The following is a 103,570-nucleotide window of genomic DNA, read 5'->3' on the forward strand; positions in this document are numbered from 1 at the left end:
TGTAATTTTCGTGCAAAAAATGTAAACTACTAAATAGTCCCAAATTATTTTGCAAATGACTTTTAGATCCCCTAAAGATATTATTCAAGGCAAAAAAATTCTGTAGGGATGCAAAATAGAACTTTAGTGTGTAAAATCTCTTAATCATTTATCTTATCTATGATCTCGTATCCAAGAGAACAATTAAAAGCTTGGCGTCTCATCTGCCGAACCACTTCAAAAAGCAACAACTTTACAGCCAAAGAAACGTAAGCATCCCTGCGTGCCACTGGTAAATCTTTGCTCAATCAAAGGTGCCCTGAATGCAGCAACTACTCGTCTTCTCCATTATTATTATTTTTTTTTTATAATCTGGAGTGTTCGGGTCAGCTCACGCGCATCACAACTAATCCCCGGATCCACTGAACACCTGCAAGCCCAGTAAACAAGTAAGACATCGCGGGGGTGACAAGCGTGCACGCTGAGGCTCGAACCTAGGTGGCAGAGGCAAGGAAACCTTGTCTCTGCCGCTGGGCTACAAGCCTTGGTGCTCGTCTTCTCCACTATTACTTGCACTGTACGTGCCAGGCTGGTTTGCTTTAAAAAAATTGTTTTTTTTTATTTTTTTAAATTACTTTTCATTTTAAAAAATTCTATCTTATTTCAAAATATTTAAAAGTATATTTGCAGTTATTTTTTAAAGTATTTTTTATTTGAAAATACATTAAAATAATTTTTTTATTTTAAAAAAATTATTTTTGATATCAGCATATTAAAATGATATGAAAAATTCTAAAAAAATATTAATTTAAAATTAACAAATTTAAATTTTTAAAAAATACAAAACGAATAGGATGTAAGTTACGTCCACGCACGGCAATCTAAATTCCTGGAGATACTTTCCCTGGACGGGACAGCTTGAAATCTGGACTCTTGTGAAGAAAATCATGCGTACGCATCACCCTCCTCCGTCCCACCAAGCTCCAACCATTTCTTGTTTTCATTGATTGTTACCATGAAAAGCAAGATTTGCATTTACTTACCATGCAAGATAATTATTTTTCAAATTTACTTTGATTGAATTGTCACGGGTGAAAAATAATTGAATCTGTGCCTTTCTATACGTTGTCTGCATTCTGCAGCTCTTGGTTGACATCGATCTTCGCCATGTGCTCTCCCTCTCGCTAGGGATAACCAAGCAGTTTCAAAGGGGGGGTGGTAAAGTGCCCTTCTCCTCAGGCCATCGAAAAATCAAACAAGTTGTCGAGCAAGCAGGGAGCAAGATCGCAGGTCCCAACAGTAAGTTGACTGTGGGGACTGGGGAGCTTTTGTACTTCATTTTATCGTGTTCTCTGATAAATTTATTTCTCATAATAGTATCTATTAATGAGTATGAAATTTTTAGTATTGTGAATTATGATATTTTTTATTTTAAAATAATTTTTTTAATTTTTGAAATCATCACATTAAATCATAAAAAATAATCAATTTAAAATCTTTTCAACTAAAATATATAAACTATCGTAATTCTAAACACGCCAGAATAAAAGGCGGGAGCATAGGCATCCAAAAGGACAAAAATCCATGCTGCTGGTTTGTGGATCATCGATTATAATTCAATTTCCAAGAACTATAAAGCCATAGTTGTTGTATCCAATTTAAGAATTAATTTAATAAACAGGGAAGTTATTAAATTACTGGGTGAAATATTTTTATTATTCTTTTTAATGTTTAATATTGTCAATTAAATCATTAAAAATTTAATCAAGTTAGTTAAATATCACTGGGTCAATATCTTTTTCTAATTTAATTTGAAATTTAAACCAAGTTTAGTATCTAGTTACATGTTTTTTCATAATTAAAATAAATCATCGATCGAGTTTAATAATTATCATTTTAAGTGTGTGTATATATATATATATATATATATATATAAAGAGAGAATGGCAGGCAATATCTTCTCAAATTCTCTTAGTGACGCTGTTATTGAAAAAATTAAGATGCAACACTGATTCCCTATTCAATGTACTATGGATTACTATAATATGTAATGATGTTTTTACCTTTTATATTACAAGTCAAGCAAGCATAAATTGAGAGGTTTTTTTTTCACGAGATTTATTTGATACTATCAAGTTGACCATTTTATTTTTTTGATATAGTAAAAATACCTTAAAAAACAGCTTGACATCCAAGGGATGCCAAGTCTTTTCACTTTTTTACAAATAGTAAAATATCATAATTACTATTGATAGTAAAAAATCTTAAACTTATTGTCAAGGGATTTTCTATCTTTCAACTTGTGTGTGTGTTTTTTTTTAAAAAAATCTTTTTAGAAACGCGATGCGAACTATATTTTTTAAAAATTTAATTTTTTTAACTAAAATTTAATATATTTTGTATGTTTTTGATTGTTTTGATATGCTGATATCAAAAATAATTTTAAAAAAAATTATCGGCATGTATTTCGGCATGAAAAGTTATTTGAAAAACAAGTACAATCACACTGCCAAATATACTCTTATTTTTATGTGGTCTAATGAGTGATTTGATAGTTTATTAAATTTAAATATTATATAAAAAAAGTGGCTAATGCGTAAATGTGTTTACAAGGTTCGGGTAACACATGCAATATTGCATGTTGTCCAAACACCAAATTTCAAGACGACTTTGGAAAGTGTTCGGCTTTCCCTCCATGCCTGGACAATACGTATAGCTAACAAATCACTGGTTTATTGTAGATGATCTTTTCTTTTTTTATTTTCTCTATCCCATTGATTCCTGCACTAAATCCTCTGATTTTTCATACTAGCCTTTTAAGTTGTTTTTTCTTTGAATTATTATTAGACTCTGTTTATTTTTATGTTTTAAAAGTGTTTTTGAAAAAAAATAATTTTTTTATTTTTATTTTTTGTTTCAAATTAATATTTTTTTAGTATGTTTAGATCATTTTGATGCGCTGATATCAAAAATAATTTTTAAAAAAAAAAATTATTTTAATACATTTCTAAATGAAAAATACTTTAAAAAGTAACCACAATTACACTCTCAGACAAGTTAGTCTATGTTCTCTTTGTTACTATTTGTTTTATCTTAAATGATTTATAGAATTAGAATCTTTTTTCAATTTTATTATTCTTCAATTCTTTTATATATCAAACTTGGTCCCCATTCTTTTAACTGTTTATATATATATATATATATATATATATATATATATATATATATATATATATATATATATATATATATATATATATATAATTTTCTTTTTTTTTCTATCATTTTCTTGATTTATTTTATTTTTTATTTTCATCTCACATTGTTTATTTCAATTAATTTTTGTATCATATTTGATCCTTATTCTTTGATTGTTATTTATTTTGTTTTTAATTTCTGGATGGTTGGGAATTTTGTTTCGTGATTTTTCTTAGTCCGGCTTTTACAAGGTAACCCGATCTCATGATTCGACACTCGAGTTTTGAAAATTAGCTTGAAGTGACTTTGGTTTTTCTTTACTCTCTCTCTCTCTTCCTTTTGTTCTGGTCATTCAACATTATATTATTAGGTCTTCATCTTCGTGAGTTTTTACTTTTTTCTTTCTATGGTGTTGTTCAGATCTTATATCTCGCGAGTCGATCGAATTAATTCAGGTTGACTTAATTTGATTTAACTTTTTTTAAAAACTTTCTAGTTTCATCTTTAATTATTTTGTTTTTCTAGGATCCGACCTTCATTGTTTATTTAATTTATTTTGTATGGGGTTATCTCGTCATTATAAGTTGGTCGTGTGCTAGACATGTTGATTTTTTTTTAAAATTCTTCTTTTAATGTTTAATTTACTAGTAATTGAGGTCCATATATATATATATATATATATATATAGTTGTTTCTTTCTTATTTAATTTTTATTTTATTATTAAATAAGATTATTGAGACATTTTAAAAATATTTATAGGTTATTTTTTTCTTTTACAATATTGACAAACATATTTTTAAAAATTATTGATATCTTTTTATTTTACAATTATCTTATTAAATTAATCAAATTTATTTAATATATTCAAATTCCATTTTAAAAGCGCTGTAATCGCCTAAATATTTTTTTTACACAAGAAAAAATTAATATTACCCACAGTGTACCGTTTACCACCACCTCTCGAGTAACATTCATTTGCTCACCGGTTTCATTGTAGCATCGCTTCCTTTTGTCTTCCGAGGACACACTGCCACCGGCGACACGGAGATTCCAGAGACGAGGTTGAGTTTTCCGAAGGACATTCCCACCAATCTGAATGTTCTTATTTTCAAATTTTTATTTGGTGGGTCCAACTGAATCCTCGAATAACGAATTAGACAACAGTGGGCTTGATTAGTTGAACTTTCTACAATTTTTTTCTAAACCGCAGCTCAAAATTCCGATCCAGAGGAAAAACCTGTCCTCCATGGGCATACTTTAGGAACCGTCTGAGCAACTACCTCTAGAAAAACAAAGCCCTTTTTGTTGTTTTTGCCGATAAAAAAAGTCTCACACTCCCATGGCCAACGGGCACCTAACCTTTTGTAGGTTCGATCATTTTTGTCAAAGGTCTAGTCGAGAATCTGCGCGTCCATGCTCGTCGAAGATGTGTACACGTGACTATGACCTTAGTTTTTGTCAAACCATCAGCATGACTGGGAAGGAGCTAGTGACATTTAACTAACTGTTCTGTTCTGTTCATTATTTTCCTGTTGTTTGCATTTGCAGAGCATATGGTAGGACCAAGACACCAAGTGATATGTTTCCACAATTTAAGAATTTGAAGTTTAAATATAAAAGGAGCGTTTCGTTTAGAAATCATCAGCAGTATTGGGCGGCGGTATTGAGGGTATTCTTTAATTGAAAAAAAATTAAGATAATTCTTTTATTTTTTTTATTTAATATTTTTTATGATATAAAAACCATTTTAAAAAAGAAAAACTATCTATGAACCGAAATAACTAATAGCAGAAATTAATGAATATAGACTGCGAGGATATTAGGTAACTTAACCACCAAAATTTTGACATTGTTTCAAGCCACTTTGACTGAACGAACGTTTTCTTCTTCTCTTACAATTCCCCGTGAGGAATTTTTCCCATGGGAAGCACCAGCAAAGATTGGTCACCATTTTTGTTAAAAGCAAAGGCCGGGCTGTACTCTAGTCATAGCTCAAAAACTACTGGGCTTGCAAATCAGGACAGATTGTTAACGAGCCTAGCGAAATACAAATACTCTTTAATGTACAGAGGCTGAAGTATTTGTGGATGAACAACCAAGAAAATTTATTTTCCACCATTCCTCGCTGAGAGTGAATCTTTAAGGACGTCGTTTTGATTAACATTCAAGTTGACTTGAGGATCGAACACAAAGAATTAGTCTCTGCAAAACATGTAGCCGGTAGTCCAGTAGCCATTAATTCTGACAGATGTACATGTTATAGCAGAGGATGAAAGCAAGCCATCCTTACTGCAATAAGCACTCCAAATTTCTTGGACGCAAGAACGTGTAATAAACAAAAACAACTTTATTGACAAACTTGTCAAGCTACTACTCACAATGAGATGCCACAGCATTCAACAGATTTGCTGGATCTCGGAGATGGTGGTTAAAAAAAGAAAAGGAAGGATAGATATATCTACAAAAACTACCTTGTTATTCAGCTGTCTACATGATCCTCACTGAATTCATATAAATGGAGCACCCATTCATTTGATTTCTTTTATTATAAATTTAACCTGGAGAGTTAATTAACATCCTGGCTGAAACAGGATCCTTCAAAATTGTAGAGAGGGGAAAGCTAGTACTTAAATCCAGGACTGGAAAGAGTAGTTGCATTTGAAGGTGTTCACACCACTGGTGTGAGCAAAAATATCAGAATCAGTCACATCTTCTTCTTTCATTGCTGGCTGCAGGAAAAAAAAGAAAAGGGAAGCAAGCAAAGAGAGGATTAAATAGGCACAGACGTTTACCAAAAGGAAACATTCGTTGAATGCTAACAAAATGTTTTACGTTGGAGATGAAAATAAAATAAAATAAAATCAAGAATCTTACTCCTTCATCTTCATCATCTTCATGATGGCCACAAACAGTCCTGCGGATGTCAACAGAATCATCATTCTTTGCAAACCTTCCTCTGACTCGAGGCCGGCTGTCTGCCAGTGTTTTGCGGCAGGCATACTGCGTATTTGCTCAAATCATCAGTGACAAATAAAAAAAAACACATGTTTCATACTCTAAGGCATTGCCTGCAGACAGATATGCACGAGTGATCTGAGATATCTACTATCACTTTTGATCATAATATCTCATATATAGTGTTCTGTTTTTGGGAGAAGAGAGCACCTTAATTTTCTTGCTGAAATTCCTCTCATTTCTTTTCTTCATGTACCTATGGATTTTCTCCTTCCTTTGCTCAACTGAAAGTTTGCCCACCTTGAAAGTTGAATCTTCCAAGCTTGAAATCTCTGATGTTAAAGGAGCAGAACTCACAGGCCCACCCACCAGTTTTGGAGGTGTATTGCCAAGTGCCTTCCAAAGACAAATTATAAAGGGAAGAGAGAATAAACACAACATGAGTTCCTTCCAGAAGAACCATATTTAAAGTGTACATGCTCTGCTATTTGTGCCTAAGAAATGCTACAACCATCGAAGCAGGTAATTTAGTTGTTGAAAAATTAGTAGTGTTCGGCTTCGAAACTCCGTTTATGAAAGATAGGCAGGGAGCTAATTCGATATTCAAGAGTACTCTTTGGGTTCATCATGATAAAAAATTCTTACTTCTCACTTGGAATTTGCTTTCTATAGAACAGTAAAGGTTTTTCAAATTGCTACTTAACAAATAATAATGATAATAATATAATTCTGCATGTATTCGATGTATTGCTACTACCTGCAGATCACCAGGGTTAAAAACATGCTGGAGGTAATCAGGACAGGAAATCCCACCATTTTCACCCCGATAATCCAATTCTAGTGGTTGCCATTCAGAACCCGTAAGAATACCACCATCGAAAATCCCAGAACTGTCAGCAGATAATGCGGCATTCATGGTCCCAGCAAGCATGTAAGTACTCATGGCTGGACCAAGAAATGAACAGGTAGGTGATGATGGGTTCAAAGGTACATAAGAAGGAACCGAGGACAAGCAATCTTCTTCAAAAACTGATGGTAATGGATGCCCCATGATTGGGACAGCAGGGTCAGCAGTGTACTGTGACAGACCATCAGCAGATACAAAATCTGTTAATGTGAGTTGGGGTTGCACCGAAGAGAAATCAAAATGGTCATTTTGGGTAGAGATAAATATAGGGAAAGAAAAAGTAGATGGAGAAAAGTCTATGGAAGCAGAGAGTTCACTGACAAGCTCATCTTGGGAGTCAAATATTATGGACCGATTACTAGTGTCGTTGTTATTTATGTTGTTAGTATTGGCAGCTGTAGTTGTAGTTGTACTAGTAGTGATGGTGCAAGCCGTTGTGGTTGTAGGGGTCGTGCTTTTATGATTGCCTTTGTTATCTTGGCAGCAAATATTGGACTTGTCTATATCTGGTGGCGATGGAAGATTGTTAGTGTAGGAAGAGTTCTCATAGCAGCAGTACGAGCTAGAAGTGACTTCTGAGTTTTGCAGGGTTTCTTGGAAGAACTCAGGGTAACAGAATTCCAAAATTTGGCCACTGATTGGGCTTGAAACATCGTCCTGTAAAATAGTATAGCAACAATGTTAAGATCATTAATACAAGTCATGATCACATGACTACTAAGCTACAGCACATACACGCAAACCAAGCTTGAAGTTTGATGTTTTCCAACTACGATTCAGATTGACCTTTCCTTTAGGCATACGCCAACAACGATTCTTCATCGTTTGCAACATGGTTCGGATCTAATTCTTAATCTTGGTCCAATGTGATTGTGATCTATTCCCTCAGGCCATGATATGATAAAGATACGCAACTTAAAAAGGCTAAAATTCCCTAATCAAGCTGGATTTATGCATGTTAATCATCAAGGATAGAATGAGAGTCCATAATAATTCACTTTGTCAAGTGTGCTAGAAATACAAGGTAACGAATGATACTCTCCCTGCAAAGTAGTGGGGGTAATTAGACATCGGGCATGGGGTTCCAATTCTCTGTCCTTACTCTATAATGTATCCTTGACCAAAATGGAGCAGGGGCCGGGCCGGGTGGGTTGCCGAGGGCAAGCACCTAGTCTAGCTCATACAAGTGCGGCTACCAAGTACCAATCTAGTTTCCATATTTGATCAAGAATAAAAGAATAATATCATATAGTAGATATCTGATTATTATAAAGTTGAAAAAGATGTGTTTGTGTGCCACCATGTGAGATGCGGGAACTAGGGCACCCGAGATTAGCAAAAATACTTCATAGCATTAGCAAGATGGGTGCCCATGGCTTGTTCCTTTCACTCTCGTTATCTAGCAATAGCCGAGTTCAGGCAAACATTCTGAATTGAAAGGCATTTAGCTAGGATAGGAAGACCCAATATGCTTTCCATGTGAGGTTCTGTCATTAATTTGGACCTTACATCAATCCTTACTGACAAGAAAAGAATCATAGATTAGATATTCCTTGTACGTACTCATATATATTCTCTAAAGATCAAATTAGTTGAAAATATTATGGTCAGAAAAGTAATATCTACTTTGGCTGATGGTGCCGTTTAAGACAGTGACAGTTATGATCGCATGTTAGCATCGTACGTATTAACTGTGGCCGGAGGCCGGAAGCATATGTACTCATTGAAGCAAGTATTATGATCATGGAAATCGAAAGGAGCTAGCAGCTCTAACTTGCTGCTATTTCTGTAATCTCTTTCTCGTAGTAGTTAATGCATTTCCAACTCATAATCAATCATTAAGAAGACTAATTGCATCTACTTCTTTGCTGCAAAATCTCACTCCATTTTGAAAGCGAGATTTTGGAGCTACCTCTCTTCTGATCTTTATCTAGAAATTAAGAGGCCTTGTATGAAAGATCCAACTTGATTAAGAACATAGTTAATTAAGTACTTGTAAACATTTAACCAGCCGCGAAGAGAAACCAGAAAACATGAAACCGTGCTCGAAAACATTGCACAAAAACTAAAAGAAATGATCTGCAACTGGTGTTCACACAAATTGAACTAACATGTACTGTTCAATGCATGCATGCATTAAACAGTAAACAGAACAAGAAAAGAAAGAAAGAAGGAGACTCACAATAAGAAGCTGCTCCGATGGATGAGCCATGTCCTCCAACATTGTATCTGTATTTCTTGATTGAGGTAAGCTTTACGTATTCCTCAAAATCAAACCTGAGAATCAAGCCTTAATTAACTCCTTTCACACACCCTCAAAATAGCACCTAGTGATAACATTAAATTAAAGAAGAACTCTTTTTAGATGACGATGGTGGTGATGATATATGGTAATTTTCAAATGTTGTATGGCTAAAATTAACGTAACCCAATACTCCATTAAAACCCAAAAAAAGAAGATATATAAAATCAACAAAGGTAAGGGGAGAGATAGAGAAGGTGAAGTAGTAGTACTTCTATATATGTTGAGAAACAAGGAGAGGATTGTTCAAAGTTTTTTTTTCCTTTTCCGATTAGCTAAGAACAAGGAGGTTGTGGGCTGTCCTAGAAGTTAGTCACCCACAATTCTACAATTTAAAGGAGGTTTTCGTGATTTGTCCGTACACTCACCTTTGTCTTTGTGTCAGCCCGACACAAAAGGAGGACCTCAAGTTCTTTACTTCTTTTGCCCTGCCGAGGTTATATATACCCTATGAGTGGTGAAACGTGGCAGTTTTAGTGACGTGGCATTCCGGTGACATGGCTGCGTGCCACTCGGATGGGGAGGGGTCAGACTCATTGTACGTATCTTGATACGGTCAAGCATTAATTTGGGTTGACCAAGCTTTTCTTATCGTATCTTTGCTTTTCTTGTCCATTTTGTCCTCCTGGCCTAGGATGCTTCTTATCGATCCTCCTCTTCAATTCAGCTGAGATTCCTGTATGTGTAGTCATATTAGATCATTGATAATTTTTCTTTTAAACCTAAAAGAAAATTGTCGAGTGGTGTTGACACGTTTTCTAATAGGATAACATTTTAAATCTATTTCGTAATAGGTTAAAAAAAAACTTGGATGATCAATAAAAGAATATATTTTTATTTTTTAAAAAATAATATTTTTTATATAATATTAAAATAATAATATATTAGATCAAACTGACTTAACTTGTTAAATTTGCTATCTAGGTCATGAAATTACGATAATCTTATATAAAATAAATTATTAAGTTTAATTCTTAATTAATCTAATGTTAAATGATGAAAGTAAATAAATATTAATTAGAAAAAAAAGCAAGAGAAAAAAATCAATTCAGGTTAATATTCAAATCCTGTAAAATAGCAAATTGAAATAAATTATAAAATCCGATTCTCAAACAATTTAATATTGAATGATAAAATTAAAAGAATAATAATTAAAACCTAGAAAAAAGAAACCTAATTGAGTTAATCCAGATCAACTCGTCAAACCCACAACCCTGATCCTGAGACAAGGATAAACCTATAAAAAAATAAATAAAAAAAATTATGAATCTCAATCTTAATTCTCATGCACTAAATTTAAATATTGAATGATTAAATTTAAAAATAAAAATAAAATCGCATCAACTTATCAAACCTGAAATGGAGATCATGATGTTAAAATAACACAATAAAAAACAAATTATAAAGTTGAATTTAACGTTAAAAAATCAAATTAAAAAAAAATATATTTTTTTAAAAAAACAAAGCATTGTTTCCGTGATTAATAATTTGAGAGGAGGTGAACATAGAATTAAGGCATGTTTAATCGATGAGTTTTTTTTTTAAAGAAAAATCTTTAAAAATCACCTTTTTTTATGTGGAAAATCGCTTTGAGTACTTGTCAGCGGTGGAGCCACCCGGGGGCATGAAAGGTCAATCGTCCCTTTAGTTTTTTTTTTTCATCTATATTAAAATATTAATATAATAGTCTATATTTTGCAAAAATAATAATAATAATAACGTGGCTAGAAAAAAGACCGTAGCTAGTGAATTTATATCTCAACAGTTTTTATCTTGTTGTTATTTTTTTTTTGTTAATTTCTTTGCATTTTTTTTCAGATGGGTTGGTCTCTCTCTCTCTCTTTTTTTGTCTTTTTCTTTCTTCATTTATTTGTATTGGATATATATCATGCCCACCTTCTAAAATTTCAGGATTGCTAAGATTTTTGATTTTTTAGGGTTAGTTTCTTTTTCAATTCTCTAAATAATAAATTCAGTTGGAATTATTTCATATTTTTCTTCTCTTTCAAGAAAGTTTGAGAATTTTGAGTCAAGTTTTAATGAGTAGCTAACAAAAATCAAATTTTTAGGGTTCATGTTTTTTAGCTAAGAGACTAAATAGTTTGCCTAACAAAAACTATATGAATGACTTGTTATTTTTGAGATGCAGATGCAAAATGGTTCAATATGTTTTGTTAGTAATTCTAAAATTACTTATTACTTGATATTTTATTATTCATTAATTAAGGATTGAAAAATATTTTCAACTTTATAAACAAAATTCAAAACTTGGATCTGGAAAAAAATGATTAATCTCTACTTTTTGCATATTATTGCTACTAATTATTTATAAAAAAAGCTACTAAATTGAAAATATAACCTCAAAAACATAATTAATGATCTAAGAAATATTAGTTACATATTTTAGTTTACATTGCTACTATTGTTTTTTACAAAAAAATACTACTGAATTGAAAATCTAGTGTAAAAATATCGGAGTAGAATATTAATTGTCATAATTTTTCTATATGAACAAACCCTTCATACAATATACTTCACCACATTAGATGAAAACAATTTAATGCTTAGCACATGTTTGGTATATAATTTTGATTTAAGATTTACTTTATTATCATTAAATAAAATAAAAAGAGAATATATTGTTTGTTACTTTAGAATTAAATATAATTGAGATTGTTTGATAGTCAAATCAAATTCATGCAATGTTCTAATGATTATTTTATAATTCAATTGATTTTTGTTTAACAACATATTATTGTGGTGTATTTAATGATAAATTTTCTGGTATTAAAGTTATTGCTAATTTTACAGAGAAAATTATAAAAATAAAGAATGACAGTTTGAACAGAGTTTTTTAAATTGGTATGTATACTTATCAAATTGCACTACTTCTATCAGTTTCAAGTACTATATATACTATGCATATTATAAAGAGTAGATTGCAGAATATGATCATAGATAAGTGAATAAATGATATTTTAATTTTATACATTAAAAAAGATAATTTCAATGAGATTAATAATGAAGTTATTATAAAATAGTAATTAAAATATGAAAACTAAAAGAGAATAATTCCAATGTAAGTTTTCTCTTTTAAAAATCATTCTTAAATTAATTTTTTTTGGTATGAATTAGTCCTTATATTTTAAATCGATTTCTCCATACAATGAATGTCTATATAATATTAAATATGTGTTAATAATTTGTCTTTTTATTTAAAAAAACCCTGGCTAGGCCACTTAAATAAGTTTTCAATATTTTTTTAAAGAGAAATGAGAAAGAAAATGAAAGAAATAATGCAAATCTTTTCCATATTGACTTACATATTATGCAAGTTTGAAATCATCTTTCCGTCTGTATGACATCGATGGCCACGTGTCAAAAGCTGAAAAACACAGGTAAAGAGAGCCGCATCATTTTCCCTAGCAAATTTGAAGGTATTTTCTTAATGGGGATTTGGATGCGGTTGAATCAACCGACAGATAACAGTTTCGGGTCAAAATGCTTTGAAATTATTCGAGATGCTCTGTTCTGCGCAAACAGGGGGATAAATTCGCTTGAAACACAGTTATCAACTTGAATTATGAATTGAATGCGATGATTAAGAGAGGTGGCCATCTATTTTTGTATACTCGTCACTGCTTTATTGCCACAATACGAGAAAAAAAAAAAACACCAGTCAAAAGATGCCAGGAGAGTTCATATTCTGAACCGTTCTTGAGATTAAGCTGCTGGAATCAAATTCAAGAAACCAAATTACTACTATCTAGCAAGACTAGCTACATATTTTATGCCCAAAAGAGAGATCAAATACGCTGTACAAGTCTAATAACTTGCAAGAAGCTGCTGCTAGCTCTAATTTCGCCGAAAAGCTGTCAAACTTTGTTTGACAGGTTATTCTTTTGTATAGATTCGTGTTTGTAAGCAGGATTCTATCCTGCTAAGTTGTTTCTTGGAAAATAATACTTATTCATTCATGAAAAAAAAAGCAGGCTAGAAATCAGATAATCTCATATACGATCTCTTCAAATCTTTTTGTTTTTTTTTGCATTTTTTAGCAGTTGGTTCCGACTTTTAGATGGACAGGTTCGCAGGGACTTTCAACGGGATTGGATGTGTCACAGTTTGAAACCATTAGAAGGGATTCTAAAAATCTGGAAAGAGACCTCCATTTCCTGAGGTTTCTTTACCTGCATAAAACTTTCACATCATGCTTTTTTGGCAATATCAATTCCCTTTTTTCTAAAAAAAAAACACTAAAGACAAGACATGTTCATACAATTATTGCCCCCATGTGTGCTGTCATTCTATTATAGGGAAACAGTGCTCAACTTGTTGATGCTGTTGTATAGATGGACTTGTTACAGTATGATATTAGACAGCAACTCGCTAGTTTGCCCGAACAATGCTTCATTTTTTTTTAAATTTAAATATGTGATGATTAAAATAAATATTACCCATCTATACTAAAAGATTCAGGAAACTTAATGTAGTTAACTTGATCGCGCCAAATAATTTCTATATAATTTAATTTTAAATTTAAGTTGAGTAAAAAATTAGGTCAAAAAGTCTTTTTTTCCTATTAATTTCATCTTTTTTATTATTATTATTTCATCCTCAAATGATTTTTTTATTGTCATCCAAGTTGTTTTTAAATTGGCTAAATTAACTGGATTGTATCAATATAATTTTTATATTATTTAATTTTAAATTTAAGTTAAATAAAAAAATTTCAAAGTTAATTTGTTAATTTGTGTTTAATAATATTACTAAAAACTTCCAATTCCACAACGCAACCTTGTTAACTAGTACATTGTTATGTTGACAAACTTCCAGTTTTTTATTCTTTCAAAAAGGAGGGTTAAATATAAGAACTCTTAAAAAGAGAGAGGACATGGGTGTCAATTAAGCTGATGCTTCATTTCCTGTTAGCAAACATTTTTATTGTATCTGATGATGTTTTAATATCTAAAATGTTTTAAAATATGTATTTTAGAGGTAGAATTATGGGTTAATTACATATTCTAACAAAGTAGTTTATTATTTATTATTTATTATTTATAAACTTATAGCTTGTTGTAAAAAACATATAATCACAAAACAATCCCTTTTTTATGGGATTTGAAATTGCTTAGATAATAAATGAACTTTTTTAGCAAATGACTATAATAAATGAGGCAATGAACATTTATTTTTAAGAACAAAAGTGTTTGTTTTTTGAAATTAAAAAAATTGTTTTTGTTGAGAATAAAGATTGTGATCCTTTACCTGTATAGTTCAAGAGATATTTATAACCCATATACCTTGTCTTGTTGCTCAAGAGGAGGGATTCAAGAGTTATTTTGCCTTGATAGCATTAATGAGAAATATATACTCCTTACACATGTATTAATGAGAGACATATATCTCAGATATAAATATTAATGAGAGACAAATATTTCTTACATGTATATTAATGAAAGATAAAAGTGGTCAGGCTTAGGTTACAAAGTTAAACCCAAAAAGACCTAGGACATGTGTTGAGTGTAAGATATATTAGGTATATGTCTAGCACTTGGGCTAAGCGTATTGCATGAACCTACATAGGGTGCTAAGCGTGGGACCGATGTTAGGGCTCAGACGTGGCGCCTAAGCCACGTTTGAGCAAAAACAGGCGCCGCGTCTGAGCAAAAACCCATAAGACCTTGCGCCTAGACTCAGGCTCCACAACTAAGTCAAAGAGGTACTTGATGTGGGCCTTATATTTAGGTTTGGGCATGCTGCTTGAGCCCAAAAGATGTTGAGTGAGGACCCAACGTCTATGCTCAAGCTCATTGTCAAACCCCTGTCCACTTAAGCTCAGGTGTTGGGTCTGGTAGCTTTCCAGATACGCGTTCTATTGGGTTTAGTTCTGGCAACTTACCAGACCTATGTTTATTTGAACTCGATTCATAGTTATATCTAAGAATATTAGGCCTGTAAATAAACTAAACCCATGTCATTTAGATCTAACATTCTACCCAGCCTTAAATTGTTATGAATGAACACAAGCCCAATCTATTTGTCAATGGATTATTACCCGCGGCTAATAATTCATTTTTTTATAAAGTGCCAAAAAATACTGATGTATCAGTATCCATGTCAATACAGCACCACGGAACCCCTTGTCCTGATCATTATATATATTTTCTTTATTCCTTTTCTTTTAAATGATTTAAACGAGCAAAATATCTGGAAGTGAAACAGGATGCTTAAGGGTTAAGACCCACACATGTTGGAGTTGACAGCTTACTTGGAGTTCAACAAAGTCAAGCAGAACAAAGCTATGTATTCTCCACTTTCGTACGTTTGATTCCCAAGTGAGTATAAAAGGCAGACCACCTCCATAAGTACCCATCAATAGATCGTCTATCTACTAGGTTTATCTGTATTAAATAATATATTTAATATTATTTCATTTATTAAAAGTAAAATAATATTTTCAATTTAATCTATATATAATTTTTTATATTTAAATTAATTCAAGCATTTTAGAATAAACAAATTAATGAAAATTTCAAAATTTTTTATATTGTTTTTATATTAATCTAAATTAATTTAACACTTTGCACAACCTTCTTTTAGTCAAATCTTTCAAGCATAGCACAGGATCCCCTAACTTTCCTTGCTGCTTGACGCGACTGCCTTTGCAGCAATTAAAGAACGTTTCAGCACGCCTCATGCCCGTGTTTCCACCTGCCTAACTCATTTCGAGGTCGAATGCTTTTTCTGCTAGCTTTTCCCTCACCTGGAAATGAAAAACTCTTTCTAGATGGAGCTTCTATAATTAATCTTATTTCCGTAAAATTCTACAGAACCAAAGGAGGTCTTTCCCTTGTGCTGTGGATACTTCGGGAGAGTGAGAATTCTGCAGAATTTATTTTGGAAACTAAAACTACGTTCTACTACTCTCTAATTAATACACGTTACTTGTTTTGTCTGTTTTTTGTGTGTGTTTTTTTATCCCAGGACACTAGGACTGACACCTATAATTATTAGTGATTAACCAGCTCAGTCTGCTACCAGCAGCTACCACGTATTGCATGCAACTTAGCTCATTACACCTGATCATGATCCTGGAACTTAAAGTTGTTCAGCGTATCTGTCACTTTCCTAAACTTTCAGCAATCCCACCTTTTATTGTGGGACTGATTATGTCCGTTGTTGCATAAAATTTACAGAAATTCGATTTGGTGTTGTTATAGATAGAAAATGCAGATTCTGCAATATATATCATCAACCTTTTCGGGCATGGGATCGGAGCAAGGGGTCTTTTTCACAGGCGATCACTTCCAAAGCATTGCCATGACTCATGACAGGAGGAGGGTATATAAAACTTTGCAGGCTACGGCAAGTGATTGCTGCTTAGCATCTAATTCACTGTTTCCATATCTATTTTGTTGTTTCTTTTCCAAGATACGTGCTTTTAGATTCTCATCATAATTAAAGCAATGCATTTTCTCTAAGGAGTCCTCTGGTATCCGAATTACTGGCAGAAAATTGTTGGGGAATGTATTCATCTTGCCATTAATGAACCGATCGAAATCTGAATAACTTTGAAGGTCTCAATTTAAATCGCAGAAGCTCAAAGTAATCTGGCATATGAACATTACAAGTTCATGCCTATATGTATACGTTCCGCAAAGATGTTCACCCTAATGCAGGTAAATCCCTATACATTCATAAGAATAGGCAGGCGTATAAAGGACGTGTCTCCTCTGTCTACAGGGATAGAACAGGACCAAGCTATCAATTTTCCTTGCTATGCGCATGTCTTGTCCTCCACAACTACATCTTATCGACTTCAAACAGAACATTTTCATGGCGACAGGTACTCTTGAACAGTGCAAGTGTAAGGGGTATTGAATGCCAGATCTCCACGTACAAATGTTTTACTAAAGCTCCATCTCTTGAAAATTAATCTAAACTGATATCTATAAAGAAATAACTCAATTTAATAGTTTAAATTGTTAGATAAAATTATAATATATAATTTATATTATTTTCTAATATATCTTTTTAAGTGAAAGTTCTTTGAACTTGAAACTTATATATGTCTACAATACATTATACTTAATTAGGAATGATGAGATTTGAACTTGTGACCGCTTAATCATCAAAACTCCGATACCATATCAATGAATCATCCCAACCCAATAACTTAAACTTTTAAATCCTAATATATGATTTATATTATTCTCTACCCACAATAACAAGTAATATTTTTTTTTATAATTGAAAACTACTGATCAAGAACAATGTAACCCTGTTAAAAAAAAAAAACAAGCTCTTAGAGACATGTAAAGTATGAAGATAGTTCTTATTTTTGTTTTTCTTCTTTTAGCTTCCGTAGCATACATACAATTTTATAAGTAAATTTTTATTTGATTAGTGTTACAGGAAATAAAAAATAGACATGAAAGAAAAAAAATAGTTAAATATATAAAAACGCTATATGTCTTCAAAATAATTTTCATATTTTTAATATAAAAATACATAAAAATATCTCCCTTCTATTTTTTTTTCCAAATCAGTAACCTACGTAATAATTATCAAAACACCCAATCCAGGACAACACGTAAGAAAAAATAATTAAAATTCAGCCCATTAAAAGATAAATTATGGGTTGCGAGAATTAATATAGCCCACAAAGATACTCATTTATGGGCCGGAAAGCCCAATCCTTCACTTGGATGATGGATCGGCCGGTCTTCTCTTCCCTTCTCTTCTATCGCTAATACATAAAATGAAATAAGAATAGACATGTTACATTACAGTTCCCTGGCAACTGGCACTCAAGGCTCCTGCCTCTTGCTCGGCTGCTACTTAAATTTTACCCTCAATAATCGTTAAATTTAGATAGCTACTTCGCAGCTAGTCCCCAGATAGACCCTAACTTCTCTTTCTATAATGCATTGCTCAAGTATCTCTCTCTTTCTCTATAACTCTGCTTTTCTTTTATGTCTTGTAGTTTCTTTCTCGATCTCTGGTTTATTTGTTTTTCCCGACAGTTTCCGGCGAGGTTCCGGGAGAGCCCGTCGTCTCGAAGAGGTCTGGGCTTTTATACGAGAAGCGCTTAATCGAGAGACACGTATCGGTATATTTTTCTTTACTCTTTTAGATTATTTTTTTAAAATCAATTTTAGGGTTTTAGCTTTTAGCTGGCTTCTTAGAGTACAGGTAGAGAAAAAGACATTTTTATAATTGTCATGTGTTTTGTATAGCTTGAATGAACAAACGAGATGTTATGGTTTAAAAGTTTAATTAATGAAAATATTGAAGCTGCTTGTGTTGGTTATTTTGTGTTTACTGAGGAAGTAGTAAAAATTGCGAAGGTTAGGGTTTGCAACCTTGAGGTGATGACAAAACTAGCCAGGATTTATTTAGGAAGTCAATTTTTTCGTGTCTTTCTAACTCTTTTTGAATGTGCAAGAACAAGTTCCTTGTTTGACAGAAGGGAGGGAGGCATAGCTTTTGCTGCCTATGGTTGTCTTTTGCTCTCCAAATCTATAAAATCAAGCTTTACTTTGAAGTGCATTGATCTTCAAAGTTTCTTTTCAGGAAATTTGGCATGGTGTTTGATAAACCTTGTCTTGTCGGTGTTTATTTTCTAATCAGGAATATGGAAAATGCCCCATTACCGGGGAAACGCTTACCATGGATGATGTTGTTCCAGTCGAAACAGGAAAAGTATGTTTAGTTCTGGTCTTAGTTTCAATTGTCATCGTAGTCTTTTGTACCCCACTGCTGCAGTGTCAGCTGTTTCTATACCTGACTAGTTTGGTTGTTTCTATACTTGATTAGTTTTTTTTTTCTTTTGTTGTAGATTGTGAAGCCGAGAACTGTACAGACCGCAAGCATCCCTGGGATGCTTGGAATGTTCCAGAATGTATGTGTATCATCCCATATGCTACCTTCATTGTCAAATTTCTGACTTCCAGCTTTTCTTGATAATATGGTGCGGTGTTAAGATTCATGTTGCTGTGAAGTTGTAAACTCTTGTATCAGCATTTCTTCATTTTTTACAAGATAATAAGGCTGCAACTTAATAACTTTTTTACTCGGTCACATATATGAGAGGGATTCTTGCCCCCATCAAGTTCTCCTTGAATTATTACTACGACGCTGATAAGCCTCTATGCCTGATTCTATCAAAATGTTATGCTTTTTATCATTTATAGTATAGATAGTTTGCTTTCCAAATCTCTGGTAATAATCACTATACATCCTACCTGTAAAGCTTCCCTGGAGTTCATCCATGTGCAACTCCCATATTTGTTCTATTTGAATAGTTTTAGCTAAAATAATAGTAAATTGTTGGATGATTTTCATTGCAGCTGAGACTAGAAATCTTCATTTGGAAATAGATGTGCTCCTGTCAAAAGTTTAAAAAGAATTTTAACACTTGGATTTGCTAATCTACTTTATGTTTAGATGACTAAATATTTTCACTAGATAATCATTTAGTTCATTTAACCTGTTCATTAACCAGTTCTAATTATTATGGTGGCTCATGTAACCCACCCTTTAATGGGCTTGTTCTGCTAATATTTTTGCATTTGATTTTGCTTGTAAAGTCATTCTTGATCTAATTGCAGGAATGGGATGGCCTAATGTTGTCCAACTTTGCACTGGAGCAGCAATTACATACAGCAAGGCAAGAGCTAAGTCATGCATTATACCAGGTAATTGCCTCATCATTAGATGCTTGTTAGCATGCTCCTTGTTTGGCAGGGAACATATGGTATATCATCCTTCTGTTTATGCTAACTATGAACGTTATTATGTATTTCTGCAACTATTATTTTATTATCATTATTTAAGCATTGTTTTAACATAACTGTTGCTTACTTTTGTGCTTGCCGTCATTTGAGTCTTGTTTAGTTTACTAAGTTTGTTTTATTTGGAATTCATTGTTTCATCTTCACAATGACCATGAACCCTTAATCAGTGATTTTTGTGTTATCAACAGTGCATCAATGTTCTTTCTGATGCAGTGGATAAGGATTTTTACTTAAAATGGAATTTTCCTTTTCCTTCACTAACCTAGAAAGTTACAACATTGTCTGTTAACATGAAGCTCTATTTCAGTGAGATATCTATTGCTGTGATAGAGTGGTCCAGTTATTCTACCAAATTTGGAACTGCCTTCTTTCTGTAATGGATTTTGAACTATAGAAATTGCTGCCCATCAGCATTTTTGCAAAATTGTTATTGTCATCACCCGACGTGCGACAGTTATCATCTAAGACCCTTGAAGTTTTTGTTTTCAAATTTGTTTTACTCAACATTCTAGCTTTTGTAGAAGGCCGATCCTAAAGTTTGTCTCATCTCTAGTTTCTCCTTGATGTCAGACCTACTTCTTTTTTTGGTTTTAAAAACAATGCAGGTTGGATTATTGAAATTATCACTTGCATACTTTACTGATCCAACTCATGGACTTTTATCGTTTTTTTTTTCCGGCAGCATGATGCTGCTTGCCGTGTGATTGCAAGACTTAAAAAGGAAAGAGATGAAGCAAGGTCATTGCTTGCACAAGCAGAGAGGCAGGTACCCATGTTTACATCAGAAGCTGTTACAGCAAATGCTTCAGTTCTTAGCAATGGAAAACGAGGTTTTTCTCTTCTATCCTTCTTGGTTTTCTCAAGTTGCGTATCAACACGTCATTTAAAGCTTTGTTGATATCTTAATAGCTGCCAAGGATGATGATTTGGGCCAACCTGGGAAGAGAGTACGACCTGGAATTTCTGCTAGCATCATTACTGAGCTTACAGACTGTAATGCAGCTCTTTCACAACAGCGGAAAAAGCGGCAGGTACTTAGGAGTACTAAATTTCTGTTGGTAGATTGCGGATGTAGTTACATTACTTTGGCATGACTAAGTTTTCAAAGTGTATCTCTGTGTGATTTATTTAAGAGGATAAGAAATGAATGAAGTTAAAGCCACTTCTTTTATATGTGCTGCTTGATTGATCTGATATTCACATTCTTTTCCCCTTTTAATGGTTAGGTTCCTTCAACATTGGCCCCTATTGATGCTCTAGAGAGGTACACCCAACTTTCAAGCCATCCACTTCACAGAACTAGCAAGCCGGGCATCTTATCTATCGATATACAATATTCAAAGGTAGGAAAATCTGTAAAATTTGATCTGGTTGATGAATTTTATATACTCAGTAGGTTTATCTGTTTAGAAGATTTTTGTAAACAAATAGTTTCCCAGCTGCATTGAGGCATGTGCTGTTCTGTATTCTGAATGCCGTGGGAAATTTCCTGACTTTGTGTAACTATTCACTTGTACATCAAATTTAGGCCACTTGCCATACAGTTGCTGTATTTGTGGTGTTCTTCTTCTGAACTTGAATATAATGTTTGAAAAATTGCTGCATGTAGTGTACTTGACTATGATGTTGCAACATTTCCCCATAACTGCAGTTTATTGAGAGATGATTGATGAAAGCTATAAGTTAAACCGTAAATAATTACGAAACATTGACGTGGTTCGATGGTGGTTTATATATGTTTTCAGGAAAGTTTCTCTCATCTGGTTTTCCATGCTACTGTTCATGTTTTAGTATATGCCTAGTGTTTGTCTCATTAAAATACCAAACTTAGGGATTTGGTTTGTTTTTGCTCTTCTAATAACACACACTCTGTATCTTATGTTGGCAATGGGTGATAGGAGCTTGCTTTGAGTTTATATCATATAATTGTTGTCTAAGGTTAACAAATTCTTTTGATGTTTAGCAGTGGCATAACTAGCATTAATGAGCTAAATTGCTTTGCTTGCTGATTTGTGGTGATTGATGCACCATTTCTCTCTGGTCTTCAGGATATCATTGCTACTGGCGGGGCTGATGCAACTGCTGTAATCTTTGATCGGCCATCAGGGCAGATTGCATCTGCACTCAGTGGTCACTCAAAGAAGGTTGTTATTTTACTTCATTTATTGCTGTACCTCTGATTTTTAGTAAAACTTATGAATGATAACATCATTTTTGTTGTAGGTAACCAGTGTGAAATTTGTGGGTGAGGGTGAATTTTTCTTAACTGGATCAGCAGATAAGGTAAGCACTGTTCAATTTGGTGGGTGTTAAACATCTTGTTTACCGTTGTTATAGTCTTTCCCCCCTTTTTTGCTGATTGTGTTTTTTTCCTAATCATAGTCTGAACTGGCTTTACTCTACTTGGTTCAAGGAAGCTTGGCAACCCACATAGAATATCACTCCCATCATCTCATCTTTATGTCCCAACATTCCTTTTTAGTGTGTCCCAAATTATTAGTTGATCTGTCAGTTGTAGTCCATGAATTACTCAACCTGAAAAAATCATGCGTTTTTTATGAGAAACAAAAGCATTCAGCTGAAAGGATTTAGATCATTGCAAATCTAGTACTGGAGTTAAGGTGCCATTTGCTGGAACTTTGCTGGAACTTCTAAAAGTATTGTAATATAATCTTTGTTATGTAGGATTTACTCATCAACATTCAAACGGTCTGTGGTTATAGGAAAACACTGTGAGGATTCTTTTAAAATAAAAGGTCAGAGTGGACCATGAGAATGTAAATGCAGTATGCCCTTTTCAAGGAAACAGTGATTTAGTATCATTTAGTGGTTGTGGATGTGGAAGCAATTGCTTGTATGGAATCGAATCTCCCATGAAGGAGGTCACTTGCATCATGGCCACAAATTTTATTTCGTAAAGGATTACATCATGAAACAATGTCCACTGTGATCTTCAAACTAGTTCTATTTGTAGCTATTATGAATCTTAAAGTTTACCTTGTGATGAGACTGGACTTTTTGATAGGCCCTTCCTCTGATTCCTTTCCACTTCTTTTTCACCCATTAAAGAACTGAATTTCTGACATCTGGATCTTCTCATCCACAAGTATCCTTGCTTAAATTAGTGTTCGTAGGCATTCATCCAGGATTTAATTTGTTTTTAAAATGCTGCAGACAGTTCGAGTGTGGCAAGGATCTGAAGATGGGAACTATGATTGCAGACACATCCTGAAGGATCATACTGCGGAGGTAATTGCCTTTCAACCCACGTTGGTCCTTTTTAATAATCAATGACCAATTGTTAGCCCGATATTGGGATACAGATTCCAGATGTTGCTTCTGTTTTGATAAATCCAGGCATATTCTAGAGTGGATACTTGCTTTAATGAAGTGCAATGCTCAGGTTTATGTTAAATAGGGCAGAAGATAGATAACCTCTGCCAATGGGGCCTTTCTAGGCTACTTTAAATAGCTTTTGTAGCCTGTTCTTTGTGGCTGAATTTGGGTAAGCCTCAGGTAAATGCCTTTTTTCATGCCTGCATTTGATGGGAGCTCAAAGGAAATTCCCTAATGTGAGCTTGAGGCCTAGGACCCAAGCAAAATCCTGAGTCATGTACTACATTTTACGCTTGCCTTGTACACTGAATGAAATTTGCAAAGCTTGTTTGAACTAAATGATCACAACTAGTTTAAAACCATTGACCTAGAATTGAGTCATTCTGAGATCAATCAAATCAAGTTTATGGAAAGCATCTGCTTTTAATGAAGTACAATGCTTAGGTTTATGTTAAATAGGCAGGATCAAAGATAGATAACCTCTGCCAATGGGGCTTTCTAGGCTACTTTAAATAACTTTTGAAACCTGTGCTCTGTGGCTGAATTTGGGTAAGCCTTGGGTAAATGCCACCCAAGCAAAATCCTGAGTCACGTACTATACATTTTACGCTTGCCTTGTACACTGAATGAAATTTGCAAAGCTTGTTTGCATTAAACGATCACAACTAGTTTAAAACCATTGACCTAGAATGGAGTCGTTCTGAGATCAATCAAATCAAGTTTATGGAAAGCATCTGCTTTTATTACAAGGCAGTGCTGTTCCCTGACCAGATTGTGCAGACTACAAACACTCATGTATTTGCACACTTCTTGGTATCTTAATATTTTCTCAGCTTGGTTGTGATGTTGTACTGATTTTGTGCCATTTTTATTACATGATATTGATACGCGTGCAAATTCTGTCAGGTGCAAGCTGTCACTGTTCATGCCACAAATAACTACTTCGTGACTGCTTCTCTTGACAATACATGGTGCTTCTATGATCTCTCCTCTGGTTTATGCTTGACTCAGGTCCGCTCTCTCCTTTGTGTGCACATGTGTGCTCATTTGTGTCTTGTGCACGTTCACAAAAGTAGTTATTTTCAATTTTTTTCCTCTATGTGAAATATGTAGGAAAGTTGATAGCAGAAAAGATATTGCCAAAATAAAAAAATCTATCACCTGTTCTGAGATTTTCACTTTCATGACTGATTATTGTGTTTCATTTGATACAATGATCTGCAGATACAATTCATGAAAGTTCAGGAGCAATTACCTTTGCATTTTACCTAAATTCAAAGAATTGAATCCTTCTATCACATATTTGTGGTCTATTTCAATTATTTTGGTTTGCCAATAATAAGTTGAAAACTTAACAGGGAATTGATGTTGAACTGCACATTATTCTCCATTTATGATGCCTTTTTGCATGCTCGAAAGCTCGAAAGAGGCACATTTAAAAAGTCACTAAGATCAGACAGAAAGTGAATGGTGAAGTAATGTTTTTGTATTGTGCAACTCTGGAGTATTTTTCCTGTACTATGGGAATTTTTCTTCAGGCTGTTATCAAATACTTCGGTTAAAATATCCTCTATTACACAAGGTTTCTAAATGTTTCAGTCAATGTTAATTTTCTAAACTTGGTTGTAGTTTTTATTTCAATTTTCATGTTAAAATTTCATTGTGTCAGTTGGATCTGGTTCTAGGCAAACTATACATGGATGTTTAATTTTGCAGGTTGCTGACACCTCCAAAACTGATGGCTATACATCTGCTGCCTTTCATCCTGATGGTCTCATCCTTGGAACAGGCACTTCAGAAGCAGTTGTTAAAATTTGGGATGTAAAAAGTCAGGTACACATGTCACTATCAAAATTGTTGTGTTTATTGCTTTTTCAGATTGCAGCATGTGGAGGCCAGATGTGCACAAAATAGAACTTTTGTCTGTTGGTTTAATTAAAACTATTTGATGTTTTACTTCTTTTGCATTCTTTGTTTATATGCAGGCAAATGTTGCAAAATTTGAAGGCCATGTTGGACCAGTGACAGCAATATCTTTCTCAGAAAATGGATACTTTCTGGCTGTAAGTATCTTTTTATTTTTCCGAACAACACATGCTGTGATGGATGATCTGATTTAATGTTTGTACTGGACAGACTGCTGCCCATGATAGTGTTAAGCTGTGGGATCTGAGGAAATTGAAAAACTTCCGGACGCTCAATCTCTATGATTCTGACACACCTACAAACTCTGGTGTGTGTTACTATGGTGATACTTCTCCTTATGTATATGTGTATGCCTTCATGGCTAATGGCAACATCTTGTTGGCTATAGTTCTTATGATTTTCAAGCTTTTATGGTACCTGCTTCCCGCTACCTGACAAGTCATACTTGCTATGATGAATTCTGTGTGTTAAGTGGTTTTAAAAACTTCAAGCTTGGCTATATTTCTTTCTTTTATTTTTTGAGGCTCTGTTTTTTTATTGCACTCTCATATTCTCGGGTGGGCAATCTTGTTCTACAGCAATATGCATGTTTTTTTATTCTTCTGTGGGAAGATGTGATGTTCTTTTTTATTATTGCAGTGGAGTTCGACCACAGTGGATCTTACCTTGGAATTTCAGGATCAGATATAAGGTTCAGTCTCCAAATATCTAGTCATTTTCAACAGATTTTAAGAATTTGTTTGTCTGAAGTTGGATTACAGCTCTACTTTTTTGCCTATTCACAAAAATGTTTGGGCTGTGCAAACGTTTTTCTGATAACGCTAAGAAATTTTTTCCTTGTCGGAAAAGCTATTACCATATCTTTTTCTTCTTTTTTTGGAAAAATTCTGTAAATTATTAAAAACGTTTTTCCCATCCGATTTTGTGTCTTGTACTTGTGCAGAGTTTATCAAGTTGGCAGTGTTAAAGCAGATTGGAATTGTATCAAAACTCTTCCTGATTTGTCTGGCACAGGTTTTATCCTTTTCTTTTCTATTATTGTTTGTTGCTTCTCACCTTTGTTGGAGGTATTGACAAATGCTCTACTATTCTGTGTTTGGTTGCAGGAAGAGCAACTTGTGTAAAATTTGGTCCTGAATCAAATTACATAGCTGTGGGATCGATGGATCACAACCTCCGGATATTTGGCTTGCCTAAGGATGAAGCTCCATTGGAATCATAATGAAGTTACCAACTTGGAAAGTTGAGCTTATGGATTTCTGCAGTTGCTGCCATAGCTTTTATTGGGGGCGGGTGCAGCAAAACGATAGAACAAGGAGTTTAGTCATGTGGTGCCAACACTTGATGCAGTTTTCAGGCCTGGAATATGCTTTGGCGCAAGGTGGTTGTCCTGGGATTGAAGAACTTGAATTTGACCAGCTACTACCAGTCTTTTTGTATTTGTTATATCATTGGAACTTCCAGAAGATGTTAATCTACACGGTGAGGTGTTGTGTACTGGGGGGCACACTTGATAATTGTCAAGCGCTCTTCTTAAAGGGATAGCCAGTTGAGATCTGTATTTCATCACTGTAGTGAAATGTTGTTTGACGTGATTGCAATTGCCATGCTAATTAATGCACCATGGTTCAGGTGGCTGGGTGTGTTGACAAGCACAACCTAGGCCGGTGTTATAAAAACCTCTGTTATGGTCGCCTGCGATGGCTATTTGTTCGTGTCAAAGGAGCTTACCTTAAGCCGCTGGTGACAGTTCCTTTTCTGCCATTGAAAAAAAACTAAACGCTGATAGATGCATGCGGAGATCATAGCTCAGCGATGCAAGGGGTGTGTGTTCAAAGAAGTATCCATGCCATTCTCAACTGGGAGCGTTGAGAACGATATAGTTTCTCACTGTGCCCATTTTAGTGGTGGTATGCAGTGGACCTCACCGCTGGATGTTATTGCGCCCATTAGTTCAATCATGCAAGGTTGGCAATGCTCTCTGGGAAGAAACGTTTGGTGATTCTGGTCAATCCTGACCCCATCCTCCCCTTTTAGAGCGTGCATGGAACCCAAGTTAATTGAACCTGCCATGCCCGTATTCTGTGTTTATATCTCTGTTTATTCAGAAAGAAACTAGCCGATAGCTAATTTCCAAGTAACACAACTCCATCCTACAAAGTCCCTCCGTTTCCATCTCAACAGATTCCAGACCAGGATGTCCAGGTTGAAATTCCAAACGAAGCTGTTGAGATACATGAACCATTATAGTTTTTTTTCTGACGAGTGTAAATAAATAATAGCTCCCAAAGCTCCTGTTGCATCTTGCTAAGCACCCGCAACTAGCCAGATATATACACAGGTTACAATGTATTTGATGAAATGGTCTCAGGTCTGAAGACCGGATTACCATGGCTTTATTCACATAAATCAGAATTCAAATCTAAAATTTTACCAGGGCCAATTCTCTGCATAAATGGAGTACTCCATGATCCAAAGAATAAAGAATGAAATCACAAACTAATCAAAGGCGACAAAACAAGAAGCTTCCATATCTTGCCTACCATCATCAGGTAAGGTATTTTGATGCATGTGTGAACCCCCAGAGCTGCAACAAGAATATATCATCGTTATGGAGAGAAAAAAGGATCTCAGAAGTTGAAATGGTAGCTATTCCTAGATGCTTAAAATTTGTCAACAGATGCTTCCAATAACATATATCATATATCCAACTTTGATTTCACCTGCTCAAGCCTCCAGGTTCAGCCAATCTGAAATTGTGAGACGATTAAAATCTTATCCTAGGAGATCTAACATCAGTGCTCTCAATTAACTTACTGTCAACTACACCAACACCAATGCCATCTATAGAGCTAAGGTAGGCCCAAATATGGTAAAAGTGCACAAGAATACAGCACAGTATCCAAACTTTCAGCTGTTTTTAAGAGAATATAGAAGGGATTTGGTGGTTTGCTTTTAGGCTAGTTACGAAAGCAGAAGCCTTATATATTAATTATTCACTCGCAAACCATGACATGCTGGAGACAGCCTTAACCAATGCAGCCAGAGAGTGACAAGCATTCAAATGAAAGGTGAGAAACAAGTGGCTCTGAGCGGGTTCGATGAAGTTGCAAGGATAGAAGCCCATGTTTACTTTTTCACTTGTCAACCACGAAACTGTTCGGGATTCAGACAGTAACTCGAAAAAAATTAACAAAATGGAACAAAAATTGCCAAAGTTGCCAAGGACAGTTAAAAACAGTTAGATTACCTCAACATTCTTTAACTCAAACTCTGGGTTATGGGCCAGGCACAAGTTACCAAATGTTTGACAAGGTCCACTAGTTCCATTCAACCTTTTCCAAGATTAAAAAAAAAAGGGTTATGTAAAGAAACAAACACAAAAACTTTTGCAGCAAATGGAGAGTTTTTCAAAGAGGAATTAATAGAAAAGGAACTCACAGATCTCCATCCATGCACAAAGCAAAGTTGCCACCACCTCCAAGTGCTAGTATGTCATTCAAGCACAAGTAGTAATATCTGTTGGCACCTATTTACATAAATGAACCACGGGATCAGCTCAAATTTTATGGCTTTAATCTTAATGGTATCTCTCTGAAAAAAAAGGTAGCAAACTCTAACGTTAGAGAGAATTAAAATAGTAAAATTGCACATCAAATTCCCAAAGAGCAGCTTTCTGTCCATCAAGAAAGCAACCATCAATTATAATTTCCATTAGATTTATAATTAATAAACTTGTTGATTTATTATGTTTTGCATTAGCAGAAAAAAGGGCTGCAGACAGCAGACCTCGAAATGCTCTCTTTGAAAATGGTATATTTAATTGAGCGGGGGCTCATCACTGTTATTGTTTTAATTTGATCCCAAGGCCTGGTTGACTACAATACAAACTACTTAGGAAGCTTGAATATTTCTGGCTTGTAATTCCTAAGGTCACCTAAATAATTATCATTCACCACTCAAACATCCCACAAATTCAGCAGACAGACTCTTTCTTAATATTTACACACAAGATACAGGATGCTCAAAGTACCAAAGTTTCATTGAAAAAACATGGATGTCTAAAAAGCATGGTTTTTTTTTTTTTTACATGAGAACACCCCTCCCAGACCATGTATACGTTTCTCAGCATGCACTGGCTTCAACTATTATTGACATCTCAGCACTGTGCAACAAAGTTTCCTCAATTCTCTTTGTAAGAGACTGATCAAATCATCATTTATATACAAACTGACCAAATATGAATGTTGATGATACCCGGAACATAGCAGTTTCATTTATCAAGTTGCTAGATGTGTGTATAATGAAGTTATTATTTGCATTAATCTGGAAAGAAATGAAGTGCGTAAAAGTGCTCACCAGTTGGTCTAAATATCCTTGGTTCACCATAAATGGTTGTAAATACAAATGATTGGTTTGTCCCCTGCCACAAGTATCCGAAAATGGTAAGAGTGTTCAAGGAACTGTTTGAAATTTGATTGTAGAAAAAAGCAGGGAGGACAACACCCTAACATGTAAATTGTAAATCAATACAGTAAAGACAAGGTTACCTGATATTTTCTCTTGGCAGTAGGTTTCAATGGACATTCTAGCAGCCCACCAAACACAGCACCTTGTCTATCACCGGTAATCTATAAGTAGCAGAAAACAAGTTTAAACCAGTTGAAAAACGACTAAAATGATGAACCCTTGCCATATGGAATTTGTCAGAACATAGCAATGACATACCAGCAAACAAGGACCAGAAACAGCGGCACTCTTGCGAATAAGTGTATGAAGTGATATGCCATGCTTCAACGTACTGCCCTTCATTTGAAATCACCAACAAAATAAATCAAGATCCAAATGGAAGAACAGTTGTGCAGCAGCACAAAAGGCTGCGGGTTTATTAGGAAAAACCTTACCTGTACAGCAAGGTCCACTGGCATCCCTTCACAATATTAGGAAGGGATGAGAGCAAGAACTCATACAGCTCTGAGGAAATAAAAGTGGACTCATCCATGAGACAGGGAAAAGGCTTTCGTGGAGTCTGATTATTTGCTTCTTCAAATAAATCACTATCACTACTGCTCCTTGCAGGGGCAGCATCATCATTACCGTCATGACTTTTAACAGTTTGATTGTTTTCGAAAGCTGCATTGTATTCTTTGTCGTCTTTACAAGATTTTTGGAATTCCTCTGTCTCGCATATTGTGCTGCATTCATGATACCTATCTGAGTATTCTTCTCGCTGTTCAAGATCTTTACCGTTCCATCTAACAGGAAGTGATTGAATTAGTTTTAACTCATCCTGGTGCTTGTTAGATCTAGACCCGACAAAGCTTAGTGAAGGGATGGCGAAGGGAAAATATGAAGATGATTTTTCCCCTTTAGAGCACGGCCTGGCCTACACATTCAAAAATCTTGCGTCACAAACAGAACCAATAAAAAATAACAAGTATAAAGAGCCCGAAAACAAAGCAATTACCTTCTCCTTACAAATTCTAAAATCCGTAAAAATTCAAAGCTACAGGAGTTGGTTTCGATAAAGTTTTTATTTTTTTCTGGTACAAGCAGTGAAAGTATAAGAACCCATGTTTCTTTTTGCCTTCTTTTCTCGTATTCTCTTAGCTACCAAGAAGAGTTTTCAGTATTTTGTTATGTTTTTTCAGCTACCAGACAATGGATCCAGCCAGCACCAAAAACAGAATTCATAAAAATCTAAAACCAAATCTGAATTCCTTTTTTTGTCCAGGATGTTGAGGTTTCTATATCCAAACTGAAACAATCAAAATCAACAAAAGCGATTCAAGTGCCCAGCTACGTTGTATAAAAGCAACCAGATCTAACATTGTACTATAGGGAACGAAGGGAAGAAGAAGAAGAAAACCCATCAAAACAATAGAAATAAAAAGCAGGAAATCATAAAAGGAAGGTTAAATTACCTGAGAATTATCAGGAGAAGAAGAATTGGGTGACCCGGCAAAGAGACGAGATAGTTGATTTGAGACTTTTTCTTTAAACGCACTCATTCTTTTATATTAAATGATTTCTTCAGTTCGCAGTGAAGAAGATTTAACAACTGCAGGCGCGAATAGTATCTTCTCTAAAAACAAATTGCAATGAACGTTTTGTGTTTGCAGCTTTTTAAGGTTTGTGTTTTTTCCTTTTCGTGTTGGTTCTCACACAAGCATAGGGAGAGGAAAGATCGTCGGTGGAAAGGGAGGAGCGGACAATTTTACTTGCGTTTGCCTTCCTCGACACCTCGCAAGGAGTTAGCTATTTTCTCTCTCTCCCCTCCCTTTTTAACGTAAAATAATTAAATTGTAGTAACTATACTTTTCAGACTGGCTGGTCCGGTTTAAGTTTCAGATTTTGAGTTTTGAGTAAGTTATTAAATTTAATTAATTTATTGGATTTTAATTGGGTTACTGAGTAGTTCAAGTTAATTTTTTTAAAAAATCAAAATAATTTTATTTTAGTAAAAAAAATGGTTAACGGGTTGTAACCGAGTTTTTCCAATCATCAGATTTTTTTTTCTATATTTTTTCTTCAACTAGACCTATTTTCAGTTTTGAATTAGCTAGATTTTAGGTCAACCCACTAGACCATATTTCAAAACTATAATAGTAACCTTTCTAAAATAGTCAAATAATTAAGCAACATTAATTTTTTCATATAAAAACAAAATAAGAGGTTTAAGTTTCTTAAAAGCTACAAAATATTATAAAATAAGCATAATAAAAATAAATTTTCTTTTAAAAAAGCGAAATTTACAATAAATAAAAAGATATGAATAAGTAAAGTTATTTTAAAAATTAATGGAAACGTGTAAATATCAAATAACAAAACTTAATTTTTAATTAAATAAATATTGGAAAAAAAATTCAATAAATAAATAAATAAAATCACGAATCTCCTGTACTTAGAGGAAATAATTACTTTTGTGTGCTATGTGAATGGTGCATGATTTGTTTTTCTTTTTGAATCTATATATCTTAGAATCTTCATTCGACACGTATAACACTCCTTTTTGATGACTTTTAGTAAGAAACAAATTCTCAATGAACCATACATAACTCTCTCTTTTGAAACTTTTAGTAAATAGATTTATAATATTTTTCTTTTAACTTAATATAATTAACTAAAATAATTTAAATAGAAAGTGAATATTTAAAAATATTATATTTACATCTACACTTAGCACTATACATGTTGTTTTATGCTTTTTTAAATTATTATCTTCTGTTATAACAGATATAAATTACTAGCATTGGTTTAAATTTGAATATCAAAACAAATCATGAAATTTAATTTTTCATCAAATATGATGTTAATAGATGAAATTAAAAAAATTAAAAAGAGAGAGAAAATGAGTCAATCAAGTTAACATGTCAAACCCACGACCCGGATTATTAGACGATGACAAACCCAATAAAAAGCAAGTTCAATGTTTAAGGATATATAATTCAGGTTATAAAACCGATAAAACCTCTTAGAAAAAAAATAAAAAAACAATCTAATTTAACTATGGTTAAAATGTTAAAACTCATGATCTTGATCGTGAAACCAATGTATTCTTATAAAAAGTAAATCAAAATAAGTTATAAAGTTTAATTTCAAACTGATTTAATGTTAAATGATAAAATTAAATAAATAATTAAATAAAATACATAAAAAACAACTCGAGCCAATTAAGTTAATCTGTTAAAACCTGTAATTGCAGCAACCATTAAATTTAGAACTTCGCTGCTTCTTTTTGTTGCTCGGGCTTTATGAATTTATTCGCTTCTCTAACGTACTATTTGTTTTTGTGTTCTAAAATTGCATTTAAAAAAATTAAAATTTTTATTTTTTTTACTTTAAATGAATATTTTTTGGTATATTTAGATTATTTTGATACACTGATGTCAAGAATAATTTTAAAAAAATAAAAAAAATATTATTTTTATATAAAAAATATTTTAAAAAATAAATACACTCACTCTCTCACTCTCTCTCTATGCAGGGTTCATGGATGCGACTACCTTTCAACTCCTCTGTCCTCTTATTATTTTCAAGAACTTGCAGCTCATCTTGTTCTTTAATATTTTTTTTTTTTTTTTTTTTTGATTTACGTGGGGTGTCCGGGCCAGCTTGCGCGCACCACGACTATTCCCCACGGCCCACTGGACATCCTGCAAGCCCAGGGGCAGGTTAGGCACCGCGGGGGTGACAGGCGTGCACATAGAGGGTCGAACCCGGGACAGGGACGGAACAAGTCACACGGTTGACCACAGCAGCTAGGCCCTCCAGTGCTCTTTAATATTTTCTTATTACAGTTAATCGCTGCTTAGTTTTCAAGAATGGCAGTAAACTGCATACTCTATTTATTCACAGATTTCACTGCTGATATAATCCACTAAAAAGTTATTTACAACCTCTTCGTTTGCGGAAAATAATATTTTTTTTGAAAATAAATTTTTTAAAAATAAATTTCAAAAAAATAAATTATTTTATAATGTTTAGCAGTGTAATGAAAAATAAGTTGGAAAATACTTTCTAGTGTTTAGTTATGTTATAGAAAATAAGTTAGAAAATAACTTATTAATATTTTATTTTTTTCAAGTTTATTAAAATAATGAGAAACAAATCTTACAAATTAAAAAGTTGAATGAGAATGAAATTGAAAAAAATATAATTTCATAAATTATCTTAAATAAAATAAATAATAATCAAAATAATAGAGATCAAATCTAAAAAATTAAAAGATGAAGAAATTAAAACAACAATAATAAAAATTTTATAAATTGTTTCAAATAAAATAAGTAACAATAAAAAGAACGAGGATATAGATAAAAAATTTCAATTAAAAGATAATAAGGAAAAAAAATAACAATTATAGAAATAAAAATTAAAGTTAATATAAAAATTAAATTTGAAGATATGAAATTGAAAAATAAATATTGAAAACAAAATATATATAATAATCAAAAGTTTGAGAATAAGATTTGATATAATCAGCAAATAATATGACATTTCTAATTTTTTCACAATTTCCGCTCAAAATAATAAGAAAATATTTTTTTGAAAACCAAGCTAAATTTTCTGATGACCGAAAAATGTTTTCTATTAACCAACTTTTATAATAATAAAAAAATTTAAAAAATAACTTTTTAAGAATTACTTAAACAAATATATCCTTAATATAATAATAACGATTTTTTTTTTAATATCAAAATCATAAAAGAAAATTATTCCAAGACAGAGGTAGGTGCAAATTACAAGACAATGAACATGTGGGCCAGAATTGAAGTAGATGGCCGTCAGTTTGAGGATTCTGAAGATCAGCAATGAGCAGAGGATGATTGCTGTGAAAGATCCCTGCCGAGAGTGAAAGAGGGAGGAGGGCAAATTAAAAGACCCGACCCGACCCGACATCATGATTACTGTGCTAATCCTTGTTTATTGCAGTAAACCACTTCAATTACCAAGTAAGTAGTAGTTAATTATTGTAATTATAACATGCCGTTTACTCGTAGCTTGTGCTTTGCATCTCTAAGCTTGACTTCTTCAATGCTAAGGACGTTTAACGGCAAAATTATTCTGTAGCTACATAATTGGATTATTACTGTATACTTGATATAACATTCGTAGGAGGTCAGATATTTTATTATTTTATTTTTAAATAAAAAAAATTATATACATAGATTTTTAACATGTTTTTGAAGTTGGAAAAAATTTAAATAAAAATCAACAAGTTTATCCATGTATGTAATTAAATAAATTAAGAACTATGTACGTTAATAAATGAAAAAATCATAAATAATAACTATAAATTAAAAAAAAAATTGAGATATGGATGTGGGTCAAGATATTTAATCTTGCTAACAAATTGTGTTTGCTAAATTTGTTTATTAAAATATTTTTTTATTCAAGTAAACGATAATAGAAATAGAGACACAAATTAAATTGATTGAATAAAATAAAAGAGAAAAAAACAATATGCAAGGCTGTATATATTATAAATATTATCCAAAAATAATTTTTTTATTTTAAAAAATAAAATTTAAAATTTAAATGTATAACAAAAAAAATAATTGTCATTTTAAAAGGTTCTTTAAACAAAATAAAAAAGAGAACGGGTATTAATATTAATATTAATATAAATAGAAAAAAAATCAGAGAAAACAAACGTATAAGAAAAATCATTAATAAAAAAAAACATAATTTAGAAAATAAAAAAAGAAAAGGCCATGCGCTACAGGATTTTGGCCCATTTCGTTATGGTTCGCCCTAAATTTTTTTGAAATAAACAAATCAGACAACGTGTCATTTGATTTGTCCAAATTCCAGCCACCGTGGTAATTGAAAAATTAGGACTTATGTTTTTTAACCGAAAAACCTATTTTTGACCTAAAACACCTCAAGAACTGTGATAAACCTATGCATGGCCTCAAATAAGCCAAAAAAAAATTCAAAAACCAAAATCAACTCGAAACCAAAAATCCAACCGAGCTTATGATATGTTTTTTCACGAACTTTAAATGTGAAAAAAACACCTAATATGAACTTTCATCATCAAATGAAACTATTTGACACAAACATCGACTATTTTAATTGTCTAAATTGGTGTCAACAATTTTTTTCTCTCTCTACCATTAAATCCGACAATCCCTCTTTCATCTCTCAACCAAGAACTAAAAAATAACAAAAATAAACTTTTGTATCAAAATTGAATTTGAAAATAATTGAGGCACCAAAATCATATAATTTGTGTTATTTTAGAAGTTAGATGACCAAAGTATATTTTTTCTAAAACTTTTAGCACGTCATCCATGTTTGGTTCCTTTTTAATTTTTGTCCCTATTCTTTCAATTCCACTCTTTCCTATAAAAATTAAAATTAATTGACCTTCAATCATGATCAAATCATCCAAAATAAAACTTCATGGACCAAAATAATTTTTTAAAAAATGAACAAGGCCAATAGTGATAGCTGTATAATGTTCACCAATATTTTTATTATTCATCTTATGCCAAGTCGTCTTTATTAATAATTGCCAAAATGAATTAAGAAATTAACATAATAGTTATTTCCATCAATATTAATGGCGTGTAATAGATATTTTTTTATTAACAAAGTTTTTAAGAGAAAATGACTCCACCCCTTTAACAAAACAACAAGATTCATGAGATATAAATATCTATTAAACTATTCAAGTAAATGATTCACATTTTATATTCTCTTATCATACATTCTTATAGCATTTATCACATGAAAAAAATAAAAATAAACATCCTAGCTCATATAATTTAATGTTTATTTTTTTATTTATTTATTACAATCTCTTATTAAAAAGTCACTAGTATAATCATCGAAGAATCATTAAACCCCATAAAAAAACTGTTTTGCATGAATCAAGACTTTCACCACTAACCATCTTCTCCATTAATTATAAAGAATAGAATTGTCATGCAACACACTATCCAAACACTTAAAAATCATATTTCTTAGCATATTGGATTCTGATATATTATTGTATATATTGATTATTCTTTAAACTCAATATTGGTTTTTTATTTTTACTATTTATTTTATTGTATTATAAGCTTGTTGAAATTGAACTAATCACATGTGTATTGGTTCATTTACTATAATATACAAGAAAATAAAGATCAAGAGTATGTTTGACAGTGTGGTAGCGGTTGCTTTTCAAATAATTTTTCGTACCGAAATGCATGTAAATGATTTTTTCACTTTTTAAAAATCATTTTTGATATAAACACATCAAAACGATCTAAAACATACAAACCATATTAAATTTTAGAAAAAAAATTTAAATTTTTTGGGAATATGATTTACATCGTGTTCCCAAACGGTTTCTAAAAAGATCATAAATGACTTACATCAGGGGTGCAATTCAACTGGTCAGGTTCTGAGTTTGATTCATAAATATTACCAGTTCAAGTTTCACAAACTTCAGGACCACTAGAGATTTACATGGTAGTTAACTTTAAGGTACATGATATTAGTTGAGGTGCGTGCAAGTTAGCATGGACACCCACGTTAATACTAATAAAAAAAATCATAAATGAATCAAGATTTGGTGATGTGTATTTCATTGAAAGCTATAAATTCGCAAGGATTTCAATTCAATCCTCATGATCAGTGCATGAAAATTAAACAAGTTAAAAAAAAAAAAAAGAAGGAAAGAAAACAACGACCCCATTGCTGCATTCAAAATTCAAACCCTTAACTCAAGTATGATGCTCTTCAGTCAAACTTCAAGCCCTGTACACGCACAAACCCAGATTCCTTTACATTCATACGCTTCCCAACTTTCATAGAGAGAATATTTTCTTCCTTCACCTTTCAATAAAAATTATTTTATTTTAAACCAATTTTGTTCTCATTCTCTTCAAATACTAAAAAAATACGCAAGTATTGGTACTCACTGTTCACCATTCCAATGAAAATTGTAGAGCAGTACTTTTTTTATTAAAAAAACTTCTCTATTGTCTGCTGGACTGTGTACTCTCACTGGCGGCGACAGGGAGAGAGAGAGAGACCTCTCTAGCTCTCATACCAATCCGCATATACAGAGAAAAAAGTAAGGTAAACACCCAACACCAGAAAACTAAAACTAAAACCAAAACCCACAAGACAAACTCTTCTTGAGCAATTCAAAGCACACCCCAAAACCCAACCTCTCCTTCATTTTCTATCGTCTCTTCTGTTTTGACCAAAACCCACTTCTCAAATCCTTCCAAAACCTGTCATGATTTGATCCATTTCTGCCATTTCCCAAATGGGTTTTCCCTCAAAACCCTTTTTTTGCTCCCTCTTTCTCTCCACCTTTCTCTTTGTTAGTCTTTCTCAGTCTGCCCCTGATTACAGCACCTTGATCTACAAGGGCTGTGCAAAGCAAGCTTTTCAAGATCCAAATGGCGTGTATTCACAAGCCATCTCTGCTCTTTTTGGTTCTTTAGTCTCCCAGTCTACCAAAACTAAGTTCTTTAAAACCACCACCGGGACTGGCCAAACCACAATAACTGGTCTCTTCCAATGTAGAGGAGACCTTAGCAATACTGACTGCTACAACTGTGTCAGCAAACTCCCCATTTTAACAGACAAACTTTGTGGCAAAACAATAGCGGCAAGAATCCAGCTTAATGGATGCTACATTTTGTATGAAGTTGCTGGCTTTGCACAAATTTCGGGTATGGAAATGCTGTACAAGACTTGTGGGGCTAAGAATGTGGCAGGAAGAGGGTTTGAAGAGAGAAGAGATACTGCCTTCTCAGTGATGCAAAATGGTGTGGTTAGTGGCCATGGCTTCTATGCTACCAACTATCAATCTGTGTATGTTCTGGGGCAGTGTGAAGGTGATGTTGGAGATTCAGATTGTGGCGAGTGTGTGAAAACTGCTGTCCAGAAAGCTCAGGTTGAGTGTGGGAACGCTATCTCAGGCCAAATCTACCTGCATAAATGCTTCATTAGTTACAGTTATTACGCAAATGGGGTGCCCAGGAGATCGTCATCATCTTCCTCGTCTTCCAATTCAATCTCATCAGGTAGTATGTACTAGAAGGGAATTCTTAGGAAATCTAAATCTGGTATTGAGAGAAAAGTTTTCGGCCTTTTATTTATCAGTATTTAGTAACACTCGTTTTGGTCGAGGCTTGCTTTGCTGGATTCTTGATTTTTTTCTCCTTCCTAATCATTTCTATTTCCCTGTAAAGAAAAGGTTCTTTCTTAATAGATTAGCGAGTCTCTTTATATATTGAATTAGTATATATGGTTTGGGTTGTTGAGTTTCCCTTTGAAAAGAGTTTTTCCTTTTCTTTCTTGAAAACGATAAAAGGAGGTTCTTTGAAAAAATAGATTAGTGGGTCTCTCTGTGTATTGAAATGAGAATATGGTCATGGTTCTTGATTTTTTATTTCCGATTTGTTTCTGATCCCTGTTAAAAGAAGCCAATTTTTTTTTATAGATTACTGGGTCTCGTATCTATTGGAATTAGTATATAACTATCCCGTGTGAAGAATGTGCAGTATCTTTTCAATTTGTTTGAAGGTGGTTTAATTTTAACTGGCCTGAGAAATATATATAATAAAGACTTGGATTTGGGATGGGATTTGATGGATGCAGCAGGGACAGGGCAAAATACAAGGAAGACGGTGGCCATTATAGTAGGAGGGGCAGCAGGTGTGGGGTTCCTGGTCATCTTCTTGCTGTTTGCAAGAGGTTTGATAAAGAAACGTGAAGGTATGCTTTTTTGCACTTCGAAGAACATTATGGGATTGGATAATTATACTCTACATTTCACTGGTTATGACCTCTTTTGTTCTTTTAATTATTTTGTGCAGATTTTTAAGAGAAAGAGAGGGTCCTAAAGAGGAGGCAAACACCTTTTTTTGAGGTGGACTCTTTCTACAATTTCATTTCTTTCTGTAGAGAAATGAGTTTTCGCGGTGGGCCAGTTTTGATGAAGAAAAAGATAGGATAGAAATGGCCAATGGGGGTCTGTTCTGTTGTTACAATTCGGTAAGGGAGTATATATCTGGGGATGGAAGTAAGTAACTAGGGCTTGAATGTGTTTCACAAAGGTGAAAACAGACAGCAGAATGAATGTTTGTCGATTTGAATGGATGACAGAGGAGAGTTGAATTGATGGGCTTTGCCCTTTATATTTTGCATAGCCATGTGGGTGTTTTGCCACCTTTTCCCTCTTCTCCAGATTAATGCACCCCCATTTTCTTCTGCTTTATGCTTTTTAGAAAGTGGTAACATATACTCTCTCTCTTTCCCTCTCTACATGCAGATGGCACTCACTGCTCATGCATTTCATCATCTCTTTTCTTCCTCTTGTTTTGTTTTTGCTTGGATTAACAATGATATGGACCTCCGGCTTCAAGTGGATATTTGATGCAGAGTCTCGGGTTCTTTACTAAAAAATAGAAAGTCTAATTCACATCATGATGAAGAACAGTTTGTAAAATCTTACAACCATGCCCTACTTTTGGCACTGCAAATTATGACTTCCAATCTCTCTACGCATTTCTTTTCCCTGTAAAAGGAGTGCTAGAGTTTAGACAGCTAGATGCAATTACCATACACTGGCAGCAAGCTGGAATAAGCCTCATGCGAGGCAAGGGAATATATAGCAAGATGGCCTCGTTTTTTTTTCTTTTTTTGCTATATGATCTATCCATGACAACCAGCATGCGATATTCTTCTTGCAACAATTTCTCTGTTTTTGAAGATTATGGCGATGTGATAAATATAGGAGACGAGCATCTGATAGTATTTTTTTTTTTTGAGCTTTTGAGGCAAATAAAAGTTTATCTTTTAAGAGATCTCAAACCTGAAAAAAGCTCACACACGTATCCTCCTCCTTGAAGTAAAACCCACAATGAACATTGAGCCGCAAATGACGCAAAGCGGAGCTGCTTTGAATTTAACTGCGTTTTAAACGCAAAACTCAGATCCTGTTTGGTTACGTGGTTGAACCTGTATTTAATTAAATTAAAATTTTTTTTTTGATAAAATTGAGTGCGGTTTATATTTTTTGAATTGTTTTGATGTGCTGATATCAAAAATAATTTTTAAAAAATAAAAAAACATTATTGATATATATTTCGACATGAAAAGTTATTTGAAAAACAATCATTATCACACTGCTAAACACATTTTTAATGGGCCCATTAGAAACAGTTGCAAACTATTTTATTGACATGACATGAAATGTAAAGCTAATTTCCGAAAGAAAGCAAGGGAAATGTTGCTCTTGTTCCATGGCAACTACGGATATCTTTGCTTATTAGTACGGTTTTTTTAAAAATAATAAGTAAAATAATACAGTTTGAAAAACAAAATAGTGAAATAACATTGTTATATTGCAATTACAAAACAAGACATTTAATTTTTGTTTTTTGAAATAAGCTACGTGAATTATAATAAGAAGAGAGATAAGAGAAAAAAAAATAAAAAAAAAAGACACTCAAAGTAAACCAAATCTTCCATAAACACAAATATAAAAATATTAAAAAGATCGTCGATGATCTAAGTGTGATATATACTAGCCACCATAATATCTCGAAAAATAAATAATATTAGAGAATAAAAAAATTGAGAACAAACTCATTAAATTATTATGAGATTTTTGCTATTAGATTCATTAAATTTATTAACAACCGTGTTCTAAAAAAATTTTAAATTTTTTTTGCTAAAATTTAATATGATTTATATGTTTTGAATCGTTTTCATATGTTGATGTTAAAAAAAAATTTTAAAAATAAAAAAACATCATTAACATGTATTTTGATATAAAAAATTATTTAAAAAGCAATCACTACCACACTACCAAACATGCTATAAAGAAACTAAGGAATTTTGGATCATTGGCTGATATTTATGAGATATTTGCTATCAAATTAATTAAATTCTAGCAATAAGAGCACTGTTAGACTTTTTAACCTTAGGGAGCACGATATATCAGCAACAACAGTGTATACTTAAAATTAAATTCACTACTTCACCATATCCTCAAATCCTCAAGAAGCATTATAGGAAGTACTTGTACAACAATTGCATGTGAGGGTCTCAATTAATTAATATAAGCTAGGACTTTATGAGGAAATTATTGTAGTAACCATCTATATATATACACATGGTGATTTAATAGTAAGAGTTTAGGATCAAGAAATTTATTCTCTTTGTGATCTCAAATTTGAGCCCTATAGTTACTTATATGATAACCAGTCGAGACTTATATGGTCGTTAATTTCAGGATCTATAGAATTAGTCGATATACATATAAGCTGGTCTAGATAATTACATTAACCAAAAAAAATTATTATAACAATAAATAATACTAACTTTCTCCGCTTTGACCCTAAAAAAAATCCACTAACCTAGGGTCTCAATTACTATTTGTTTTATTTTTTTTCTTCCTTTGATTTATGATTTCCTTTCTAATTTTTATACCAAATTTAATTTTTAATATTTTTTAAATCCTTTTACTAATTAATTTTTATTTCGATTCCATTCACGTCATTTAATTTTTTTTTCATATTAAATTTTACTTGATTTTTTTTATAGACCTCGGAGGCGATCAATGATTGGGACAATTTGTTAGGCAAAGCACCAATGAATAATCAGTTGAAACTCAAACAGCTGGGGTCCTGACCAGATGATGGTTTGTAGACAGATCAGAGTGGGCGACACTCTATTATATAACCTCTATTTTTCTCCGGTGATATTATTGATTTCTTAACTGAGTCAGAAAATTTTAGGATTTGCAGCAGTTATCATCATCCCTGTGCTATCAATCAATTAATTTGCATGGCAGCAGCAGCAGACTTGAGAATCTGGCGAATACCATGATGGATTTGGATTCAGTTTCAGTGACAAGTGACCCACGAATCAATCAAAATCCAGCACTACAACTCCTGAAAAAAAAGACCCTTCTTTTTTCTAACAACATTCCACTCCAAATCCAGCAACAATTCCTTTCTATCTTACACTCATTGCATCTTCTCTCAAATCCCACTTCCAAACATTGTTTTGATGACAACCCTCATTTCTGCTAACTCAAATTCCTGTATTTACTTCCCTACCCTTCTTTCCATGTTGCGCCGCCCTACCCTCGCTTCCCCTTTCAAAACCTGCGCTACTACCCTCTCTGTTCTCTCCTCTTGTGTCGCTCTCCATGCTTTATCTATCAAGCTCTCTCTCAACACCCACCCCTTCTCTTACTTGAAGACTCGCTTTCCTGTATAAGCACGCAAAGTGTTTGATGAAATGCATGAGAGAGACGCGGTCGCAAAGAAAAGGTAAGATACTTCCACAATGCATTCTGCAAGACAAACCAGACAGGGCTTTGGTTATGGTATCAAGCAGCTTGAAATAAGAAATTATTAGACCTGCTTTAGCATCCACAAGGTCACGATTACACAACTGACACCATACTGCTCAAATCTACACAACGACAAAGGATAAACAAGAAATTAGCCAATTAAAATAAAAAAGCAAAACGAGCTTTTTGGGGTAATTACAATTTCCATGGTTTAAAGCATCAGCAGTGACATGACATTGACACCACCTGGTTTAACAATCATCAAGGACTTTCACCAGCTACAAAACCTGTAAAACCTAGCAGCAGCTTGTTTGGAATCAATCAATTCTTTATTATAACTGATTTGATTTGTTAATTGAATTATTTTGTATGGAATAGGTTTTAAAAATATGGAGTTTATTTGAGTTGAATGGATGAAATTACATTATTCCCCACTTGTTTTCATCTAAAAAATTACTTATTTTAAAAATATTTATGTGAAAAAGAGGAGAGGAGGCAATAGAAGGATGTTAATATGACAGATTTTTAAAATATTAAATTTTTTTAATGGGATTTATAAATCTATAAAAATCTCTGACTTGCATAATTTATTTATATTGTTTAAAGATTCTTAAATACTAAAATTAAATAAATAAGGTTAAAATAATTTTATTTTTAGTCGAATCTCAATTCTTCCAGAAATATAATAGTAAAAGAAATTTTATGGAATGATATTATTAATTATTATCTGAGCTCTTTTTTTTCTTAAAATTATATGTAAGTAAGAGAAGAAAATCTTAAATGAAGATTAATAAAATATATAAATTTAAAAACTAATTAATAAAATATCATTTATTTGTTGCGTATCCAATTCGCTTAAGTGCATTGCCAAAAAGAAATGGTTAGTAGGGCCCAACCTTTTGCCAAATGCCGAACATATGCATCAATTGAGTCTGACCAAACCCAGCCATTGCTCTTCCTTTCTTCTACTCAGCAGACGCATAACGCAATTCAATCTCTTACAGACTTTTTAGTTTCAGAACTCTGTTCCATACCCATCCATCAACACAATCTTCTCACCTTGGGTTGCCCACTTCACAAAAGCCCCTGTTTTTACTGTTTCTGCTGTGGTTTTGCTTCGCAACAGAGCAATAAAACCACCTCCACTTGTCATCATACTTAATGATAGTTTCATCCAAAACAGGATAGCAAGTGATTTGATTACAAAAAACACAAAGTGGGTTTTTGATCTTTGGAATTTCTTTATAGAAAGCTGTCAACTTTCTTTGTATTCTGACATGGTTTTTTTTTTTCTTGGAATTTGTTTCAAGTGTATCCAAAGGTGAAGGTGAGAACAGATGGGCGAGACGATCAACATGCACACGACTGGAGTTCTTTGCTTTCCTTGAAAGATATCCAGTTTCTTTGTTTGCAGGATTCTTGCGTTCCAGGTGCTTCCTGCTCTCTCCTTCCTATACCAGCCCTTTTTTCTTTCTTTATTTTGAATTTTGTGGCATAAGTTTTTCTTTTTTCCAATTAGTTTGATTTGTCTTATCAGCAGTCTGAGCTTGCTGAGCTACCTCTGCTAGTGCTAGCTGGGATAAATAGTTGGATATATGGGTTTTGATAATATCTGCTAAACTTATTTTCTATCTGACAAATGTTTGGAACATGTTATTCTGGGTTGTTGCTGTTTGGCCAAGAATTCAACAGCTTGCTTTGTTGATAGTATGGTTAAACTTTGATAGTTGATAAAAAAAGTATTAGTTATTTTTGCTCTGCCAAGTTCATGTATGTCTTATTTTTTAAGTTGGATGGGATGGTGTAAAGAAATTTCTGTCTTCAGTAAAGCTGTTTTTTGTTTCTAACCGGCTGGATGAGCATTCACGGCTGTTTATTTTTTCCCAAGCCTTTAGGTTGTTTCAGGATGTTGGGTGACAGATCGGCCGTAGCAGTACTCCGGGGTATAAACCAGGGCAACAAATGTCGAGCATACGACATGCCTATCTTATTCCAATTTTACTATTAGTAATGAGGTGGGGGGGGGGTGATTTTATGAAAATGATGCCTCCATTAGCTATCATTACGAGGTTCAATATTCAATTATCAAGTTAAATAGTGGTGTTAAGAACTTTCACCACCTTGCTAGTAATTTTGATGTCACAACTCAAGGGGGTGATATTATTATTTGATAAGGGGTACTATGCTCTGAGAAATAAGATGGTTCAGAATCATGTGCAGAATGTGAAATAAACATTAGATTGGAAGCTACGCAATGAGCATACATCTGAGAAGCTGCTCTCCTTTGTTTCAAATTAGATAAACACTGACAAATTAAGTAATGGAATTTATTGCTAATTTTCCCTTTTCAAATCAGTTTGTTCTTTGATATTTGGTCCATATGTTCCTGCTGACCTTCATTATTTGCAGTGAAGGGGCACCAAGATGTTTCTCCACCAATCGTAGCCAGAATTCCGAAGTCTTATGTACCGAATGTAATCATGCCAAAAGTTTTTGTTTCTGAAGGTTAAAGTTTAGCCCGTTGCATTCATGACACAAAATTCACATTATACTCTGTGCAGAGATATTTGTCATTTCTTACAAATTAACTCTATTGATTCTCAGAAGCAGAGAAGAAAAGCAATTCTACCGAGGAGGATAGACTGAATATTAGAGCCAGTTCGATCCCACGTCCACGTGCTGTCTTATCTAGTCCTGGTAAATATTCTTTTCCTGTTAACCATTTAATCCAAATTTATCTCTTGAAGTACTATTTACTGTCTACTATTACTATGGTGTTGTACTCTATCATGCCGTAATAGGTGCATCAAAAAGCTTCATATAGAATAAATTAAACCGAAGCCAGCTTCAACGTGGTTTAGGGTTGGAGAATGAAAGTAAGCTTTCATCACTCTTATGTTTGTAGCACAAAAGATTGATATATTTGTGTTGGAGCTATAATTGTAGTAATGAAACATGCTTTTGGTTTTTGGCTTTTCAGGCAACAATGCAAACCATCCAGAGTCTAATTCCTTTCTTACAATGCACAAGCTTTAATTTTCATCGTATGATATCCTTGTTGATTTTTATGTTCTAAATTTTGAGCATTTCAAATTATTGAATCAGACCATGGAAGATGCAGAAGGTACTAATGAACTCCATGCAATTAGGAAACCATGTCAGTGGGAAGTCTCTGGATGCATAAAGCCTGAAATAACTTAAAAGTCTGTCTGGTTTGGAAGCATCAGATTTTAAAAACTTTGGGGAACAAGATGCTGTGCTTGTTTAGGAACATAATGACCAGTTTTCTTAGGATCGGGATTTGACAAATTAAACCAGTATTTATTTGGGCATCAAAAAGCCCAGATACCATGATAACCATTGTTGTATCACACTTGTTCATATGCACGTCTTTTTGCTGCTTATACACTGGCCAGCTATCTGCACTCCTTTCCAGTTATGTGTTTGTATGCCCACGATCTATTTAGATGCTGTGAAGATCTCTAACTTGTGGATTTTCGAATTTGTATCTAGACAATGATGCGGTGATTGGAAGTAACAACAGGACTAAAGTGGCACGACCTACAGCTTCAAAGAATAATAAGCTGATGGAAAGTAGACATGAACCATGTAAAGCTGTCCCCGGTCAAATCACCGATGCAAGTCCAACAAGTACAAGGAAGTCCAAGAACACTTCTGATAACAAGAGTGAGCTTAAAGTAAAGAAATGGTCACCACCTGAAGCATCCGGCCAGAGAAGAAAGATCGCAACCGATAAACCACGTTTCATGAGAATCTAATTGTTTGATTGTACACACTGGATCGACAGTTGAGATCATGATAGCTATGATTATAGCTAGGGCATTTTTGTTTCCTAATGGAAGCGTGATAACATCAGTTGCAATTTTGCTATGCTGTAATAGAAACCACATGAAGAGCAGTGTTCACATAACAGAGTCCTTACATTATGAGTTTGTAGCCCAGAAGAAGAAATCCTCACATTATGAGCTTGTAGTTCAGGGGAATCCAGAGAAAGGGAGATCAGAAAGACCAGCCAGCCCGCACAAATCATCGATGATACATGGGGCAGTTGCAGGCATGGCTCTCCAGCCAAAGTCCATGGTGATTCGTGGAGCAAACAAACTCAGACTATATGTTCAGTATCATCATTTGACGCGTACATGAGAGTGGCAAAACAGTACATGGATGCATGGATGTCACAGGATGAGTAACATCCAAAATATCCCATAGCAGCCAGATCGTGTCCAACATCTTATTGAAATTGTTGATCCAGACTACCCAGGAGCAAAATTACTTGTGATTTAGTAACAGTAGATCTCCTTACAACTCGCTTCTGCATTAAAAGCACAGAAGTAGTTCTTGAGAACCAAACTTTTAACTTCCTTAAGAAGATATGCCAGAACCCTTATGTTTCTTGGCCGCAGCCATTGTTTTTTTTTTTTCCATTTTTTTTTGAATAGCAAATATACAGATGTATGCATGCAAATGTGGATCTTAAACAATTTCCCATTCATGTACTAGCTTTTAGGCAATTGCCATTCGAAAGATCTAACACTTAACTGCTCACTCAACAAAATCATTTGAACTTATAACGATACTGTTGAGTGAAATGCTACTATCAAATATCAAGTGTGGAGTGACAACAACAGTTCGTCCAAAAGACATGTTTTCTCATTTATAGATCTTGGAAGGCGTGTCGTTCATTTTTTTCCTTGATGAATCTAGAAAGACATGTCAAACAACGGATAGACCAAGCATCAGTTCTGGCAGTGAAAAAGGCAAGAGAGACCGAAAATTACCAACACTGAAGTCTGAGTCTGATCCATGCTGAACTCACCTTATCCCGCTATGCATATCTCTACCCTCATCTCATTGGACACAATCTGCCCACATCAGCTTGGACAGCTTAACCCTTCTCACATCCCTCCATTAGCACTTACTTTCAAGTCATCATACCCCCACCCATAACTGAAAAAACCATCACCAGCACTTTTCGAGCCAATTTCTTGCACCATGGCTGCCTCTGCTGCTGCAGCTGCAGGCTCATCTTTCTCTCCTTCATCAATTCACACCTTCAAACGCATGCATATCAAGCACTGTCCATTGGGTCATTCTCTCCTCAAAGTCTCGCCAGCTCGCATCATGTTAGCCTCGTTATATCGCTCTGATTATGTTATAGAACCACTTTCACAAGTTGCAGTCTCATGGAGGGTGCCGAGAGTATCTGCTTCTGTTGCTCAAGAGGAGGCACCTGCAACTGCTTCTGCGGTGGAGGAAGAGGAACTGGCTTCAGAAGAAGCAAAAGGAGAAACTAATGAAATCCCTGTTAATACTAAGCTTTACTTTGGGAATTTGCCATATAATGTTGACAGCGCACAGCTTGCTGGAATCATTCAAGAGTATGGTAGTCCAGAGATGGTCGAGGTATGTTAAACATTAATGCATATGATGAGATAATTGGGAGTGTGATTTATTTCCTTCTAAACATATTAGCTATTTTATACTTTACTTAAGTAGGATATGCAATTATGACTAGATTTACCATCAACTCATGAATAAGCAAAGCCTGTGTATGATGCCAACGTATATAGTGTGGTGGCAAAGTGGGTTCATCAAACATGCAAGAACCAAATAACTTTGTTAAATATAGCTCTGCTATAGCTAGAAAATTCAGCTCGAAAGTTCACCATAGAGATACTTGGATCGACAGATGGCATGTGCTTTAAATCTAAATTTTTTTATGGGCTATGAAAACTTAAGCTTGCTTTGGTAGTGTGAGCAAGGTGCATATGTTTGCGTTAATATGCCATGAGTGAAGGTTCTGATAACTTTAAAATGTAGGTTAATTGGACAATTCAATCTAAGTAGTGAAATTCCTGTGTTGGTGATCAGTTGGCAATAGAGTGGTAAATGGTAATAGATTGAACATAAACTATATGAGCTTCTTGAACTTGGATGAATGGAACAAGCCTGATAATTCAGTTTTATAATCTCAAGACAAAGTTGTAGGTTGCCTCTTTGAAAAGATTGGATCGGCAAATTAGAGGCTTGAATATGCTGTTATTCCCTTGTTATCACGATCACTCCATCAGTCAGGAATGTGGTCCACTGTCCTAGAAAAAAACTATGGTACAAGTAGTGAAGGAGGAGCCACATGTTATCATTGTGGCAACAGTTTCCTTGTTATCTGCTACATTCACTTGGATTCAAGGATGAGTCGTAACTAAGTAGGTTGTTCAATGTGAACCGATGCACGGGGAGGTGCATAATTGTTGCCTGTGAAAAAAGGGAGGTGAATGATTGTTTAACTGATGATCTCACATTTGCTGCTAGAGAAGTTTTATTCCCAATTTTCACTGCTACACGGGGTTTTGGGAAGTGAAAGAGTGAAATCCGATTCTGTGTGCAATAAACACTGCATTGATTTTCCTTTGTTTTCAATACTCCTGAACATCCAAATTCAGACAGCCCTTCTCTTGTTATTGCTGATTTCATACTTTTTTCAGGACATTGATGCTTAAGTACTATATCATGATGGAAACTTGACTATTGGTAATGAAATGCTTTGAATATTTTAGAACTTGTGCTCAAGTATTGATTACTCTTTACTCTTTAGCTTACAATGTGCCCTAATCCCGCTACTAATGCTTTCATGGGATTCTATAGCACTGTTTTATTTCCTTTACTGAAGAATGAGCATGGCTGCAGGTTCTCTATCACAGAGAAACTGGAAGAAGCAGAGGTTTCGCATTCGTGACAATGAGCAGCATTGAAGATTGTAATGCAGTCATTGAAAATCTTGATGAAAGCGTAAGAACTAATCTTTCACATCTATGATTTTATCTGTCTCTCTCTCTGTGAGTGAGTGTGAATGCTTAAAATATGTACAAGTCATTTGACCTCAAGCTTCAATATTTTTCTCCTTTTCAGCACTACATGGGTCGCATCTTGAGGGTGAACTTTTCAGACAATCCTAAACCTAAAGAACCATTATATCCAGAAACAGAATACAAACTTTTTGTTGGAAATTTATCTTGGTCAGCAACATCTGAAAGTTTGACACAAGCCTTTCAAGAATATGGTAACGTTGTTGGAGCAAGGGTTCTATATGACGGGGAGACAGGAAAATCCCGTGGTTACGGTTTTGTATGTTATTCAACAAAAGCAGAGATGCAAACAGCCCTTGTATCTCTTGATGGAGTGGTACAGTCCTTCTCCCTCTACTCTCTGAATACTTTCTCAGTTACTACTACCATTTTTTTTCTTTGGAAAGCAATTAATCAATGGCTCTTGTGCTCCTTTTTTAGGAACTAGAGGGACGAGCGTTGCGCGTAAGCTTAGCTGAAGGGAGAAAATCATGAGATTGTGGACGAAAAAGTGCAGATTTTTGAAGGGATGCTGAACATCAATGCCGATAGCACCGAGAATTAATGGAAGGAAACAATAGTTACTTTTGCTATTGCAGTAACTTGGCAACCTGGGATTCTCTTCTCTTACATGTCTATTGTGTTTGCCTGATCTTCCCCTTCTGATTCATGAGTGGAAGTTCCTTATGAAATTTGTTGTGGTTTTATTTGGTAAGGCTATGAATACGCTACAAAAAAGAAAAAAGAAAAAAGAAAAAAAATCTCGTGTTAGCGAGATGCTGCCATGCTGCTTGTATTGCTGCATTTTATACCTAGCTAACATTTTTACTTGACAATGCTGACAAACAAAAGACCTGTGTATCACTTTCATCTACAATTGCTAGTTTTTTTCCAGAATAAGCTGTAGTGGATGGACACCCGATGGTCATGATTTGCTATGATGATGTTTTAGAGACATGGTCTCTGCCATGGCTTGCCATTAGATCCTTGGAGATCCCGGATGTCCCTCATTTTGTAAACAAAAAAGGGGCAACTTTTCCATTTTAGCATGATGGAATAAACAAGAAACAACAACAGCATTATATTATTAAGGAATCAAACACAGTATTTGACAGTGTTTAGCAGAAGCATAGATTTGGCATTGCTATGATTGAGTCAGACAACAAATGACCTTCATGCAGTGATACAGGAGATCTGAATCGTCCTTTCAAAAATTAATCTGTAAATATGGTGATGACATTTTGCACTATAGTATACATTCCATTGATTAAGTGATGAAGTAATTTCCCAGAAATTTTAGTGCTGTTAAGAAATAAAAAATTTATAAAACGTGTTTTTCAATTTTTCGAATTTAAGCAGAGTTTGGAAAACACGTTTTATAAATTTTTTGTTTTCTTCAAAAGCTTTTTATTGTTTTTCAAATGAAAACAACACATTTAAACAATACATTTTTTATATGGAAGCACTTTTTAACAATGTAAGAAACTAATTTTTTATATATATATTTTGATATTTAGTTAGTATTATAGATTTGATTCTTTTTTAGTTAATAATATAAATTTTTTAAATACAAAACTTTAAGATAACTATTATAAGTTATAACATATTTTTTTAGTATTTTATTAAAAAAATAAAACTAAAAAAGGAAAAATATTTTTTTTGTTACTACTACACGTATTGGTTCATTAAGAGAAAAGTGGTAGAATTGGCCATGAGATGTGATAGAGAATAACTATTTTCTTACCAAATAACTGAGTTTTTAATTTGCTAAAAAAAAATGGTAGAGTTTGTTTTTTTTCATGGTTGTAAAATACTTTTGAAAAAACTTTAATTTTTTCTGTTTTAAATTAATTTTTTATATATTTTTAATATTGTTTTGATGTTTGATATAAAAATAAAATTATTTTAATATATTTTTAAATAAAAATATTTTTAAAAATAATCACAACAATAAGAATAACAAACTAGCTCCAAATTAAAAAGTAAAATAAAATAATAATAATGGTTATTTATTTATTTTGACCTTTGGGGAGTCCTTGAAAGAAAATGAAAAGGTAGACAAAAAGGAAAGCGAGCCATGTTCCACGAGCTTAAGATAGCACCAAGCAGTAGCAAGTAAATAGGCACCGTTTGGGAACGCGGCTGCGGCCGCGTTCCCAAAAAATTTGAATTTTTTTTTTTTGTTAAAATTTAATATGGTTTGTATGTTTTGGATCGTTTTGATGTGCTGATGTCAAAAATGATTTTTAAAAAATAAAAAAACATCGTTGACATGCATTTTGGCACGAAAAGTTATTTGAAAAGCACCCGCAACCACACTGCCAAACACGCTCTTAAAAATCCCTTTATTTATTATTTTTTATAGTTATTTCGACGGCTAGCAGCACTCCCAGGCATCACAGGAAAGAGGGCCACAGACACTGTCTGGTCTCTCAGGCTACGAAATTGGTTAAATCAGTATCTTTCCAACTGTGGCCACGTAAACATGGGAATAATAATAAAAAAATAAAAATAAAAAATCAATATAGATTTCAATGATTTTTTCCTAATATCCAATATTATTTTTTTTAAAATTAATCAATATATTAAAAGTTGCATTTCTTTCTATTCTCGATAAATTCCATATTTATAAAAATAAAAGAGAAGTGATCTATTTATAATTTCTAGGTTAACCTTCATATTTTTTATTCTATGGTTATTTCTTCTATCCTCTGCAACTAACTATGTTTTTAAAATTATAATAATAATTACTTTTTAAAATATATATATTTTAAAATACATCAAAATAATCTTTATTTATTTTTTAAGATTTTTTTATATTAGCACATTCAAATAATAAAAAATAGAAAAAATTAATTAAAAATATAAAAATATTTAAAAAAAAAACAAAAACAAACATCCGTACATTCATTAGTTGTAAGAGGGACCATATGTGAACGAAATAAAAATATAAGGACTGTTATGTTAAAATCAAATTAGAAGGGGTTAATTGAACCGGTTTCCGAAACCTAAGGGACAAGATGATGATGCATTTGTCCCAAAAGAACAAAGAAAGGGCAAAGAAAGAACACAACGTAATGGTAATACAAACAACACATGATCAAAACAAAAAGAAAAAAAGAAAAGGGGGAAAGGAGTGGGAGAAAATCTTCTTCACTCAAATCTTGTAGGGTATTAGTATTATCCTCCCTCCCTCCCTCCCGTGAGTGAGTCTCCAGGTATCTCTCTTTCTTTATCTAGCAAATACAACAGTCACCACTCAGATCCTGCTTTCTCTCTGTTTATTATCTTCTATTTTTAGACAATGTGTTGATGCTGCAGATCTTGAGAGACACAGAGAGAGAGAGAGAGGGGCATTTATAGATCTAGGTTTTTCTTTTTTTGGAAATGTCGTCGTCGGTGCCCTATCACATTCCAGTCAGCGCTGCCCAGGTTCGTCCGTCCGTTGGCTCCTTAAAAAACATATATTTTTATAATCTTTACGTTATCATTTGTAACTGAAAATAAAGAAATGTTTGGTTGTTGTAGGTAGGGACTTACTTTGTGGCACAGTACTATCAAGTATTACAGCAACAACCCGAGTTTGTCCACCAGTTCTACAGCGATGCCAGTACTATGCTTCGTATTGATGGCTCTATCAGAGAATCCGCTGCTACAATGCTCGTCAGTAATCTTCCCTTTCTTTCTATCTCTCTTTTAATTGATTTCTATAATATTTGATTGGCCATTATGCAGTTGCTTTACTTGTGCCATCATTGTTTTTTTTTTTTTTTTAATTTGGTGTCTTTCGATTTCTTTAACGAGAAATTCCCAGTTTTAATACAAGCTAAAATTTTGAGTACCCTTAAATGTATGCATGTTTTGAATCAAATTAGCTACTAGAAAAAAAAATGGCAACAAGGTAATGACTCTTTTTTAACGCTAATTAACTAAAGAAAAGAAGGAAAATTATGCAAACGATGATGTCCTGTGTATTCTTGTTTAGAATGGTCAGCGATTTACGATTTGATTTTACTTTCCATCATTAGAGACATAGCTTTAAGTTGTGTGTGTGTGTGTTTTCTTTTTTTTCTCAATCAGAAAAGAAATGTTTCACCACACGAGTACGATAGTGACAGTATTTTTCTACTTCTTTTATGCTGTGTTATGCATTTTGTTTATTACAACCTTGAAGCAAAATTTTACTGTTTATTAGGGATAAATTTTTGATAACCATCTCCAAGGAGACATAATATGGTCACAGAGAGCATTAAATAAAACCAACTTGTAAACTGAACATTTGTGTTTGTGTCAATACATGCTGTGTTTGTGAGTGCGTGTTGAATCCAATGTGGCTAGCGCAAAGCGTATATGCATGCATGGAGTTAAGCAAGGCACACACATTTGATATACAAAAATATTTGCATTTAAAAGATATGTGACTCGTAGTAAAATTAAAAGATAAAAACCATAGCTTATTTAGCCACAAACTCATATTAAGGATCTTTTTGTAATTTATTATCAACAAACAGAAACATTCAAAAAGAAAAAAGAAAAAAAAATATTAAATTATTTATGACCTAAATTATAAACGTTTTCTTGAAATTTTTTTCTCAATCTTTGTTATAAATTACATTCTTCTTAAAGAGAAGGTTAGTTCATTTATTATGGGAAATTATTGTTCGTATTCCATCGTATAGTGATGAATTTTCACAATTTGATTTTAGCTTTTCTTAGAAGACAACCTAGGGTCTTGTTTGGTGGTTTGTTAAGCTGATTTCAAGTTGCTTCCTGGTTGCTGCATAAAGTTTAGTAAGGGTTTGGTTTGCTTTAAAAGTAATTTAAAGTTAAGAGGTAAAGAGGCTCAGAGCTCGCCAGTGGTGATTTCACAAGGACAGGATGCACAAATAGGTTATAATCTCAATAAACTTTTCTGTATGAAGAAAGGTTACTCTTGTACCTTTTATTTACCAAAGGATAAGAAAACACATTATTCTTTGTTGTAGAAGCTTTTTTCAAAATCATGCCAGCTAAAAACATCATAAACTCCTTACAACAACCTCTTATAAGTGCAGAGCTTCTAATTATAGTACTTTAATATAAGCCACCGCACTAGCATATGGGCCCTTGGAATTTTTTAATTTATATAAATATTATTACAATTGAACATTTAGGCTCTATTAATTGAATCGATTTGGGAAACTGTAGTTCCCTTTCTGTGCCTTTATGGCGGAATGTGATTTCCCTTGCAGGCACACATGTACACACAGACATTCTTTCTAAGCTTTTATGTTACCTGAAATCAAGTATGCTTGATTAACATTATGTCAGTTTCTCTTCTCCCCCCTCCCTTGCTACTTGTATTTTGATAAAAGACCGTTACCAGTTAAAGTTCTTCTGATGTGGGGTCCTGGACAAAGAATATGGAGATACATAGTCTTTAACATTGATGCATAATGATGTTTGGTTGCAAACCTGAGAAGTTTATAGTTTTCCAGGCAATGACCCCTTTTTTTGTTCTGTACATCTCTTATATCATGCATGGATGTGTATTAATTAGGACCCTGATAACAGTTTCCCTTTCCTTTTCTTTTTCGGCAGCAAATCCATGCTCTCATCATGTCACTCAAGTATACTGGAATCGAGATCAGGACAGCGCATGCCCTAGATTCTTGGAATGGAGGTGTTCTTGTGATGGTTTCTGGTTACGTGCAAGTAAAAGGCTTTGATAATAAGAGGAAATTTGTAGAGACATTTTTTCTTGCCCCTCAGGAGAAAGGCTATTTTGTTCTTAATGATGTTTTTCACTTCACTGACGAACAACCAACTTACCATCATCCAGCAGTCTTATTAGCCCAGATCCATCTTGATTCCAAACTCAATTCTCCAAGTGCCATTCCTGAGCCAGGTATTATGGATTAGCCTGAACTGTCTATATGATGAATACTGGATTTTGTTCACATATTGCTTTGCTATTCAACATAGATGGGGAGGAAGTAAGTTACTGATGTTGTCATTGTTCTTTGATGGAATCTGTGTGATTGACATTCGAGTTCTAAGCAATAGAGTAATGGCAAGTGTACAGCTACTGGATGTATATTTACTTTCAAGGTCAGGAGTTGTGAAGCTATGACTGGAATCTAATTATGCTACCAAATATCTCTAGTTAAAATCGAGTGTGGCCAAAAGTCAATTTCACCAGATACAGAAAATAATTTTTTTTATCTACAACTTTACAGTTCCTACCTATTTAATGGGTGGAGAAACCCAGGCTAGGGAATTTGTGGCCCCTGCTGACGCCCAAGAAAATGGTCCTGTTGACAGCTATACTTTCCCAGAGAAAAGGTTGCAGCAAGCGTCTGAGTCTGAAAACATTCTGGAGGAAAACTCTGTGGAAAAGCCAAATGGCTCACTTAAAAATACAGCAAGCAATGCACCAGACCGCCAGCCTGCCTCTGTTGAGGAACCTGCTAGAGAGCCCCAAAAACACACATATGCTTCTATTGTATGTACCATACATGCTAGTTATGTTGATTCAATATATAGCACATATATGCATAAAATATATATCTGTAGTATTTGAGATTCATCTATATATAGAAGACTGAATGTTCTTTTTCCTTTTTCCTAAATTGTATTGAAAGTTACGTGTTGCTAAGGGGCAATCTGCTACATCAGTGACTCCCCAGCCTTCTGTCAATAAAAATGTACCTCCTGCTTCAGAATGGAATCACGCTTCACAGGCCCCTGTTCAACAATCAACTGTGATGTCAGATTCATTTGAAAGGCCAGAGGCAGAGACAGCTGAGGAAATTCATGAAGGTTATATTTGAGCTCTGCCTTTATTTATCACTTTGACACAGTAATTGATATTTCCAATAAATCATGCCACTTTCAACATCTACAACAATCCCCCCCCCCCAAAGTAGACTTGCACGTGTATTTTTATTTAATACTTGAAAGTGACTTCCTTAAATTTCTGGAGCATTCAAACTGATTCTTTTTTTGATCTGGGGTGGGTGGGTGTGTGAATCACTTTCAGATGAAATAAGGTCTGTATATGTGAGAAACTTGCTGCCTACCTTATCAGAAGCTGAGATTGAAGAGGAATTCAAGAATTTTGGTGAAATCATGCCTGATGGAGTAGTCATTCGAAGTCGCAAGGTTAAATCCATGCACCTGTTTTGTCTGTATATTTTTGCTTTTTTTCCTTAAATCTGTTGTGCTGAAAGGTTGATTCTTGTTTACATGCAGGATGTTGGTGTATGTTATGCATTTGTTGAATTTGAAGATATGGCTGGTGTTCATAATGCAGTCAAGGTCTAAATAAGTTTAAATAACCTTAAAATCAGCATTTTTATCACACCTTGCTTTTTCATCATGTGTTACTCTTTCTCATCATTCAGTTTGTAATTAAGAACTTTCACTGATTAACCGTGTTCCTTTCAAATGTGAAGGATGTGTAACATCCACGGTTTCTCTTAAAAAGAAAATTCCAATGTACATTTTGGAGTCTCAGTTTAAATTTGTACAATTTTGAGGCTTTTGGTGCTTTTTTCTACCAAGCTTTCTGATGTAGGCATTTTGTACAATTTTGAGGCATTCTGAACTTTTTCTCATGTCTTTCTACTTTGTAATTCCACATCAGAAACAAGTTTTCTGTTGATCATTTTCTTGATGGTGGGGAGGCTGATTTTTTGTGAACTGATTGCTAATTCATTTTGTGTTTCCTTTTCTCCCTACCTAGTAGATTCTTGGGTGCTTGGTTTTTTTTTTTTTGGAAAAGCCATTGTTTCACTTTGTATTGTCTTTTTAATTCTGGTTATAACATTGATGTGAAAAAAAAACCTTCCTTAAAGGCAAGTATTTTTTTTTTTTTTTTGAGTAATGTAGCAATACATCCTTATATATTGTTGTATATCTATAGGCGGGTAGTGCAATTGTTGGCGGACGGCAAGTTTACATTGAAGAGCGTAGACCAAACAGCAACATCCCATTTCGAGCAGGAAGTACGTATTTTTCCCATGCCACTATCATTAACACTAATATTATGTTCCTTATTAGCTTGCTATTGGTTAATTGCTGCATAAAATTAGATTTGCATGATTTTATTATATATAATTTTAATAATTACCTGGGAGCTTTTGGATGACTTCGTTTATGCCAAGTCCCCAATTTGACCTGTTACTTTTTTTTGTTCTTGCCATCATTTATTACCACCGCTTTGCTTTCTATTGATCATAATGATAACAAAAGCTTGACAATGATATTTTCTATAAACTTTTATTCCTTGTTTCTCCCTCTGGCTTTCCTTTTGGAAGCATGGTGACAGAAATGTATGTAACAGTTTTTGTTGTCGGGAACTTTCTCTTTCTATGTTTTTAGGATAAGCATTGTCGGAATGTTGAAGCAATACAAAGCATCTGGTTCTATATTGAGCAGTTATCTTGTATGGTATTGCATCTTTGTTGTAATTTTGTGGTGATTGAAATGTTCCAAACAGGAGGAAGGGGTAGAGGCAGGGGTGGCTGCCCAACAGATGCTCCAAGGGGTGGTTTTAGCTCTCGGAGTTCTGGTAGAGGAGGTAGCTATGATGGAGGTGACAGGGACTACAACAGACCAAAAGGAAATGGTTATTACAGGCCTGGTCCACGCCAAGATAGAGGGTTCTCAGGTCACCAAGTATCAAGAAATGGACAAGATCAAACAGATTAGATAGTTTAGGCTTCCTAACAAAGGGAGAGCAAAAGTTTTTGGTTTAGCAGTTGCAAATCAGTCACATTCACATTTATTAGTTTTAAGAAGGATGTGTTGATATTTTCAGGTCAGGTTGATTTAGATGTTGCCCATATGAATCACTCTTCTGGGGTTTCTTGATACTTGTTTCTAGTGAACATTCATTATTCTAGGCAATATGTTTGCGATTTTGAGATCATTTGTTTGATGTGAATCGAGCACCTCTGGTTGATGAAGCTCCTTGAGCTGGATCTATTTGTTTATTCAAATTTTTTCAATGTTTCTAAGGTTCTTGAGCGCGCCTACGGTCATTCTATTTCCCACGTATTATGAAATAATGATGTTAGCATGCAGATCATATGCACAGGTCCAAAAGTATTGATGTCTGCACAGGGTAGGCATGGAGTGTTTTATCTCTGTTCAAGTCATGGAAGTATTGTATGCGTGGTTGTAATAATACTCCCTCTTCCAACTTTCAACCTAAATAGTTCTTAAATACAATAGCTTTATCCTTCGGCCTGTAACCCTACGTGTTCCCTGCCCCAAAAGCAAGGTGTTGGCATTTGAGGAATATGGCAGGACTAGTTGTCCCAGAAGTCATTATTAGATCGTGCATTGCACAAAAATGGCCTCACCCTCCTTTACACAGTCTGTGCATACAACACACAACACTATATCTGTAAATAAAACGGAAACCCATTGATGCTACAGAAATGTTGTTCTAGACTGCTGGGAACTGAATAAAGCAGATGGAAAAGATCAGAAAATGCTGTTAATTTGGTCGCAATTTCTCTCAGTTTTAATAGCATTTTAATTTATTCAGTTGGAGCTTCCATCTTAACACATTATTGTTGTTTTACTTCCGATAAAGTATTAGTAACTATACTCCTGGTTTATTATTTATGATGGATTTAAGCATTGGCAGCTGCTGCAGCACCTTCATGGTGATTGGGGATCTGAAACTGACTTGTGCTATCTTCTTCATTTTCTTCTGTTTCCCATAGGAAACTAGCATACGCCGCGAGAACATTGCTGGAAAGAAAGAAAGAAAAAAACAAGGCCAAGAATCAGTCAGTCTTGGAAGGTATAATTTGGCTGCTATTCTTATCAAACAATCAAAGCATCTTATATCATGCAAATCATCGGACCAGTAAAATACACTTGCCAAAACAGAAATTTTTTCTATAGGGAAACCAGTGGCTGGTAAACACGTATTAATCTCTAAAACTAGACTCCTTTATACCATCTCCCTTTTCTTCGAGAGAGTCTCTTCCTTGTAGTGAATGTTCATTTATAGACATACATGCAGAGAGTAGTAAGGAAAAGAAACAGGAGGCCCAGCAATACTGTACATTTTCCAACTGAAGACCGTAAACTTTAGAGCTCCGAAGGACCATCTTATGAACGTTAAAGAATATCAAAATCCCTTTGAGTTCTAAGAATTCTAAATTATGGAGAAAGGGATGTACCTGTCCGAAGGAGTTGCTTGAACTGCTTCCTCATAGAAACTCAAGGCTTTATCATGATCATGATAAAGTTCCCACACCAATTTTGCGTACTGCGACAGGATTTCACCATCACTAGGATCAGCCAGTATGGCTCGGGAGTAGTATTCCTCAGCCCCTTCAAGGTCTCTCTTGGACTGTCAGTTGAAAACAATTGTTCTAGTCAAGAATGACAATGGACTAATGACAACTCCAGACTCCAATGTAGATGTTCACATGAAAGAAGTAAACAACATAGTAAACGAAGCATAACACGCAATACACTATAGTCCATAGCATAGCTTGTTCCCACAACACCTAATAAAAAATTTGCACTGTGATCTCCGCCCCCTGCTGCATGCTTTCTTCAATTTTACATGGGATGTTACTCTAAATACAGAACACATTCGCAAAATCATCCTTGTCATCAACATAAACTTGTATTTATGTTTCTGCATTAGAGATTACATGGATACTGCTTGATTTTGTTTACAAAAGCCTAAAATAGAAGATCTGTATATCACTAAACATGTTTCTTAGATTTGGTTAACATGTTTATTTACCTTTCTCACCGTTTGCAGCTTTTTTCAGATTATGATTTCCAGTGCCAAACCCTTGCATCCTTTTACAGAATGATTATCTTTACCACAATTTAATATCTGCCAAGTCCTAAGCCATGTCGTAACTACAACTCACGTATTTGCAAAACTTGCTCTACTTGAATTTTTAACTAGACATATGATACATGTTGTGCATGTATTTTTTATTAATCTTTCCAGATAGTGTTTTCTAACTACCCTTCATGATGAAGTGCAATGACAGTTGAAGGACAACTCAATCCATCATGGGATTCAATGAATTTCGCTATTATAGCCTAAACATGTTCAAATTGTAAATACGCCAGAGTAACAAATGGATGAATTGAATGACTTTCTTTCTCTTACTCCCATGTCAGAGCTACATCTATAGTAATATCTCTACCCTCAACCCAGGAATATTGTCTCAAGAAAAATAAATGGTGACTAACACCTAGTCCTTAATGGAATGTGTTCCAGATGGCATATTGAATTATACGTTTAGTCGCTCACCCCCATTGGAAAGATCTATTTCCTTGTATCATAAGATAGACTTTCCTCTTTGATGATCGACTTGTAGTTGTATGCCATGGTCATGGAAAAGTGTCCTTTACCTAGGTTAGGTATGTCCTTATCAAACTACTTGTCCTCTATTATATCTCTCCAGATCTTCCTAACTTTTTTGAAACAGTTTTTCAGGCTAGCAAAATATCCCTCCACGTATTCAAACTGTTAAAAAGAATTAATTAGTCTAGAGTCATCAGTACAAAGATATTCCATACAATAGTTTTGAAAGCGAGTCATAAATCTCTTCTTCCACCATGCTTCACCTCTAGAGAATGAAATCTGGTGAAAATATATCCAGTTATGAAAACAAAGCTCAAACATGAATTGTAGATTTTCCTTGTATTCTACAACAAGAATACTAACTGAGTGACCTTAAGAAGAAAAGAGATAAAAGTGGGCACAGATCTCACCTGATACAGAAACTCAGCATAATTTTTTAGAACCAAAGAGTTGCAAGGATTCTCCTCAACCATCCTCCTACAATACTCCTCAGCATTGCCACCCTCGTTGGCATCAGATGCAGCATGGTCTTCCACGTCAATATTAAGCTCAGATGGAAGCTGCAAGAGTTTAAAATCTTAGTTAGTGGCTAGGCTGTCAAGCTTAGTTGGAATTGCCTCCTCTCTAACCTTCAACAAGTTCAAAACGACATTAGAACCATATGATAAAACATTCACAAATTTATGACCCGGAAGAGACACCTGGATGTATTCTGGTTGAGATGTATCCCCTTCCCCATCGTCTTCTATTTCCCAGAGAAAACTGGCATAAGCTGCAAGAAAATCGCTGAAAATATGGAAAGGAAAGTTATGCTTATTCATCTCAATTAAAATACGGTTGCGATCATTTTCAAAGTCCATGCAGGATAATCATCTTGTGGCACTACAGCTGAAAGAGCTTTTGCACTTAAATCATCAAATTGATGCCTGGGGTGCTTTTCATGCTTTTCGCAACACCATATCAAAAGCACACAAATGCATCAATATGGTACATTTTCAGCACAAAAGCACTTTGTAAAAGTACCTCCACCGCAATAATAGACAGGGTGCTACTACGGGTAATTAGATTTGCAACACTTTGCAAAGGAGCTAGATGAAAGCAAGTTATTAGTCACCTGTTCTGAGGGGCTGCCTGAACTGCACGTTCAAAGTTAACTAATGCTCTGCCTTGATCATGGTTCAGCTCCCATTCCAGTTTCGCGTACTGCATCAGAATTTCACTATCTGTAGGATCTGCTAGTGTGGCAAGATGATAATATTCCTCAGCTCCACGAAGCTCTCCCTTAGACTGTTAGAAAAGAGAAGCTTTACAATGAAAAACCGATCATTTTCTTTCGACCTCGACAAAATATAAATGTCCATTCTCAGAATGTTTGAGAAATTACAATATTGAAGAACAACGCTATCAACAGTATGCCTGTTTGAACACCATTCTTACTTAAATGAGAACTTTTGTTGAAATGCTTCGTTTCCTTCATAAAAAATTAGATGGGCATTCTTACCGGTTAGAAGTATTTCAATATTTTATCGATTGTTCTGCCATGTAGCGAACAGACATCCAAAGATTTGCATAAAGCAAGAGTACAAAAAGTACCAGCAGCAGCAGGAATAATTGAAAAAATAGCAGCTAGCAAGCCAAGCCAACCTTACAATTTACTCCAAAATTGACACAGAAGCACCAACAAGAAGACATTTACTTAAGACACTCAAACCTACTGAACATGACCGGACTTTATCATTAAATAATCGGATCTTGACAAAGATCTGAACATAGAAATAACTATCATTTTTAGGACCTGATTATTCAAAGTTTAGATAGCCGAGCAGCTATTCTGGTAAACACAACGACAATTGGTGATGAATCAATCACGGTAAGGTTGATAGATCATAATGCAGGTGTGAGTTATATTAAATAGGGATTTGAAGTGACAATTATTCAAGAGTAAAGTCAGAAAAGAAGAAAACACCAATCATACCTGCAAGAACCGAGCATAGTTTGATAGAAGCAAAGGGTGGCAGGGATACTCATCAATCATTTTCTGAAAGTACTCTTCCGCATCACCACCCTCGTCAAAGTTTGGAACACTTAAATGAAAACCGCCGCCGCCGCCGCCGCCACTATCACCATCGAAATCTATATCATCAATCCCAAGCCCTCCAGCAAGATACATGGAAGGACTAACCGGATCCTTTACTTCTTCATTATCAAAATTCTCAATTCCATCTGAACCTTGTTTCTGCTCCTCTCCTTCCTCTTCTATTAACCCAATGCTCTTCTTTCCAAAACTGAAATCCCCACTACCAATAGATTCTATGTTTTCTCCAATAGTAATAGTTCTCATCAATTCCTCTTCTGTTCTCATATCTAGTCCACTTTGTTCTTCATCCTCTGGCCCTTCATTTTTGTTAAATATTGATAAAGAAAGTGAAGAAAGCAACATTCTCTTGTGATGTCTATATTGAAACTTGTTTGGTGTGGTAGTCGAGTTATGAAACTCTTCTTGATCACAAGATGTATAGACTAAATTTTCCAAGTTGATATCCGACGCTCTTCGAAAGCTGTCAAATCGCAAATTAACTACCCTTTTCTTGATTGAGTTCAGACAGTGGAGATGAGCTGCTGCCTGATAATGGTGTCAAGTTGAGGTGGGGCAAACCATGACGGAATGATAGTTTGTGGTGTTCGATGTGGTTGGTGTGGACGTTGTTAATAGTAGTTTCTAAGTCTCTATTAGGGCCGTGTGAGAAGGGTGAAAACAAGTTCCAGTTGCTGAAGCTGAAGCGGTGACCTCCTCAGAAGCATTTTTATTGGATCTTGTCTTATGGCGGCTCGAGATTCCTTTGACCTTGCACAAAATAACTACTGGTGAAAATTGTTCCTTACGTAAAGAGTTCTTTTTTACTTTTTTGATTGTTTCTTTTATTTCAAACTGTACAAGAAAATATGACCATAAATATTGTCACGAGCGAGTAATATTTCTTTTCATGCTGATCTCCTCTCTCTCGAGTTGTAGAATAGCAAGATGACCGTGAGTGTTTTCTAGACCAGTAAATGAGGCCAGGGATGTTAGGTGATCTTGAGGCCATTCCCTTCTCAAAAACCAGTTCATGAAAAGAGGTTTTCGCTACCACTTGCGAAGTCTCTACTGGTACGGGATAACTTCAACGATCTCCTTTTCACACATCTTTCCCGGGATCGGAGCTGAAACAAATCAATTTGGTCCTAGTCATTAATATATTTACCTCTGAAAAACTAGCTCATAAGGTAAGGTTTTCCCTTGTAAACTCTCTACTAATCTTTTCCATAACCGAATAGCTCGAACAAGAAAAGGTAGCTAGCAAGGCTTCACATGATAAATGACGAGGGTTTTCACGAGCATTGTCGAAGCCTCCACTGATCTAGGATCTGACCCACGTTTAAGGCCACTTGGTTTAAGTATGGCTTACTTCATTTGTGATTAGTATTTTGTTAATTTTAATCTGACAGGAATTCAAAGATTTCCTTGCTTAAAACACTGCCTAAACTAATAAAAGGAGGGGCAATTAACAATTCTTTTTTATCAGGTGATAAATATTATAAAAAAATAAAGATAAAAACAAAAAAATAGTGATAAATAGACCAAGTGTAAAGTAAAAAATATATATAAAGAAGAAAAAAAAGGAAGGAAAATCTAAGTAAAATATTTTTTCTACAAAAAAGCCAAAAAATGATAGATTTATCATTGATACAGCCAGGGGCGGAGCAAAAAAAAAATTTAGGGGCGGCCAAGAAAAATTTTATTTAGTTTTATTATATATTTATAAGGGAGGGGCATTTTCTTGCAGGGCCGAGGCCCCTGCTAGCCCCCTTTCCCTCCGCCACTGGATACAGCATCCGCTACGGTATAAAAGAATTATAATTATTTTTAATTAGGTGTTTCTATTCTTGATTTCTTTTTTTTTTGTCTTTTTATTAAAGTTTTTATGGTTTTCAATTTGATTCCTCATATCATGTTTTTTATTTTTGTTTCTTCAATAGGAATAATACTAATTTTGATTTGGTCCTTTTTCTTTTAATTTTTTATTTTTTTGATTTTGTTTTTTTGTCAAAGTTTTTATGATTTTTAATTTTATCATTTAAATCAAGTTTATGTTTTTTTTATTTCAATAATAATAATAATAATAATAATAATAATAATAATAATAATAATAATAATGATGATGATGGTAGATCATTCTAAATTCTAATTTAGAATAATAAATTCTAAGAAATTCTAAATTACATTTTTAATAAATTCTAAATGATTAAAATAAAATGGAATAAAAAATAAAAAATATAAAAATATCATATAAGTTAAATGTATTATATAAATAAATGTAGGTGCATTCTATTAATTAAATATAATAGGTAATTAAATGTAAAATATTTCACGTAGCTATTAACAAATAGGATCCATATAATGGTGTGAATATTAAGATAAAAAAAATATGGATATCATCAAATGATAAAATATATTTTTGTCAAGAAAAAGATGTGATAATAATAGTGGTGATAGTGGTTATAATGATGATGATGATGATTGTTTTGTAATAATAATAATAATAATAATAATAATAATAATAATAATAATAGTGATGATGATGATTAAACTGATAAAAAAAACAATTAAAGAGGAAAGGAGTTTCCTTGTAGACATAGAGATAATCCACTATTCATTACAATAGTCAAGCAATGTGTATGGCCTTTCAAAAGAAAAACTTGCCTTAGAGCCAAGGATATTTTTGTATTTTCACACAACTTATTAATTATCATAGATTTGACTAATGGTATTTTTTACATTCAATGTTTTTAATGGCTAAAAAAATAATAAAAATACCTCCAATAATAAAAGACTCAACATAATAGGGATATGTGTATTTCAGTATTTTTATTTTTATTTTTATTTTATAAATTATCAAATTATATATGCACCCTTGAATCCAATAAATGTAAGCAACTGAGGTCATGGGTGTTAGGGTCTTTTAACATAAATTTTTTTTTGTTAATTGTATGTTTGATTGATGATGATAATGTAATTTGACATTTAAATAATATTTTATAATTTTTAAAAAAATATTGGCATGTTGAGGCCTCCATGCACTTTGGGCGACAACTCCAGGTGGTCAAAAATAGATTTTTGTTGTATAATTTTATTTCTCGTTGTTTTCTTTTCTATTCTCCAGGTGGTCAAAAATAGATTTTTGTTGTATAATTTTATTTCTCGTTGTCTTCTTTTCTATTAGAGGTGACGCATGTTATCCAAAAATAAGTAATGTTGTTTTAACCTTAACTAATATTATTATATATTTATCATGATAATTATTTATATCTTTTTAATACCATTTCAATACTTAAACATTAATTTTTTTATAAAAAAGTAGTTTAACCATACGGCAAAACGTGGGCACCCATACTACTTAAACAACTAGGTGTTATAGGTAAGAGACAATCGATTAATCAATAATAAATATTTTTAATTATATAAAAATATATGTTATAAAATTAACTTCAAAACGAAAGACCTAAATGAACTGGTACTAAAAACTTGTCATGCTATTTGATTCAAAATACCTCGCGAGACGGGAGCGATAACTCTACTTATAACTTGGTGTGATGCAAATTATGTTCGGGAAACTGGCACAACTCAATCCTCTTCACTCCTGTATATTTCGTGGTCCGAGCGGGAGTTGAGGGAGAGGGAGGTGGGTGTTCTCGGGGGTGGAGCACGGAGGAGCTATGGAATGGAATGGACATTTCTTCATAGATAGGGCAGCAGAACATGGGGAATGGAATGGACCAAGCATTTAATTTAATTCTCTGTCCCCTCAAGACTCAAGAGGGGATGGATGGAGACCCGAGTCCAACAATTTAGCCTCCGAGGACTCAAATCGACATGGCATGCATGCTGTTTTCTTATCTCTTTGTTAAGTAATTGGACCAAGGGCTTCGACATTTTTCTTGGACCATCACCAGTAGCCTAAGTTTATGAAGATCCATAGCCCAGCAGTATCACAAATGGCCTGAATCTGTTCTGGACCTGAAATTCGAATCCCAATAGCTAATAATACAGATATTTTGCCACTTTCACTGTTCTGGACTTGGTCCATTTCTAGAAGAGATTGCCCTGATGTAGTTTAGCACCGAGACAACTCAAATCCGTACGTGTTTCCTTTACAAGCATTGACAACAAATATGTTCTCTAATCATAGCCAGTCTAATTCTGATATTGACTCTGAACTTTTAAAAAAAAAATGGAAAAGAAAAGCCAATCTCCCCACCCCAATAGCTGGAAACTAGCCAGTCTTGCTGACTCGAGGAAACCTATATTCAACACGACCGAGCTCCCATATCCCCACCTAAAACCTTCTCTTTTCAAACCTGCGATTGCTGTGTTGTGGTGCTTAGGTCAGAAGCAAGAGCCAATTATTAACTGGCCATTCCATTTGTTTCGCAGGTTTTACAACCCACAGCCAATATAAGAGAGAGAAGGAAATAAAAATAAAAAATAAAAACACAGAGACAGGAAACCAGACCCTAATGCAACTTCCCAGAGCAGGTCTTGTCCGCTTGATGCCAACCCTCCTTTTTTCGTCCTCTCCTTGGACGACACTGTGGAGGCTTTTTTAAATCTCCATTACAATCATTACAGCAACAACAATTGTTTTGATCATTGATCATTACAATGTCTCATATGATCCTGTCACCCTTTCAACTATTGGAACTCAATGTTATTTCTGCACAAGATCTCGTCAAGGTCTCGCGAAAGATGAAAACCTATGCAGTTGCATGGGTTCACCCTGACCGGAGACTTTCGACAAGAGTCGACTCTGAAGGATGCAACAATCCCACCTGGAATGACAAGTTTGTTTTCCGCGTTGATGACAGGTTCCTCCATGGTGACACCTCCGCTGTCATGATTGAAATCTACGCCCTTCATTGGTTCCGTGACATTCATATTGGCACCGTCCGTGTTATTGTTGGGAACCTGATTCCCCCGCCTCGTCCTCACCATCACAACCAGTTTCAGCTTGGCATGCGCTTTGTTGCCCTCCAGGTCCGCCGACCATCAGGACGCCCCCAGGGGATTCTTAACATTGGCGTGGCGCTTCTTGATAGCTCAATGCGAAGCATGCCATTGTATTCCCAGATAAGCGTATCCGCCGTTGGGTATCGTCAGCTTATGGGTGAAGGGGAGTTGAATCATCATAAAGATGATTCTGATGATAAAAGTAGTGGTATTCATTCCAATTCCTTCTTGCTTCCTTGGCTTCCAAAACCTGAATTAAGACGTACGAAGAGTGATTCCAGTTCCATGTTCGGGTCAATAGTGATGGCAAAGAGAAAAATGATAATGAAAGGGAAGGGTAGTTCCATGATTAGTGGCTCAGAAGTAGAGGAGAGGAAGATGCTCAATAAAGGGAGATCAAAAGCTAGTTCCTTGACAGGTGGCTCGGAGATTGTCAAGGAGGACGAAAATGGGGCATTTGGAAAAGCCTCGTTGACCTCTGAATCAATGACAAAAACAGATACCAAATCAACCGAATTGGATCACATTCTGAAACCCTCACCAAAATTTACGGGGTTGGATCTTGGTTCTCCATGCAACAACAACTTCAGGTATGCAACTCCGAAAAAGGCAAATTTTGTGAGTAAGCCATTTATTACCGAATCACAATTGGGGCCATCAGCATCAGAGGTGGCGGCAGTAATTGCAAGAAACAAACATCGTCGCGTGGAAGAGACAGAGAGCGAGATAATTGGCGAAATGAGCTTGGATGGAAGCATGGAGGCTCTTCAATCTAAACTGGAAAGATGGAGGACAGAGCTTCCTCCAGCTTATGATGCCAGTAATATCTCAAGTTTTCCTACTAGTGGCACTTCTAAAGGAGGCAAAGTTGTTAAACGACACAACCACAAGCACACGGATGATGATGGCACGTTTTCTTGCTTCGGTAGATTTTGCGGTTTAGAGTGTTCAATTGTATGTGGCGGCCCTCCCAGGAGGGAAAAGACCAGGCAGGGGATTCGGAGCCATTCCATGGATAATTTGAGGTACAGTGTTTAAATTTACCTGAGTGACTGATCGGATCATATTTTTTTTTTCGTGATTTGATAATCCGATCAGTTAAAAACAGCTCTTTGCTACAGAAATGCCTGTTGTTGACTGTATATGTGAATCTCGTCACATTCCATTCCTGAAATTAGCAATGCTAGCTTTCAGATCATATTCTCTGCTGGCCAGGAATGTTTTCATTTTGCTTTGCCTGCGTAACATTTGTATGTTGTTTCTGTTATCTGTTATAAACTTTAATCACACCGCAACACTCTCCCTCTCTCTCTTGCTCTCCAATTTTCTTTTGCATTTTGTCAAATTTAAAGAGTTTCTGTTGTCTTCAGTATTAATCAAGAAGGCCTGTTTAAATAGTAAGACCAGATGTTTCAGAATCCTCCTTGTTCCATTTGTGCCTGTCATTCTTGCCTAGGAGCCATGCTAAATATTATGTACTGTGCATCATGCATGGTTCCCTATACTTTTAAAATCATAAATCAGATACAGGAAATCAATAGAAAGTTAAGTAGGATGGAATCAAAATCAACTGCATGTGTTTTTGTGAAAATTGTGATTTCATCCTCTCTCTTAAATACACTTGTATTTAACAAAGAATGATAATTTTTGCTGGAAATAATTGAGGGAGAACAGGTGGGAAGGGAAGTATGGTGAAGACAAAACTCTTTCATATCATACTAGTCTTCAAAGATAGGAAGTTTCAAGGACTATTTATACTCATTTAATATTTAAAATTAATTCTAACACATTATTTTAATTCTAACATGTTTTTATACTAATCTATGAATAATTCAGATACACAATAAGATAACTTGAAGAACTAAAAGGACATGAAATTTAGAGTTCAAGAGTAATTCTGATATATCCTCTCTCTTAAAACACTTGTATTTAACAGAGTATGATAATTTTATCTATAAAAAATGGGCACCTTGCTAGCTATATATATATATATATATATATATATATATATATATGGGAAAGTACGTAATGAATTTTATTCGTAGTACAGTTGATAATTAAGTTTGATGTTATTCATTGATTGATATGTCTAGGCAAGTTCCTTTCTGATACTGTTTGATGTCAAAGCAGTCTGCAGTATCAGCTAGCAAAAAGTGTGCATCAGTGGATTCCACTTATGATAAGCTATGGAGTAGCACCACAAGGATTTAATTTCCATGACGACTATAGTAACTATGCTATATCTTACAAACATTTTGGAGGAATGAATATTTGCTGGAGTTTCCTTAATTGTGAAGTAAATTTAGGTTAACGAAACTGGAAATGGGTGGGACAAGAGAGGAGTGGGCCTGATTTGAAACAAGGATCTTATCACTTTGGCTAGCGATGTAAAGGATAGGGAGAGGTCGAATTCAGATAAACATTCTCTCTATAGGAAGTTATTCCTTAAGAACCGTGGCAAAAAGTTTTTTTTTTCTTAAATCATGGTTGGTTTGATCCGTTTCAACCTCGTTAAAAGTATCAGGAAGATGTTTTTTTAAGGTACACCCAAAAACAATTGGTCAGTGTCCATTTAAGAACATGGTTAAAACTATGTTTCTTTAAATTTTTTAAAAAAATTCACTAAAAATTATTTTTTTTAATGTTTTTAGATCGTCTGGATGTGCTAATTTCAAAAATAATTTTTTAAAAAAATATTATTTTAATACATTTCTAAATAAAAAATACTTTAAACCGCTATTACAATCTCAAACTAACCGTTAGTCACTTAACTTTTATGAATGCACGGTAGACAGAACATTTTAAAATTATTTTAAAAAAATAGGTTTACTTAAAGTATAAACTAGTTTTAGTATATGTTTATTATCTAATAAAACAATAACTTATGTCACTTATGTCTTTATTTTAGAAAATCTCAAATATCTTCCAACTATATAGATAGCTTCAACAAAAATTCTAATTGAAAAAATAAAATAATTTAAAAGTAAAATTGATTAAAAAAAGTAGTGTAGATACTAAATGATACAAAGCCAAAAGCTCGAAGCCAAAAGCTCGGGAGTATTTGATAGTTTGTTTTTTTTTCATTTTCAAATCATCAATGGTTCTTAGTTTTTAAAGAGATAAAAATTATAACAAACTGATAAATTTAAATTTATGTGGCAAAAATACCCCTTAAAAAGCTTAAGTGATTAAAAAAAAACATGTTTAGCATCGAGCATAGGCTCGAGAATGGTAGCCCAAGCCCAAGCCCAAGCTAGATACACTTCTAAACTGGGTGTGTACCTTAACACCCACCCACATGAGCTTGAACTACCATACTCGGGCTCAACATGCTGAGCATGGTTCTGGGCATGCACATCAACACTCATATGAGCTAAAGTTATTATGCCTTAGTCCAACATGCTTGAGTTTAGGTAGCGTATTTGGAATCTTTTTTTCACTTTTAATGGACTTAGGCACCTTGTTTAAGTTTAACACTCCATTGGAAATGTTTCCAAAATTACTCAACGTTGGTCCCTCGGTATTTTATATTGATCTAATATCTATTATTTTGAGTAGAATACAACTTAAAATATCACAATGGTAAAATTACATTTCATCTCCTCCTCTCCATGAAAAGATAAGACTCATGGACTATAAATATACTATGAATTCTTCAAACTTCAGGTTCACACTTTTTATTTTTAATATTTTTAACTTATATATTTTCAAAATCTATTTTTCTTAAAATATCATTGCAACTCTCTTTCTAAAATGATATTTACTTAAACATCTTAGAGTCTTCAAATCTACAAAAGAAAATTTTTTATAGGTATCAGCTACTAGCTACTAATCACCTGTCAATTCATCAGATACCTTAACTAGAAAGATTAGATCAAATTACTTGAATTAAAATATAAACTGATTATCCAATAAATAATTCGTATTTCTAAGTTACGATGTATCGATGTATGTCAAATTACATTTTTTTATTGCTTCATGTCAATTGTTTAAGCTTAATGGCCGTTTTCTCCAACTATTGTTTGTTAGAGAATAATATAAATCATATCATGGGACCTCACCTAACAGCTTAAGTTATTGTGTTGAGATGATTATTTGACATGGTATTAGAGCCTTGATGACCAAGCGGTCACGAGTTCGAATCTCACTATCCCTATTTATTTGATAAAAATTAAGCATAAGGTAATATGGGTTTGTGCAAATTTCAAGCCCAAATGACTTTCACTTTAGGGGATGTGTTATAGAATAATATAAATCATATCATGGAACCTTACTTAACAGTTTAAGCTATTGGGTTGAGATAATTCTTTAACATTGTTATACACTTACAGTATAAACCTCAAGATGGAATAAAATAGTGGAATAAAGCGTTAATGTCAAAATTAAAAGGCATTGTTTTAGAGCTTATTTAACCATGTTGTGATTTGTTGTGAGTGCTGCATTATCTCATAAGAATATTTAAATAAAATCATTCAATTATTTGATAATCTATTGTTATGTTATTTGGATTAAGTTAATTACCATTGAGGATAACATTTCAAGATTTTTATTAAAAAATTAAAATAAATTATTTAAAAGCATAAAAACACTTTCATAATTAAAATCAAAAGTCAGTAGCAATATAAATAGAAAACAAGAATAAAAGAATCATATAATATTTTGTAATCATTAATATAAAATTATATATTAAGATAAAGAATGAAACATTGATATTTTTATAATTTAAATGTATTTAGTCTCATTTTTTCTTTTAAATAAAATAAGAAGCTTCCCATCACTAAGAAAATAACATTATAATTATTTTCTTTATTATTTGAAAAGGCTAATATACATATAAATTTTCTTTAATAAGAGTTACATTGTATTATCAAAACTTAAATAATTCATTTTTAAAATCCTTATCAAACATTTCTTTGATACTTTTAATTATTTTATTTTAAAAATAAAATAATAAAAAATAAAAACATAAACCAAACAAACTGTTAGCATTGTTTGCAAGGATAGGCTTCCCAGCTCTCCTAGACAGTTTTGTTTAGGTATTATTCAGGCTTTGTATTATTAGTTTGCTGTTTGATATTGTTGTATTTAAAAATATAGTAATAATTATTTTTTAAAATAATTTTTATTTGAAAATATATTAAAATAATTTATTTTAATTTAAAAAAAAATTATATCAATACACCAAAATAATCTGAAAATATAAAAAAAATATTAAATAAAATGTTTTTTTAAATTTGCCCAGCCCCCCTTAGAACACAATACTAAACAATAGCTACGTCTTAATTAATTCACGATTATATCTTCCGACCAAGGATGTACATTTCAAGGTTATTAGAAGATAATATTTCTTTCCTTTAATTTTTTTTCTTTTTTTAAAAAAAAACGATGAGGAATTAATTAGGATCCTTGTTTTTTTTTTTTTGCTATAATTCTCTTAATAGCGATAAATTATTTTGTCGGTAAATATAACTATAATTTATTGACGGGAGTTTGGTCATCGGTATTTTCATTTACATTTGCTAATTTTTTGGTGGTGGGATATATATCTCCTGACCAACTTTTTTGCTGTTCTTTTGTTAGATTATAACCCAAACATGAAAATGAATTCATTTACCATCGAAGCGATATATTAAGATTTCACAAACTTGAACCTAGGATCGAAAAGAAAGAAAACTTGGAGAGGATTTAAATTAAATATGAGGTCTGTAGTTTTATATATATATATTGATGTGAGGAGAGAGTTAGAAAAGCGAGTGAAGGCAAGAGAGAGAGAAGGTTTGGTTGAACTGTGAAAGAGAAGGAACGGCGGCCGGCAAAAAGAACCAGGTAGGGGAGGAGGGAGGGAGGAGGCGTGGGGAGAAAACAAAAGAAATTAAAATGATGGCAGCCATCTAAACGTAGGCCTCGAAAAGGCAGTGAGATTAAGCAAGCTACTCATTTTGGAAGCACAAGGTCCCTTTCTCCCACATTTCTGGGGCCATTTCGAAAGAAACCTTCCGTACCAAGTCATCATTAATTTTAATGGCCACTGCCTAGGTTTAGATTAAGCTACTCGTCCAAGGAGAAACCCCATGCGCCTTAGCCTTCTCTGTCCTCCCAGCTATAATCTGTAAACAAGAATCCCAAAAGGTTACTTCCTTCCGGCACCACTCCTCCTGGTCCACCACTTCCTGCAAAATAATGAAGCATGAGATTGTGGAATGTGTAGGGAAAACTCTTAAGTTAGTCTCCTAATTATCGACTAATTCTCAGTTATATTCCTCGATTAAGAAATCATCTTAATTTAATCCTTCACCTATGTATAATAATTAATTTCTCGTTTGAGTCCCCTACCTTCTATATTTGTTTTTTTTTTTAATGTATAATATATGTTCTAAAAACTATGCTAATTTGAAGAGAAAGTTTTGCTAAACAATTCTAATGGTTTTTGCTAGGAGACACAATTAAAAAATATAATGAGATCAAGGAGACTTGATCGAGATTTAAAAAAAAAGTTATATAGGAATAAATAGATAATCGGAGGACTCATTTGAGTATTCTTCAAATTAAAATATATTTTTGTCGGAGTAAAGTTTTAAAATGAAAGAGTTAACTCATTGTTTTAAATTCATCACTACAACTTAAATAGGTTGGAATTAATAATCACTTGGATTAAAATTAGAGTTAAAGATATTCAAATATTATTTTATTACGGGGATGAATTAATTAAGATTTGCATCTATATTAAATATATAAGAAAATGATAAACAATTTAAATAACATGTTTTTATAAATTATGTAATTTAACTTTTACAATTTAATTAAAAAGAATTCATTCGTATATAATATATGTGATAACATTAAATATTTTCAATTCAAAATTTGTCATTGGTGGTTTTTTTAAAAAAGAATTCTATAATTTTAAAATCTATTTAAAATAAAAAAAATTAATTAATTAATTCGATCTACTTAAATAGTTGAAATCAACTATAGCATAAGCCATAAATGATTGAGAAATTGAGGGAGAGAAAAAGAAAAGAAACAAAGATTTAATACTGGTTCGTAATTTCTATATAGAAAAGGGACTGATTTGTAGTTATCCCATTCCTTAACAAGCTTTTAACAAAAAGTGTCGAGCTATCTAGGGTTGAAAAACTCGAAGGAGGGCATTCTGGTCCCAAAACCTCCCCCATATAAGCCCCCCGGCCAGCCGCGTACCCTGTCTACTGACGTGGCATTAGCTGGTAGCTTGGAGGCACGTGGATTGGCTCCCACGTTGTCGGCTTGTCCCTTGAATCAGACAACCTTTTACCTTCCCTAATCTTTGGATTTCCCATCCTAATTAATCCTCATTTCACTTAATTAATCCCCTGCCTTCCATTTCCAACCGTACAATTAGCCTTCTTTTTTTAAATTTTTTTTATTTTCCAGTACCAATGTAATGTTTTTCCAGCTAAGCTATATGTTACCATCTTAGGAGATAAACAATGAAAAACATATGTTTTAGTGTTTGTCGTTCAAAAAAAATATTAAATTTATATTTTTTTAATGTTTTTTAATAGTTTTAATATGTTAATGTTAAATATATAAAAAATTAAAAAAATTATTTTAATATATTTTTAAACAAAAAAAACTATAAAGCAAAACACCCCAAAATAACATAACTAATGAGAATCCGAAATTTACTATTAGTAATCAATCAGAAAAAATACAATTAACAACAACATGAAGGATTAAATAGAAGAAATGCAAAATAACACAGAGCAGCCACGTGGCAAACCAGTAATGAAAGATTCCCTGTTGAGGACTTTTTATGTAGATAATCGAAGGGTTTTTTTTTTTTCTTCTGCTGCACTTGAATGAGTTGAATTTATGTCAGTAATTATATTCAATCCTTAAAGCATATTAATATTAAAATGAATTGTCAGAATATATATAATTGTATGTGTGTATGTGTGTATGTATGTATGTGTGAACAGTCTTAGTGTGAAAATTAATATCTCCTAATCATTAAAAGAAATTATTTCTAGTATGGTTTCTCAAAACAAAGCAGTGATGGAGGAAAACAAAGTCATTAATGTATACCTTCCAAAGATTGTTGGTTCTTGTAATAAGAAAAGAATTTATTTAATTAAAGATCACATGTTTAAGTTTTGTTATTAATGTATTTATGTCTAATTAGTAAATGTGTAAGTATAACCCTAACTTTACTATTTATTTAGAATCAAATCCGATGCTGAATTGAATTCAATGTATAAACATATTTGAATTTAATTGATAATCTATTATAATTCTTATGTTTATAATGAAATACTAAACTATATATATAGTTAAATTTAATTATATTGTTTGAAATATACTTGGAAATGAATTGAATTAACGATCTTGACTATTTTTTTAATTTAAAAAATCTTTTTGGTTACATTAATCCTTTTTCTTTTTACTAGTACCCTTTATATTTATTTAAAATGACATGAAATATAGACATTTTAATGAAGACATAAATAGACCTGTATTATATTAATTGTTTATTAAATATTTGTTGAAAATATATATTTGTTGAAAAAACTTCTCCATTAAAATCTTTTCATTGGAATGTTAAGAAAAAAATTCTAGAAATTAATATCCCAATAAAAATTCTTGACTTTTTCTCAAATAAAACTTAAATAAAATAAAAATCAAATCAACACAATTCACATGGTCAAATAGATAAGTCAATGACTAAAATAATTTTAATAATGTTAATAATTCAAAAGGATATCGAAATTAGAGACATCACCATACAAATCATGGAATAAAAAGTTTCAACTTCAAAATAAATTTATGAAAATTGCATAAATAAGTTTGTGGTAATTACATAAATATTACTTCTAATTTTCATAAATATTATATATTACATATTACCAATCCTTTTTTTTTTTCAACCATTGGCTCCTTTTAATATCCAAAAAATATTCCAACAAGATTAAGATGATTTACAAGTCATTCAACACTTTCAAAAATATTTGATCCTTCTAATATCAATTTTCTCATTGCTTTAATTATCCCGACCATCTTTCAAACTTGATGGTTTATGTTCATAATATATTGTTCAATATTATTCATTGCACTTAGTCATTTCTTTAAACTCCAAAGTAAAATCATTTGTCATTGGAACTTTTCAATTTCTACTTTTTAAAGATGAAGTTCTAAACAATGATGGAGGAGTGAAGAAGTAAATCAGAGAGTCTCTTCTCTTCCTTGCTTTTGCTTTTCTCTTACTTGCTTTTTATAAATTGAATCTCATTTAAAATTTATATCAATATCCTAAAAAATATTTTAAGCACAAGAATTGATCTAATAATATAAATTCAATTCAATTCACATGATTCCAAACAATCTATTAGTAATCTTGACGTAGATAATTGTGATAGGATCTATTAAAATATTTATCTATTAGATGTATATATTAACCTATATAGACATTCATTTTCAAAAAAAAAAAACTAAAACTGATGCATGGATGCAAAGGAAAAACTAATTATATTATTGAAATTAAAAACTTTTTATGTTTTTATATCATTTTAATATGTTAATGTCAAAAATAAATTTTAAAAATAAAAATAAAAATATTATTTTAATATATTTTAAAGTAAAAAAAACTCTAAAAAACAACCGATATCCTAATATAAAATAAGTTTTTAATGGATTTATGCAGTAAGGATCCATGCATGCACAAGCCTAACCGGAAATATATACGAAGGATACAGAAACCTAACACAGGCTCTGTAATATTTTGAGAGATTGGTTCAGCAGTCGGTGACATTGTGTCAGGTAACATCAATAATATATGTAGATTCGATTCTTCAACCATCGGATTAGGTTGTGATTTTCTTTTGTTTTATAAAACTCTCTGTTAATGATGATGGAGGCATTTCAGAAGAATACCATCGACGAGACAGAAAAACCAGCAACCTCTATATTTATATATCAGCAACACTTTCACTTAATCAATTCAGGATTTATTAAATCTCCATTTATTTGCTAAACAATCAAGTGAGTTAGACCCTCCCTGGCCAACAAAATACACAGCATAGAAGTGGTCCCTTTCAAGATAGCTTGGAATGATAAATATTTGGTTAAAATAGAGTATTGCTGTGCTTTCTTGCCATTTATCTCAAGCTTTTTCATGCAGGCAGCCCTGCTGTCCGTCGATAATGCATCTGATCTTTAGGTCTCAACTTTCTAAAACAAGGGTTTGTGCCGTTTGTCCTTAAAATAGTAGACAGCACATAGGAAGAAAGGAAGGTGTATAGCCCAGTAGAGATTAGTATATGCTTTTGCTTGTAAAAAGACTCGAGCTTTAGACTTTAACCTATGCTTTTACATTAAAGCTAACAGACACCTAAGCTCAAATTAAAGTCTCGGTTTGTTCTTTAATCACGAGTCATTAAATTATCATCATCGTCTACATCTGCAACTTTTTTCAAGAATTCTTATCCTATTTAGGCATCCATTACGATATTCCGAAGAAAATTACTACAACTTAATTAGAATCATTATAGTTTGTTACCCATTTCTTAGTTTTAATCATACATTATTATATACTCCTTTTTTGCTGCACAAAAACCCCAATTTAGCCAAAGGCCTCTCTCTATGTTTATCTGTAGTGATTTGATACTTGTATACGTATGTGAGTTGAAACAAAAATCTTATTTTTTAAGATTCTCGTAAAAAGAAATTCTAAAATAAATCGATTGGACTTGAAGGATTATATTTCAATATTATTGCTGGTAAATTCACAAGTAGCTAGATTTTGATTTTTATAACTCAATATATAGGCATCTATATCCTAGTCTCTTTAAAAGGTCTCCTCTCGAGAAATTAATTAACAGTAAATTACAGTAGTTATGTTTTTAGAAAAAATGTTTATTCTTTATTGTTATGGGTGGGAATTCTTCATTTAATTTTGTGTACCAACAGAGAAAATCAGATTCTAAACAGACATGATGATCATGTCAAGAAAAATTGACAGTGTGTTGTGGACCTGTGTTGAGAGTGCTTGGCGCACTAGCAGACATATGGCCCCACGGTCATCACTTCCTCCACCACCTTCCTTCCACCCCTAGCTACATCTTACCTCCCCTTTCCCTCCTAATTCCTGTACTTCTAGTGCTGGTGCCCGGTATTTTTCTTCTTGTCTCCTATACTGTAACGCATTCTGGTTTCTTCTCTTTAAAAAAAGCACACTTCTTTAACCTTTTCTTGAATCTTGAAAATTCAAAGACTGTATCTTGATGATGGAAGGCTGTCTTGGTTTACTTGGTGGCGGTGGTTCTTCTGGGGCCTCCACGAATAAGTCCACACTGTCAAAAGTGGAGGTGATCGAGGCTGAGGCAAGTTCATATCCAGTGGAGGCTGAGCTAGAGTTGGGTCTGGGGCTGAGTCTTGGTAGTGGTGGAGGAGGAAAGGGTAAGGCAAATGCATGGGGTGAGTGTGGTAGAATCTTGACTGCCAAGGACTTTCCTTCGGTGGTCTCTCAGCCTCAAAGGCCCAACAACAACAACCCTATGCCTTCTACCTGTGTTGTTGGTGCTGTTTCTGGGACTAAGAGAGCTGCTGACTCTGTCTCCCATGAGGGTGGATCCCCTACTGCTGGCAGGTGGCGACTCCATTCTTTGTTATCTGTTATTTTTCTTCAGATTGAATCTACTTTGTTCAGTTGCTAGAAACGTTAGGTGAAATTTGCATATTTTGACAGTATTTTCTTTCCTGGTGATTATATGTTGTTTTGTGTCTAATAGTGCATTCTTTTTCTCTCTGGTCTAAGGGGTTTCTTTAATCTTCTTATTTTCTGACCACTCTATCATAGAACTAAATATATATGCATAAAGTTTCAATTTTTCTTTATCTTCTTTCCGTTGCTTGCTTCTATATTTTGTTAAGCAAGTCGTTTTGTAAACGATTGCTTCTTTTACAATACTGAAACTTGATGTGTTGTATCGTCCCTTGTTTAGTTGTTTTCCCTTGTATCTGTTAATTTGTTTGCTAGTTGATAATATTTTTTTCTTGTTTGCCTACGTTTCCTGATTTATCCATGTTCATGTCCTTTCTCATCCTTTGACATGAAAGAAAATCTTGAATTTTGTTTTTGTTACATTACAAAGCTTGCTTATAGGGAATTGATCTGTCTGTGCGAACTTTCTCTCTTCCCTTCATAGTTCATTAATTTCTCCTTTGGTGGTTTAAGTTTCTGATTATATTAAATTTCTTCCTGGGAGCAGTCAGGTTGTGGGGTGGCCTCCTATAAGGGCTTATCGGATGAATAGCTTGGTGAGCCAAGCAAAGGCTGCGAGAGCTGAAGAAGACAAGGGAATTGGTGAGAAGGATAAATCTAAGGAGAATTTGAAGAAGAAAATCTGTAATGGTAACAAGACCAATGCTACTGGTAATGAAAAGGGGCATCTTGGATTTGTCAAGGTGAATATGGATGGAGTTCCAATTGGAAGGAAGGTAGATTTGAATGCCCATGCTTGTTATGAAACATTAGCCCAGGCATTAGAGGAAATGTTCTTCAGGTCCACCACCACTATCAATTCCATCGGTGAGACGTTGCCCTTAATTTCTCTTTTTTAATTTTGAAGTCGAATAGAAGCTTGGATTTGATCTTTTATTTCCCACCACGGATTTCTTTTCATCAATTGCAATGCAAAGTATATGAGTACACAGATTCCCTGCCTGCAAAAATCCTGGCGATAAACCTGGTATAATTTCTATTGCAAATGACAATAAGCACAGCATTGTACACGTTTGATTGCTTCAAAAACATAAGAAAAACTAGCTTGGTTATTTATATGCCAGCTTCTCATTCCGCATGAAACGATCGAAAGACCTGTACTGTATATTTTGATGTATTCTTATACTGACTAGCTGATTTTGTATTAATTATCAGGTGGACAGAAGCAACTATCGAAGCTCTCTAAGCTATTGGACGGGTCGTCTGAGTTTGTGCTCACTTATGAAGATAAAGAGGGAGACTGGATGCTCGTGGGAGATGTTCCTTGGGGGTAGGCAACTATCATTAACTGTAAATTCATATTACTAATTAGGAGAGATGAGAGGAGGCGGTGTGGTGGGTGAACATGCAGGTGTGTGTGTCATTGTTTCTTGGCGACCTTGTCAATTGAGACAATCAGTGGGGAGCAGAAAATAAGCTTTCACTCTGATGGTGAACTAAGCCTACCTCACCCCAACATATTAAGCTAAGTGGGGTGCGCTATTCCTCTACCATACCATGTTCTGCAACATGTCGCTTTCTAGATAAATATGGATCAAGACATTTAGTTCCGTCAGCTGAGCTTTCGCACTGATGGACCATAATTCCATTTGCTGTAATGTATTATTTCTCATCAGTCCTCAGTTGTTTAACCAGGTTGACTGAGTGTTTGTAGAGCTCCTGAGAAACCTATCGACCCTTCCTCTCTGAATAGGAAAAAAATTGCACAGTTCAAGCATTCAATTTCTAATGCTCTTGCGTGATTTCTTTTTCATTTTTTTCCAGGATGTTCCTCACCTCTGTAAAAAGGCTTCGAATCATGAGGACCTCAGAGGCCAATGGACTTGGTATGCAAAGTTTTCAATCAACTGTTCTGTGTTTGCTTCCTAGTTTTCCCACTTATTTTTGCTTCTCCTAACGACTCTAAGACTGCTTAATTGATTGCAGCTCCAAGACTCCAGGATAGGAATGAGAAACAAAGAAGCAAGCCTGTTTAGCCGCTGCTGCCTCATCATTTTAAACTCCTGTAACATGGAGACACTCACTGCTTGAAAACAGATAGAAAAGTTGATGAATCAGAATATTTGCTAAGATTGTTCCTTCTTTTTACTGTTTTATCGGGTTTTTGCTGAACCAGTATCTGGTTCTAGCTGGTTTTTGGTTTTTGTAGGCGATATTCATTTTAGCTTCTTTTTTTTCATCTTATGTGGTGCTGCCAAACCGGCATCGCACACTTGACTGCTTCTCATACTGTAAATATGGGAGTACTTGATATCTAGAGTGGAGTTTGCTGAAATCTAGTGGACTCAGTTTAGTGCTTGTGTGGTTTGATGCTTGAAAGTTTTCATGTTATCGGTTGGCCATGTTTTTGACATATTTATACTTAATCCATTGATTGTATGCCCGCGGGTTGGCATAACTGCATTGATTAATTCTATCTTCTTGCGACTAAAACGTCCGCTTCAAGTTACTCTGACCTTCGTATAGTAAGTGGTGCAGCTATGTTACTTGATAGTTGAGCCTGAAAAACGCAATTCTGATAGTTGGCATGCCACCATCAATAGTAAATTCCACCATCACAGTTCTTCCAATTATGCAACAGATGATATGTTCTGTTCATCACGTTCTTTCAAGCACAGCAATCCTAATTAATACACTAAACCAAGAAGGGCTGATCAGTAAATTTTACCTTCTCCAAAATGTTTCAGTTTTGGCAGAAATTAAGAGAGTGGCTAAGAATAAGTGGTTGTGATTATCTACCAATATGGAAACTTGACAAAAGAGGAAAATGGTCAAAGAAACATGAGATTTTTTACTTAAACCTGGTCAAAGAAATTCATTATGTAAATTTAGTTTTTTCTTCTGTTAAGTCTGAGATTCACGTAACCAAAACAATGCAGCAACAGTAATTTCACCAGTAGATGACGTAGAGCATGTTTAATAGTAATTCAGTTGCAGTCTTCGGTGATAATCTTCTCCTGTTTGAAGGGGAAAATATTACTCCATGATAAACCTCGCTTTGAGTCCTGTCCTTTCCTTTTGAAGAAAAAACATTACCCCGTGATGAACTTTTGGCAGGGACATGTTGATGGGGTTATTTTCTTTGTTTTTTGAAAGAAAAAGGAGAAGACAACAGAAGGGAACTAAAAACCAAAGGACCTGGGTTCAAGTGCATATAAGCCAATAAGTAAAATCTGGGTTAGGAGATTTTGCTCCAACAATTGAGACAAACTTGATGTCTAAGATTATGTGATCATTTTGATTTTGACTGCAGATTACTAAATTGATTAATAGTGCGATCCATTAGCATATTGACTTTCCTTTGTAACAGTAAATGATTAAGGGACAACTGTATTCTACTGCTTTTCATGAAAACCCTCATCAGTGAAAGGCCTCATGCTTAGTTCTTTCTTAACTTTCTTTCAACTGTTCTGAGGATTTTCTTGCTGGTTCCCACAACTTGCAAAGTAAAGTGAAAAGATGTCTTGTATTTATGCAGAAGACTGAATACCCTTTTCTCAGCCAGGCCATGAAGTATAAATTACTGACCCGCCATCTAAGGTCCATTCTTTCACTTTTGTCTCCCAAACATTCGTCATACAGGGAGAACATCAAGCAAAACATGACTAATAATAGCCTTGGAACCCCACAGATGGAAAGCTTTCCAGTCGTACTGATAGCATCTTATGTATATATGTGCATACTGGCTCCACTGTAATCTTAGGAATGTGCTGACAGGTGAAAGAGAGTAAAGCAGCAATTATGTCCATTTGAGAGCTGAGACATTTAAATTGAGCAAAGTGTTTATAAGATCGTTACATTTGATGCATTTTTTCTTGAATACTTTTACCTTACAGTGCAGATTGGTCCACCATCTGGTATTTGCACCATGTGTAGGAACAACAACAGGCTACAAAATGGTCATGGATGATTGCTGGACGAACTGTAAAATGATAATTTGACTCGTTTTATTCCTGGGAACCAAATGGGGCCTAAATGATCTTCGCTTTCCATGCATGCTCTACACGAAATGCAATTCAACGGTTTCAAGTTGAACCCCATTGAAATTGTCTTACATGCCACAGTAAGAGCCATGCCCAGATAACCACATGTTAAGTTACTCCTCCAATGTCTATCATAACATATCCAACCATGGCTAAAGTTTTTTAAAAATTAACAAATATATATATATATATATATATATATATATATATATAATTAATTAATTTTTTTATATTTTTAAATCATTTTAATATACTTATTTTAAAAATAATTTTTTAAAAATAAAAAAAAATTATTTTAATATATTTTTAATTTTGAAATGCACTTCACTTACCTTAGCCCTTGAAGAAATAATATTATCGTTCAGAGTAAAATACTCCTGTTTGGAGAGTTTTCAAAAATTTTGATATTTTCTTTAAATTGATATCTTTTTTAGTTATGTTAAAAATAATTTTTTTAAAAATATATTATTTTAATATATTTTCAAAATAAAAATTCACTTTAAAAAACATCTACTGCTTTTAAAAAATATTATTTTAATATATTTTCAAAAACAAATTCCCTTTAAAAAACAACTACTGCTTCTTCATAACTCAAACACCCCTGATCTCATAGTAAAATAGGGTAAAGTGCCATTATAAGCAACATATTCCATCCGTACCACAATCCCTTGTACATGAACACTTCAAAATGGTTAAAGTGCGATATTGTACCTCAAGTAAACATGTTACATTCAAGCAGCATAACGGTTGAGACATGCTAGAAATTTTTGGACTCGGAATAGCACCAATTATTTATTCTCCCACATTACTAAATTACGGGTACAGTTTTGTGTGCAAAGAAACATGACACCAATGCCTACTGTAAGAACTCCCTTGGATCAGTGACAAAACCAGTCAAAGCAGATGCTGCAGCCGTGTAAGGAGAGGCAAGATATATCTGGCCTTCCTTGTGTCCCATACGGCCAGGGAAGTTCCTATTTGTTGTGGAGACGCAGACCTGTAATGACAAAGCCCTTGCAGCAGTTAACAGAATATCTGAAAATCATAAACGCCTCCCTCAATCTTTTCCCAGTCAGAGTATAACGCAGAAGTACACATGGTAGGCAACCATTGGCGATGCATAAGGGTAACTTCTAGTGGACTGGTAAAATAATCAACTAGATTTATATATCCGACAGTCTCGTCTCGTCCACGATGTTTTGAGGGAAAGAAAGGGAAGAAAAAAGGTCAAGAAAAAAAATGTTATTTTCAGCATTTCCCTTCAATTGTTCTTTGGAATCAAGCAAGCCCTAAACAAGCTAATAATCCAGCACGTTATGTTCATGAGCTTATTTATAGCAGGAATCAGGAAAGAAACTCTAGAAAGGCAGAATGGTCAACCTATACGTGTTACTAAGATGTAGCAGGAGAAAAAAATTAACTTACCATAGGCTCATTCATGCGAGCATGAGTGTCTTTAGGGCCTCCCAAACAGGCACCACAGCTAGGACTTGCAGGTGTGTCACACCCAGCTTCTTCAAAAATCTGGGCGCAAGTCTTGCCACCAGATCCTGGTACTGGGAGAGTGTATACGTCCATCCAAACCTGTAAATTTTATGATATGAATATGTAATGTTACATGTATAACGAAGTACTCTACAATTAATCCACACATTTGAAGACAGTTAATAAGCATTGCAAACCTTTTGGGTAGCAGGGACAAGGAATGTGGGAACTTTGACCTTTTTACCCTGGACAAAAATCGAAAGGATAAATCAAGTCTAAGAAGAGGGATGGTACCAATGTAAGGGTGAAACCGAATCTCAGTGTGAAACACTGTACTATTTGCAACAAAGATTAAACTGCCACACTACCCTAAATCAAATGCTCAGAGCTATTAACTCCTATCAATTGTGCCCAAGCACATTTGCATGCCACAACCATACAAATTAGCAAGCAAAAATGAGTATGAAGGAAGAATGATATTCAAATTTTACATAGATGACAATCCAACTTAGCCATCAGAAATGAGTATACTATGGAGGAAGAAAGATATTCAATTTTTTATAGATGAAGGACAGAGAAAAGCTTACTAGCACCAGCAATGAGTTAGATTTAGAAATCAGTACATGTTGGGTTGTTTATAGACTCAAAATTTTCTTAGCTGTCTATGATCAAAACTACATATAATGGGCCATAAGTGGCTAACTTAGAACTCGAAAAAAGACTTCCTAGAAGATTCTAGCTTCAACAAAAATACCAGATAACCACAGTAGGAACTGCACAGATTTATAAATATAATCCTAATAAAAATTACCCAATATCCATAAATTAAAAAGATAAAAAAAAAAAATTAAGCCCAGTCTAATTAGGAATCAATATCAACCGGAGGATATGATTGAATTTATACTTTTATTGACCATGGTTAAAAGGCCCACACAAGTAGAAGTGCTACCAAATCAAATTGAAATTATTATAAAAGTAAAAGCAAAATTTCTTCCTCGGTAGCCGCTTCAATTAACTCTATGCTGCGTTGAAATAACAACCCAACAGTCCAGCAGCAATAACATCATGAAATAAATAAAATAGATATATGGCTCTTACAGAAGCTAGAAAGACTTTGGCTACAGCCATAAAATCCTCTGTTTTTCCACCAGTACAAGATCCGATATATACTCTGTCAATTTTGACATCTCTGCATTCTCTTGCTAAAGCACGATTGTCAGGAGAATGAGGCTGCAAAAATATAAGATTGCATCACTTCTTCAATGGTGAAAAAGCAATCTCCAAGAACTAAGAGATAATAACAGCTTTTGTGATAGAATCAATATAGGTCTATCAAAGTTTTGGTCCCCTGCTGTAAATATTGAAAAAAAAAAGAAGAATCCATAAACTCAAACATAAAAAAAAAATCACCCAAAATCACCCACCTTTGCAACCAATGGCTCCAATTTTGAGATATCGAATCTGTATTCTGAAAGAAATCTAGAAGCCAAAGAAACATGCCATCACTATAAATGAAAACCAAAATCACGACACGGAACTTCTTATCAATATTCTAGTAGTGACTACCTATTACAATAATAAAGTTAATGTCATGATCCTGCAGCAGAAAAAATAATATGGTGTTCAATGACCTTTGAGTTTTTTTTCAAATCAGTATAAGAGTTTCTAAAAGACCAAATTATGGCACTGACTGCCTGAAGTAAAATACAGCTATAGACAACCTTAAAGTTACAAAAAGTCAACTCAATCTATATATGCTCAATGCCATAACTTTAATTATCCATATCACATTATAAAATTTGATTGCTTTAGATTATTTAGTTAATGACTGAACATGATTATAGAAAAAAATGATCCAAAATCTAAACAGAATTTTGATATATGACCATTTTCCTATAAACAGTACATATATGAGAGCAATTTTTTTTTATTTTTACAGATCCCATTATAGAGTCACCAGAAACCAGACGAAGTAGAGAATCTTGATGACTATTTTCAGCTGGGAAAGCCCCAATTTACCACCCAAAAAACTCTATTAAAAATGATTCAATACTTTGATTGTCTATGGTAGTTTCATCAGGCAGATTTTTTCAAAACCTTTTTCAAATTCCAAAGGGAAGGAATGGAGAAACCAGTCAGTCAGAAATGTATTCTCAAAACATCATAGGGTAACTAAAACAATAAGTAAAAAGAGAACCCTAAGAACTTAAGAAATTAATTCTTGGCAAACACGTAGTTTGCACAAATCTACCTTGCTTGTGCATCACTATAAACTGGTTCATATGGCAGAGTCGTTTTATCCTGTGCACAACAAATATAACATTGTAAACTCTTGCTAGGAAAAATAGCTCAGAATCATGCAAAAGAAAATATCGTCCATAATGAAAACAAAGAAAACCTAAGCAATGATGAATAGTTCATCTAAAAATCAGTGAGGCATACCTCAAGGTATTTGAATGTAGTGCTATCAGCAGGGACAACACCATTCTTTCCCCCAGCTTCAACAACCATGTTGCATAATGTCATCCGCTCTTCCATCTATATCACAGACAATAAAAAAATCAATTGAAGTGCAATTTAACTAGCACAGATAGAACCTGAAGCGCATATTGCTCGCCTAAAGATACCGATGGTTACTCACAGTTAAACTTTCAACAGTTGAGCCAACAAACTCCATCGATTTATATGTGGCACCAGCAACAGATATTTCACCAATAATCTGAAGAGTGACAACAAACATCGCACAATTGATACAGAAAACAGAAGTTAATATTTTTAAGCATATGTTAAGTGGCAATTTAAAGGAAACAAATGCCTAAGACCCAAGTAAACTTACTTGCAAAATCAAGTCCTTCGCTTGCAAATAATCAGGCATTTCACCATCCATTACAAATCTCAGAGTTGGGGGCACCTGCAAATTTAAGAAGCAAAATCATAGGTAAATAAAGTTGGCAATACCACAATCAATTCAATCCAGATGAGAACACAAATTTGTAGAAATGAAAAAATTAACACATCTACAAGCTCAAAAAAATTAGAGCAACAACACAGTTTGATTAACTTTTCACAAACATCAAGTTCTTTGTGCTTTTGAGAACTATGGCTTATAGTGACTTTTAGAACATCCAGGTGCAGGAATGTAGAGAGTGCACCTGCTACTTGCAGTTTAAAAATACACAAGGAATGAACAGAATAGGCTGATGACTTAATTAAAATAGAATTAATTTGCTTCATAAAAAGGAAACAAAACCACCAGGATATTGACAGGTCAAAGGGGAACATGAGGAGTTAGGAGGGGGGGGGGGGAGCCTGGATCCTATAGATGTGAGGTCATAAGATCAGGTATTTCATGCACCCTATACAATATAAGAATAAGGATGCAAAATAAAGGATCAATTTTCCAAACCTTGAGCAGGAGCTTCCCAGTGCCTAATACGAAACCAGCATCAGTGTTGCCAATTCCAGTTGCAAATTGGCCAAATGCTCCAGCAGTACATGTGTGTGAGTCTGTTCCTAACAGGACCTGAAGTTCATAATGCATGATTACTGGCTTTCCTTCAATATAAATGATAAATTTGACAACTCAATGAGGATAAAAAAATTGCACCTCTCCAGGCCTGCAATGACCTTCTTGGGCAAGTGCAACATGGCATACACCTTTGTAGTCGGGGTTAGCCTGAAAAGTCACAAAGTAATATGCACATTCAATGTCAGAAAATAGCAGTAACCACGAATCCATTACTTAAATGTATAGAATTTTTTAATTAAATAAATTGTCATTGAACCATACCTTGAAGTTACCAAGATCCTTGATATCATAAAAGTACTTTATATTTTGTTCATTGCAGAAATCTCTCAATATATCCACATTGCGATTTGCACGTTCATCTTTAGTGAATATATAATGATCTGGTATAATGACAACCTTTTCACGATCCCAAACCTGCAATTTTTAAACAGCGAGTCAGGTAGGTACTTTGGAGCACAGAAAAAAAAAAAGACTAGAGATACAAACAGAGAGAGAGAGGGTCGGAATATTGAGAATGTCAGTTCTTGAATTCAAGAATTAATTCGAAGATTATGCTAAATGGGAAAAAAAATAGGGTAGAAATGAACACCATTTGCCATTTATTGAAACCTCTGAAGTAATAAATGGAGTTTCTAGGCATCAAATGGAAATTGAATCGGTCTGGTATTTCATGCAGTATTCAAGAAAACAGAGCCTCCAAAGTATTAGGCTCCGTTTCATGCAGCATCAAACACCCGTATCATGATGAACACCTTGTTTTACACTCACACTCGGAAATCCAAACTAAACCATAAAATCTATTTAAATTTATCAACTTATCATGTAGTAAAACAACAAGAGCCCGTTCAAGTACCTATTTTCTTAAAAAAGAATCCGAGAACTACTTGCAAAGGAAAAAAAGCTAGTCTAAAACAATCGAATACCTTAGCATCCTGTCCAAACTCTTTCTTGAAGATCCCAATAGAACCAGGGCCACAAACATCATGGGTCATCAAGATATCAACGTTGACCCAAACATTCTCACCTGGGATCAACTGGGGCTTCTCAGAGGCTCTAGCAAAGATTTTCTCTGTCATTGTCAACGCAGTCTTGACCTACAAATTCACCATGAGAAAAACCATCACCATGGTAACACATCAAATCAAATATTGGAAAAATGAAAAAGATAGCAATTAAAAAAAAAAAGCTTTACATCACCTAGTCAGAACCACAACAAAATAGCTGGAAAAAAAAAGGAATAAGTAAAACAAAAGGAAGCTAACCGAGCCAGTTGTGGCAGGCCTGCGCTCTGATTGCTGAGGAGACATGACCGATACTATTTTTTTTGAAATTGATTTCTTGCATTTGGGGATCGAAAAGGGTGATGGTGATGATGAAGAAAAGGCCGACAAACCCGGATCCTTCAGCATCAGAAAACAAAAAAATCTCACCCGAGTGCATAGTAACTGAAACCAGAACAAAAAAAATTGTAAAATGCAAGAAGATTGTGATAAAAAAAGTCTACACCTTTTTGGTGATGAAGAATGTGGAGTTTGGAGAAATGGTAGAGGAAGCCATGATTGGCAATGTTTGATGATAAAAACCACTGCACTGCTAGCGTTTTAAGTTAGCAATGCTGTGTTTGGTTCCTGTCCTGTCTTGTCCTTAGGAAGAAAAAATGGAGGCTGCTATAGAGAAGAAGAAGAAGAGCACGCTCGACACACGAGTCTGCTATTAATACAGGCATGCGATTTGTGGCTCTGATGTGTCCGGTTTATTTTGTATCCTACCCTATTAGAAATATGACTAATTATTTGACCCGCGTTTCATCGCGGGTCAAATAATTTAATTTTTTAAAAACAAAATATATAAGTTTTTTAAAGTATTTTTAGTCATAAAAATTTAAAAAGCTTGTACATATCATTAAATATAAAAAAAATAATAAGTAAAAACTTAACTGAAAAAAATCAAGAGATAAATATAAATTAAAATATTTAATTTCATATTATGACTTATTTTAATAATTTTGTTTCTTTGAATAATTTTTTTATTTAATTATATGATTTTTTATGCTAGTAAAACATAAAAAAGTGTTGACAATAACTAAAATATAAACTCAAAAAGTAAATAGATATACATAGATAGATATATTTTATCTCGTAAGATGGTTATATCTAAAAATTTTGTTTCTTATAATAAATTATTTATTTAATCAAATAATAATTGAATTGATGGGCGCTATAACAAAAGTCAAAGCAAAAGAATTCTCGAACACCACAAAAAAAATTATAAGTATCACTAACGTGTTTTGTAAAAAAACAAATAGATTTTAACCATGAATTCAAAATTAATTGCATACTTAACGATATTTTTGTCTAATGTTGAGATGAAAACATATTGGATTTATATAAGTCAATCTGGGTTTACCAGCGAAACCCGCATGGATGATCTTGCAAAAACCAAATTGAAAAGTTAAGTCATCAGTTAACTCAATGTTGAAGGATGCAATTCGTAAAAAGCAACGCTTAATTAAAAACAAAATTAGTGAACTCGAGTCAACCAACCAAACTCACGACACAAATCAAGCACATCATCAAATTCAATAAATTTTTTATCCCAAAGATTATTTTCCATTTAATTACACGGCTATAAAGCGCATGAGGTTTTTTTTTATGAAATATTTTTTTAAAAAAAAAAACAAAACCCCCTTAAATCTTCTAAATTCAGGTTAATTTCTCAAACCTACAACCAGTAAAATTACAGACATAAGCTCAATCAATAAGCTAAATTTCCAACCAATTTAATTTTGAATGATGAAACTATAAAAAAATATTAATTTAAAAAATTCACCAAAGAAAAATAAATAACAATTAAATGAATAGGAACCAGATTTGGCAAGGGAAAAAATTGGAGGACAAAATCATTGAAAAAAATCCAACCATGAAAATTAATTCAAACAAAACAAATAGCAATTAGAAAAATAGAGACCAAATCCAACATGTAAAAATAATAAAAAATGATAAAATTAAAAATAAAATCAATTTTATAGACTGCTTCAAATGAAATTAATAGTAATAAAAAATGAACCAAATCTAAAGAAAAAGCAAATTAAGGGGTTATTTTGAAAGTTTGTAGTGTCAAAATAATAAGATAGGGTCATCGAGCCATAAAATAGTTTTATCCATCACACCATGTTGTATAGGAATTAAAAATATCAAAATACATGTGGATCTAGATTAAATAAAACTCTACTTTTAAAGGTGCTTAAGTTATTTTGTTGTGCTTGAAAAAAATAAAATAAGAATACAAAAATACCCTTACATGCTAGCTTTTAAAAAAATGAATCTAAAGGTATTAAAGTCATTTCACCGGGTGTTATAAAAGTAAAAATATTTAATTGCTCCTTTTAAATTTGACGATGTCCAATGAATAACTATGTAATTATCGAATTGCCTTTGATAACTAGTTTATTGATCTTGACTTGAAATGGTGAAATGGATATTTCATGTGAATTGTTAAGTAAAATGCCCTAGCATTTTAGAGTTTCTCACAGTAAATAAATGTGAAAAATTATGTGAATTTTATACATGTCAGGTTTCATGGATGTTGTGCTTATGTATCTCTTAGTTTTTTAATGTTATCCTTGTTATATTATTATTATAACTATAAAAAAAAACACTAAAACATGTGGGTGTTTTATTGTAGAAAAAACATTGTTCATCTCCTTACATTTTATTGTGGATTTATTGTTTAATTTTTTTTTAAATTGATCTTCAAACTTTGTATTTGCACGATTACATCCTTTTAGATTTGTATTAAATGACAAATGGCTTGAATTTGCTGACCGAGGACAAAATTAAAAAAATGAGAATCCATGTGGAAAAGGAGCTAAAAATGGACAGTGAGTTCAAAGTTTTCATTAAGAGTTCAATTTAGTCTTCAAACTTTGCAGATTATACCTATTTGGTCCTTTAATTTTACCGCAATTTGATTTGTGTACAGAAGTTCAATTCTATTATTTTTTAATCCATGTATCAGAAAGAAGAGAGAGATCATTGGACTATGATGGCAGAGAAAGAGAGAGAGAGTCGATGTAGATGTTGATTCCAACTACCAAATATAATTGATATTCATGTCATCGGTTCTATTTGCGAGGAGAGCTTTAATTGAGTGATTTTTTACATTGAAATTGCCTAAAACACCATATATAAACTAGACAAGATTTGTGTTTTTAAGGTTCTGTGCGGTTTTTTAGGTTGCTTAAGGTCATTAATGAGTTTGTCAAGGTTTTTATGATATTTTTAGATGTCTTTAGTGAAAAATGATTGAAAAATAGACCTATAAGTAAAAAAAAACCATGAACCTCGATTTTTATGGCCATCACAATAAGCGTAATATAGGGAAAAGCATATGACACATCGTTTTTTTTTTTTCAAAAACATTTGGAATGGACATCATGTTGTTCATCCCATTAACAATTTTAAAAAAACAAAGGCCAACCTGCGTGAACTCTTTCAAAATGCACTAGGTGTGTTGGCTTGACTTGCGAGGCCCAACAACGCCTAACATCTTTCTCTTTTTTTCCCCCTAATTTGACTTGTTTTTTTTTTAAATAATGTTCTTTTTACATATTTTTGTTTAATATTTTTTTAAAAAATAATGTTTAAAATAATACCCCTCTCTCTTGTTTTTTTACTTAGTATTTCTTAAATAGTAGTTGTTTAAAAATATTTTGTATCTGTTTAGTTTTTTAAAAAAGTTATTTTAATTCATTTATATACATGCACGCAAACTAATATATTTTATTTTTAAAAATAAAAAATATTTATTTTTGATAGTTGTTCTATTAAGTGCAATTTTGTGTGATATTTTTTTCACTTTGATTTTATTCAATTAATTTCATATGTGTCTACTTGTACTATAATTTGATAAAATTAAAATGAATTTTAATAAAAGAGTCATTGAACACAACCAGATAAATAACATGTGTTGCGAGATTAAATATTTTAATCTACATTTGTCTTTTGATTTTTTTAATTACATCTTTAGTTATTGTTAATGATTTTTTTATTAACATAAATAATTATTGATTTATTTAACTAAATATGTGTATATATTTTTTATTTTGACCTTAGGTGTATATACTTTTTAATTTGACCTTAAGATTTTTTTTATGTAAACAAATATATTAAAAAAGCCTACATATTCGATATTTTATTGTTGAAGAAAAAAATATATGGCCTGAAGCGAAGTTTGTATCAAATAACTAGTTGTTTCATTGTTATACTATGTAAATTTAATTTAATTTCTCTTAAAGTTTTTTAAAGTGTTATGTTAGCTATTATAATATTTATGCGGATGTGGGAGGGGAGAATGAGAACAAACCGAAAGAAAAACATGAAAAAAAAAAGTTAGTTTTGGTTACCCATTTCAAAATCAATGGGAGAATTGAAACATTCTTGTAGATGTAAAAGAAACATCGAAGAAGAAAAAAGTTTGGAAACGAAGGTGGAATGTTGACAAATATATTTGGAGAAAATTTTTTAAGGCAAGTTATTAGACTAGGCACGAGGTTTGACCAACTAAGAAATTGGATTGTGAGTTATATAAATGGACCTAAGTCAATTTTAAAAAAAAAATTGAGGTTTTAATATCTAACATAAAAAAATTAAGAAACAATTCATGTGAATGTATTTTATACATGTTGTAAATAAAACATTATTTTAAAATATTTTTTTATCCCACATTAAACATATATTGTATTTTCATTTTAAGTTGAAATATTTAAATAAAAAATATTTTCTATCCCATGTTAGAAAAACAATATTTTTTTATTGTGAACTTAGAGTACATGTGATAATACATTTTCAATCTCATATTGAAAAAATAAAAGTTTTTTATAGTGTTTATATAGTAAAATTTGATATGAGTTAATAACCATTAGAAAAAGGTTAAGTATGAGAAAAACATTTGATTGCCCCCAAAACATGTGAGGCAACGCCTATATTTTCGCTATTCATTGATTTAAATTTTTTTTTTTAAGAAAAATGTAAATTTTTTTTCATGTATAAAAAAATATAAGTTAAATCAAAGATTCAATTTTTCTAGAAAAAAGGGATTTCCATAGGGTTATAGGTCAATTTTAAGTGTTTTTTTATCATCTTTAGAACTAGTTAAGACCCTGAGTCAACCCACCAGCCCAACTTAAGTCTAATAACTATGGAATGAACACGTGCTATGTTTTCTATATGGACGATGTGGTAGATTGAAAGTTTATTTGGCAACTCCATGGTTAAATCACTGTTTGTTTTTGGGTTTGAAATTGTATTTTGAGTGTTTTAAAAAAGTTTGTTGTTTGAAAATGTATTAAATTAATATTTTTTAGCTTTTGTATGATTTTTATTTATTAATACAAAAAAATAATTTTTTTAATATATTTTCAAGTAAAAAACACTCTGCATCGCATCTTTACTTTTTACCAAATTAGATTTAACATAAGGATTATTATGATTGCTTAGCTAACTAGTTTAAAAAAAAAGGATATTTTTTTATATAACAACTGCAAGTAGCTTTTTGCTGAAAATACCTTTAATCATCAACCCAAAAGGAAAATAACCGAATAAATTACGACTAAAAGAATGCTCTTTCCATAGTCTTGAGTTTTAGATCTTACCTAGACATGTTGCCCATACATTGCCACGGGCTAAATATTTTTTTGATGTAAAAAATGATAGGATAAAAAAAAAATAAGTCTCAAAATTAATGATTAGATTGAAAATTTAAATTCTTAAAAAAAAACAAAAATTACACTTAAACCTATTCAAATTATCAAACAAATAAATACTAGCTTATCCGAAGAAAAACCAGAAAAAAGAAAGTCAAACTTCCAAAAATAAAAAAGAAAACACAAGCATAAAAGGAGGGGCAAGCAAGCCTGGGCGAGTATTTTAAATCTAATTTAATCTACAAAACTTGCAACTTATTAAATTATGGACCTGAACTCAATCAAAAAGTTTAAATATCATCAAGATGAAATCGTTGAAAAAACTATTAATAAAAAACTTACAAAAAAATCTATAAAAAAAGAATAGGGCTAAATTATGTCAGAAAAAAACCCGAGGAGGATGAAATCTAAAAAAGCAATTATCACAAACAAAAAAAATACAATTAAAAGAACTGTGACCAAACTTGAAAGATTAAAAAATCACGGGAGGTGAAACTGAAAATTATTTACAACATGATAGATTATTTATAAATTAAAAAATTATAGGAGTGAAATACAAGAAAAAATTATTGAGAGCTAACCCAATAGAATTAAATTGAAAAAAAATAACAAAACTAAAGTTAAAAAAAGAGGATAAAAAATAAGACAACATCAATTTAGAAGAAAAAAAAAGGGCAAACCTCTTAAACTTGATCTAATCTCTAAAAACCATGCCCCGTGAAATTTTCTACCTAGATTCAATTAATTTAATTTTAAAAAATAAAATCGGTAGAAAAGTATTAATAAAAAAACCTACAAAAACAACAAAAAGAATGATGATAAAATTTAATAGAAAAAACCTAGAGATGATGCAATTTAATGAAAAAAATAAAATAAATAATCCCATATAAAATAAATATCAATTAAAATAATAAGGTTCAAATTTTAAAGATTAAAAAAATCATAGGTGGTGAAATTGAAAATATCTATAAAAGCAAACAAACTTGGACAAACATCCTAAACATTATCAAATTTTAAAAAGCTTGCAACCTATGAAACCTTAGATTCAGGTCTCATCAAGAAGTTTATTATAAGCCAATTTAAAAATATAAATTTTTAAAAAATTATCAAGGCAGAAAAAAAAGATAACAAAAAAAGTCTTGAGCAAACCTAATAGCCAACAAATCAAACAAATAACATAGGATAAGAAATTAAGATGAATCCAGGTAATGAGACAATGGTAATCCAAATAAAGGCAAACTCGAACAAACAAAGAAGCAAGATTCTTAATCAAGTAAATATTGAAGGATGAAATTAAAAAAATAAAAAACAAAAAAATAGCAATTAAAAGAAGTAAGACTAAATTCGACATAAAAATTAGATGAAATTAAATGTTTTGGGAGAAATCAAAAGAAATTAAATGTCTAGGGATGGAATTGTAAAATACAAATCCATTAAGAAAAATGATTAAAAATAACAATAAAAAAAATTATGACCAAGTTTGACATAAAAATTAAATGAAGATAAATGTCTTTGTGTGGAATCGAAGAAAAACAAATTAATCAAGAAAATGATTCAAAACAAAGCAATTAGAAATCAAAAGAACAATGATCAAATTTGAAAACAAATTAAAAAAATCAAATGACTATGGATGAAATCAAAAATAAAATCCAATTAGAAACAATCAATGTAAATAAAACAATTGCAAATAAGAGAAGATGGATTGAATCAAAAGAAAAAATAGATTGAAGGGTTGATATGAACTTTTGCATGGTCAACATGCAATCCAAGGAAGAAAGTGAAGGAAAAGAAAGAAAGAAAAGCATTTTCGGGTTAAATCGTGTTGAACCATCATACATATGCCACCAAAAGAGGAAAAAGATGCCGGGACGAATCAAATGTTGGGGCAGAATCACGATTACAGCTGCCAGAGCTAGCCGCACACATCGTTAGAAGGCAGCGAAATGTCTGATACGTTTTGGGCTTGCAAGACACTTGTCTACAACTTTTTTGTTTTTTTTTTGTGCATAAATTGAAAATGCCCCTAGGACTAAACAATATTTACAAACAAACCATGATGAAATTACAACTAAACCCCTGAAGCTAATGCTAAAATTCAAATTGTAAGAGTAATGTAGTAATTAAATTGTTTTATAACATATGAAAATATGAAAACAACCATGTGCAAAAAACATTAGATTATTTTATTCAATGGTTACATTAATAATATTACCGTGCATTACAAAACACAGTCACCAAAATAACCCAACACAATTCTCAAGACTTTTATGTCACGGTGAAAAGATCACTTTACCCTTGAAGTAAAGGCTGAAGATAAAATGACAAAGGAGCAAAATAATAATTTCACTATTGTAATGAATAGTAATATGTGTCTTGGGGCATAATAATATTGCTAGGGGGGTAGTTTTTTCGGATAATGAATTCTTTTTTTTTTTTCATTTTATCTTTAAAACTAGTGGTTTTAGGGGGGTATCAGTGAGAATGAAGTTTGAAGATGTCTTTTTTTTTTAAAAAAATAAAATAAAAGGAAAGGTTATCAATTTAAACATAAACTTAAAAATTATGTAAAAAAAAGACATAAAAGGTTATTAATTAGAAAAAATAAAAAGAAAAAAAATGAGGTCAAACACTGCTGAGCTTGGTAAGCCAATTTTTATTTTTTAAATTAATGGGGCAAGAGAGATGTTTCTTTTGAAAAAACAGATAACACATCGTCAAGATTCTTAGATTTCAACCACTGTGGTGGCTGAAAAAACGAGGTTCATGTTTTTTATCCATTCAAAAAACCATTTTCAATCTATTTTTGACTTGAAAACACATAAAAAACACCATGGAAACCTTGTAATTCATGGCCTTAAAAAACGCAAAAAAAAAAACACCTCAAAACCCAAAACCAAAAATCTTTCTGAGCTTTTTTTTTTTAGGCATTTTCAAGATAAAAAAACACTTAGTTCAAACTCATTTCATCACATGGAATCATTTGACATAAAAATCAATCATTTTAGTGGCTGAAATCACCATCAATGATAACTTTCTTTATCCATGCTAGAATTTGACGAGTCCCTCTTTCCCTACTAAAAAATGACTGAAAAATAAGAAAAAACAAATTTTATACCCAAATTAAAATTTTAAAAATTAAACAGTTTGGTTATTGAAGGGCCAAAAAACAACAAGGGATGAAAATAAACTTTTAAGACAAATTTCAAAATCATCTCTGTTTCACCTATTTTGTTCACTTCAGTTTTTTATCTTTCAATTCAACATTTCCTCACAAAAAAAGATGCAATTAAGTGCTAATTTAGGCTTAAAAATGCTAAAGTATATAAAATAAAAATTTGATGATAAAATTGAAAATTCTTAAAAAATCACTGCTGGAATCTATAAGTGATACGTGAAATAATGTACAGTAATGATGATATAATAAAAAAAAGCTCTTTTAATATATATTAATTAGGTGCATTAACTCATGTTTTAGTTTTGATTTTTTTATAGTTAAATCATCGTGGGGATTAATCCATCTTGACAACTTTCAAGTCTGCTGAATTCAGCAAACTTCCATGTACACCGTTTAGCCCCTACAACAGAGACGAGTTGTTATTTTTGGGAGCGACAAAGTAGAAAGAGAGAGTTTTGGGTGTTGGTCTGATACCATTTCATTCTTTTATTTTTAAAAACATTTTGTTCAATCCAGCACGCAAACCACGGCCAAATTAGGCAGTTACCATTAAAAAATAAAAATAAAAATGATGAATTAACAAGGAATAAAAAGTTTTCATAAAATAAAATATTTTTAAAAATCACGATTTTTAACGTTAACATTTAATTAAATATTACGGTTGAAAATTATGATAAAATTTCAATTAATATCACAGTTCGCAACTACGATCCTTATTAAATTCAAGATTAATCAGTCGACCGGTTTGTAATGATTAATTAAACTTATCGACTAATTTTGTAAGGAAAATTAGTAAATTTCCAAAACTAGGGCTATATAACAAGATTTCTAAAATTTAAAGATTCCATGGTTAATAGAAGGTGTAAGAACTTGAGTAAGAATTCTTGAAAGAAAACTACTTTAAAGAAAATAACATGTGGAAACTTTTGTAAAAAATTAAAAGTGATCCAATGGTTGAATCAAGAGTTATTGTTATTTCGAGCTATCATTCTAGTCAGACACGACCCGACCTCTTATTGGACTTAAACTTGTCATATTGGTCCATAAATGCATTTGTTAGGCTATTCATGTAATATGCCTGAGACATATACTCATCTAGTTATGACAGACCTATACTAGACTATATCACCAACAATGAAAAATAGAGGACAATTACCACTTGAACAATAATTTTTTGAGATTTTAATTGGAGTCTGTTTTTTAATCTACAAGTTGTACAAAAATATATATTTTAACTCGGAAAATATATTTGAAAAAAAATCAAAATATTATTGTTTTCGTATAAAACAGTCGACTGATTCATACAACCAGATCAACCGACCAACCAGTAAAGCCAAATAATTAGTAATGAGACTACATGTTAAGTTGTCGTGTTTAAAAAACACGTCATCTTTAAATGTCATTAACTACCTTGTAACTTTTAAAAAATAATATTTTTTAAAATTATAATAAGATAAAAATATATTATTTTATTAAATAATACTATTGTGTTCAAATTTTTAACTTGTTGAGCTAATTTTTAAAAAAATATGTAATCGACGGTGAAAAAGTAAAAATGCTTTAAAAATTGAAGAGTTTTTTTTATTATAAATACAACTAAATGGTGTTGAGAAATCACTGTTTCCTCACACTCAATTGCATTGTGAACTACAATAGTAATCCACAGTGCATTCCTCTTTTTTTTTCACCTTTTGTTTTGCACTTTTTAATTTTTTCCCCAACTTTCCCCTTTTTTTTTTTTTGTTTATTTTTTCTTTTCTTTTTTCAAAATTACTTTCCTTTTTTTTCAACTTTTCTCTTTTTTCTTTTTATTTATTTATTTTTTAAAAAATTATCTTTGTTGATTTTACTTTTTAAATATTGAGCCAATTAAAAATTGTATATAAAACTAAAAGATGTGGAGAAATCACTCTTCCCTGCACCCAATTGCATTGTAATCCACAATGCATTTCTTTTTTTTTTCACTTTTTCTATTTTTTTTGCACTTTTTAATTTTTTTTCCAACTTTCCCCTCTTTTTTTTCCCCCCAAAATTACTTTCTTTTTTTTCCACCTTTCCTCTTTCCTCTTTTTTCCTTTTCATTCATTGTTTTTCTAAAATTATCTTTGTTGATTTTACTTTTTAAATATTGAGCTGGTTAAATATTTTGCTTTGTAATTTTTTTTTAAAAAATACCGTGGATTGCTACGGTGTTTTTCATACATGTTTTTCTATTTTATTTTTATTATATTGAGTTGATTGATAATTTAGTTTTGTAATTTTTTTTCTTTACAACATTGTTGATTGCTATAGTGTTTCTTTGCATGATTTTTTTTTTATGATTTTCTCTGAAATTATCTTTTTCAATTTTATTTTTTAATATTGAGCTGGTTAAAAATTACAGTTATAATATGTGAGGAAAACACTGTAACTTTCCTTGCAAATTACTGTGAATTGCTATAGTGTTTTTTTCCACTAGTTTTTTTTTCTGTTTTGTTATGTTTTTCCCTAAAATTATCTTTGTTAATTTTATTTTTTAAATATTGAGCTGGTTAATAATTGAAATTACAAGTAAATACAAGTATTTCCTCATAAAACACTATGGATTGATACGGTTTTTCCTCGCATGGTTTTTTTCCAATTTCTTTTGTGTTTTTTTTGTAATATTTTTTTCAAAATTATTTTTATCGATTTTATTTTTTTAATATTGAGTTGGTTAGAATTTAACTTTATTGTGGATTACAATAGTAATCCACAATACATTTCTTTTTTGTTTTTTTCACTTTTTTTCCCCCAACTTCCCCCCCTTTTTTTCATTATTTTTTTCTTTTTTTCCCCTAAAATTATCTATGTTGATTTTACTTTTTAAATATTGAGCTGGTTAAAAATTTTTCTTTATATTTTTTTCTTTAAAATACTGTGAATTGCTACAGTGTTTTCCCATGTAGTTTTTCTATTTTATTTTTCAAAATTATATTTATCGATTTTATTTTATTTTATATTGAGCTGATTAAGAATTTTGTTTGGTAATTTTTTTAAAATATTGTTGATTGTTACATTGTTTCTCTGCATTTTTTTTTTGTGTTTTGCTTTTTTATGATTTTCTCCAAAATTATCTTTTTTTCATTTTATTTTTTAATATTGAGCTGGTTAAAAATTACAGTTACAATATATGAGGAAAACACAGTAACTTTCCTCGCAAACTATTGTGGATTGCTACAATGTTTTTTCTCACATGGTTTTTTTTTTTCTGTTTTGTTATGTTTTTTTCTAAAATTATCTTTGTCAATTTTGTTTTTTTAAATATTAAGCTGGTTAAGAATTGCAATTACAAGTAAATATAAGTTCTTCCTTACAAAACATTATGGATCGATACAGTTTTTTCTCGCATGATTTTTTTTCCAGTTTCTTTTATGTTTTCTTTTTTTGTAATATTTTTTTCCTAAATTATCCTTGTTGATTTTGTTTTTTTAATATTAAGTTGATTAGAATTTAACTTTGTAATAAAGCTTAATCATGTGGGGAAAACACTGTGGCTTTCCTCACAAAACATTGTCAATTGCTACAACGTTTTTCCTCGTGGGTTTTTTCCTTCCAAAATTATCTTTGTTGGTTTTTTTTTAATATTAAGCTGGTAGGAAATTTAGCTTTGTAATTTTTTTTTTCTTTTTATTAACAGAAAATCTAAATCATGTGGCGAAAGCGCTATATATTTTCTCACAAAATACTGTGGATTGCTACAAATAATTTTGTTTAGTCTCTAAGTTTTTTTATCACTAACACAACTTTTTTTTCATCATGAAATATTAGCTCCATTGTACCTTTAATTTATATCACTTATATAGTGCTGATTCATAATTATAACATTATCAAGTACATTTATTTTATAAGTCTGCAGCAGAACATGAGCATGCCATCTCGTAATTATTTGAAGAAGCTGTTTGTTTGCATAGTTGCTTTTACGTTTGAAGCAACCACCACAAATATTATGTTTGGTTACGGAAAAAACGCAATTTAATTTTAGTGGGGCCCATGATAATTCACGTTTTACACGCGATTTTGGCGAAGCAGCTCCTGACTGCTTTTCGAATTTCAACGTTTACGTGCACAGTACAATTCACTTGCACTGTTCGAGTGAACAATTTTTTTTCGGTGTGTTTAATTTTTGTATTTTTTTTTAAAAAACTAGTTTAGAGTGAATTAAATTTACTCGCATTGTCATGTAAACAATATTTTTTTCCCGAAAAACTAGTGTAGAGTGAATTAAATTCACTCGCATTGTAATATCAAATCAATTATTCCTGATAATATTTTATCTAATTTTATTACACACTCAAAAAATTATGAAAACTATAGTTCTTGTTGGATGAATTTTGTACGTAATGAAATTGTAGATGGTTTAATGGAATAATAAAAAAAATATTTTATATAAAGTATTATTTATTTCATGAAATAATAACAATAGTTAAATTTACAATATTT

At 32.9% G+C, this 103,570-nt stretch overlaps 10 protein-coding genes and 1 pseudogene across 13 annotated transcripts; 7 read left to right on the plus strand and 4 right to left on the minus strand.

Moving 5' to 3' along the window:
- Nucleotides 1-5,507: 5,507 nt before the first annotated feature.
- On the minus strand, nt 5,508-9,419 carry LOC133695787 (uncharacterized). Its single transcript, XM_062117729.1, has 5 exons — nt 9,223-9,419; nt 6,891-7,697; nt 6,344-6,529; nt 6,053-6,178; nt 5,508-5,907 (listed from the first exon to the last, which is right to left on the minus strand). The coding sequence occupies exons 1-5, from the start codon at nt 9,262-9,264 to the stop codon at nt 5,806-5,808; spliced, it is 1,263 nt and encodes a 420-aa protein (XP_061973713.1). The 5' UTR covers nt 9,265-9,419; the 3' UTR covers nt 5,508-5,805.
- Nucleotides 9,420-18,131: 8,712 nt separating this feature from the next.
- Nucleotides 18,132-27,085, plus strand: LOC133697103 (pre-mRNA-processing factor 19 homolog 2-like). Of its 3 annotated transcripts, none has more exons than XM_062119460.1 (18): nt 18,132-18,283; nt 18,372-18,457; nt 18,979-19,050; nt 19,187-19,249; nt 19,959-20,045; nt 20,827-20,974; nt 21,054-21,175; nt 21,371-21,487; nt 22,193-22,288; nt 22,368-22,427; nt 23,319-23,393; nt 24,387-24,491; nt 25,197-25,313; nt 25,466-25,543; nt 25,617-25,728; nt 26,046-26,097; nt 26,350-26,420; nt 26,513-27,085. In XM_062119460.1, exons 1-18 carry the CDS (start codon nt 18,271-18,273, stop codon nt 26,626-26,628), a joined length of 1,590 nt encoding a protein of 529 aa, XP_061975444.1. In that variant the 5' UTR covers nt 18,132-18,270; the 3' UTR covers nt 26,629-27,085. The 3 variants fall into 3 exon arrangements, with proteins under 3 accessions (XP_061975444.1, XP_061975445.1, XP_061975446.1); XM_062119461.1 differs by having other exon boundaries at nt 25,617-25,713; XM_062119462.1 differs by lacking the exons at nt 18,132-18,283; nt 18,372-18,457 and adding an exon at nt 18,511-18,846.
- Nucleotides 27,086-27,758: 673 nt separating this feature from the next.
- LOC133697104 (uncharacterized) lies at nt 27,759-31,688 on the minus strand. Its single transcript, XM_062119463.1, has 8 exons — nt 31,331-31,688; nt 30,311-30,792; nt 30,135-30,207; nt 29,957-30,037; nt 29,766-29,829; nt 28,848-28,935; nt 28,657-28,741; nt 27,759-27,993 (listed from the first exon to the last, which is right to left on the minus strand). The coding sequence occupies exons 1-8, from the start codon at nt 31,415-31,417 to the stop codon at nt 27,955-27,957; spliced, it is 999 nt and encodes a 332-aa protein (XP_061975447.1). The 5' UTR covers nt 31,418-31,688; the 3' UTR covers nt 27,759-27,954.
- A 6,109-nt stretch (nt 31,689-37,797) lies between these two features.
- On the plus strand, nt 37,798-40,137 carry LOC133695759 (plasmodesmata-located protein 2-like). 2 transcript variants are annotated; one of them, XM_062117702.1, is made up of 3 exons: nt 37,798-38,941; nt 39,522-39,635; nt 39,737-40,137. In XM_062117702.1, exons 1-3 carry the CDS (start codon nt 38,176-38,178, stop codon nt 39,742-39,744), a joined length of 888 nt encoding a protein of 295 aa, XP_061973686.1. In that variant the 5' UTR covers nt 37,798-38,175; the 3' UTR covers nt 39,745-40,137. The 2 variants fall into 2 exon arrangements, with proteins under 2 accessions (XP_061973686.1, XP_061973685.1); XM_062117701.1 differs by having other exon boundaries at nt 37,809-38,941; nt 39,519-39,635.
- Nucleotides 40,138-44,121: 3,984 nt separating this feature from the next.
- Nucleotides 44,122-47,650, plus strand: LOC133697831 (uncharacterized). The gene is made up of 5 exons (XM_062120638.1): nt 44,122-44,443; nt 44,538-44,657; nt 45,637-45,732; nt 45,832-45,924; nt 46,741-47,650. Coding segments are annotated over exons 1-5 (576 nt in total). The 5' UTR covers nt 44,122-44,442; the 3' UTR covers nt 47,007-47,650.
- A 440-nt stretch (nt 47,651-48,090) lies between these two features.
- On the plus strand, nt 48,091-50,993 carry LOC133697830 (28 kDa ribonucleoprotein, chloroplastic-like). The gene is made up of 4 exons (XM_062120637.1): nt 48,091-48,651; nt 49,936-50,037; nt 50,158-50,430; nt 50,535-50,993. Exons 1-4 carry the CDS (start codon nt 48,241-48,243, stop codon nt 50,586-50,588), a joined length of 840 nt encoding a protein of 279 aa, XP_061976621.1. The 5' UTR covers nt 48,091-48,240; the 3' UTR covers nt 50,589-50,993.
- A 2,141-nt stretch (nt 50,994-53,134) lies between these two features.
- LOC133697011 (nuclear transport factor 2-like) lies at nt 53,135-59,095 on the plus strand. Its single transcript, XM_062119329.1, has 10 exons — nt 53,135-53,311; nt 53,415-53,525; nt 53,622-53,756; nt 55,674-55,980; nt 56,312-56,577; nt 56,717-56,894; nt 57,115-57,236; nt 57,327-57,392; nt 58,000-58,081; nt 58,576-59,095. Exons 2-10 carry the CDS (start codon nt 53,481-53,483, stop codon nt 58,785-58,787), a joined length of 1,413 nt encoding a protein of 470 aa, XP_061975313.1. The 5' UTR covers nt 53,135-53,311; nt 53,415-53,480; the 3' UTR covers nt 58,788-59,095.
- A 489-nt stretch (nt 59,096-59,584) lies between these two features.
- Nucleotides 59,585-67,559, minus strand: LOC133696827 (uncharacterized; annotated as a pseudogene).
- Nucleotides 67,560-68,047: 488 nt separating this feature from the next.
- Nucleotides 68,048-69,859, plus strand: LOC133695913 (uncharacterized). The gene has a single exon (XM_062117889.1). It carries the CDS (start codon nt 68,135-68,137, stop codon nt 69,515-69,517), a length of 1,383 nt encoding a protein of 460 aa, XP_061973873.1. The 5' UTR covers nt 68,048-68,134; the 3' UTR covers nt 69,518-69,859.
- Nucleotides 69,860-79,447: 9,588 nt separating this feature from the next.
- LOC133696059 (auxin-responsive protein IAA13-like) lies at nt 79,448-82,532 on the plus strand. Its single transcript, XM_062118086.1, has 5 exons — nt 79,448-80,099; nt 80,722-81,041; nt 81,390-81,504; nt 81,999-82,060; nt 82,161-82,532. Exons 1-5 carry the CDS (start codon nt 79,735-79,737, stop codon nt 82,208-82,210), a joined length of 912 nt encoding a protein of 303 aa, XP_061974070.1. The 5' UTR covers nt 79,448-79,734; the 3' UTR covers nt 82,211-82,532.
- Nucleotides 82,533-84,824: 2,292 nt separating this feature from the next.
- LOC133697436 (3-isopropylmalate dehydratase large subunit, chloroplastic-like) lies at nt 84,825-90,965 on the minus strand. The gene is made up of 15 exons (XM_062119979.1): nt 90,738-90,965; nt 90,494-90,631; nt 90,155-90,325; nt 89,493-89,645; nt 89,310-89,378; nt 89,109-89,225; nt 88,539-88,613; nt 88,344-88,421; nt 88,145-88,240; nt 87,954-88,003; nt 87,127-87,181; nt 86,801-86,932; nt 85,900-85,947; nt 85,643-85,801; nt 84,825-85,214 (listed from the first exon to the last, which is right to left on the minus strand). Exons 1-15 carry the CDS (start codon nt 90,786-90,788, stop codon nt 85,074-85,076), a joined length of 1,533 nt encoding a protein of 510 aa, XP_061975963.1. The 5' UTR covers nt 90,789-90,965; the 3' UTR covers nt 84,825-85,073.
- Between the last annotated feature and the right edge of the window lie 12,605 nt (nt 90,966-103,570).

This window comes from Populus nigra, chromosome 6 (genome assembly GCF_951802175.1).
Source record: "Populus nigra chromosome 6, ddPopNigr1.1, whole genome shotgun sequence".
NCBI lineage: Eukaryota > Viridiplantae > Streptophyta > Magnoliopsida > Malpighiales > Salicaceae > Populus > Populus nigra.

What these genes read in the sequence shown, in the direction of transcription:
- LOC133695787 (XM_062117729.1), bottom strand. Translation starts at nt 9,264, where the DNA reads ATGTTGGAGGACATGGCTCATCCATCGGAGCAGCTTCTTATT. An exon ending in CATCGGAGCAGCTTCTTATT is followed by an intron (nt 7,698 to 9,222) that starts GTGAGTCTCCTT and finishes ACTATTTTACAG; the next exon opens with GACGATGTTTCAAGCCCAAT. An exon ending in ATTTCAGCAAGAAAATTAAG is followed by an intron (nt 6,179 to 6,343) that starts GTGCTCTCTTCT and finishes GCAAATACGCAG; the next exon opens with TATGCCTGCCGCAAAACACT.
- LOC133697103 (XM_062119460.1), top strand. An exon ending in AACAGCGGAAAAAGCGGCAG is followed by an intron (nt 21,176 to 21,370) that starts GTACTTAGGAGT and finishes TTTAATGGTTAG; the next exon opens with GTTCCTTCAACATTGGCCCC. An exon ending in CTCTGGTGTGTGTTACTATG is followed by an intron (nt 25,729 to 26,045) that starts GTGATACTTCTC and finishes TTATTATTGCAG; the next exon opens with TGGAGTTCGACCACAGTGGA.
- LOC133697104 (XM_062119463.1), bottom strand. Translation starts at nt 31,417, where the DNA reads ATGAGTGCGTTTAAAGAAAAAGTCTCAAATCAACTATCTCGTCTCTTT. An exon ending in CTTCTCCTGATAATTCTCAG is followed by an intron (nt 30,793 to 31,330) that starts GTAATTTAACCT and finishes TTGAATGTGTAG; the next exon opens with GCCAGGCCGTGCTCTAAAGG. An exon ending in TTGAGTTAAAGAATGTTGAG is followed by an intron (nt 27,994 to 28,656) that starts GTAATCTAACTG and finishes TTCTTGTTGCAG; the next exon opens with CTCTGGGGGTTCACACATGC.
- LOC133695759 (XM_062117701.1), top strand. Translation starts at nt 38,176, where the DNA reads ATGGGTTTTCCCTCAAAACCCTTTTTTTGCTCCCTCTTTCTCTCCACC. An exon ending in TTCCAATTCAATCTCATCAG is followed by an intron (nt 38,942 to 39,518) that starts GTAGTATGTACT and finishes TGATGGATGCAG; the next exon opens with CAGGGACAGGGCAAAATACA.
- LOC133697831 (XM_062120638.1), top strand. An exon ending in AAAAGTTTTTGTTTCTGAAG is followed by an intron (nt 45,733 to 45,831) that starts GTTAAAGTTTAG and finishes ATTGATTCTCAG; the next exon opens with AAGCAGAGAAGAAAAGCAAT. An exon ending in TGCTGTCTTATCTAGTCCTG is followed by an intron (nt 45,925 to 46,740) that starts GTAAATATTCTT and finishes ATTTGTATCTAG; the next exon opens with ACAATGATGCGGTGATTGGA.
- LOC133697830 (XM_062120637.1), top strand. Translation starts at nt 48,241, where the DNA reads ATGGCTGCCTCTGCTGCTGCAGCTGCAGGCTCATCTTTCTCTCCTTCA. An exon ending in TTGAAAATCTTGATGAAAGC is followed by an intron (nt 50,038 to 50,157) that starts GTAAGAACTAAT and finishes TCTCCTTTTCAG; the next exon opens with CACTACATGGGTCGCATCTT. An exon ending in TTGTATCTCTTGATGGAGTG is followed by an intron (nt 50,431 to 50,534) that starts GTACAGTCCTTC and finishes CTCCTTTTTTAG; the next exon opens with GAACTAGAGGGACGAGCGTT.
- LOC133697011 (XM_062119329.1), top strand. Translation starts at nt 53,481, where the DNA reads ATGTCGTCGTCGGTGCCCTATCACATTCCAGTCAGCGCTGCCCAG. An exon ending in AAGTGCCATTCCTGAGCCAG is followed by an intron (nt 55,981 to 56,311) that starts GTATTATGGATT and finishes ACAACTTTACAG; the next exon opens with TTCCTACCTATTTAATGGGT. An exon ending in CATCCCATTTCGAGCAGGAA is followed by an intron (nt 58,082 to 58,575) that starts GTACGTATTTTT and finishes TGTTCCAAACAG; the next exon opens with GAGGAAGGGGTAGAGGCAGG.
- LOC133695913 (XM_062117889.1), top strand. Translation starts at nt 68,135, where the DNA reads ATGTCTCATATGATCCTGTCACCCTTTCAACTATTGGAACTCAATGTT.
- LOC133696059 (XM_062118086.1), top strand. Translation starts at nt 79,735, where the DNA reads ATGATGGAAGGCTGTCTTGGTTTACTTGGTGGCGGTGGTTCTTCTGGG. An exon ending in GGATCCCCTACTGCTGGCAG is followed by an intron (nt 80,100 to 80,721) that starts GTGGCGACTCCA and finishes TCCTGGGAGCAG; the next exon opens with TCAGGTTGTGGGGTGGCCTC. An exon ending in CTCAGAGGCCAATGGACTTG is followed by an intron (nt 82,061 to 82,160) that starts GTATGCAAAGTT and finishes AATTGATTGCAG; the next exon opens with CTCCAAGACTCCAGGATAGG.
- LOC133697436 (XM_062119979.1), bottom strand. Translation starts at nt 90,788, where the DNA reads ATGGCTTCCTCTACCATTTCTCCAAACTCCACATTCTTCATCACCAAA. An exon ending in AGGATCTTGGTAACTTCAAG is followed by an intron (nt 89,379 to 89,492) that starts GTATGGTTCAAT and finishes GTGACTTTTCAG; the next exon opens with GCTAACCCCGACTACAAAGG. An exon ending in CGAAGGACTTGATTTTGCAA is followed by an intron (nt 88,422 to 88,538) that starts GTAAGTTTACTT and finishes GTCACTCTTCAG; the next exon opens with ATTATTGGTGAAATATCTGT.